Source organism: Parasteatoda tepidariorum, chromosome 4 (genome assembly GCF_982258835.1).
Source record: "Parasteatoda tepidariorum strain Cologne lab strain chromosome 4, Ptep-v5.0, whole genome shotgun sequence".
Classification (NCBI taxonomy): Eukaryota; Metazoa; Arthropoda; class Arachnida; order Araneae; family Theridiidae; genus Parasteatoda; species Parasteatoda tepidariorum.
Genome location: NC_141758.1, coordinates 113,500,998 through 113,645,176, shown reverse-complemented (window position 1 = coordinate 113,645,176; position 144,179 = coordinate 113,500,998). Strand labels below are relative to the sequence as shown.

Here is a 144,179-nt window from a genome sequence, read left to right as displayed (position 1 = left end):
TTGTGGAAAGATTCGTGTGTAAGGAAAGTTCTTTAACAAATCGTATATTTTAAAGTTGTAATGTGTATTACAGTGAACTATATATGTATATTAAATATAAATGAATAAAAAAAACTCCTATAATGTTTACTGTGCTCAACAATAATTGTATTTTAAAAGATGTTAATTAAGCCGTATTTGTTATCTTTTCAATAATAAAAGTGAAAGTCAGTCTGTATGTCTGTTTGAGAACATTAATAACTCGAGGACGGGAGAACCGATTTCAATCGTGCTTTTTTTTTCTTCTTCCTTTTCCTGCGTTTTGCAAGTTTCAAAGGGATGGTCAGCAAACAGTGACCTCTATCTGACGTTACACGGTTCGGGCGCAGTATCGAAAGCACGAAATTTCATTGACTAAAATAATTGTTATAAATTTAAAACTTGTCCTGTCGAAGAAACAAAATTTTTGCGAAATTTTTAAAAGAGCCATGGTGGCTCAGGGGATAGAGCATTCTCCTTCATAATAAATTGCGGGTTCGAATCCCACCGATGGCTGGTTGATACGAATCCGCAATCGGCTTTCACCGACCACAGTGCTGCGTAAAATATCGTCAATGGTAAACGGATCAAGAGTTAGAGTCCCCTTGCCACCAGGCTAACAGTGGGAGATTTTCGTGGTTTTTCTCTCCATGTAACGCATACGACGGCAAATTTCTCACAGTACTTGATCCAGAAGTTTTATTGTCTTCTGGCTTGGGTCCAAAATGACAAAGATTCGGAGTTAAACATTAGTAGTCGTAAACCTAACATTGGGTCAGATGTTCGCCGATCGTTAAAAATAAAACATAATTATGAATATTAGAACTATTTTAAAAATTATGTTTTTCTTTCCTTTAAAAAATTGCATTTAATTTTATAATATAAAAATAAGTTTAATTTAAACGAAAAGAGAGTCTTGTTTGTTTAAGATGCTCAGTTTTTTTTTTTTTTTTTGAAAAATAACGGTTTTTTTCCTAACTTGACTTTTAACTCTTAAACTAAATCACTGATGGCATCGTTCGCACTCAGACTCTATCAGCAATCGCCAAATTAAAGCTTTCTGAATTCGAACCACTCACTAATTTTTTGAATGCATTTGAATTTCCTTATTTGTTTTGTTAATTTTTTTTTTGTTTCGATATTTTTTTTTATTTTATTGATAAATAAAAAAAAACCTAAAACAAAACCTAATACACAAGTTTTAAGTTGAAATTTAAATTTTTTTTATGTATAAAAAATACTTAACTTACCATCAGTTTACTATCCCGAGTTATCAGAGGGAAAAGGAAAGAAATTTAAATATTAGTCTTCTTTTTTTACAACCGTCGTTGAACAGCCGACCCAATTTTTTGGGTTTAAGACTACAAATTTTCAACTCCGTAGTCTTGTCATTTTGAACCCAATCCAGAAGACAAGAGAACTCCTGGATCAAGTATTAGGAGATATTTGCCTTCGCGGAGGACTTTTTGATGGAACTAACCCGCACTTATGATACATGGACAGGAAGACCACGAGAACATTCCACGGTTAGTCTGACGGCGAGGGGACTCTAATCCATGATCCGTCTACCACTGAGGATACTTCACGATAGCACTGAGTTTGTTGGAAAGAAAAGTGACTACTTAAGAATTCAAATAATAAATAAAAACGTTAAAGGTTATAATTTTTTTTTAAAAAAAAAGGTTTTTAATTTTAAAGAAATTTTACCGAATAAGGTCGAAATGATAGAGATGAAAATAACCCAAGTATCGAAATTCAAGAAAATTTGAAAACGTCGACTATTCTGAAAACGTCGATACGCCTTTATCTAAAAATATGACATCCATAGAGTTCCGGATTTATTGAAAGTTGAAGCATGAAATCAAACATTTTACATTTTCAAAGCATGTCTTCCACTTCGTAGTGAAGATAAAAAAGAAAGGTTTTGAGGCTCTAGAAAAATAAGTGTAAGATTGTGGGTTGAAAATGCTATTTTTCAGCAGCGAATCGAGTCAAACAATTTCTGAGAATGGAAGTTTAAAGAAAATATGCCTAAAAGTTAGAATCCATCTTGAATGCGAGATTTCAAAGCAATCTGCTTTTAGTTAGTTCCGAAAAAAAAATTATAACTCGGATTTTTAAAGCATCGGTGTTTTTATTTTACGATGCGTTTATATTTTTACCGAATGAAAGAAACACGAACCTAATGACACTATATAGTTATTTGAGTTTTATTTTTTTCGGTAAAATTCAACCCCAACAAAAAACTAAAAGAAGCCGACAATTAATAAAAGTGTACGGATATATTTATCTACCATGTCAACCTTCATCTACGAAAAGGTACCCCAACATAGAATCAAATTAACATGTCTTATCTACTAGTGAATTGGAATTATATTTTTGTAGTGGTAGATACAGTGCAATACTCCCCCATCAGAATTTTATCTGTGATAGAATTCAATGAACGGATATCACTTGTTGATTCATTGCTGTTTTTGTGAAAAGCCGGGAGAGCTGTATTGAGATCACCGTACTTTTGATTGCTGAAAGGGAGGGCAGCATCAAGTTAACTGTCGGGTCGCTTCTATGTTGCCATTAGCAGTCGAGTGTATACAGGCCGATGTTGTGTGTGATCGAGATTGAGTAGCAACTGTGCGAGAAGGTGGTTGCTTAATGTCACAGTCACAATATACTAGTGAATTGTAATTGTGTATTTGCAGTGGTAGATATACTACAAAAAGCAACTTAAAAGTATTTTTCCGTATTGTTTAAAACATAACTATTTGTGTTCTACAGAATAGTTGTTAACAAAACATTTTGCTTCCTTGAATTTTTTATATTTTTTTATTATTTTGATGCAGAATTTTCCCTCGGGATATTTAAAAGAATGAAATTATTATGCATTAATTATTATAATAAATTATATATTAATTGTAATGCATTCATTAGTGTTGAAAAAGAGAAATAAAAAAGCGAAAGAAACTATTTTATTTAAAAAAAAAATAAAGCAACACAATAGTTTCTAAGAAAAGTAAATACCATGGATTAGCTAGCCTCTCCTTCTAATTATGTTTTGTTAAAGTCCCACAATCCCTAATTAATCTCTAATCCCATAATTCCGTTTTTTTTTTCTTCTATTTTTAAACTTTAAATGACTTTTCGTGATGAACTTAAATTGATCAGTAAATAAACAAAACAAAAGAAAAGATTAACAATAATTGCACCATTTTTTTTCTCGAACATTTTTTGAACTACGTAAAATAAAATAAGTAAAAAAATATTGTTTACGAAATTATATTGAATATGTTCTAACGTTATTCTTTCCAGAAAATGTCACTTATATTGTTCTATAAATAAGTGGTCTGTACTGTTCATTTAAGTAAGTGTTTTACTTGCATAATTCATCTTCCACTTGACAGAAAACAAATGAAGCATTTCAATTCAAGATAAGTGAGTAGTTAATATTCCAAATTGGAATAATAAATCTAGTTCGAATAGCCAGCTTTTGTCAAAATAGATAAATTATCTTACGATTTGACAGTGGAAAAATAATCTTACATTTTCTTCTGTTGGCAGAGCGTTTAACCTACTGTTTCTTCTGATTTTATTCTAATAAACAGATCAAGTACATTTTTAAACCTTTAAGGTTTAAGTAACATCATAAAAATGCAATCTGTGAATTAAATTAGAAAAGATTTCATGTACCTAAAAATAGTATTCTTTAACAACTTCCCATGCCAATTATTTTGAAAAAAAAAATGCAAAAATCAACATATTTTTTTTATTAATAAATACAAGGAACTAAAGCAAAACATAATGTATAAGTTTTAAGTTGAAATTTGAATTTTTTTTTATCTGTAAGAGACATTTAATTTCAAAGCAGTTTACTATGCCGAGTTATCTCGGACAATTAAATAAGCTAAATATAAGTCTTTGTAGGATAGTGCTTTAAACAAGGGACAGCACAAAATTATACATTTCAAACGTCAGTGAAGGATTACGCCATTTTTAAAAACTCTTATTGCTTTGTAAATTCAGCAACCATCGTAATACAATTGCACAAAACACGCGTGCAGTCCAACATCAAAACTCCCAAATAAAACTTGGCAAACTTCCAATCACAACAGATTATTATTACTTTTTGTTATGTGATAAAACAAAATGTACTGACAAATTCTGCTAAGCCCGAGTTTTCTCGGGATCATAAATATTTGCAATATGTACGTACCCGAGTTTTCTCGGGATCATAAATATTTGCAATATGTACGTACCCGAGTTTTCTCGGGATCATAAATATTTGTAATATATACGTACCCGAGTTTTCTCGGGATAATAAATATTTGCAATATGTACGTACCCGAGTTTTCTCGGGATAATAAATATTTGCTATATGTACGTACCCGAGTTTTCTCGGGATAATAAATATTTGCAATATGTACGTACCCGAGTTTTCTCGGGATAATAAATATTTGCTATAAGTACGTACCCGAGTTTTCTCGGGATAATAAATATTTGCTATATGTACGTACCCGAGTTTTCTCGGGATAATAAATATTTGCAATATGTACGTACCCGAGTTTTCTCGGGATAATAAATATTTGCAATATGTACGTACCCGAGTTTTCTCGGGATCATAAATATTTGCAATATATACGTACCCGAGTTTTCTCGGGATAATAAATATTTGCTATATGTACGTACCCGAGTTTTCTCGGGATAATAAATATTTGCTATATGTACGTACCCGAGTTTTCTCGGGATAATAAATATTTGCTATATGTACGTACCCGAGTTTTCTCGGGATAATAAATATTTGCTATATGTACGTACCCGAGTTTTCTCGGGATAATAAATATTTGCAATATGTACGTACCCGAGTTTTCTCGGGATAATAAATATTTGCTATAAGTACGTACCCGAGTTTTCTCGGGATAATAAATATTTGCTATAAGTACGTACCCGAGTTTTCTCGGGATAATAAATATTTGCTATATGTACGTACCCGAGTTAACTCGGGATAATCAGGGAAGCAGTTAATATTGTATTCAGGTAAATTAAAAAAAAACAATAAACAATTTATCTCAAATATTCTAAAAAAATAATATAAGCTGTCGTCTAAACTGGTCATTAATTAAAAAAAATTAAGTACTTGCACAAATCGTCTTTCACTTGACAGAAAATAGATGATACATTTTTACAGCACGGTATAAGAGAGTAGTTTAATCACAAATTAGAATAGTTAAGAAATAACACAACGTCACATATACAACACTATCATGAATTTGCAAGCAGTGTAGTTGTAAAAGATTTAGAGTAACAGATGCTCTTGCTTAAAAACGCTTCGACTAGCTAAGTAACACAGAAAAGTAAATAAAAATTTCTATAAACAAAGAATCTATATTTATATGGAAAAAAACATTCATTGGAACAATTTCTGGAACAAATTCCAGAACATCAAGATGAGTTGATGTAACAGGGGTGAGAAAAAACACTTTGAATTATCGAAAATCAAGTTGTGGCCAAGATTCTAACAGTGAGAAGTAATAGGTGATTTATCGAATTCTATTGCTTTCATAATTCTTAATTTTGAAACGAGGTTTGTTTGCTTAATATGAATGTATCGTATTACCTACATTAGTTCTTGATATGGCTAAATAATACGTATTTTACTGACAAAATTTGTCTTTTAGTGGACAGAAAACGGATAAAGAACTTTACATCAAGGTAAATCAGTAGTATTTTTTTTTTTAAAAATATATATAAAAACAATGAAGACACTTTAACTAAATACCATGATAACAAAATGACATGTAAACAATATATTTGAATATAAAATTCGGAATTAATCTAATAGTGAGCATTCTTGAATCTATAAATTAAAAAGTAAAAAGATATATTAACGAAAAAAAAATTAAAAAGGTTAATAACATGCAATGTAGATGTGAAAGATCGTAAACAATATAGTGGTAAAAGATTTCGAACTTTCGAATTACAAGTATACTTAATCATAGAAAATCTATATCAATAACACAAATAACACTTAAAAAAGAAATGGCAAAATTTGTAATGTTTGCAAACTTTTACATAACGTGCTTTTTCTTTTTTCACATTGCGATTACATTTTAAAAAAATAGAAATAAATCCAAAAACAATATTAACTACATTTTTCTTCAAAAATTTGTTAAATAAGGTTCTTTTTAAAAATAATTTATAGTGTACTTGACAGTAAACAAATGATGTATTTCACATAAAGACTAGTGAATAGTTTATACACAAAGTTAGAATAATAAATCTAGTTCGAATGGCCAGCTTTTGTCTAAAATGATGAACTCTCATGTGATTTGTCAATACTCTGACAGAAGAAAAATGGAAGCTTCGAACTTTTTTTCCTTCAAAGAAAGCCACTCAGCCTTTCGAACTTACTATTTCTTCTGAATTTATTCTAAAATCGAAGAAGATTTTAAGGAAGAATCTCGAGTGTTAAAAAATGTCTCAAGCTAGCAGTTCTTTAATGTAGTAAACGTTACTTGGAACAATTTTTCATCCCTTGTTTAGTGTTTAAATTCAGAAGGCATATTCTCTTCATAAGCTTGTGATCTCGACAAAATCCCAACCGGAATTTTTTTTTTCTTTTCTTTTTAAAAAGAAAATCTGAACATTGAAATTGTAGGAAAGTAAAATACATTGAATGAAATTGTTCTGCATTTTGTATATGGATTAATTTGGAATCTTTTTTTTTAATTGACGAACTTTGATTTTGTATGGTTGTAGGAAAAATTATTTAAACTTTGCTTCATAATATATATATATATATATATATATATATATATATATATATATATATATATATATATATATATATATATATATATATACAGTCCCTAGCCAAATTATTAAAAGTACTACAATATTCTATGTAAAAATCTTAATTGTCACGTAATACTATACAGCTTTATTGTTTTTACTCGGCAAAAACCGGTTTGTACTTGCTAACGTTCGTGTTTCAATTGGTTAACATTGTAATACATTAAGTTAATAATGAATACAAATAGGAAGTATATAAAAAAATATCCTGAATAAAAAACTAATACATGGATGTTTAAATATAAAAGCATGGCTATAAACTCGTGCAAAACATGTCATTATTAACAAACCAAAGTGTGTCTAATTATTTGGACTAATTATTACAATGTACTTATATAATACCTGATATAATAAATATTCTACTTTTATATAATATCAAATTTAGCCCATTGATACACTAACGTAAACAATTGCAAACCGGTTTCAGTCACGAAAAAACAATATATAGTATTCCCTGATAATTAAGATTTTACATAGAAACTTAAAGTGAGTTTAATAATTTGTCCAGGTAATCTCTCTCTCTCTCTCTCTCTCTCTCTCTCTCTCTCTCTATATATATATATATATATATATATATATATATATATATATATATATATATATATATATATATATATATATATATATATACATAATATGTTTTGTGATTTCAGTTAAAATACTAGCAAAAAATCACGCATAATTTTTTAACAATTTTTAATTAATAAACAAACAATCTGTATTGATATTTACAAATTAATATGTTATATATTGTTAGCTCCATTGACCCTTCGAAGTAAAATGTGGTTATGCAATGTGCATAAGCCCCTATACCATGACCGTAGCTAAAATGTGACGTAACCAACGAAACTGAATAAAATTAATCAGCAGATTCATGCACTTTAGAAAAATAAAATTAGTTTCAAGACACAAAAATATAGTCACACAGCACATCTTATTTATGTTTTAAGTAAAATTAAAAGATTCATAATCAGAGCACATTTTCTCTAACCACTTGAAATATATGTTTGAGGCAATATTAGAGTTGTAGCAATTTGGCAATATGAAATGTTTTACAGTTCAAAAAAAAAATTAAAGTAGGAAAAGAAAATAAGCCTATTTCATGAGTAAATGCATTAAAATTGGTGGTGCATTTGCGGTATTGAAAGAAAATTATAAAAAATTTGTGAACGCCTTATTATGATCACTGGTTACCCATAGGTCAAATGCTTTGTCTTTCTGGATGGACTCCGTTAAACATTTCAAATCATGGGTTGCAAAAACATTAATGTTTGTCGTCGGATTGGTTTTCATATCTAGCCTATGTTCGTGTTTCAAAATACTTTTCCTTCTTCTTCAGCATTCATATTTATATTGAAATCACAGTCAAGTCAGTCATTATACGTTCATAATAAAAAGAATATACAAATACTTTAAATTAAAATTAAATAACTACGTACATTAAAAATGACTACTAGAGAAAAATAAACAGCAGCTGTCGCCTTAGCAACGCATGTAATGATGACGCATGTGCGCTGTGTAATCTTGAACACAGTTGAAATGTGCGATAACGTCCAAAAAAGTTGCGCACGTCATCAAACCCAAAACAAGACCAATTTTGCCAATAGGCAAAATTGCAATTTTGCCCTTTCATAAAATATATGTTGATGACAGTTTTGCTTTGTTAGATGAAAATAATTGTAATTTAGACCAAGTTCTTAATGTTATGAACAGCATTGATTCTTGCATTCAATTCACCTTTGAATTTGAGACTGATCAAAAACTTCCTTTCTTAGATGTTCTTGTGACTCGGAATGATAATTCATTCCATACTACTGTTTTTCGTAAACCTTTTGCTGTTTCTCTCCCCCCTCATTACAAATCCGCCCACCCTCCCAACCAAAAAATTGCCTCTTTTCGGTCTTTTGTCTACCGTGCTGTTAATATTTGTTCCAATATTGATCTTCTTGATGCAGAATTAAATTACATCAAAGCCATTGCTCATGACAGAGGTTATTCCCCTAACATTATTGATAATATTTATAAAAACGTAACTAAACAATCGCCTACCGATAAACCTTCCAAAGAATTTTCTAACAATTTGGTCATTTTACCCTATTTTCCTAAAATAAGTCGGCAAGTTGCTAATATCCTAAAGAAGTTTGATTTTAATATTATTTTCAGTCCCATTAATAAGATAAAATTTTCTAATCTCAAACAGCCCATTGATAGTCAAAATAACTGGGGTATATACCAAATTAATTGCCAATGCGGCCTTTCATATATTGGCCAAACTAAGCGTGCCTTAAAGTGCCGTGTTAAGGAACATGAAGCTTGTGTCAAAAAACAAGAATTTAAATGCTCATCTATTGCCCAACATTGTTGGGACTCTAATCATAATTTTAATTTTTCCTCTTCTAAAGTCATTCAAAATTGTTCTTCAATATTTGATTTAGATTTTTACGAGTCTTATCATATTTTCAAAAATTTCAAACTGTTGGTCAATGACCTATCCAGTGTTCCTTATATTTCTCCTGTTTGGAAATCTATGATTAAACCTAACTAATACCCCCTTTTTTTGTTCCTTGCTTCCTATTCGTCGTCATCCATTCACCCTTCCCTCCTATTCGCCGTTGCTCTAAACGCCAAGCTCTAAACCCTCTTGTGTCGTCATCTTTATATATATATATTTACCCTGTTCTCTTATTTCTTTCTGTTGCCCTTTGAGCATCCGAAACAGCTGTCTGCATTTTATATATTTTTATTTTAGGTATGTAGTAGTTTAAAAAACTCATGTCGTTAATTAGGAAGTCGTCATTCATATGAATGAAACACGAAAACATCATCGTCAAAGAGGTATTAAAGATTTAGGTTTGAACAATGTTCCTTTTCAAAAGCCTTTAATTAAATGTGAATTTAATTGAGCTTGAAATTGGTGTTGATTTAAATATATTTCAAAACAGAAGAGATAGACTACACGTTAAAAACTGTTGAAGCTTCAGTAGAGCAATCGGTTAAGGCTAGTTTGAGAGCTCGAGGTAGTGAGTTCGATGCTGAAGGTCGTAAAATAACGGGCGTGGGTAGGCAGAAGGTGCTCGTGTCAAAATAGGAATTTTTTTTTTGTCACAATTATAGTTATGACAGTTTAAAAAATTTCTATCTTTCAGGGCTACCGCTCTACGGAGCTCCAGAAATTTTCTTAAAAAACAATTTGTAGTACTATTTTAAACATAGCTAGGTAGGTTTGATGCAGTTTATTAGAATTTTATCGTGTTGTTGTTTGAAATATTTTTTTAAAAAACTTAAACATGTCTACATTGTTTGCACATACATATGTAATTATTAGCTATAAACATACGTACATATATTTTATCCATACAATACAAGTGTACGCGAATGTAACTAAAATGTCTCTACATAGGCATTTATCTGCATATGCATTAGATAAATACAGATGTACATAAATTTTAGTTACATTCATTCGTACATACGCTGTATGTAAATACGTACAAAATGTACCATTATACGATACATTATATTATCTACTGTGAAATATAATAATATATAAGTATAAAATGGTCTTGTTATCGTATATTTTTATTACTTGTAATCATCAATCATCTTCTCAAATATCCTATTTGAACGTCTGTCTCCCATTGTAGACAGCGTCATAGGTGACTATCAGTGTGACTTCCGCAAAGGAAGGTCCACAGTTGACCAAATCTTCACCCTACGACAAACCTTGGAGAAATGTAGAGAATTTGGAATAGAGACCCATCATTTATTTGTGGATTTTAAGGCGGCATATGACAGTATTAATAGGATTGAGCTATTAAGGACCCTATATGATTTTAATATTCCATCAAAATTGATCAGACTTGTAATGCTCACACTCACTGAAACCATTTCAAAAGTAGGAATTCAAGGGGAACTATCTACTTCTTTTGAAATTCATAGTGGAGTTAGACAGGGAGCGTGTCTTCTGTTCAGCATAGCCTTAGAAAAAGTTATTAGAGATGCTGGCATAAATACAACAGGTACTATATTTATTAAATCAGTGCAGATTTTGGCATACGCCGATGATGTAGATATCATCGCAAGATCTAGGACAGCACTGAGTGAAAATTTTTTGGCACTGGAAAAATCAGCTAGAAAAATGAACTTAAGAGTGAATGTGGAGAAAACAAAATATATGTATTGTGGTACAATGAAGACCATCCCTTAATTGTTTAAAATAGATTCTTTTAAATTTGAATCTGTAGAAAATTTTACTTATTTAGGATCAGAAATAAACTATCAAAATGACATCAATCCTGAAATCAAAAAAAGAATAATCGCAGCCAATCGCTGCTTCTATGGTTTAAGATCATTATTGAAATCTCACTTAATAAAAAGAAAGACTAAGATCTCACTTTATGAGGTATTAATCAAGTCAGTTTTGACTTATGCTTCAGAGACATGGACTTTAACAAAAAGGGAAGAGAAGTTATTAGCAACCTTCGAAAGTAAGGTCCTACGAACCATCTTTGGCCCTATACTCGATGACGACAACTGGAGGAAAAGATATAATTTTGAAATATATAGAATCTTTGATGGCGACGATATCATTGAATCTATTAAATTAAGTAGAATGAGATGGGCCGGGCATGTAGTGAGAATGAGCCCAGAACGAACAGCATTGAGAGTCTCTAATGCAACCCCCTCCAATAAAAGGCCAAGAGGAAGGCCCACAAAGAGATCGAAGGACTGTGTGGATGAGGATTTTGCCATCCTAAAAGTAAAGAACTGGAAAACAATTGCTGGGAGAAGGGCAGAATGGGAAAAGCTTCTGAGGAAGGCCCAGGCTCACAAAGGGCTGTCGTGCCAATGCTGATGATGGTAATCATGCTTGCAAGTAATTGATTACAGTAATTTGTTATGTAATCACGATTACAGTTGTAATCAAAATTATGAATGTAATCATGAATACAAGTAATTGATTACTGTAATTGAGTATTGTAATCACGATTACAGTTGTAGTCAAAATTTGTAATTATGATTACAAGTAATATATAACTGTGATTGAAATATGTAATCGATTACATTTTTGTTCTACTCTGATGTAATCAAAAAATATAATTACTTATAATCGCGATTACTTGCAATCGTGATTACAAATAATTGTTTACATAGCAGTATTATCTGTAATCAATTACAGTTGTAATCGACGCCCAACTCTGCTGTGTACTATTACTCTTGAACACAGTTGAAACGTGTGATGACGTCCGAATAAGTTGCGCACGCCATCAAACCCAAAACAAGACACATTTTGACAATGGGTAGTAAATAAAAAGTGTATTTCCAATGGTAGACGAATATGCCTTGAGGGCTAACTGTTCTTTTAACTCAAACACGAGTGCGTTTTACTGTAAAAATTCCTAACATTGGAAATACTCAAACGCTGCCTGAGTCAGTTAAATCAATACCGGGTGATACTCAGTACTGAATTCACAAAATTGCGGACTCAAATTATTCTTATTGGTAGTGAGTCCCAGTTTAAGTGAGATTCCAAATTAAGTAGATTCCTAGTTATTTGTAGTGATGTAGAAAAATTAGTAAAAGATCGTGCTGTTTTTTGTTGTTGTTTCCTTTTTTTGTTTTTGTTTGTGAAATTTAAACGTTTGTCAAGATGTATCTAACGGAAATACCCTTGTCTTCCGAGTTTAATTCAAAATCCTGAGGTTTTGGAGTCAACAATCGGGAGTTGCTCATCTGCATCCACTTAAAATTAAATATTTTTTTTTTAATAATGCATTTTTCGGTTAAGGCGAAATTTTTTTTAAAGATTTTTTTTCTAAAAGAAACAAAATGCAACTTTATTATTTATAGACAGATAAGTAAAGAGGAAGATTTATAGTTTTTCTTCTATTTTTACCGGCACATTAACTATACACATTTCCTTAACCTTCAGTTTTGTAATGTAGAGTCTAAGTTTATTACCCTTTTGGAAAGTTTCTCATCATGTTCTGTCAATAAAGTTGCCGGATAGATCATTTTCTGTGTTTGATGAAGTAAACTGCAGTCCGGGAAAGATGCCCGGCAGACTCATATTACATTTTTAATTAAGATCGTATATCACAGTTCGGTGCCTCTTTTCTCATGCAAATTCACTTTTTAAAAAAACCTTCTTTTAAATGTGAAATTACATTTTGTGTCCTATCGAAAGGACTTATTTATACAATGCCATTTGCAGGTGTTACTTTTTCTTAAAAAGGGCTCATTGAGCATATACCTTGTGAGCTGCAGGAAAAAAAAATTGAATTTTCAAAAACTTAACAAAATGCATTAAATACAGAGTTATTCATAAAGAGGACAACTCATTCATATCTTTAGAATTCTTTGTTGCAAATGGAGACCAAAAATATATATTAAACAGGCGTTGCAAATTAATATTTAAGATAATATTATAGCCGTCGTTGAATAGCTGAATAGTCGTGGAATAGCCGTCGTTGAATAGCCAATTTTATGAGCTTACGACTATTCATGTTCAACTCCGTAGGCTTGTCATTTTGAACCCAATTCAGAAGACAAGGGAAGTCCTAGATCGAGTATTGGGAGAAATGTGCCTTCGTGTAGGACGTTTTGATGGAACTAACCCGTATTTGCGTTGCATGGAGAGGAAGACCACGAGAACCTCCCACGTTTAGCCTGATGGCCAGGGGACTCTAACCTATGATCCGTCTACCATTGAGGATAATATATATATACAGTGAACTCTCACTTATGCACCGGTGTAAGGGGCCAAGGGAAAAAGGCGTATAAGTAAAAGAGGCGCATAAGTGAAAAACTTAAAAATTCTAAAACGCAACGTAAATTGCAGTGACAATATGAATAAATATGTTTCTAAAGATTAAATGTTAATATTTATACTGTTTTGGTATTTAGTAATATAATCATACAAAGAAAAAATTTAACATACCTTAAGAAAATTTATTTTCTTACAAAATAATCTTAATGCATGTTTGTATTTGTTTTTCCCGAATTATTTCAAAAACAGTTTCCTCCAGTTCATATAAATGGGATAAGGGGGAGTTTCAGAAGCAAAATTACCTTGTAAATAGTCACAAATAGTGTCTAAAGCTTCCAATACTGTTGTGTGATTTGGAGGAACTTTATCATCCTCGTCAGTATCATCCACCACGTTCTCATCGTCCACAAGTTTTAGTTAGATATAAATAAACACTTCTTCACAGAAAATTTGAGTTTTATGGGAGGGGGTGAAACATCACATGACAAATTTCTAAGAAAAGTACTTGACGTCGTAATATGCTGCACAATAAGTTGTTCGATTACTAATGTCACTAAACAGATCACCTCCTTTTATTTACTTATAATGTCCATCTGACTGCAAGTAAGTGATCGCGGTCTCTTTCATCTTTCGTATTTCAGGTATACTTTTTTTCTCTAGAAAACAGCATGGGAGTAAAACTAACCTCCGGACAAGAGGAATGGTCATTTTCTAAAAGATGAATGGGCTTTCATTGTTGTTGGTGTAACAGATAAGACATCCTATTCAAAATTCTAGAAAGAATGTCTTTCCAGAAACAGCAAAAATGAAAAGGTCACAGGGGGAAGCAAATTCAATAGGATCTAACAACATATATTTCTTTTCATCTGTAACAAGGATTGCTTATTTGCTTCATTTTTAATTTAAAACATTTTTTTTAAATAAGAAAAAATATTTACCGGATTAAAAAATTAAAATGTTAGCCTAAAATTTCGGCGCATAATTGAAAAATTGACTTTTAGAGCGACGCATAAACGAAGGATGTTTATCATTATTTTCCTATCTAATGTACTGGGACCTATAAAAATCTTCGTATAAATGAAAAAGATGCATAAAAGAGGTGGTGCATAAGTGAGAGGTTACTGTATATATATATATATATATATATATATATATATATATATATATATATATATATATATATATATATATATATATATATATATATATATATATATATATAAATAAATAAATAGCCCTTCCATTGTAAAGATAATTATTAAAAAGACAAAAATTAATCAGAATTTCCCAATAATCAAAATCGCAACAAAGGATAATTTTAAAATCATAGTAAAAATTCAAAAGGATATCTTTTAATTTAGAAAGGGGAATGCTATTGTAAATATTCTGGAAATCAAAAGTCGCAATAGAATTAATTTTATTATGTTTAATGAATTCTAAAATCGGTTGATTATTAGAGATAATCCAAGAGAAACCTTATTTAAAAAAATTGTTAATAATTTTATTTAAGTAGTTAGAGAAAATGGTGCCAGGTTTAGTTAGATAAGTATTAGATCCACATGTAATAGTTCTAAATTTTACAGGAATTTCATGAAATTTAGGACTGATTATTAAGTAAGGAAATTGTATCTTGCTAATTTTAATTTTTAATCTCTTATATAGAGCTAACATTTTTAATTATTTAAATTACAAAGTTTAAAATTTTTACTATTGTTTAATTTCGTATTTAAGAGTTCAATATAGAATTTTTTACACAAGAGTGCATAATTATTGTTAGCTTTGTCTATGGGAGTAATCACAAAATTTTATTTTTCTTAATTTTCTTCGTGTTTTTTTGTATATATATATATATATATATATATATATATATATATATATATATATATATATATATATATATATATATATATATATATATCAGAGTTGGCCAAAAATGTAATCGATTACATTTTTTGATTACAGCTGTAATCATGATTACAATATTGATTACAGTAATCAATTACTTGTAATCGTGATTACAAAGTTTGATTACAGCTGTAATCATGATTACATAGTCGATTACAGTAATCAATTACTTGTAATCATGATTACAATTTTCAAAAAATTTTGATTACAGCTGTAATCATGATTACAATTTTGATTACAGTAATCTATTACTTGTAATCATGATTCCAAGTAATTGCGATTACAAGTAATCACAACAAAAACGATTACAAGTAATTATGATTACAAGTAATCAAAATATATGATTACATGTAATTTGATTACATGTAATTTGATTACATGTAATCATGATTACATGTAATCTAATTACACGATTACAAGACTATTGTATTCTTATAAATGATTATATTTTACAGTAGATAGTAGAATGTATTTTATAATGATACATTTTGCACGTATTAACATGTACTGCATTTTGTACGTATTTGTATACGTACAAATGAATGTAACTGAAATGTATGTACATATGATTTTATCTAGTGCATATGTTCAGACATTTTAGTATCACACACATGTACATACACTTATATTGTAGGTATAAAATATATGTACGTATGTATATAGATAATAATTACGTATGTATGTGCAAACAATGTAGGCATGTACATTTATACACAATGAATATATGCATTTTATGCAAATATTTGTGTATGTAAAATGTATATCTATGTTCATGTACGCATTTATATACAAGTACTTGTGTTTGTACGAACATACATACATTGTCTGTACAATGTATGTCCCATGCATGTATGTGCAATTTATTTATGAACAGTACAATATATGTATGCATGTACAATATAGGTATATCTGTTGGATGTACAATATATGTATGTATACATGTACATGATATGCATGTCCAGTGTATTTATGTACATGTACACAATATGTTCATGCTCAATGTAAGTATCCAAATATGCATAATACATTTGTGAACTATTGTACGTACATTGGGCGTATTTATATTTCACATATATTCATACATGCATTCGACATGCATAACGTACGTACACACATTTCAGATGCATATATTGTACAGATGTATATACATATAGCGTACAGATGTATATACATATAGCGTACAGATGTATATTCATATAATGTACATATGATGAAATGTTCATATAATGTACATATGTGTGTACATATACAGTACGTATGTGCATAAATATATTGGGCATAATTCTTTCGTACAAATTTTACATGTGTACATGCATGCTATCCCTATCTATGCATATGGTGCAATGTATATATGTACAATGAATGTATCCACACATGTACAATACACGTATGTTCCATGTATGCATATCCATATGTACTATATATGCACGTACAATACATGAATGTATGTACATACATTGTACATGCGTACATACATTACACGTATACATATGTACATTACATTTATGTCTAAATATGTGTACAATGCAATAAATAAAATGCATGTAAGTTAACTTTTAATGACTCAAGCAAGTTAAATGACAAAATCAAACGATATTTAAATTTAGATTTCAGCTTTAATTGTTCTATATCATTTTGAAATTCTCTGAATAAAAAATTATTTTCAGGTATTTTCATGAAATGTTTGACAATACAGATTTGTTTTTTTTTTATAACATAATGCATGATTCATAGAAATTTTTTAAATGGTAAGAAAAACGGTAAATTTTATGTGTGAAATTAATATTTAGAAATTCCAAATAAAATTATCGTTTGCTTTCTAAAAAATATGAGGTCGAGTTTCATATACCTTAGAATAATTTTAAAACAAATTTTAATAACTTTACTCATATAAATTTTTTTAATGTATGCACAATGTATATGTATATTGTAATTACATATATTTAAATGTACGCACGTATTTGTACATTACTTGTAATTATGTACATGTATACGTTGTATGCACATGCATACATTGTGCATATAACTATTTTTTTGTACATCCATGCATTACATGCGCATAAGTATTAACAAAGTATGTAGTTATACAAGTACATACGTAAGTTGTACATAAGTACATACTTTGCGTGCACATATATCGATGTACATATAAATATGCATGTATACATGTACGCATTTTATTTACGCAACTATGTGCATATATTGTACCTTTAAATAACATTTTTACATATTGTACGCAAATACGTACAATTTTATATACAAACGTACATTGTATATACGTGCTATTATCGTAAATTTATACAATATATGCACTTAAGTACATAAAAGCATGCAAACGCATAAACATTATTTTCATATACGTTCATACATACATTGTCTATGTATACAAAGATACAAAACATTGCCTTTTTGTACAAACTAACATACATGCGTACATGTATCATAAATGCATAATTATATGTACTAAGCATATGCGTATTGCATTAAGTATATTACAATATAATTATGAATATTGTACGTACAAACAACGTTTGTGCATACATTGTATGTATAGGAATCGCAAATTGTACGTTCATGCGTGCGTACATTCTATGTACATAAAAATATGTAAACACATGAATACTTACATAAAAAATTTGACTATAGTATACAATCGTAATAACTTGTAATCGTATAGTTTGATTACAAGTAATCACAATTACATGTAATCAAATTACATGTAATCATGATTACATGTAATCATATATTTTGATTACTTGTAATCATAATTACTTGTAATCGTTTTTGTTGTGATTACTTGTAATCGCAATTACTTGTAATCATGATTACAAGTAATTGATTACTGTAATCAAAATTGTAATCATGATTACAGCTGTAATCAAAATTTTTTGAAAGTTGTAATCACGATTACAAGTAATTGATTACTTGTAATCGTGATTACAAGTAATTGATTACTGTAATCAAAATTGTAATCATGATTACAGCTGTAATCAAAATTTTTTGAAAGTTGTAATCACGATTACAAGTAATTGATTACTTGTAATCGTGATTACAAGTAATTGATTACATAGCTGTAATTATCTGTAATCAATTACAGTTGTAATCGATTACTGTAATCAACGGCCAACTCTGATATATATATATATATGGCATAATTAATAAATACAAAAAACACGAAGAAAATAAAATTAAGAAAATAAATACATTTTATTTATTGCGCATAAGCTGCAAATAAATGGAACTCATAAAATAAGTTCAAAATGTAGAGAAAGCGAGGGAAAAATTACAGAACAATGAAAGAATGCGGGGAGGGGGGATAATAATAATGAAAATAAAAATAACAAGAAATCGGAATTTTTTTTTCACTTAGTGTGTTCTATTTTATTTGTTGTAATTTTTTGTAAAATTTTTTGAGTGCTCCTCACTCTATTGTATTGATATATTTTGCTTTGGCTATATTGATACAATATTAGAAAGCACTCTTTTCTGTAGATATAATCGTGTGAACTGATGAAAAGATTATATCTTTTATTTTTCGGATCTTTTTAAAAATTTTGTCCCTTTTTTCAAATCTTTTTTTTCCCTTCCGGTTTCTTGTTATTTTTTTTTATTTATTATTATTATTTTTTCCCCCTTCTTTCATTGCTCTGTAAATTTTTGCTTGTTTTCTCTACATTTTGAACTTATATATTAATAATTATAAATTCTTTATCTATTCCTTACCTTATTAATGATATATTGAAAAAAGAAAAAAATTATAGAATAGATTGAATTTTTAATAATAATAATATTAAAGCTTCCTTCATTAATACAAATTTAAATAGTTTCCATATATATATATATATATATATATATATATATATATATATATATATATATATATATATATATATATATATATATATATATATATATATATATATATCTTCTTCATTAATTTGCGTCCGATAAAGTAGACGTGCAAACACCGTTTTTTTTTGTGCTTATTTTGAATGAACAAAATCATGTGTGTGTAGTTTATCCTTGACTGAACTTGTGCGGAATGATCGGGAAAAAAAACTGTAAAGAAGGGATTAAAAAAACATCATGAAAGATTAACCAATTTGGTATGAATGCTAATTAAGGAAAATAAATAATAAGAGTCATTAACATAATCTTCGATAAGATATTATTAATATGAGATTAAGGAGTAAGGGGAAAATTTTTGAAATATTTTTATTTTTTAACTTTAAATATGACATTTTATGCAAATCTAACCATATTTTTAATCAAGTCACCTATTTTCGAATCAAAATGGACTTAGCATTTCAAAACTCATGACACAAAAGAATTCGCATTTTAATTTGTAAAGTAAGTAACTAGATGAAATTAAAATTAAAGAGTTTAATTCCGTTAAAGAGTCAAATTTCTCTTTGCTTTTTATAAAACTCTGTGACATCGCAATTAAAACATCGCAACAAGAGTATGTTTTATTTTTCCTGCCACTTGTATAATTATGTGTCTGGTTTGGAATTCTGAGACGTTTCTATGGTTGTTTTAGATTAAAACAAAAATGTTTTCATTCTTTCAAACATTTCTTTTCATTTTGGGAGTTTCTTTTATCTAATTAAAACAACACAGTCATTGCAATTGAATTTTTTTTCTTGATTTTTTAAGGTATAAGTATTCTCAGAAAACATAAAGGTCAGTGACCATTTCTAGTCATCCAAAGGTCAAAGATCATTTTCAGTGATTTTTATTTTTATACTCAAACCGTAGGAACAAACATGGATAGTATGCATACATGTGTATTTATGTATACATTTGCCCTTAATGCTTTAAACAAAATGTTTAGTAAAATATAATATAAATACTAGAAGCCTCCCTACTCTTGACTGACGCTCCCCAAAATTGCGACGCCATCGTTTCGCTCGCTACAAAGTTAAACCCATTTGAAATGTGTTCTAGCCTATTATCTTAAGAATTTTAAATCAATTAACAGCTTCCCTGATTATCTCGAGTTAATTCGGTTTACGTACATATTGTAAATATTTATCACCCCGAGAAAACTCGTACGTAGCAGAATTTGTCAGTATATTTTTCGCTTTATCCCGTTTTTACTCTGTCGGAAGCAAAAATTCATAATCTGCTGTGATTGGAAATTAGGCAGTTTTATTTGGGGTTTTGCTGTTTGTGGGACTGTACACGCGTTTTTGTGATTGTATATACGATGGTTGCTGAATTTACACAGCAATAAAAGTTTAAAAAAAATGTATCACTTGACTGGTTTTTGGAAAGTTACACTTTGTGTTGCCCCTTGTTTTGAGAACTATGACTCATATTTACTTTCTTCATTGGCCCGTGATCATTTGGAATAATAAACTGATAGTAAATAAAATGTTCCTTACACAAAAAAAAAATTAAAATTTCAACTTGAAACTCGTGTATTATGTTTTGTTTTAGTTCTTTGTATTTATTAATAAATTAAAAAATTTGTTGATTTTTTGCATTTTTTTTCTCAAAATAATGGGTAGGGGAAGTGGTTAACAAAATTTTAAAAACTAATTCATCTTCAAAAAATTAAAATTTTTAGTCAATTTTTATTGAAAAAGCTATTGAAATAAAACAAATTTTAACTTAAGAAAATGTGACGAAATCGAAAACCAGCAGACAAAATTTTCTTTTTTTCTTTTGCTCCTCTACGCATTCTTTCAATCATTGCCCGTTTTCTTCTGCACTTCGAACCTTCGTTTTCTTTCCCATTATGTTTTAAAATCCGGAGCAGCACGACCCGTTTTTCAATGAATATTATTATTATTGAACTTGCCTAAATATGATTAAAACGTAACATTTTGTTTGTTGATATAAAATATCCGCTTTTTATCTTTGGAAGATGATGGAGAAGAAGATGGAAGATACCCACACACGTGATCTACGACGTCAGCGCTAGCTGATCGTTTCTCGACTCAACTCTGTTTAATTAACTTCAAAGTCAATTAAATGCAGTGTAGTATCGCACATCACATTTGTTGAAATGGAATTTTTTCTCGTCTGCGTCTTTTAACTAACTAGATTTATTATTTGTTTATTCACTTTATTGTAACCGTGATATATTTTTGTTTTGTGCACCTGGCAACTCCGATGTATAATTAGTTTGTTTATGTTCCACATGGCTTCGTGCCTGTCTTCGAGCAAAGTAAGCAATTTATGGTGAACGGATTTAAATCCTTGCGAAATAATCTTTGTGAAAGAATATAGAACGTGTCGTTCAAGGAAATTGATACTTATTGTCTGGCTTACTCAAAATAGAATGAAAGGACCTTAAAATAGAAATTACTTGAGTAAAATAATTGAGCAAAAAATGTATTATTTTCTAATAATAATTCTTAAAATTACTCTCTTATATTTTCTTCGCATTATTACTTTCATTATTCATCTTATCTTAAATATCTTACATTCTTGTTATGTTCTTATTGATCCTTAAATTTTCTTATATTCATTATTCTCAGATTCTTGTATTTTCATTGCTCTTATCTTATTATATTTCCATTATTTTTATTGTCTTTTTATTATTCTTGTAAATTCTTTCATTATTTTCTTATAATATTTCTTGTATTTATCTTAAATTTGATTAAAAAAAATGCTTTAGTTTTTTATTAAAGGCAGAGCTCGTATTTTTGTTGAGTTCTTAATTAAAAAGAAAACAAAAAAACTGCTAAAGCAATTTCGTGGGTTAACGAGTTACAGCGATCACACTATTAGAAGTTTATTGTAAAAAATGGTTAAATAACAATTTATTGAATGGTTATTTTACCATATTGAATCAAAACAGTCGAATAAATGGTAATCAAACTGTCAAATTTGCGAAAAACTGTTTATTAACTGCTTTCGCCTTATACGGTAAAACCACCAGAATTTTGTCGCACCCACTAGAACCACCTCTCGAAGCTACTTAGTTATTTGCAACTGCGTACATATAATAGCCGAGCGGGCCTATCTGTCTATCTTATGACCGGCAGAACTGGAGTTCGAGTCCTAGTATTGACACCACACTATTTCCCCCTATTTCCAGTGTCCGGCACTCTACAATGCCCCTTACTTTACGAAAAGCCTAGCTTGTATGTTTAGTAAATAATTATTTTTTTCTTAGGTTTTTGAAAAATGGTAGTTGTAAATGGTTAAAAAACCGTGTAGTTTTGTATTCATGGCTTTATAACCATACTTTTTGTAAATGGTTTCAAAACCATAGTCGAAAAAAATGTTCTTTACCGTAAAATTTACGGTTAATCGGATGGGCAGACAGCTTCCAGTTATTTTACCATAATTTTAGAATGAAAATTTTTACAGTGCAGTTGGTGAGTCACCCCGGTTTTAAAAATAAAGAAATATATAAAGTAAAAGAATAAAATATTCCACCAAAAAGTATTTGAAAACTTTTAAAAACGAAAAAAAAAAAACATTTGATTCGAAACATTTATCAACGAAATCAGGATACTATTTTCCCTCAACCCTTGAAAACTACCTGAAACAATTCATTCTCTGCGGATATTTTCATTCCTCCTGACATTGTATCTGTTCCGAGCAAGAGTGAAGAAAACTTTGTTGATGAACGTTTTACTGCCGAAGAGAAATAACTTTTCTTCGCTCCAGCAGCTGTCGCTCTCCGCTAGATGGCGCTCCCTTCGATTGAGATCCTCTTTCATTCCCTTCCTCTCAATCGTTGAATTCATGTTATTCTCTAAGAATATGTAGAAAGTGCAAGTGCTCCTAAATTTCTTTCCAAGTGGAATACCATTTTTTAGAATATATTATTCTTAAATTTTGAGTGCGGAAGGATTTCAGAATAAATTTATTCATTCAAAAAATAATTTAAAAAATAAATTATATCTTTAAATTTAAAATATGAAGAATCTGTGCTTATGGGACTATGGCTGAAACTCAATATTTAAGGAATGCTTATAATTTTTAAAAAAATATTTTGGTGAGTAAATTTATTTAATTTAGAATAGCGCAATGCATTCAACACAATTTTGAAGTGTATTTAACACTAATCATACCAACACTTGATATACACCACTTCTACCATAGCCTGTCGAATGGCAGGATTTAATGTTTCTTGATTGAATGTATGAAATATGGATAATTGGAAGGAAACAAACTAAAGAAAAATAGCTTTATTGTAATTAAACAAAATTGCAACTTGTCTATTTTTAAGTACTACAAATACAAAGAATAAGAAATTTTAATTCATTGATCAACGCATTTTTTACATATACAGGGTGGTTCCATTGTACATTTTCCGCCAACATATTTCTTCTCATTATTATTATTATTTCAATAATTCTTATAATTATAAGAATTATTAACTATATATAATCGGTAGAAAAAATCATGAAGTCAAATGTGCAAAAACGATAAGATGATAAGCGCATTTTCGATGCATAAGTTCTTATATGATCATTTGATTTAGTGTTAATGATATTTAGGTAATTTTAGTGTTAATGATAAAACTTTTTATGAATAATCTCCGAATTGCATTTCTCGGTGCAAATTTTAATATAAATTTGGACCGAGACATAAAAACCATAATAGTTTTTTCGTATTTTTTTAAAACAGATATTCGTTTTATTACATTTCAATTGAAGTCAAAACCAATTTATTTATTCATTTGTACAAGAATAACAGTTTTAAGAGAACAAAAAACACATCTCACAATTTATGAAACATTTTTAGCAACGTAAATTGTTTAAGCAGTTTTTCTCTTTGAAGTAGCGATAAAAATAATATTTTCAAAGTGTATTCAAATCTACTGCGTAAAAAAAATTTATATAAATCCAAACCAATTTGCAATTTACTACATATAGTCTCTATATTCTTTAAACTTACGTGATATAATTTTCCTAATTTATTCATAGTTTCGTATTGCATGAAAAGCACGAAAAATCATTTGGCTTACAAGGAATTGTGAAAAAGTCTTAAAATTTCTAAATTTATGCGAATATTGTAAACTATTTTATATTTATTTTATATATATTCATCATATACTGAGCTCAAAATAATGGCGGCATATGACAAATAGTAACGCATATTATTTCATATATGAGAGATATTTTCAGGAGACGAAAATTTATTTAAATTCATAAGTGATATTTTTTATGCGTATCCTAATTTTGTGAGAAAAATAAAATGGAAATGAGAACGAAAATTCTGTGAAATAAAAAGAAAATATACTGTGAATAGAATGAAATAGAATTAAATTTCCGTAAATAGAGTATTTCATTTCATTTTTAATAGCCTTTATTAAGTCCAAAATAAAGAGGGTAGGCTATGAATATCAACAGTGTTTCATATTTATGAACTATTTTTAAGCAACGCAAATTATTTTGCGAGTTAATTTCTTCACAGAAGCTTTGGTGATACTATTTTTTATGCGTATTCGTGTATATAACAAGAACAAACGTATAAAGATTTGTTTACAATTTAATTCACTTATTCAACATTGTTCTGAAAGTTACAATATGGCTAGACATTTTTTAAGGAAGTAAAATTTTAGACTGGTTGATAGACACAATGACGCGAAGTCAGATATTGGATTTTATGTTTACAGCGGATTTTATTTCATTTTTAAATAACGTTTATTGAGTCCGAAAGGAAGACGGCAGCACTTATTAATCTTTAACCGAGTCAATTTTTCAGTAGGTTCTTCTCCTTGAGGAAGCTTAGGAGATAATGATATTTACGTGCATCAAGATCAAGTGTGCACAATTTATTAAATTTACTCTACGTAATTCTGAAATTTTTCAAAATGGCATATATATTCTTAAATAATTTAAACTTTAGAACTCACGATCGAAACATATTTTGTCGAACGATGTGGGGATATCAACATTCAACGAATATCAAATTCTCTATTATTATTAAAAATTATACCTTTATATCCAACCATGTAAAATTTTACTCGGTAAAATTTTAATGCTCAATACATCTCTAATGTTTAGAAAAAAATAATTTCAACTAGTAAAAAAATTGAATATTCCTCACATCAAAAACCATCCATAAAATATTAACTTACAAATTATTAGACGAATTAATATTAGTAGAATTATTAAAAGAATTATTAAATTATTAGTAGAATTATTAAAAGAATTATTAAATTATTAGTAGAATTATTAAATTATTAGTAGAATTATTAAAAGAATTATTAAATTATTAGTAGAATTATTAAATTATTAGTAGAATTATTAAAAGAATTATTAAATTATTAGTAGAATTATTAAAAGAATTATTAAATTATTAGTAGAATTATTAAATTATTAGTAGAATTATTAAATTATTAGTAGAATTATTAAAAGAATTATTAAATTATTAGTAGAATTATTAAAAGAATTATTAAATTATTAGTAGAATTATTAAAAGAATTATTAAATTATTAGTAGAATTATTAAAAGAATTATTAAATTATTAGTAGAATTATTAAAAGAATTATTAAATTATTAGTAGAATTATTAAATTATTAGTAGAATTATTAAAAGAATTATTAAATTATTAGTAGAATTATTAGTAGAATTATTAAATTATTAGTAGAATTATTAAAAGAATTATTAAATTATTAGTAGAATTATTAAAAGAATTATTAAATTATTAGTAGAATTATTAAATTATTAGTAGAATTATTAAATTATTAGTAGAATTATTAAAAGAATTATTAAATTATTAGTAGAATTATTAAAAGAATTATTAAATTATTAGTAGAATTATTAAAAGAATTATTAAATTATTAGTAGAATTATTAAATTATTAGTAGAATTATTAAATTATTAGTAGAATTATTAAAAGAATTATTAAATTATTAGTAGAATTATTAGTAGAATTATTAAATTATTAGTAGAATTATTAGTAGAATTATTAAATTATTAGTAGAATTATTAAAAGAATTATTAAATTATTAGTAGAATTATTAAAAGAATTATTAAATTATTAGTAGAATTATTAAATTATTAGTAGAATTATTAAATTATTAGTAGAATTATTAAAAGAATTATTAAATTATTAGTAGAATTATTAGTAGAATTATTAAATTATTAGTAGAATTATTAGTAGAATTATTAAATTATTAGTAGAATTATTAAAAGAATTATTAAATTATTAGTAGAATTATTAAAAGAATTATTAAATTATTAGTAGAATTATTAAAAGAATTATTAAATTATTAGTAGAATTATTAAAAGAATTATTAAATTATTAGTAGAATTATTAAAATATTAACCTGGACAAATTATTAGACGCTCTAAGATTCTATGTAAAATCTTAATTATCAGATGATACTCTACAACTTAATTTTTTTTACGAGACTATTTGCACTTGTTTATGTTAGAGTATCAATGGGTAAAATGAGACGATATATAATATAAATTAGACGATTGGATAAATTTAGACGATATATTAAATAAATATAGAATATTTATTATTCATTATATTAGTATATTATAATAATTAGATCACATTATGAAACGCTCTGTAGTTGTTTTAATAGTAACATGATTTGCACGAGTTTATAGGCAATACTTTTATATTTAAACATACATGTAATGGGTTTTTATTCAAGAGATTTTTTATACACTTCCTATTTGTATTTATTTTTAACGTATTGCATTACAATGTTAAGCCATTGATACAGGAGCGTAAACAAGTACAAACCACGTATAAGAAACAATACAGCTGTTTAGTATCACCTGATAATTATAATTTTACATAGAATCTTATATTCCGTCTAATAATATGGCGGCCAGGGACTACACCATTCACTAAAGCAGGAAAATACATCCTTTTTAAAACTACTAACTCAAATACAGGTTTTTTCACTAAATGAGTCAGTTTCGTATCCTAGTAAAAACATGTTATTAAAAAAAAAACGCACCGTTAGTTGCAATATCATTATTGGAAAGCAATAATTTTTTTTAATAAAAAAGAAATTGTTTTCAAGTTATTTAGAAATGCACCCTCTGATAACTGAAAACTAAATAATAATACTTACAATTTAGACCCGTTTAGAACGAGAATAATAAAAAATCATGATTTGAAAGAGAAAAATGTAGTTTAATTAAAAAAAAAGCAAACAATCTTGAAGTAAAACTTGTATTTAAATAATTGTGAACTTGTATTGTGAACTACCACTTCCTAAAATTTTGCCCATCTTTTTAGAATCACCCTGTATATATATATATATATATATATATATATATATATATATATATATATACAGGGTGTCTATAAAAGAACTCCGGGGTTTTAAAAATTCATATCTCACTAAATATAAAAGACAGCAAAATTTTGTCGATTTCTCTGAAAAGAGTAGCTCAAAAAGTTTTACTCATACCAATTGGGAATGCTTGTATCAACTGTTGGCGACGCTGCAGGGCGTTGACCTTGAAATGACGTCGCGAAATTTGAAATGATGGCTACTCCGCAACAAAAGGCTCAATGTGCTATTTGGCTCATAGAAACGAAGTCTTTAGTTACCGTACAAAGTGCAGAGAAAATTCGTGATGTTCAACATCTCAGGGAACGAATAGTCAATTGTGTGGCAACCGTCCCCCCAGACATGCTCGCCAGGACATGGGAAGAGGTAGAATACCGTTTAGACGTCTGTCGTGCCACTAACGGGGCGGGGCTCATATAGAACTTTACTAAGTGTAAAAAAAAACTTGAAAATGTAAGCTTTTCAGTCATGTATAAAACATGTATGTATGTTTTTTATTTCATTAAAATATTTTGCCTCAAAACCCCGGAGTTCTTTTATAGACACCCTGTATATATATATTTTCAAAGAGATATTTAACTTTCAGTTACAGTAATTTTCAATTATTTTTAACATTTAGTAACCAATGATAAAGCATTTAGAAAAAAATATATTTTTAATTCGATTCCAGTAATAAATTATTTCAATCTTATTGAAAAATATTTTATTGCATATTTAATTATCTGTTAAAACGCCGCAGTGTTTTTCGATTTTCTGAATATTTTTAAAAAATGAATTTAGTTTTTTTTTTTAATATAAGTTATGTTTAATTTAATAAAAGTGTCAGAATTATCGCTTAACAAAGCGATCTTTATCTCCGCTATCATCGCCTACCATCAGACCACAGACACTCGTAGGTGTCATGGCCTTCTCCCTTTCTCAGAGGTTACGAAATAACCCTACGAGCTTCTGGTCACTCCTGCTCGTAAAGAAAGGTTTGGCGAAAGGTTTAGCCCAATGATTTTGACTCAGTCTTAAAAAACATTTGTGCATCCGCATCCACTTTCAAACACCCCCACTTAAATAAATCACAAAGAATCAGATTAAAATTAATAAATTTTATAATAGCAATTCAGAAAACAACATATTTTAAAAATAATTCAAAAAATTGCCTATAGGTGGCGCTGGTAGCTAAAAATTTAAATAACAGTGTTTTCAGTGTAGCCACACTAAATGACTAACCGGTTTTGAACACTAATAATGAAAACACAATTTGAGGATAAATTTCGCCGTTTGCTGCATTGTAATATGCAAAGCAATAAATATTTTTAAAAAAATATTGCATTATAATAGTTCCACACTTTATCACTAGGTGGAGCTAGCAGATGAAAAACAAAATACTTGCATTAGAACCTCCTTCTTTTTCCCCAAATTTAGTATAACCTAGAAACGAAATTTGCATATATGCGTGGCAATGTCTAAATAATTCAAATCGAATACGAATAGTATAGCTCGTTCACCAGGAGTTTGCACTTGGCTCCGCCTTCATCACGTGGTATGCGACGATACTATTTCGCTATTTTTGGGAGAAGGTTGTGAGCAATCGTGAACAATGCTGCTATTTGGCGATCGTTTGGCAAAAATATTTATTTCGCAAACTTTATGTGCATTTTTTTAACAATGAATATTTCATAAATTTGATGATATTTTACACTATTTTTTATGATATTTCTTTCTTTTGAGTGAATAGTTTGTCCTTTATGAGACATTTCGCTGGGAGAACAACAGTTTTTAAATTTAAACTATATTTAATTAGCTAGTGTAACAAAAGGTATATTAGCAGATGATAAAGCAAAGTAAGTGAAAAAGAATTCACTTTCTGTGTTTGGCGCAAATTAAGGGTTGTCTCAATTTCAACAACGGAGATGTTTTTCCTCTTACTCCCCCGCGCTGAAATGAACTCTGCTTCCGAGGAGGTGGAGCCAAGTCTCAACTCCTGGTGAACGAACTATACATGTCATAATGGTTTAATGTCAGTAACGGCATCTGGCATACAAATCTTCTTCTTTCAATTGCATCCCCCCCCTAGAAGTAAACCATAAGCGTTTGATTAAAATAAATTAATTTTTTTATAACATTTTATGAAACCCATTTTTTTTCTCTCTAAAATCATATTTTAATTCTTGTCGATCAAAATTTGCCAGTCATTTATTGTATTATATCGAGTTATAATGTAGACTGAAATTAGAATTTCCCCAGTAAATGAGTTTTACAGAATTTATTTCAACTATCAATAACCCCATTAATGGCTGGGCTCACACTATTTAAATGACACTAATGAAAGACTTGAAATCATTAGTTTCAGCCAGCGGTGCGCGGTTAATTCAAAATTCTGCATTCTTAATCAATATACCATAATTTCATGACACCGATATCGATTCTTGTCAGTCATATATTAAAATGAAGCGATATTAAATCTGCGGTTTAGAAATGGATTTTCAAAAGATAATGCATATTATTTATAATTTATTTCATGTACTTTGATTTACATTCTAATAAGCATTCCAAACGTTTAAAGCTAAGCGAAGCGCATTATATGTGCAGCACGCAAAATTAAGAATAGAATATCTGAATAATTTCAGACCTACACTTTGCATTGGTCATAGAGTATCTATCAAAATGTTCCCATTATTTATGCTTGTTATGAAAAATTTATTGTAAACTTATATTAATATTAAAGTAATTATTATTATCGTAATTAATGCCTTATATAAAATTAATTTTAATAATGAAAGAAAATTTTTAATATATATTTATTTTTAATATATATTTTTAACATAATATATAACATAATATATTCGGATTTTTATAAATTTTTTAAAATTTTTTTCGGACTTTTTACCACCGGATATTTTTTTTTATTATTATTATTATTTTTCTTTTTTCCCTCTTTTTATTGTTCTACAATTTTTGTACATTTTGAACTTCATATATATATATATAATATATATATATATATATATATATATATATATATATATATATATATATATATATATATATATATATATATATATATATATATATATATATATATATATATATATATATATGGAAACTATTTAAATTTGTATTAATGAAAAAAGCTTTAATATTATTATTATTAAAAATTTAAACTATTCTGTAACATTTTTTCTTTTTTTAATACATCATGAATAAGATAAGGTATAGATAAAGAATTTATAATTATTATTATTATTTCATATTACTTAAAACACCGTTGATAAAAAAGTTAAAATATTATTGCGAGATTTTTTTAATTTACAAAAGTTAAGATGTAACCTATTTTCTCTGCCTAATTTAAAAGCGAATAAGTATAAAAACAAGAAATTTGGAAGAAAAGTTCTAAATAATCTAAATGTTTGGATTGTTCCAAATGTTTGGAAGAAATGTTCTAAATTGTAATATCTTTGATTTCCTTTTGATGCTTTACATAAATTCTAACAGAAACATGATTAAAGAATCCATATTATTTCATATTTTCAATTCTGTGGATTAAACAGATTATTTCCATTATTAGAACTATTAAAGTTTTGGTCTGACTAAAAATATTAATTTATTGAAAAAAAAACTAAAGTTATAATTCTGCAAAAATTATCTAAATCGTGGTCTGTTTGGCAAAACAGATTACTTCTCTTAAAGAAAAAATTAAGTTTCAATTGGGTACTCGCAACTCGAGAAGAAGACGATTACTGATACACTGACACGTGACCTATGACATCAGCGCGAGTTGATAGTTTGTAAGCTAGGTGGCGTGTTATAGTCGAGCTAAGTTTCTCCACATAAGTTAGAAAGTTAATAAAATAAAAGTTAAATTCTATGCCGTATTGCACTTCAAATTTGTTAAGACATTAAGATATAATTCTTTCTCGTCTGCGTTTTTGAATTTACTTAGATTTATAATTTGTTTATGTGTTTTATCGTAACCGTGATATATTTTTGTTTTGTGCACCTGGTAACTTCGATGCACATTTAGATTGTTTATGTTCTACATGGTTTCGTGTCTGTCTTTGTGTTAAGTAAGAAATATGTAGTGAAAGAATTTAAATCTTTATGAAAAAATGGTTGTGAAATATTATAGAATGTGTCCATTGAAATAATTGATACTTGACGGATTTTGTTTAGTGAAAAAAAAAATTAAATTAAAAGAACAGTTGCTAACGTAAACAATTTTCACTTTTCAACAGCCAATCAGGATCGAGATACCCACAATACGTCACTCGCAGCCATCACAATCTATATTAAAAATTACTAAAATTATCGTCTGACTAAACAAATTGTTTTATTTAAAAAAAGAGAAGAAAAAAGAACTGAAAAGAACTGAACTACAGTCCCTGTCCATATTTTTAGAAGCACTCTAAGATTCTATGTATAATTATAATTATCAGGTTTTACTATACAGCTGTATTGTTTTTACTCAGATGAAACCGGTTAGCATTTGTTTACGTTCCTTCTTCAATGGGTTAACATTGTAATGTAATACGTTAAAAATAAATACAAATAGGAAGTACATGTGTAAAAATCTCCTGAATAAAAACCCATTACATGTATGTTTAAATATAAAAGTATTGCGCATAAACTCGTGCAAATCATGCAATTATTACAACACAACAGTGCGTATAATAATTTTGTCTAATTATTAATACTATACTAGTATAATACCTGATATAATAACTATTCCATATTTATATAATATATCGTCTTATTTAACCCATTGATACACCAACGTAAACAAGTGCAAACCGGTTTCAGTCACATAAAAACAATAAATATGTATAGCATCACCTGATTATTAAGATTTTACATAGAATCTTATAGCGAGTCTAATAATTTGGACAGGGACTATGAACTATCGTCTCATGGAATAAATTAATTATTTTATTTCAAAAGTTTCAATTCTATTACAAAAATTTTATAAATTATAAATCACAAAATAAAAAATGGCGAGTCCTCCTATATCACTATATATATATGACAAGTGTAAAATGAGAAAATCTGAATACTTGGTAAACTTTAAAAGTTTAGTGTGATTCCTCTTGGAGGAAATATCGATTTCAAACTCAAACTACTAGATATGAAGTTTAGTATAGGAAAAAAGAATAATAAATCTTCTCCACATCTTCGCACTCTTCTATGACATCGGTTGTTGTCGGTTGCCGAGCTTTGATTTATGAGGGTCAGGTAAAGTTTGAGCAATTCCTTGAGTTTTGTTTTATCGATTACTCCCGATGAGTTTCTTCCATTTCTTATCGACACTTCTTTATGTATGGATTTAAAAAAAGAATTTTTAATAAAATTGTGCACATAAATTTAATACTAAGATTTCATTTTGTGGTGGTTTAGTTTTGTCGTTCATTCTGTCTAAACTATTTATATAGTTTATTTAGTTGAATAACGATAGATGTTTTGGAACTAATAGCAAATGGATTTTGAGAACTTATTAACCACTTTACCAATTATTTTGAAAAAAAAGCAAAGAAAATCAACAAATTTTTTTTAATATTTAATGAATAAATACAAGGAACTGAAACAAAATATAGTGTGCAAGTTTAAAGTTGAAATTTGAATTCTTTTTTATGTGTCAGAAACATTTAATTTAAAACTTCAAATTCTTGTAATTTTTTTGAGATCATCCCTTTCATTTTATTGAAAATTGGATATTTTAATAGAAAAATGAGTTTTCAAAAAAAAAAAAAAAATCCATTAAAGTAAATCTTTAAAGTGCAACGACAGCTTAAAACAAAAGTCCTAATCTTTATAACTCAATCTTATTTTCTTCTAGGAGATTTATCTAGTTAAATAGATAAAGTAAAATAGATAATCAGCTAAATTTTTTATAAGAAGATATAAAATGATCGATTTTATTTTCAGCCACAGAATTTTTAAGGAAAAAGGAAATATCTAAAGTGTTTGTTAATCTATTCAATTTATATTATTGAAGTTAAAAATATTTTTTCAGTTTAACTTACCAGAATCTAGTAATAAAAGTAAATAAAATTATACTTAAGTGCTTGGTAATTTAAATAGTTATATTATTGCATTCTGGAACAACAAGTACATTTTAAAAATGAAAAATTTCTATAATTTTATACCCAAATCAACAGCAACAACGTTTTATTGCAAGTTCAATTATAATTATCTACCTTGATGTTGATTCAGTTTATTTTTATTGAAGTCTAAATAAACAAGCATATTTTTTAAAGAAACAGAAATGTAATAAAATAGCTTTCAAATAAAAACAACGCACTTTAAATTAAATCCAATTATATTTTTCAGCTTGATAAGTTATTCAGTTTATATTTTTGGAATCATGTTTGACAAGTATATTTTTACAGAAAGACAAATTAAATAAATCCTCAAATTAAATAAATAGCACGGCTTAATAGCTATAGCACTGGTCTCTTTAAAATGAAATTCATGTCAGTACACGTGTTAGTTTGGTAATTCGTTTAGTTTATTTTATTGAAAAATATAGATAGCTCAATATTCAAAGAAAGAAAAACCTAATAAAGTAGTTTCCGAAAAACATTGAAATGGCATTTTTTTTTTTAAATAAATTGAACTATTTACTTCCCTGGTAATTCATTTAATTTATTTTATTAACATTTATGTGTACTCATAATTCTAATAAAAGAGTTTTCCAAATAACAAAGCCGTTGAGAAGCAAATTGAACAATTTTATTTGCCTTGTTTATTATTGTTATTTGTTTTATTTATTCATTGATATTATAGGGTTGTGTTATTTGGTTAACTGACGTAAATGATTATGCCATGTGACTAAATATTGAACTTTTGATTCACGTTTGTTATCTAATCTATAAATTTCATAGAACTTGCAAAAAACTTTATTTAATCCAATTAGAATAATACTCTGTTTAATTTAACTATTAGAATTACACTCTGTTTAATTAGCTATAATTTAACTATTGATTATTATATTATGATAAGAGTCATTTTATTTTGTTGTAGCTTTGAAACTGCATTAATTAATTACGATATTTCTAATTACTTCGATTGGAATTCATAATTAAGACAAAGATTTTAGATGATTTTAATGATTTAAGTGAATTTTTACGGTAAAATACGAATTTTCAAATAACTCTACAATATTGATTATTGAGATTATTGAGGTCGATCCTCCCGCGTGGAACTTTTGTTTTTATCTATAACCAAAGGCAGTGCCCTTAAATATATCCCTATTCTGAGTATCTCACTGAACTATAATTATAGGACCGACATCACATTGGTTGTCATATGTAATGAAGCATCACAAGAAATGTTCCAAAAATAGCATAAAAGCAGATTGTTTTTATTCTTGTTCAATTGTTAAGTCAAGTATCGTTCGATCCATAATGATTTTAATAAAGCAAATGGAGAATCAAGGTTAGCAATAAAAATAGAAATTTCCTTAATAGAGATGTTCTTTAATAAAAAGACACTTTTTTTTTTTACCTTCAAAAAATTCCTTTTTTCAGTACATCTAACCACTTTATGAACTTCAACAAGACATTTACTGCTGATTTGATAGAAAATTTATGATCAGTTGATGTATCGTGTATTAATTCATTTTTTTTTTATGTTTGTAAAATGAAATAACGATTTAAAAGTATACCGATAAGTCTTTTCATTTATTAGTACTTTTTAAATAACATGAAAATGTTTTTTTTTTCTATTAAAAACTTTAATTGTGAAGCAAATTTAAAAAATAGATTAACATTAAAAGCCTTTCTTTCGCAAAGTTACTCGCTCAGTCACATATATAACTCGTACATGTGGGGTTATATTTATTGACCATGTCAACATTTATCTATGAAAAGGTACCCCACCATAGAATCTAGTGAATTGGAATTGTATTTTCGTAGTGGTAGATACACTACAGTACTCCCCCACCAGAATTAAAACTGTGATAGAATTCGATGAATGGATACCACTAGTCGACTCATTGCTGTTTTTTGAGAAGCTGGGAGAGCTGTATTAAGGTCACCGTACTTTTGAATGTTGATCGTAAGAGCTGTTTTAAGTACACGGTCGCTCTTGTGTTGCCTTTAGCAGTCGAGTAAATCCGTTGTAAGTTGTGTGTGATCGAGACTGAGACGCAACAGCGTGAGGAGGACCATGTCGCTATCACAAGTAGCAAGTCAACTATTCAATGTGGACAATCCATCGAAGTAGGTGTGTTGATATCGAAGTGGGAGTTTCTGTCAAGGTAATCTTGTTCACATCACGTCCGAAGGTCACCCATGTGGGAAGTGTCTTTATCGACGACTACTAATGTTCAATTCCGCAGCCTTCTTATTTGGAACTAATCCAGAAGACAAGTAAACTCCTGGATCAGTACCCCGAGAGGTACTGATTTGTTATGGGAACACGGATGACTTTGTGACACAACAAATTTAACGAGCATCAGTCCCCATTTACTACACGGGCAGTTTTCGGCCAGCCTGGGATCGAACCCATGAACTCTTGGACATGGGCCCTATCAATCAGGCTATCCTGGCCCGCACTAAATATTTTTTTATTTTATATTTTATAACCATCGTTGAACAGTCGACCCAATTTTATGGGTTTACGACTACTAATGTTCAATTCCGTAGCCTTGTTATTTTGAATCCAATCCAGAAGACAAGGGAACTTCTGGATCTAGCATTGGGACAAATTTGCCTTCGTGGAGGATTTTTTGATGGAGCTAACCCGCATTTGCGTTACATGGAGAGGAATACCACGAGAACTTCCCACTGGTTAGCCTGACGGTAAAGGGACTCTAACCCATGATCCGTCTACCACTGAGGATATTTCACATCAGCGCTGTGGTCGGTGCAAGCCGGATACGGAATTCGTATTGACTGGGATTCGAACCCGGTTTGCCTCATTGGAAGGCGAAGCTCTATCCCCTGAGCCATCACGGCTCACACTAAATAATTATAATATTTGAGGTTACCCTCTTAAACCTTTAAGTTTGAGACGCGGTGCCTGAAAATCCGATCATTAGATCAGAAGATATTAAAAATGCATGCTTCGATAACTCATTGCATGTTGTTTGTTTGTGAGTTAAATTTTTATTATATTAGTTAACAACTTATATCAGTTTACTTTTTGTAGAATTCATTTTATTATCTCCCTGATCGAAATTCACTAACATGGTTAATTTTTTCACTAAGGTGGCGTAAGTACTTTCTTTTGCTTTGAAATCGTGTATGTTATGTATGAAAAATGCAGTTAGTAATAATGTATGCAAAAAAAAACTGTTATCATGACTTGAATTTTAATTCATAATTTCTTCCCATAGAGTAAAAGTAGTGAAAATACAAATTTTCTAAAAGAGAAAAAAACCTATTTAGAATGCTTCTCTTTTTTTGTATTTTTAAAATCATCATAAGAAATGAAAATCTAAAAAATACACATTTCGTGGACAAGTTACAAATCAAAACCAAAGGAATCATTTCTAAGAAAAGCTTTACATACACTACAATTTTTGCTACATAAAATTCAAATTTTCATACAGTAAATAGGTATTAATAACTAGGAACGATTACTTAAAACAATAAAGTATAATGTATATGCTTAAGAAAATAAAGTATATAAAACCTAAATTGAACCCATAACCCATATTGAATGATTTATTGCAAGAATTTGAAGAATCTGAAAATTACTGAAGCTTGAGAAATAAAAGATTTAACTTTTGCAATTAGTTTTCGTCACTCACAGAATAAAGGGTGAATTTGAAACATTTCCTTATATTTTTTTACCTGACTTTTAGTAGTAAACGCTATGCATTTTTAAAATAATATAATTTTTATTTATACCTTATATTGTACATAATTTTTCTTCTAACAACCATTTTTCATTTTTTTAAAAATTATAATAGCTTGTATTCCTAACTTATATATCGGTTTGATTTCGTTAGAAAATGTTAAGTAATTTTAAGAGCATACTTAAAATTTTATTTAAAAAGTGGTATTATAATAGTCATATTCTAGCATAAAAAATGAATAAATTAAAAACTATCCAATTTAAGAACTGTTTTTTTTTAAAAATCCGTTACTTTTAAAAGCGCATATTCCGTAAATGTGTGCATAAATTTATTAATATTCTATAAAATTCCAAAATTTTGCATACAAAAGGCTGAAATCTTTTCAACACAATCGCTCTTTAAAAGTGGCGGAGAAGTAATTTGAAGAGATTTTAAAGTTTCCAAAGAAAATAAAAAATAAAAAGTCAAGAAAACTTAATAAACCTCATTCCAAGGCATGACGGGAAAAAATGAAGAAGCTTTTTAAGTACTTTTAACTTATGCTTAAAGTTTGATGAAGTAGGCTTTGAAGTGGATTCACTAATAACATTGAATTTATATACAACGATGGTCTTTTCTTGGCGTTTTACGATAAAGAAAATGACTTCAAAAAGATTTTTTTTTAAAAAATGAAGTCTAGATATTTAAAAAAATGGAGAGTCTTTTATCCAATCAAATTTCAGTAATCTTTTTTATAACAAGTATTTAAAATTTTAGACTTCTTAACGCAGTTCATAAAGTGGATATTTAATAAAATCTAAAAGCCATGAATAAGCGCTCTATACGAAAGAATACAGCTGAAGTAAAAATCAAATAAAATTTTATGTTTAAAAATAAACAGTTTACTCGGACAATTTGATATTTAAAGTCATTATCTGTAGTAAATTGTAATTCTGTAATAAAAGCATAATACAGCGATAGTAAAATCGAAATTTTTTTATATTTAAAAATGATAAGTTTACTCGTACCATTTAGACTTGAAAGAGATTATCTGGAGTAAATTTTATTATGTTTTATTTTGTATTCAAATTATTCGTTATTAAAAGGGTGATTTTTCATGTTCTATAAATACTGGAATTTACAGCATCGAATATAGTTATAGGAAAATACCTTTAACATGTGCAACTCTGACTTTAGACAAACATATAAGATTACCTGAATACGTTTTGAGCACATGAAAGAAAAAAAAAAGAACAATACAGTTATGTTTTATTCCTAACTCATAAATCTTTATTTACTTACGCATTACCCATGTGTTTCAGTGTTTTTTTATTTATTTTATGAGTGGCATCAATTATTTTCAGGCGTTTATGAATCGTTTTCACATCTGTGTAAGCCGTAAGCTAATTGAAAATTCCAGCTGTCTGCATGTCGCTGCTATTTTGCCATGAGGCAGTCTAATTGGAAAAGAAAGTATCTATAATATTTCCTGAAACTTTTTAGGTTCATTGCAGTGAAAATCAAAATAGAAATTGCTTCTTTCATTCGCAGCACAATTTGACTGATTCGTTTCATACAGAAGGATAAAAGTGCTGACGGTTTATTGTTAATAGCCTTATTAGAAGTTTATTGCAATAAACTTGTGTAAATTCAGTCTGATTGCGTAATTACTGCGCATTTCCTGATTTGACTATAAATATATAGGCTGATTGTAATAAGCCCAAAAAACATGAGGAAGTATAGAAAATGCGGATGATCCTGTAAGGATTAGTGTAAGTTTTTGACTGTGTTGTTCATTTACGTCACACTAGAGCTGCACATTGGGCTATTGGCGACGGTCTGGGAAGCATCCCTGAGGATGATCCGAAGAGATGCCATCACAATTTTAATCCTCTGCAGAGGGGATGGCACCCCCGCTTCGGTAGCCCGATGACCAAGTTTTTGACTGAGTTAAATATCACTGAGAACTGATTTTCATTTGGACAAAATTTCAAAATATGAAATAATCTAAAAATGTAAATGCAGTATCAAAAATTGCTTCAAGCCATTGCTTCAAAATTTTATTTTAATTTATCTACTTTTATCTTTTAACTTATATTGATTTCTAACTTGATGTGGTACTTGTTCGATACTTATATGATAGTACTTGTTCTAATGGATCTGTATCCTACCTAAGATTAGCAAAATTATTTAAGACAATTTGATTTTCAAATAGGTTAAAAAGCATTATTCAATGTAGCTTATTATGAGTGCTTTAAAACTTATGGAAATCCTTTCCTAATCGGAGTAAAATATGCAATTTAAGTAAGTACAAGACTGTGAATTCTCCAAAAAAGAGAAATAAAAATTGATTGCAAAGCTGATGGTTATTTACTTTCTGGAGGCAAGGCACAGTCTAGCACATGCTTTATTATAGTTAATAAATTGAAGTAGTTACGAATATTTCACCTCTACCAAAACCAGGAAATAGATGTGAAATAGTTTAACAACCATTATCTCTTTTTCCCTCCGTGGAATTTAGAGCTCCGCATATATACGGAATCCATATATGGTGGAAATATATTATATATAAGTTAGAATGTAAGAAAAAAATGAAATAAATATTAGTTTTGGACATGCAAGAAGAATAAATGGACTTGGATTAAGGGAAATGAAACGACTTGTAATTTTTGTTGTAAGGTAATAAAAGTAGTTGTTAACATCTTTATTCCCTAATGGAGAATCCGTGGCACAGAAAGGACGCTAAATTAAATCCCACTGAAATAGTTAGAAGTCTTTAGGCCCATTTACTTTTCTTTTTCTTTCTTATATTGAAAAATAAATGCTTGTCTGATTTTAACTATTCTAAATTATGTAATAATTCATGAAACTTAAAAAGCTTAATCGTTTTATTTCAGTAGTTTACGATCTTTTTAGCTTTAAGATCACATTTTATGTTTTTCTGAATTATAATTTTCCTAGATAAAGGAGTTTTAGATATTTATTTTAAATTCAATGTTCCTTTTTATTTAAATATAATAAAAATTAAAAAATATTTTTAGTTTAATTTTATATGATGAAATAGATATTTATTTCCGAAATAAGCCATTTTTTTCAATGTCTTTTTTTGGAAATTTATTTTATTCGGATAAATATCCCAAACATTCGAGCAACTATGTAGGGGAGAGTGGGGTCAATTGTAACAGGGTACGATTCTAACAGAGCAAAAATTTCGAGTGTTGGGTTCTAGATTTGGTTCCTAGGTGGCGCACAAGGTGTATTTAATAAATCTACATGTACACCCCTGATGGCAACCATTTTTATGTACTTTTGAAAGAGTTACGTCACAAAAGATATTTTCACGCCACGCAAGTACTTTTTTTGGTATTAGAATATTATATTGTAACAAAGTAATTTTGTTTAAACAAATAAAAATTAGTAACCGAATATGTAAGTGGACACCTTAATTAACATTTCAATAAAAAAAAGATTAGTTTTGATAATTAACTATCATTGTTTTTAACAAATGAAGCTGAAATGGCGTCTTGGGGACAATTGTAACAATAGGTAAAGGGACGATTGTAACAGCTGAAAATAAATAATCTTATGTTTACAAACCATTACTTAACTCTTTAAGAACCACCAATAGTTTCCTATATCACTCATATTATGTTGCATGTGCACTATTTTATTTGTCACTTTTCACAGCATAAATTAAAATTTTTAACCCCTTAAAGTTAGAAGTTTAACCCTTTAGGTCTCTGCTCATTATTATTTTTACTCCTAAAATATCACTACTATTTTGATCAATAAAAAAATATATCACAACTATGATAATATGTATAATTAACTATGTTTTAGTTGAATTTATGAACTGTTACAATTGACCCCGTAAGTGGGGACAATTGTAACAAGTGCACGACAGTCAAAAATTGTTAATAACTAATATAATAATATTTAAAATCAGGTATTTAATTTTTTTTCTAGTAGAGGATAGTCTACTTTACTCGTCTGTCAATTAATACTAATAATATATTGGATTTTTTGTTAGTTGAAAATAGTTAAGTAAAAAATGTTACAATTGACACCACTCTCCCCTACTTAACACGTTGAATGCCACGATGATTTTATATGGCTTGCCCGTCTGGCCAAAATGATTTTCTTAGTATGGATTGTATTAATTTCCTCAAACCGTTTTAGTAACGACAATAATATAAAAAAATTGAAAGTATTAAAAATTTACTCGAATTATGTGTTTTTAATAATCTTGACTTCGCCGGTCACCGGTGACCCCCACAGCATTCAACGTGTTAATATGAATTGGAATTTCATTTGAGTCCATGCATTCAACAAGCTAATAAATTATTACTAACTCATTAACTATTACTTATAACAGCGGTTTACAAGTGGATTGTAATTAGAAATTAGAATATTTTCTAACATATATTTTTAAAAATAGTTTTATTAAGCTTGAACCTTTAAATGAGTATTGAGTTAATACTTTGATATACAAGTAAAAAATGAAGTTATTTTCAAGAAATTTATGTTGCAACACGTTGAAAAATATTTTATAAACAAGCATAATAAATTTCAAACATTTTCTTTAAATGGTTTTCGAACTGAGTTATCACTTATACTTAAAAAATAATACAGACAAAATATACAATTGATAAGATATAAATTATGGTTACTAAGTTTTGAAAGAATAAATATTCTTTTAATGATTTAAAGGAAACGTTTTCTTGAATGAAAACTTTTTTTACATTTGTTGTTTGGTTAGGCAATTTCTTACGTTTGGTACGAAAAAATCGACAACCTAAGGAGTTATCATTATAATATATAATGTCTACAAAAAACGTAATTGAGAAGTAACTGCTTTCAATAACTGCTCAACAGAATATCATGAAAATTGGGTAATGACATAACGAAATAGAATGAATCTTATTTATGGAAGTTGTTCTGAGATCCACCGGTAAAAATATCAAAATTTCTCTTACAGTACGATACATTGGGTAGAAAAATTAAATCCAAATCCGTATTGAATACATAATTTAAAAGGACATTTCTGCAAAATCTCTTCTAAAACTTCTCATCAGAATAATATCAAAATCGGGAACTGACAATGAGAAACAACAAGTATTTTTTCCTGGGAAAAAAAGTTCGAAAAAACACCACTAGATGGCTATAGTTAAGCAACATTATCTTACAACATTGCCACCCAGATACTCAAACTTAAAACTTAGTGATTTTTGACTTGTTATACCATGATCTCATAACATTGGTTTCTGAACTAAAATCGCATCATTGAAAACACACAGTAGGCGATGTGTGTAACATTCTCCTGTATAAAGTATTTTCAACTACTGAACCCTTTCAGATGGTTGCTAGCAATTATAGACGTTATAATAAGCAAATTTTGTTAACAGAAAAGTGTCACATGTTGTGTATTTATTATAACTATCTGTGAACATTTTCTACAAAGATATAAGACACCTGCTATCAGGAAATTTTGATTTTTTTTATTGCTAGTTTAATTTATCTTAGTTTCTTTATGGTGAATTTCATTCATTTCATTATTCTCCAATTTTCATAAATTAAGCTGTAAACGTTTTCAATATATACTTTTTACTAATGCTGTTTTGAATTATTGATGCAATTTATATTGTTAAGATTATATATTTTGTGAGTATTTTCTTAATGAACATTTTTGTAAAAATTATATGTTTTAAGTAAAAAAAAAAAAAAAAAAATTCGGAAAATATTATCGAAATACGGTGACAAGAGATGAGGTTTATACTTTCATTACTGTTAGGAAAACACTGTTTTACAAGATATACATTTTATAAAATTAATGTTTAAAACTAGTTTGTTGACGCATTATTAATAATACATTATTTTAATGGTGTTACAGTTAAACCCCGCTATAGTGAACCTTCAAGGAACCGAAATTTTGGTTCACTATAACCGGTACTTCGCTATATCCGTATTCAAAAAAAAATTTAACTCATTTTTCCGAACTGCTCCCTTTTATGACGCATTATTTAAATAAATGAGTAATCAAAAGAAATACAAAAATTGATTAAGAAACAATATGTAGTAACAAAAAATGTGTTAACTTTCATTTTTATTATTCTTCGTCTTGCGGACAAAAAATTTAGGGATGGGAAACTGAGATTGAAGAAGTAAGCAAGAAAAAACTGCTTATGGCTACATTACACTCAATAGATGGTTTTAAAAATCAGTAGATGTATTTTATGTAGAATAGAATGTCCGCTTACCACATCCTACCACTTTAAACAACCGAAGCTAGAATTCCTCATAGCCTGGAAGAGATCCATCTGTAAGAATCCAAAGTTGAAACAGAAGGCAACCAACCTCATTAATTTTCTAGAAGAATACGAGGAAATCCTGAAATAATTTTCATGAAAAAATGACAAAATTATGCAATATTGAGCAACAACCACAACTAAACTTGGCCAATTAGCTCTGGATACTTTTTAATCAAATGTCCTAACAAATAGAATAATCGTTTCTTTTTTCTTTTTTTTTCATATTTATTTTTATTATCTTCTCTTTTTTGTTTCTATTTGCTATTTTTTCCTCTCTTTTTTCTATCTGTCTCGTCTTCCAACCTTAACCATTAACCGATAAATGCCCTTTTAGGGGCATAGGCGCGGGGTTAAATATTGGTGTGTGTGTGTGTGTATTTTATGTAGAAATTTCAAAATGACCAAAAAATGAAGAGAAAAAAATCAGACGAAGACAGAAAAAAGTTCAAAATATCCAATATCTCTCTTCTTTTGGTAAATAATATTACATGTGTAGAGCAAGACACGGGAGCGAATATTTCTTTCACTCTATTATTTCACTCTATTCACTATAGCGGGATTTTGACTGTATTATTAAAAGATAATTACCACAAAAGATTATTTATCCCACAAAACTTTAACTGTCCATTATACTGCTAAAAATTATAGCGTTTTAAGAAGTTCATAGCAAATATTTTCTAACTAATACTTTTTTTATGAATGAAAATTGATACAATATTTACGTAAGGTATAAAACATACACAAAATATTCCTTCATAGTTGTCAATTTTAATGTTCTTAAGAATGACGCTTTAGACGTAATTTTCTATACAAAAAACGCTACAGCACGAAGTGGCTGTCAATTTCAAAACGTTAGAAAGAACTCTGTTTTATAAAATACTGTCATTTTAATTTCTTATCATGTATCAAATGTTTGTGGGGAAAATATTTAGATGTATGTGACTTTATATACAAATGGTAGATTCGAAAGTAACCGTCAATTTAGTACTCGCATTATTTACTGGGTTTTAAAACAAATTTAAATATTTTCTGTTTCGTTGAAATATGGTTTTATAGCAACTCTCTTATTAAAAAAAAACTTTCATTTCTTAAGATTCATCGATTCTTGAACTGTTTCGTCATTTTATCACAAAATCTAGATTAAATACGAACTCACAAATAATCGACGAAGCATTTTTTGTCTTTTCCTTCATTGTATTCTGGGCATTTTCTGACATTTTTAATTTGATTCCAAATCCGACGTGACGTGATATACTTGACGCGCTAAAAAGGTCATTTTAGTTTATGAATTAAACACGAGTTTTTGTTTGCGAAATACTAATCTATTAAAAATAAAAGCTAACTTAACATCTCTTTGTTTCACTTTTTTTATGCTTTAAATAATGACTATTTGTCCATTGAAGTCTCTCTCTTTCTCGAGATCTTTATTTAATTAGATCTTTATTTAATTAGATCTTTATTGAGCTCTCTTTTGACTTGATGTCAAAAGTTATAAAGAGATCGGGTGTAATAAAAAAAATTTCCAATTTGCACTGCTATATGATATAAAGTTATCGTTATATATTGTTAAAATTAAAATTCATTTTCATTCATTATTTTTTATTGTGTCGTAAGTTTTGTATTTTGAAGTTTAAATTTCTTTTTCCGAGTACAGCGAGTTTTTTTTTTTCAAATCTTGGTAATTGTTATTTCAAAATGTTCTAACTAGAAATTATAGCATTATTTATTTCATAAACAAAATGATATTTTTGTAGCTTTTTTGTGACAAAAAGTAACATTGATGAAGCCAATAACCTCCTATTTACCATTAGATGACACATCAAGCATAATAGGGATCTTATCCTAAATATAAATTTCGCTGTGAAAATGAAAAAGAAAATTTCAGCTTGATGTTAATACTAAATCTGAGCAACTTGTGCTGATTTAATACTATCAGTTATCCATTGTAGCGAATTTGCAAAGAGTAGATAGTTTTAAAATATCTAAAAGAAAAAAACTATACATAACGAAGATAGAATGGAAGAATATAATATAAATAAAATGGAATGTCTTGAGAAACTTTGTAAGCCTAACGAATTCTTTTTTTTAATGGCATGGCTAGAAATGTTTTTAAAAACATTTTATAGCTATCTTCCCTCCTTAATGTTAGTATAATTAAGGAAATATATTTTCCTACTTTATTGCATTCCATACATTTTATACTTCAACTGACATTTAATTTTGATAGTTTATCATCGACTTTATTAGTTAGTAATAGTTTTTTAACGATTTTCAAAACTTAACTGACGAATTTTATTTATCAATTCATTATTTCGTGAAATTTCATTAATTTTAAAGATGTAGTAGGAAAATTAATTTATTTTGAAAAATCTCATTCTGTGTTCTTTTTCGAAACGTTCCTTATTCTATAAATTAATTTTATTCTCCTTACTTTTAAAATGAATTATTTAACTTATTTAGTGTTCGTTAATAGTTTTGTAAATTATTTCTCCGCAATATTCTGTTAACCTGTAATTTATTTTATGCATCACGTGCAATTTACTAACTTATGTAACAATTTAATAATAGTTAATCCTCTTTATGCATTAAACTATTTTAATAGTTTCATCTTTTGAAAGCTTACGCTAGATTTTAGACGCGTTTCTTTAATTTACCGAAATATATGAAAAATTATGAACTGGTATTTTGTGTAATAAAAGTAGGGAGAATAGTAAAACCACATGATTTGTTCATTACTAAACAAGCAATGTCTAGATATTGACTGCAGTTAATTATTTATTCATTTATTAATTCATTTATTCATTTAGGTTCGTAAAACCATATATTAGATTTCCATATTTTGGTTTTATTCATTAAAGTTAAAGGTTTAAAACTAAAAGTGATGTTCCTTTATTATATTATTAAGTTCGCATGATGTTACCTTATTATATAATAAAGTAATGCATGATTTTACCTTAGAATGAATTATTTTATGACAAAAATATTTACTTAATTTTTTACAAATACTAAGCGTAAAATATGTCATACTTCGTTTTTTAAAAAATCAATATCAAGTAAACATATGCAACATATCCCAGATAGCAAAAGGAGGTTTATTTTTGCCCAGCAAAAACCTTTTAAAGTAAACGTAAGAAGGTTTTATATGCGGTTTACGAGTAAAACTTCTAATCTTAAAATGAGATCTGCGATAATCTGCTCTATTTTATGCACATTACCTTAATCCGAAACTTTGGAAAACAACCTTCTATATAAAATCCTTAAATCAAGGTTGTCTTAGGGTTTTCAAGCGTGAAAAAAAATCCTTGAATAAAGATAGTCTCAAGGTAAAAATAATCTTAAATCTAGGTAATTATAAGGTTTCTTTTCGCAACGTGTTGTATGCTCAGCTAACATCCGTCTTGTCATGAAATTTTAATGGACAATGCAATTTGATGCTATCGCTAGTGTGAACGTCATTATGGACCTAAGTGACCATTAAAAAATGACAATACTTTTAGGCTATAATTAGTTTTAAAGCTTTTTTTTAAAAGTGACAATACTTTTTAAAAAAAAGGCTTTAAAAATAATTTTTAATCCTTTTAGGATGAAAGGTTTGAAACTGCAATATTTTTCCTTTATTGAAAAAAGGTTTTTAGAGAAAACATTTTCGTAACAATGAAAAGAAAATTCTGACACAAGGTTGACGTAAGGTTTACATGCTTTCTGGGATACAATTGAAGGAATGAATAAGAAATAACTACTTAAAATTCTAAAACAATATTAAAGATTTATTTCTCATAAAATTGCTCTTCGAATAATCCGTTTTCTGTAGAGTGAAAAATATCTTACGAGTATTCAAAGTAAAAAAAAAAAAAAATTATTACGAATAAAAATAATAAATAAGTACTAGTTTGGTTACGAAAATGTAAGGATAACAGGGCAAAGTTGTTATTATTTGAATATCATGCGAATAGATTAGGAAACTAAATCTAAAATACTTAAAATGTAAAAAAATTCTATTTGCTTCTAAATTCGTTAGCTTTTTATGACTAACTACTTTGAAGAGGTATTCCGCCTCAATTTGCCTGTCGCTGCTACCATGGTTTTTCTTTTTTTCCCTCTTTATAATTTTTCTGTCTTTTTTATTAGAGACTTTATGGTTTCTGTTCTAAATCTCTCTTGATTACACCATTAACAACTGGCAAGTCGTGAAAAGAGGTGCCTATTTTTGAGAGCTCGAATCACGTTTACTTTTTTCCCCTTTAACAATTTTTGAAGCAAATGAATTTTTTTACATTATAAAGTACATCATTCTGCTTGATTTTCGTCGGATAATTCATAAGCTAAATGAATGACTTTCTTTTTGTAAATCAATCTTAATCCTAAAATATTTTAACGTGTCATAACTTACCCGATATAGGGTAAAGGTGTTCTATTTTTTATTTTGAGCACAGTATACTATATTTCCTTTTCTTTTCATTTTATTAAAAATTCTTTTTCTGTTACTTTTATTTTGATTATAGTTTTACAATTGACGCTGCATTCCTTTTCTCATACTTATAAACGATTTTATGTCAACAAAATATAACTAGAACGAGAAAAGAATCAAATGAATCTTTCATAAGATTATATAATATAATTTTTATTACGCATCTATGGCATATAAAATACTATATAAACTCAATACGTAATATTGAATTTATTCTGAAAGAATTTCGAAATGTCAATGAATTTCTGGTTTCTATATTTGGGTGTATGGAATACATAAAAGCGATACCTTCTTAAAATATTCTAAGAGAACTCTATGTTCGTTATTTAAATATTTTGTATTCAGAGGGCGTTACTGTTTCACACAGTTTTCTCTTTATTTCTATGTTGTTGAAAATGAATGAATTTTCTTGTCACTGTTATGTTAGTAGTTTAAAATTTAAATTGAATCAGGTTTTTTTAAAAAAAAAATAAAATAAGATCCATCTTCTTTAAAAATCTTTAAATTGATTTTTGTATGGCAGCAAAATGTGTCTCCTTCAGTGTTGGTTGACGACTTCAAGATTCCAATTGTAGATTATTGACTTAGACTGCGTAGATTATCAAAGGTACTTTTCATTTCTTTAATTAAAACTGGTAAACGATATGAATTTACAACCTTGCGGATCGTTTTCAATTTTTGCAAGATCAAGATCGATATGGATTTACAAGCTTGTTGATAGTTCTCAATATTTGCAAGATCAGTAAGATCTGCGGTAGTTCTGCGGTTGATGGGCTAGAACTAGATGACTGTTGACTGCGGGCACTTCTACAATTATGGACCATCCTACTGTTATTCGCAGAACTTGAATATTTAGGTTTAGAAGCTTGGGACTACTTTTCATCTAGGGGGAGGGGCTTAAGGATTCTGTTACAGTCGATTGTTGGACATAATGATCTTTACCTCTAATAAAAACTATTGAAGGAAACGAATTTACAAGCTTGTTGATCGTTTTCAAATTTGCAAGATCACTGAGATCTGTGGTAGATTCGCAGGAACTTCGATTTTGATCTTTGGACCACCTTCCGCTTAGGGAAGCGGCTTTAAGATCCTGCCACAGTCGATCGTTCGACTTTATAGACTACATCATGAAGTTTTTATTTCTTTTATAATTGTATTGGAGGATGCGGAATTACAAGTTTGTTGATTGTTTTAAATTTTTGAAAAATCACCAAGATCGGCGGAAAGTCAGCCGGTGGTGGGTGGGCCAATATTGGCGCCATCACAATCACTTGGAGGTGGATAACTATTCCTGTTGTGATTTGTGGAAAAAGAACAATCGGTATTGAAGTTTAGTACTACCTTCCATCTAGGGTCGCGGTTGAATATCCGGTGGCTGTCTCTTGGTAGACTGAATGACCTTTTCCTTTCATAAAAATTATTGAAGGAAACGGATTTACAAGTTTTTTGATCGGTTTCAAATTTGCAAGATCAATAAGATCCGCGTTATAGGTCTGCTGGTGATGAATCAGCTGCTGTTGGAATGATCCCCGTCACCTGGGATTTCTAGTTTGCAGTGTATCTACCCCTACAAAAATATAATTCCAATTCACTATACTATATAAAATACTATATAAAACATGTTCACTCAATTCTATGGTGGGGTAATTTTTCATTGATGAAGCTTGACATTGTCGATCACTCACTACCCACATGGGTGACCTTCGGACGTGATGTGAACACGCCTACCTTTGGCAGAAACGCCCACTACGATTGGAACACGACACCGGATGGTCCACATCGAAAAGTTGACTTGCTACTTGCGTCTGCGACCTTCTCCACCTCCTCGCTCTGTTGCTACTGCGTCTCGGTCATATACATCACGTACAACGTATACACTCGACTACTAAAGGCAAGACATGAGCAACCACAGACATGAACTTAATACAGTTCTCACGATCAGCACTCAAAAGTACGGTGACCTTAATACAGCTCTCCCGGCTTCTCTCAAAACAGCAATGAATCAACTAGGGGTATCCGTTGATCGAATTCTATCACGGATATAATTCTGGTGGGGGAGTACTGTAGGGTATCTACCACTACAAAATTACAATTCCAATTCATTTATATATAAACTTTTCATAGATGAGGGTTGACATTGTCGATATCTACTCTCCCCACACTGTTGTTATTCACGGAATATAAAAAAACAACAACTTTGGTGTTGGAGCTCCGGTCTACCCTCCGTCTATAGCGGTGGCTTTAAGATCCCGGGACAATCGAATAGTAGACTTAATGAACTTTTTATTCCTCTTAATGAATTGATAAAAGCCCTAACTCTTATGGCATTATAACGGGATGAACGTCCGTGTTTAAATACACTTTCAAATAACTTAATAGCTTGCATTATAATTTAAGAAGTTCATATCTTTTAAAAGAAACCGATTCAACTTGGCAAAAGTTCACAACGCCACCGCCAGCTATAATTCCGTAATGTTACAACTAACAGAAAATACGACGACCTAAAATACCCAAATTCTGAAATAGTGAAAAAAACTGTCACATTTCTTAATAATTCCGAAGAGAAAAAAATCCTCTTAGATCCTGCTTACTTCAGTGAAGTATTAAAGCAGTAAGCTTACCTGAATTTTTTCGACTTTATAACATTTTAATACGAATGGGATTTAATACTCCTAAAATAATAACTTGTTTCATAGTTTCGCTAACATATTTAATTTTTTAAAAATACCGTTATACAATTGCTAATTAAAATAAACTGTTTTAAAACGTTTACTAAAATATAAGCTCCACAGAATACAGTATAACATCACATTAATATGTTTGACATAAGAACCAAAAAATTTCTAGTGCCAAGAAAGATTTACAGTTTTTACAAATTTAGCGTATATATATTTATATACAATGAAAATCCAAGAAAAAGGTAAAATGTATAAGAAGATACAAAATTCCAAGCTGTGACAGTGCTGCCAGTGTCACACCTGGAAGAATACTTGATGAAATATATTTTAACATGAAATACAAAAAGTAATTACCTCATTCGAGAATGAAGTCATTAACATAAAATAACAAGCTAAATGGGAAACAAAAAAAAATTGTGAAAGCACTAAAAGAGCTAACGGTCATAGTTTGCGTTCAGAAGTTCGGAGCATGCATTGTATTTTATTGAAGACTGACTGAAAACATGCTTCAGTAAAATTATTCTATACTTTGTTTCAAGTTAAGAAAAAACCGTTATGTAGATAGCCTGTTTGCATCTAAGTGCATGTTAAATGGATGCCAAGCTCCAAACGCGCACGAATATCGGCACGTCGTTTCAAGACGTGCACATCGCCACGTCTTGAAACGACGCAGCGCAGCCTTCATTTTTCTTTTAGAAATAGCACGAATTAAATTTCTGCCCGACGAGTCTAACTTTTAAAAGCTTTTATAGTGTTTTGAAAGCTTATTTTAATAATTGGATATTAAAATGGAACTAATTAAAGTCGCGGATGATTACTTAAATCTTATACCGCAATCGTCTTTTCTAAACTAGCATAATTCCAGAAAACTTATAAAATTTTGTGAAAAAAATGGGTCGAAATCGATCAAAAAATTTTGATTGCCGGATAAATTTTTAAGCTGTGTCGTATTTAATTGAAATTACTGTATTTCGTTTAAAATCGGTTCTGAACAGTAAATTTCTTCGATTTATGCAAGGCTTTAAATGTGATGAAAGGCTATTTTTTTTAATTATCAGACTTCGTATTTTAGTGAAGACACTGTTTATTTCTTCCAATTGAAATTCTGAACAGTAAATTACTTCCTGTTACGCAAAGGCTTAAGATATCATGGTATATTTTTTCCTCGTATAATTTTAAAAAAAGTTTAAAAAAATATTTTAGATACGTAAAGACTTAAATAATTTTGAGAAAGTGGGTCCAAAAACAAAAGCAAAAAATTTAAGACCTCACGAAGACTGCAATGAACTTATTTTGATTACGAATCTCAACTAGAAAAATATTTGTCAATTTGAAACTTTGAAAAATTAAATAATGAGGCACTTTGTGAATAGAACTAGTATTTTTACAGTCGTGTTGCCATTTTCTCCGAAGAAATTTCTCCGTAGGAAAATTATTCTATTTCTGTGTTCAAAAACCAATTATTTTCATGATTTCAATTCATACGAAAAACATTCCGACATATTTTGATATCGAAATAAATATTTTAATCTTATTCAAAATCTTTAAATATATACGGAAAACAGCTTCAAATGTATGCAATAAATCGTAAAAAATGACAGACATTAAATAGATACGGCAGAGTTCTTATCTTAATGTATTTTATTATTTCTATTTATTTTTTTTTGACGTTAAAAATAGGGGGGGGGGGAGAATCGGCGTCATATTAACTTAAGAACAGTATGCGTCATTTTAGTGTCTTCTGAATATTTTAATTTTATTTCTGAGTTGGAAATACATACCTGAAGTCAAATTCCAAGAGTCATGGAAAGTATTTTAATTTGATTTTGTGTCACAACGAGGGAATTTACTTTGAAACTTAATATTTTAATGGTTTTAGATGTGATGAGCATTTTTATTTTTCCAAATGACAATCCCTATTTGAATAACTCTTTTAGAGGCAAATATGCCATCATTAACAAATTTATTTAAACTTAATTTTCTTTTCTTTTTTTGCAAAAATTGTTTTAAACTCGATTAAATTAGGTAAGTGCAAAACAGTAACATAACTTATTGTTATAAAATAAATTCAATTTTAATTATGATTAATAATTGCAATTAAAATAACTTTAAATCAGAAATGAATTTATTTCATATTTCAATTCGAATTTTGTGTATTAAATTGATGAAAGTAGCTCATAAAAATTATAAATTCGAAATGAATTCATTTACACAAAATAAATTAAATTTTTGTCATGTTTATTCGGAAAAGAAAGAAGATTTTTATTTTATTGTGAATGCAGAATATTTATTTCATATCATGCTTTAACTAAACAAGCATTTTGTTCTCTTAGCTACCACACATCTGTTTTATTACACAATTTTAAATTAAGTGAGAGATTTCCATATTCTGTCCGAAAAGAGGTATGATAATTTGAGAAATGCATTAAAGAATGCATTTAGCTACACGAAACTAAAGACAAACGTACTTTATGCTTATTCTATCTATAGTTGCAGTGACTAATATGCAAATTTAACTTGGATTATAAAATCAAGTTAAAAAAATTAAAGTCCACCTTTGTTGTAATTCAGTGTTTCCCAAAGTGTGATACGCGTACCCCCAGGGCTACGGGAACAGTTTAGCGGGGATGCGCGTTCTTATGCGAAATATCTTGCAACAAACGAAAATTTCAAAAACATTTATCTAAAAACAAAGCTAGCCATGAAAATATACAATTACGTATTTTTCTATTGGCTATTTTTTGCAGAGTTAACAGTTAATAATTAGTGGTCAACAGCCAGTTGTGTTTTTTAACTTTTGTGCGCAATTTTTTACAGTAAAAATACATTCATTTTTTTTATTAGTGGTACACAGCGTTGCGAAAAATTTAGAAAGGGTACACAAAAGTCATAAGTTTGGGAAACACTGTTGTAGTTCATTTACGTCGCACTAGAGCTGCACAATGGGCTATTGGCGACGGTCTGGGAAACATCCCCGAGGATAATCCATAGACATGCCATCACCATTTTGATCCTTTGCATAGGGGATGGCACCCTCGCTTCGGTAGCCCGATGACCTGCACGCGAAATTGAGAACTTTACGGTAGAACAGTTTAACGAGAACCCATACCGCACACCTTCGGTCCTTACGCAGACTGATCCAAGTGGTCACCCACCCGGACACTGACAGCAGCCAGTGATGCTTGACTTTGGTGATCTGCTGGGAACCGCGTCTTAACGATCAGTCCACTGCGGGATTAAGTTAAGCTGCAATACAGGAGCAATAAATCAGACAACGAAAGCTACATGTACCAATACGCAGTTAAAACAAACTAATATGGCTTCCCTAGTTGAGTAGAACAAGTTGATCTATTTCTACTTATTTTCACGCAGTGGTGAAACTTTTTTCACACCAAAAAAAAAAAAAAATAAAACATCAAACTTCATTCCACCTCTGTGCCCTATAGTATGCTAGGCCCTGACATGTTTTAAAAGAGACCAAGATAACAAATTTTAATATACTAACAATTTTGAATATAACTTTATTAAAAAAAATAACTTAACTAACAAAGCCGAAGTGATTCCCACACAGAGGTTTACAAATCACTCAAGTGTACAAGGATTGGGTATCCATGAGCAAGCGGATCGCTTACCCAAAGAAGAGTGGTGGTCACTCTACATCTTTCTCTTCGGCCCTTACCTTATTATATTACAATAATATAACTATAACCGCCGTTGAACAGACGACCCAATTTTGGGTTTACGACTCCGTAGTCCAACCCAAAATTGTCCAACTCCGTAGCCTTGTAATTTTTAAGCAATCCAGAAGATAAAGAAACTCCTGGAACAGTACCCCCAGTGGAATAATTTGTTTTGGGAACATGGAGGACTTTGTGACCGGACTGATTGAACTTGCAGCAGTTACCATTTACTACTCGGGGAGTGTTTGGCCGGCTGGGTTCGAACCCACGACCTCTTGGACGTAGGCCTAGCGCCCTAGCAACCAGGCTATCCCGGCTCTTCGACCCTTACCTGCTCAGAGCATCAATCTAAGGTTAAATATGAAATTTCAAAAGAGGGGAAGACTCCTCCATGTCACCACTGGTATGTGGGGCAAGAGACGGGCTCTTCGTTTGCTCGCAACAGTTACAAAGCCTCACAAACGGCATTTTCAAGATTGGACAGGAGACACACAAAGAGTCTCTCGTTGTTTGAGGGCAACAGGGTTAAATTTGAAGATCAACAGGCCTCTGCAGAACGCATCTTGGACAGCAGGGAACACTTATACGCTTCTCCCCTTCTGGTTATCAATGTTCAATGGGTAAACATTCTAATGGATCTCGTCTGACTTCATCCGACAGTTAAAGGATAAGCCGCAATAACATTCGACTGGGTACAGAGCAAACGAATGAGTACGAAAATGAATAATAAATTAGTCTACTTCGGTTCTATGATGCAGTAACTTTGTTCGAGTTCTCTTTACCGAACGGTAAAAATACTGAAAATAAAAAATAAAAAAACATGTAAAACAGAAAGAAATAGAACTATTTAAATCAAATCGTTGTTTTCTTAAAGTATAAAAAGCTTTTAAACATTCAACGACCCTCGAAAAACAACCAGAATAAAGATGACTGAACTATTTAAAAATTTTTATAAATTAAATGCTCATAGTCTTAGTAGCAGTTAAGGTAAATATTTCCAAGATACTCTGTATATGCTCTGCTGCCGCCTAAAACAAAATGAGTTCGTTTTTGTATATTTTTTTCTTCCATCATCAGAGTATAAATTCTCTAATATCTTTCTATGATTTAACGTATGCCTTAAAAATATTTTTGTATTATCATTAAATATTTATATATTAAATATTTTATATTACTATTACATATTTTTATATTATTATTTTTATATTAATACTTTAAATGTGAGTCATCTTACTACAACGTTACTCTCACTTGTTTGAAAACAAAATTCTCATCAACATAAGGGGTATTTTATGAACACGTATAGTTCGGGTGATAAAATAAGCTTCGCCATTTTCTCTAGTAATGATACTTGGTCCGTCCTAAGTCACGTGTCCTAAGCAATTGTAAAAAAACGGAAAGGTGACATATATTTTGTACGTGCAACGACATTTTGTTTCTAAAGGTTGAATCATATGCTTTCATGTTTAATATTTCTGTGATTCGTGACCACTCTTCTATCTATACGCAAATACAGTACCTGTGGACAGATATAAAAATCCATACCATTCTTTTCTTTTTATCTGGGATTCGAAAAATAACTTCCTACTAAAAGAACAAAGAATTAACTCACGAAAAAAAAAAATTATACTTTAATGTTAGAAAATTACTTAATGAAAGAAAATCAACCTCAATAGCTTTTAACTCATATTCATTTTATCTCCCATGTTCTTTAAAGAACTGTTAACCACAAGAAACGTTTAAAAAGTATTCCAGAAAAAAATAATTTAAAATTTTTTCTTAACAGAAACCAAAAAGTTCTTCAAAATATCTCTTAAAATCTTAAAAACTGTCATTTTTTGTGAAAAAGCAAAAGATGTTAGTCTGGTTAGTATCTTTAAAATTGCTTAGAATTCCATGCCGTGACTTAAGGTATATGAATAGTACAAGTGCACGTACACTAACCGTATTTAACTATTAATATTCAGGTCTCATTAAATGATTCCCGAAAATATTTTGCGAATTTATATCCTCCACTTGGCTCAAAATGCAATCTAATTGGATGTAAGAATTTCAGAAACAACATTTCAAGTTTGGAATGTTCTTCAATTCTGACGTCGACGGTTTCTTTTCGAATTCGTCATATTTAAACCTTAGCTTTTTATTTTCACTTTTGAAATTCGAAGTTGTGAATATGAATCATTCCTCATAATATAAGAACAAATCTCTCTCAAACTTTTTTCTTTTCGAAACAGACTAGTGTGCTAACTGATAAAATTGAAAAATTGTTCGTCAGAATAAAAGAGCATTCGAATAAAGAACAATAACAGCTGTTTCTAAAAATTTTAACAGTTAACATATCAGTTAACAATTAACGTAATTAAATGGGTGCCTAATTCATAGCATATATTCCGGAGTTATGAGATCAAACTTGAAAATATATATAGCCACATTTTGATAGTAATCACATTTTCATTTTTACGTTATGCGTGACATTTTCGCAATAATTTTATACTCATGCATGTATAAAATAGCTTGCTCATTCTACAAAATCAATCTGACGTAACATCTGATACCGAGTGATCCAAGGGGGGGGGGCGCTAGTAGCCTAACAAAAAAATTACCCAATTATTTACGTTACTTAGCATATTATATTTTGACATTAAGAAACGTGTTCTAATTGTTTTAGCAACAAAAGAACGATAAAAAATCATATTTAAAATTTTACTTCATTGATATTTTAATGTTTAGAACAGCAACTGTATATTTGAAATTTTTTCTGATGTAGAAAAAAGAAAGAAAAAACAGCTGACAGTTGCGAATTACGTGATAGGTCACATTAAGATTAGATAGTGAGCATCATTAGCAGTCCTGGAATAACAAACTGGAATTTTGCTTTGAAATTATTCAATACAATACAATAATTATTTTAAAAAATATTTCAATTTCGCTGTATTATTTTTAATGTTTTCATTAATTTATTATTGTAAGAGCGGATAAAGATGCAATTATGTCTATTATGAAGTTCCCCTCGCATTTTTAGACTTAAATAAAAGACACTAAGTAGTTTTTAAACGTAATAAATCCTCTTTTATTAAAACAAATATCTCATTTAACAAATTGACTTTGTCTAGATGCAAACTAATGACAAAGCAAAGCAGATAGTTTGAAACATTGTTTACACAGAGGGCGCTATGAACCTTACAGAAGCAACATTGCTTTTGTGACAGTCTATTCCAGCCTATTGAGATAGTTGCAGCGTTTAAGTTACTGATCAAGTTAGCCTTGTTCATACTTTTGCGTTCAATTATATAAAATTGAGTCATTTTTGGAATTCCGGAAAAAAAGACAAATATTTACCTTTATAAGAAATGGTATTTATTAATGTTCATCTGAACTTATGTATACAGATATAACCTCATCTTAATATCATAACTGTCAGTCATATTTATTTTTTCAACGTCAGTTACGTGCCTGTTATAGTTAAACATATATAGGTCTCACTCAATATCAATATCTCCTCAAAATGTCATATATCGTATGTTATTACAAAGCTATTAATAAATAGTTCTCGCTTACTTTTTCAAATAAAAAAATTTATAAGGGAAACCTAATTAAAATCTCTCGATCGTTTATCATTTTGTTGACAGGCAGTGAATATTATTTGAAATAATATGAGATAGCAAATAGGTTAATAGAAATTAAAAATAATAAAGGTATTTCATCTTTTTTTCTTCTCCAGAACATGACAGTTTATATAAATTCTGTTCGCATCAACACGCCTCAGGGTTGAAAATGAAAATATCATTGTCATTAAAGTGAAAGTTTGTGTAAGATGAGATAACTCATCAAAACGACTCATATTTTTTGTTAAAAATATTTTTGGATCTGTTACTGCATTTAATGTAAAAAAAAAAATAATTAAAAAAATTTTATTTTAATGTATCTTTTACAAATTACTTACCAAAATTGTTTCATGATAAAAATAAAAAGAAATATACCATAAAAGTATCCTACACTTTGTAAGATGCCAAAAAAATTAAAACTTGTAATATTTTGCGATAATTAAAAATAATGAAAAATCTTTAATTAAATCTAATTAATAAATTTGCATTTTTTTGCCATTATTTAAAGCTCGAATCCCAGGCGGGTATATTATCTTGCACTAAAGAAATTTAAAAAAAATATATTGAAAGAAGTGACTAAATTTTTTTTCGCCACAAAAAAAAAGAAAAAAAAATCGATTGGAGATTTTTTAAAAAGAAAAATGGCAATCTGGAGAGTTTTTTCTTTTTCACTTGCATGAAAATCCTTATGTAATCTGCAAATAATTTTTAATTTTGGCATAATTCTGCCCCTCCAAATAACGTAGAGTAAAAGTAGTATTCAAATATTTGAAGTTAGAACAAGAATGTTTTTTTCTTTCATTTCCACAAAATTAGGGCTATTCTTAAGCCTTTTCGTAAGAACGCTGTCATGACACGGAAATCATATCATGTACTCAAAATGCATACAAGCTCATATAATTATAATTACAAGTTCATATAATTACATCTAAAAATTACATTTTTCTATGAATCTTTGGCGTATTAATTTTTTTTTGTAAATCGAAAACAGTACTTCCCGAAAAATGGCGAAAACAAAAAAAAAGTAAAAATCTTAATAAAGAGCTTAAAGTTTTCATCGAACTATGTTTTCTAAATTACTACTTTCCCGAATATGCAATTTGTTGAGAGTCTGAAATCATTAAAAATAAGAAAAATTATATTCACTTGTGGGCTGCGCCCCCTGCTCGCTAACGCTTGCCAACCCCCGAAAATTGCTACGCAATCTTATATGGCTTGCTTCGCAAACCAAGCTCGCTTCGCTCGCTACTAACTTAGGCGCATTGCAAATGCACAAAATTCTAAGAATTCAAAACAATCATTCAAATCCATCTAGCAACTTTTTTTTTTAAAAAAAATTGCATCTTTTTAGTAAATACTAAGTCATTCAAATAAATTTGATTTCAAATAAATGACATGTAATTCGTTAAACCTATTAGAAATGTGCTGTAGTATAAAATCTTAAGATAAAATTTCTAAAACTGATATCTCTTTAAAAAGGTTAAAATTTTGGCTATAATTAAGTCTATTAAAAATTGAAATAAGTGAATTGCAATGAAAAAACCTACGTAAACAAATAAATTCTAGTAAAACAAATAAATTCATGATATAAATCAAAAATAGTCAAATAAATTCATAATATATAAATTCGAGAAGAAAAAAAACACTTTCGACAAAATACTAAAATAGAGATCTATCGACAAAGACTTCTGCCTAGCTTATGCTCTCTCTGGTTATTTCAGTTTCCGTTTTTAAAAGCGCTATATGTTGAGCCATCTCAGCTAGATTTGGCATGTGACATTTTTAGCGGCAATCATTGGCCGATTTTCTAGCGTTGCCATTCGGGGAGTTGTAATGAGGCTTTTTTTTGTCGCCGTGTAAGAGAAAAATATACATAGATTCTGAATTTTTTTTATTTTTCGCTTGATTTCGTAATTTAGTAAAATATCAGCACTAATTAATTAATTATCACCTGTAGTCCAGGACAATTAAAATTTTGCATTTAATTTCATGAAAATCCCCACCTTTCTGAAAAGTTTTTTTTTTCAGCTCTTCATATTATTTTTTGAATGAGTTTTCATAAACATAATTCTTTATTTACTATCATAATATTGAGAAATAAAAATACTCAATAAAACTACAGGAAACACATAATAGTTTGTTTTACGTTTATTGAAAAAAAAATGTTTTTATTTATATAAGACAGGAAAATACTTGTTCAGATAGGGAAAAAAGAAGTAACATATTACTTAATTGCACAAATAAAAATAAAAACATTATCTTGAAACATATTACTTTTTTTGTAATATGTTGAGTAATAAATGTTGTGAAATTAGACAATAGAAATTTAACAAATAATTTTTTTACATTCTAAAAAACCATTGCGAAATGGCACTGTAAAAATTTAATATATATTTTCTTTTCAATAAAAAAAAGATTTTTTTAAAAGAACAATACAATCTATGAAATTTAACAATATCAACAAAAACAAACAATATATACAAAATTTACTGGGGCAATTTCAAAAAATCATTCTTAACAGACATTGAGATATTCAATAATTTAATTTTTATGTTTTTAAAACAGTTTTTCATATCACCGTTTTCATTTAAATGAAACATATACTTCCTTTTTGATTTTGATTTTGCCCTAGAGAAAAGCAATCGATGCTCGCTATACTTTTTTACAACCATTTAATAAGAAAAGACTTTTTTTTTTTTAAAAAAAAGAGGCATTTTTTGCTTCAATATTTAATATCAGAACAAATATCACGCACCTTAAACGTGCCTTAAGGTCAGAATTGCATTTAATGAAGAAACACAATAAAAAGAATTTCAGTGTTTTTTTTTTCTTCTTTTTCAGAAGATTTTTTTTATTAGTTTCCGGAAGACAATTGCAAAATCTCGGAGACATTTTAAATTTTTTTTACAATTCTACAGTAGTTTCTCTTTACTTTAAATTAATTTTTTGAACATAAAACAAATTTTACTTTCAAAAATATTATGAGATGTCTTCAACTAATTTATGTTTCAGAAATAAAATAAAACTAAAGATTAAAAATAACTGAATAAGACAAATAATGATTTTCTGTTTCTTTGAATTATAACAATGTTGGTATTATACAATAAAATTTAATAATAACTGCTTGATTTATAACTGGGATTAGATAATTATAAAATAAAATTACATAATAATAAATTTGGTACTGTTACAGAGTAGCAATAAAAGTTTTGCTTTGTTGAAATATTATAATGTTGGTAATGTAGAAAAAAAATAATAAATGCATCAATATTGAGCTATAAATGGGATTAGATAATTATAATAAAATAAAATTATTAAGCGCATAAGTTAAAATATTAATCTGTTAAGCGTTTGAAACAAAGGATAAATGGGGAATTTTTACTAAGTGGTTATGAAGTAAGAAAATTATTTGAAAAAAGTCCTATATTCTACAGTTCTCTAAGAAAGTTAATAGCTTAAAATATTTTGATCAATTGAAGAGATTTTCCTGCACTGAAAAACCAATTTTAAATGCTTGAGGGCCTAACATTAAATCGGCTAATTGATTAATACAGAAGATATTTTAAGTTAAGAAATCAGACAGAAAAACGTATTTTAATTGGACAACAGCACATTCTATGTTTTGATGGATTTAGTTTCTTTAACTTCCATTCATTTGTATTTTTACCAGCATTAAATGATAATTTTGCTTTGAATATTTTAATTACATAATTATATCAATCAACCTTATACTTTCGAACGAAAAAATATCGTTTTCAGAACCCTCTAATTGCTAATGAGTATATATATATATATATATATATATATATATATATATATATATATATATATATATATATATATATATATATATATATATCATAATAAAGAAGTACAAAAAAAATTAAGAAAAATAATAAGTTTCATTTACTGCGCATAAGTTGTGAGTAAATAGAACTCATAAAATAAGTTCAAGATGTAGAAAAAACATGGAAAAAATTACAGAACTATGAGAAAAGGTAAAAAAAAAATAATAAAAATCTGGAAAATAAAAGATATAATCTTTTCATCTGCTCACGCGATTATATCCGCAAAAAAGAGTGCTTTCTAATATTGTAACAATATTGCCAAAACTTAATTTTTTCCCCTTTTTTTCGGATTTTTTTCCGGATTATTTTATTATTCTTACTTTTTTGCAAAACTAATTGCTCATGTATGCGTTTTGCTTTAAAAAATGATTATGTTCTAAGAAAAGGCTATTGTATTAGACAGGAGACTTTTTGCAATGTATCTACTTTTTACAATCACTATTCGAAATGCCAATGCATCGTGAGCAAATAGTACATAATCCTAGTCAATTTACTGAATACGTTTAGTAATTGGATACATAAAGATTTAAGTACATCACGTTACTTACCCTTGTCTTTTACTTTGTATCGTAAATATGTCAAAAGGGGACTAAAATAAAATCCACTGTAGTAAAAGTTCGTCGTAATTTAGAAAAAGAAAAGCATTTCTCATTATCCTAGTTTCTGCACTTGCAAGCGAAATGATTAAATTACTTCGAACGCCCACATTAGATTGATTGGTACAATGTTTTCTAAAATTATAATTGAAATGGTGTTCATTTTCAATCTATTTTAATTGAACGTATATTCGTGTAACCTTTGAAAGTAACATGTTAAGTACAGATATGACAAATTATTTTATGACAGGCATGAAATATGTGATACAAAATCTTTTGGCCAATTTAACGGAAAATAACAATCATATTAATTATATTTTAAAATATACTTATCACACATGATTACCGAGAATGTTAATTCTAAAATATCGCAATCATGATCGTCATTGCGATTATATCGCCATAAATATCGATAATGATTCCTATTGTCAAAGATAATACCATGGTAATTATTAACGCAGATACTATTGTGTGCGACCATGCTTTACTCTTGTGGTAAATCTTACGCAATAATTTTTCCAAACTGCGCTTAATGAAAATGTTTTGATCCGCGCATGCTCAGGGGTTAAAGAGTTCGACTTCCAACCAGGTGAACCGGATTTGAATCCCACCGATGATCGGTCGATACGAATTCCGCATCTGGCTTGCACCGACCACAGTGCTGACGTGAAATATCCTCAGTGGTAGACGAATCATGGGTTAGAGTCCCCTTGCCACCAGGCTAACCGTGGGAGGTTATAGTGATCTTCCTCTCCATGTAACGCAAATGCGGGTGTGTTCAATCGAAAAGTCCTCCACGAAGGCAAATTTCTCCCCATACTCGATCCAGGAGTTCCCTTGTCTTCTGGATTGCTTCAAAATGACGAGTCCACGTAGTTGAACATAAGTAGTCTTAAACCCAAAAATTGGGTCGGCTGTTCAACAACGGTTCTAATATAATAATATAAAATAAAATGTTTCACGTGGGTTAACGCACTGTCATCCTTGTGCTGCAAAATCTTGCTAAACTCTCACCTTTACTTCCTAATGGAGAGCTTCACTTAAAATGATGGCTTCAAGTTTAATGCTTTTATTATTGATCCAAAATCGAACTACTGGAAGTGAATGATTGTATTATAACATCTGGGTTACAAAAGATAACCCAATTCTTCAGCGCTTGCAAGGGGAAAATTTAGCCCCTTCTTACTAAAATTCATTCGAAACTTTTAACGAATTCGTTTGGTAGAACCTAATGAAAAATGAAGTTTTTTGTTGGTTTAGAACTCGCCATTAATAAAAATGAGACTGCTGCAGACGATTTTCTTTCGGTCAAATATTTTAAAAATTACAACAGTGATATTTGCTAGCTTATAGCTCTTTATAACACGTTCTCTAATATTTAATTATATTTTACTCGTCATGTCTGCGTTATGCCTAATGATACTGAAAAAGGTTAATTTTAATTCTGATGAGATGGCCTTCTAAAAACGTGTTTTGCTTAATCTAATAATGTAAAGCTACCGTGAGGGACGAAATATAATAATAAAACTAAACAAATGGAATTATTTTAGCTTTTTTTAATATTGCTGGTATAAGTCTTTTAGTTCTGAACAGGAATTTCGTAGGGTTGTTGTTCAGTACTTCTATATCGATTGTTTACTTTTTTCTAAAGATTTTCATGTGTCGCAATGGAAAAAAACACAGCTTCACAATTATTTCATTTTTTTTTTACTTCACTTCAAATAAGACTATGATAACATTAATTCAAACGAATAAAAAAATTTCAGTCAAATAGATTAGCTGCATTCTTTGTTTACATGGGTGACTATAGGTCAATTTAAGCTCCTTTTGCTCGATAAGCATCAGTCTTTAAATGCTAATTTAAGTTGAGCTGTTTAGTTGTAGTTTGGTTTTTAAACCAAACAACCTTGAGTCAGGAAAGTTTTGAATCACAAAGTCAGGAAGTACCTTGACTCTGGAAAGTTCTGACTCGCAAATTTTAATAATGTTTGTGTTTCAATTTTAAATTTAGAAACTTTTTATTTAGGCTAATTTCATCATAAACTGATGCATTTTATAACTTTAATCACACGTAATCTTTGAGTTGAACTAACTAGGAACATTTTTAAACATAATTCTAAATGGGTGTTATATCGCTGTTGTACATTAACGATTATTTTTCCTTTTTTTTCTCTATATTTTTAATTTTTTTTCTTGTTTTGTTTGCTGTAACGATATAACAAAAACAAACAACATTTCCCCCCACAAAACTGACTTGTGTTAACTCCATATTCAGACTTACAGTGAAAAATTAGTCCTTTATTCATAATAAGACACTAAATTGTTTTCAATGTTACGGAAATGTTAAAAAAATATCATTTATTTCGCTATATTCCGTAACTTGAATTGAATACATTGAATAGAAATTTCTAATTTATTATATTTAATTTTTTTACATTTTTTTTTAATTGATCTTGCTTCGATTGATTCTATTCGAGAAAACTCCATCTGTCACCATAATTAAATAAAGTTCTTCATAGTTAAAATTTATTTCCAAACAAAATATAAATGAGTTATTATGAAAACACGATTCGTACGTCTGGTAAAATATTACAATGAAATAAATACCAATTATGGGAAGAAATTTAGAATAAAAACTCTATAGTTCAAAGTTAAGACAAAATAATGTTTTTTCCAGACTGCGAGAAATTCACTGGGATAATTAAACAAAGTTTATTATCGATAAAATTTATTTCCACATGAAATATAAATGAGTAATTATGAAATAAAAAAATACGATTCGTTTGTCTGGGAAAATCGGAATATTATAATGAAATAAATATCAATTATAGGAAGAAATTTGGAATAAAAAAAACTCATTTGTTCGAAATTGAGACAAAATAACATTCTCTCCAGGCTATGAGAAAATAACAATTCAAGTTTAAGTAAAATTTTAATTATAATTTTAATATTATCACGCATTACATTGTAACAAACATCTTTCTATAAATTAATTGTATTGTATTCAATAAAAGTGGTTTTTAAATAAGATGCTTCACAATATGTATTTTTAAATATTATAGGATAGCAGTGAAAGCTATTGATCAGAATATTATTCCAGCAAACAACAGTTATACAACCGGATATAGATAAGAAAATGTCATTCCATTAAAGAAATTGTTAGAGTCCTTCGATTTATTTAAATGTTGATTTGATTATTTAAATGAGTTTTTTTTAAATTTAATGAAAACTTATTTTTTAAAAAAATAATAAGTTATTATCTACACACGAGAAATATATTTTGAAATAAGAAGTTACTTAGAAAAAATTTCGTTGTTTATTATTATATTTAGTTTAAATAAATCAGACAAAATATTTATTAAGAAGCTGAATTGATATTTAGTTTTATTTAAAACTAGTTAAATATTATAAAATTACTTTGTTAAAAAAAATAAAAAATAAATGTAAGGGAAATTACCTATAAACTTTTTTAAAAAAAATAACTGAAATTGAAATTAAAAATGAGGCAATAATTATTAAAAAAAATAACTCGCTAAACAATGAAATAGAAAATCATTTTTGTTTATTTATTCTTTAAGAATAATTAAGCAAAAACTGCAAAAAAACTACAAAAAAGATAGTAAAAATTAAAAAAAAATATTAATCAGATTTCGCATTTGGAGGAAGAACAAGTAAAAGCCTGTAAAGAAGAATTTCTTTTAATGAATTTTGCAGAGATTGTGATAAACTTTTTTATCTTGTTGTACAGATTTTAATTTTATCATGTTACAAATACTAAAAATTTAAAAAAAAAACAATTAGCGATTACATAATACAATGTTTATAACTAATTTTTTAAATTATTTATAACTTGCTGTATTCATTAGTTGAAAACAAATCATCCAAATTTGATTCCTTTTTAATTTTTTAAAACTTCATGAATGTAGTTTTCGTTGCTCCTAAAATTAAAAAAAAAAATTCTCAAAATGGTGATGTTTTGAAAAAAATAATAAAGTATCTGTGATTTTACCAAGATCAGATATATTCTACTCAGAGAAAGTACGATTTTGCTTCTAATCCTTCCTCTTAATTAGAAGCTATCACTAATTAATTAGCACTTTTCTGGCCAAAACTAAAACACGATCCGAAAAATATTATCACCCATCTGTTTCAAGTGTAAAAATTATTTTTGGCATTATAATTTTTTTTCTCCCTCTTCATATATAAACAGGGAAGTTACAAATATATAATAATTCTACTCACATTCTTCCTTAAATTACTTCACTTAAATAATCATATCTAGATTGATGTAGCTTTTAATGCATCGATAAATATAGATTTTATATCTACTTTCACGGAAACCGACAGAGACACATGTAATCGTTCGTTAAACAATTGGATGTCATTTATGATGTATAGTTCAACGTTATGTGGCCTAAAGGAACGGTTAATGTAACGTTTGGAAAATCCGTCCTTGAATTATCCTGCAATCATTTTGTAATAAGCAATTTAAAGTAAAGCTCAGATATCACTTCATTTATTGCACTTTAGATGGTAATAGGAAACACCTTTGATTTATAAAGAGATTTTTTAATGGATTTTATCGAATTTTTTTTGTAAGCTGTTGCCGTCATTTTATTGTATAAAAAAGGTCGTATTATCATTATCAAAAGAATGTATTATCATAAAATGAATAAAACATATGTGCTGTTAGAGTCGTTTCAAAAATGTAAATGTAATTTTTTTCAGAAGAAAAGACACAAAAATAATAAAATATTTAGCATTTCAAATAATCAATGATAAATCTTTTTTCCTGTAAATTTTATGACAATTTTTATCTACTAAGTATAAAATTGAAGAGATTCTAATTATTGATAGGTAACAATAGTTTCTTTAAAAAATTTAATTTTCAAAAAAAAAATTTTTTTTTACTTTTTTGATAGGTCAATACGTTTAAAAAATCTTTAAAAAAAAGATTAATTGTAACTTATCTCTTAACACATTTTTTTAATATTTTATTAAAAATAAAATAGATTTGGAATACTTTATTTTGAACTTTATTTTATAATATTATCACTTACCGTACAGAATAATTTTTAAATATGAAAAGTTATGATTTAGTCAAGAAAGTTCTAAATCATTTCTGTAATTTTTACTCTTCGAACATTTTTCCGACCAAAATACTCCAACTTATTAAAGAAAAAGATATTAATAAAGAATTAATTTGGAAAAAAATGCAAATTGCAAATTAAGTAACTTATAAACATAAATTACTAGATTTTACCCGCGTCGAAGAATTTTGGTCCTAATTTTAACTATTTTTAAAAGATGTCCAAGATATAGTCAAAGTTCCTTATTTATTGAATTTTAGTAATAATTTAAAATACAGTACTCAAAAAGCTCCAGGTTTCAAACGGATTCAATAAAACTACAAATATATCTCATTTGAAACGTAAAGCTCAAGGTTTGAAATTTAGCCATCAGCTAACGCTATAGCACAGTAAAAAGAAAGGTAACTCAAAATTCAAAAAATAACAGAAAAGCTTATCTATTTACACATCTACATTCTCCATAAAGTACATATCTATCAACAACAATGTGCATATGATAGCAGTACGAATTATTTGCAAATAGAGCTAGCGATAAAGCGCCATCTATTGGTGAAATTTCAAACGTTTTCTAACAGTGAACGAACCTCGCATGCAAAATCTAGATAGAATATTTATAAAATTTTATAGGTTATAGAAAATTCTGATTTCTGTCAATTTAGTTTTAAGCACTCTACATTTAAAATTAAGATGTTATTTAAAATACTTTTCTTTAAGTATTTTAAATAAAACACATTTCAGGCATTTTTTATTTACTATTAAATATTAATACATTTGTTTTGTTTTGAAAGAATTAATAATTTCAAATAAATATTTAAGGTACATGTTTACCTATGCTTCATGCGTACGTAAACATATATCTAAATGTTCGATTTAAAGAGTGTAATTTAAATCAAAACACTTAAAATTGAATGACCTTAAACTAAACTCTCACGTTTTTACTCTATACAAGAATAACTTTTTTTCTCTTCCCTAAACACCAGTGTTAGCGATATCTATTAAATATTAATAACAACGTCAACGTCCCGTTGACGCCAACAAAATACTGGTTTGTTAGCTCAAGGCCTGGTTTCTTAGAACTAGCGCCTTATTTGGGAGTCAGTGGAAAGTTTACATAGAGCTGACGCCATAAAAATACTTTTTTGTTAGCTCAGCGTGAGCAATCGGCTCAACGCAGACATTATTTCTCATTGCGCATGCGTTAATAACGTAAACAAATATTTATTTTGAATTTGTATTGATTTTGTTATTGTCGACCAGTGTTTTAGAGAACAAATAATGACTTTGTCCAAAAAAAAACACATTATGTCTGAACTAAATGAAGAGTGCTATGTTTAATGAAGAAGCTATGTTTAATGTCAAAATCAAAATCTTGGCTGATTTCAATGCGCTGTTGGATGTTGTTCGCCATTGCTTCTGTGGTTAACGTCAACGTTGTAATCCAACTGCAGTTGAGTTGGACGGCAATTGGGTATACTATAGCCTACGTCACAGGTTGTGTTATTCCTACTAAATTTAACCCATGAACGGCATTTTCTGCGAGCCTAACTTCAAGCCACAAATAAACAAACGAAGTGTTTGATCGTTTAAATAGCTGCTCGCCAGATTTTATTACATTATAAAGAAAAGTAATTGATATTCGATTTTCGATTAATAATTGAGTTATGTGGATAGTGGCATAGAATTTAGCATTGCGTCATGGTAAATGTTATTCCTACTAAGTGGAAGTAGTTGTGTTTTTTTTATATTATACCCAATTGTAGTTCAAGATGAGCGTTCGATGACGTATACTATCAAACTCACAAATGGACCAATCAGAGGTTAGCGCTGATTTCCAGCTGACAGCGTCCTGTCCTAAGAAACCAGGCCTTTAGGTGTATTTAATCTTAGTGTAATTATAAATTTTAGTGCTACTGAATAACAAAAATTTGGCTGCTACATTATTCCAAGTAGTGTAAAAGAATAGTGATTTAGTGAGCCACTAGATCCAGAGTTACGTAGGTCGTTTCACTACGCCACTTTGGTGTAAAAGAATTTCTACTCTATTTGGCGTTGATATACAAAATTTTTTTTTACAGAATACTAAGTAGGCAGTGAAATTACAATCCTTATCATTTCTGAAAAGAAAATCCGTTTCTGTCATTTCGGATTAGCACGACACATTTGCAATTTTTCGAAAGACTTCGCACTGACGTGCTTCAACGGAAATAAACTATTCGAACTAAACCTCAGTAGTCAGTTTAATTACATTTAGTACATTTCGTTTATTTATTGGGTAATTTAAAGACGCAAAAGTGTCAAATGAAATCAGTAAATTTAAGTGATATTTACGACACGTGTTAGAGTAAATGTAATTAGAGATTTAACATTATTCTCAAAATTACTGTAAATACTGCTGCCACATTTTTAAAATAATTTAAATTTTTTCGTGATACAGCATTTCGTATTTCAGCTTTTTTTCAATACTTTCATATGCTTGAATCATACACTTATTTTATTTAGCATAATTAATCAGAAAGCTTTTAAAACAATCTAATTATTTAAATATTAAATTTTCAAAATGAAGTCTGCTTTCTGACAATATGCTAATTTTTAGAATTTAAAATTATAATAAGACAATTTGAATTTTTAAAAATTAGTTTAATGTACATTTTTTACCAGGAATTTGATGATTTTAGAAATGTTTATTATCTATTTGATAAAATATTTAATAATTTTGATTTTTTATGCTACGCTCAGTTGATAAACGAATATTAAGAGTAACTTTCTCTTTTATCACTTTTTCTGAAGAATATTTGAGGACTTGTGTCTAACTTTTTCTCAATAAAAATAATGGGAAGTTAGAGAAACAATAATGATTTTTGATTTGTACTTAGATTGAAATTTCTTAAAAAAAAATATGCTGTTTCATTTAGATAAAATTTTGTATTGATCTTACATAAGCTTACACATCAAAAACTAATTAAATATTTTAATCAAACACCGTTGAGTTTTAGTTCACGAGATACACTGTTAAATCACTACGCTCAGTTGATTTTCAGAACTCAGTTTAAATTATTTTAACTAGTAGAACCGGCGTCAGCTGTCATCTACCTTTGGGATTAAACATATTGATTATAATCAATGTGCTGTCGCGTTACCTGTTACTGTAATTAAGAATTCACAGAGATTAAACATTCTAGAACAATTTGATCCAAACAATCCCTCACAATCACTTACGTGCATTCAGATGAGTACAAAGATAATCGAACTTTGAACTGTCAACATCGATAATTCGAATGTTTGAAATTCGATGCGGGTTTATTAAATAGATATTTCAGGAAATTACTTGCGATGCTAATCCGATAACTTGTCATCTAATGTCATTATCTTCAGTTTAATAATTATATTTAGTTAACATAAGGCAAAAGAAAAACAAAATTTTTTTTAAGTCTACTTAATCAAGTAAAATGTAAAACATCCTAAATAACTTTTGGTTCAAAAATTAGATTCGGATTTTATTTTTTAAGCTCTGTTGTTTGGAAGTCCATCATAACCATAGTTAGCTTTAAATACAAATTATAGCATAAAGCAAAACAACAAGCGTAAAGCATCAATAAAGTTTCAGAAAATACAATAGTTTCAGTTCTATAAGCAATCGTACCTTCCTCAGTGTCTAAACTCCAAATGACTGTAGAAAATTAACGAGACAAACAAGCGCAAAGTGGTTTAACCGGTAGGAAGAGAAAGGAAAAAAGAATAAAATAATTAAAAAAGCTTGTTTTGGAAAAGGTGCGATAAGGGAAAAATGTGCAGATTTCTTCCAACGATTTTTATGTTTCTTATCTTCATTCTTTTATAATTGTCTTGTTCAAGCTTGTTCCTTTCTTCCTATTGGTTTAAACCCTTCACTTGAAATCCAAAATAGCTACCAAATAGCTTTGTGGTAGCACTGTCTATCTCGTCATTATAAGTATAAGTTTCCATGTATTTCTATGCATGTAAGGCTAACTCATAAATTATTAAATAGCCAATTAAATTCATTATTAATAGGCAATCAAATTATAAAAATCTAGAAATACTCTTTTTTTCAATAAGTTATTTTTTTAAATTACATGACAATAAAAAGGAGAGGGATTAAAATGGCCTCAGCCTAATTTTTTTAATAATAAAAATGAAACAAGCTGTTGTATTCCAGAAGACTAGAAGAATCATCTATACTAACAAAATTTATATAAGTATAAGGGGATGAGCCGCGATGACTCAGGGGATAGAGCGTTCGCCTTCCAATGAGGCGAATCAGGTTCGAATCCCAGTAGATACGAATTGCATCTGGCTTGCACCGACCACAGTGCTGACGTGAAATATCCTTAGTGGTAGATGGATCATGGGTTAGAGTCCCTTTGCAGTCAGGCTAACCGTGAGAGATTCTCGTGGTCTTCTTCTCCATGTAACGCAAATGCGGATTAGTTCCATCAAAAAGTCCTCCACGAAGGCAAATTTCTCCCAATACTCAATCCAAGAGTCCCCTTGTCTTCTAGATTGGGTTCAAAATGACAAGGCTACGGAGTTGAACATTAGTTGTCGTAAGCCCAAAATTGGGTTGACTGTTCAACGATGGATATAAAAAGTATAGAGGGATTGTATTAAATCTTTAAAATAATTTCTGAAATTTTTATTTATTCCAAAAACAATATTTTTAAGAAGAAAAAATTAGTTAAAGTCCCGTATTAAACTGAAGGAATTGGTTGCATACAAATAAACTGCTTAACAGGGTAAAAAAAAAAAAAAAAAAAAAAAAAAAACGAGTTTTTACGTGCTTTTAAAAAAAAAAATTTCTGACCAAAAAGTACTTAAAACTATCTTTTTATTTCAAAGCCGAATTTCACACAAAAAATAAATTCAAGTATACTGGAAAACCAGAATTTTTTTTCCTCGAGAAAATAATAATAAAAGAGTTTTTGAAAATCAATTTTATCACTTTATAAAAAATCACATCAAGTTTGTTTATTATAAAAAGTGCTGTTCACAAAAAAGTAATAATAAAAGTGTACTTAATTTTTTTTTCATTTTTATATTAGCTAAATTCAAACCTCTTAAAATAAATAGATTTTTGAGTATTTGTATTTTATTTATATTATTAAAACAACATTTTCTTTTATTTTCTAAAACTGGAGTACTGGAATAAGTATTTAACCATTATCTTATCCCAATTCTCTCTTTCTATGCTTTTAAACTATTACTGGTTATTATTGTAACTAACCAAAGTATTCACTTCTTAGAAATGAAATCAGATCATATACCGGAAGAATAAATGTTATAGAATAAAATGATTGTCTCGTATGTAATTTAAAGTTAAAATAAACTATTATTTTGTTAGGAAATATTTTGTTTTAGTGAAACTTATATGTGATTTCAAATTGTTTTCTGGGAAATCTAAACTCCATTTTATATTTTTGTAACGTCTACTGAAATGGTTTCATTTTCCTAAAAAAGACAGTTTTTGCTGTTTAGAAAACACAAAAAGAGGAAACTTGTGTTTTAGATATATGCTGAATACTTTTTAGCGTTGCATCATGTAAAAAAAAAAAAAAAAAAAAAAAGGAAGATACGTATATATTTTTTTTATTATGATTGTAGACAAAAAGGAAATGAGGACACGCCGTTTTGATTTTTTTAAAGACATCATAGGGGGGGGGGGAATATAATAGTGCATAATGCATTATACTTTTTTCTCACTTCAAATATAATCTGTATTTTAACTTTTTTTATTTTAAGTATTGTTCGTTTCTCTTTTATGCAATTTTCGTTTTGCGGTTAAACCTAAGTCCGTTAACAATAAATGATTTTAAAGTCATTTTTTTCTCTAAACTGCATTATACTCTTTTATTTTTCTATAATTTGCATTTTATCTAGTGCATATTACTTGTATTTTTTTTGTAACTTCCTTGACATTTAAGATCTTAAATTAGAAACCAATTGGAACTAAGTTAGAGGTAGGCTTAAGACCTAAGATCAGATGGCTTTACTGTGTGGAAGATTTTAAAATCCTAAGGATTACTAACTGGAAAACAATAAAAAATGAAAGAGCAGAATGGAAAACGGTTTTAGGGAAAGGCTCAGGCCCACAAAGGGCTGTCATGCCAACAGAAGAATAAACATTTTTCTCTTCATATCATTGTTCCTAAAGGCCTGGTTTCTTAGGACAAGACGCCGTCAGCTGGAAATCAGCGCTAACCTCTGATTGGTCCATTTGTAAGTTTGATAGTATACGTCATCGAACGCTCATCTTGAACTACAATTGCCGTCAAACTCAACTGCAGTTGGATTACAACGTGACGTTAATCACAGAAGCAATGGCGGACAACATCCAACAGCACATTGAAATCAGTCAAGATTTTGATTTTGACATTAAACATAGCTTCTTCATTAAACATAGCACTCTTCATTTAACTCAGCTGTAATGTGTTTTTTCTTGGACAAAGTCATTATTTGTTCTCTAAAACACTGGTCGACAATAACGAAATCAATACAAATTCAAAATAAATATTTGTTTACGTTATTAACGCATGCGCAATGAGAGATAATGTCTGCGTTGGACCGAATGCTCACGCTGAGCTAACAAAAAAGTATTTTTTTGGCGTCAGCTCTACGTCAACTTTCCGCTGACGCCCAGATAAGGCGCTAGTTCTAAGAAACCAGGTCTTGAGCTAACAAACCAGTATTTTGTTGGCGTCAGCGGGACGTTGACGTCCCGCTGACGCTCAGATAAGGCGTTTGTCCTAAGAAACCAGACCTTAAGGTTTGAATTATATCGATAAAGAAAGGTGTGTTTTTGTGTCTGATTTTGTGACTTAAAATATAATCTGTTCTAAACAGTTAGTATATTTAAGGTTAAGTCTTTAAAACGTGAAAAGTTAATCCTAAGAATAAAGTTAATAGCTGTTCGATTTCTTTTGCAATCTTAACCTCTGTACTTGAATTTATATTTAATAAGATGTTCATAATAAACAAGATATTCAAAATAAACAAGAAAATTAGTAAATTAAAAGCTTTTTTATCACTAACAGATGTAATAGAAAAAGCGAACTAAACAAAAATTAAAAAAAGAAAACCAAAATATTAAGCTAAATAAAAGTAATTTGACAATGAATGCTATCTTCACAAAGTAAAAAAGCACCGAACAAAAGTAGCATGTCGAAGTAATTTTTTGTACCTTATAAACTTTGAATTCAGTATAAACTTTGTATTCAGCTTGATAACTGAACCAAACGTTTGTTTAAAAGTAGCTAAAAGGCTTATGAAAATATTATGATGAGCCTGAGCCGGTCGAAGCTAGTAATTTTATTTTAGTAAACGCGCCCAGGCTGAGCCCGTTTCATTTCTAACACCTACGAGAATGAGATTTTTCGCTAAAACAAGTTCTTGAAATCTTGTATATCGATTGAAATTTTTGCGACTAAAATAGTTCTATCCGGAGTAATTAAGAGTTACGAAGCAATTACTTATACAAGGCTCGTGCAAAGTTTTTACTTGAATGTATTTTTGCACTTTTTCAGTTGCGATATATATCATAACTAATATATTTTCGTAACTGGCTATTGGGATTTTATGCAAATCTTTCTCATAATGTTACTTTAACGACAGACTGAAATCTTCGTCATATACGTCATATACTTCATCAACTTTTTTTGTTTCAGCAGTTTTTGTTTACTAGTAATTAAGGTGTATTTTTCGTGTACTATAAGGTGTACTATAGATTGATTGAATGTAGGGTTTAGTGGCACAAGGTCCAAATGAGGACATGCTGCGCCAAAAGGTGTACTATAGACGTGATTTCTAGTAAAACTGCTAGAATTAATTATTTTAATTTAAAGCGTGGTTTTTTTGTCTACTTTCAAGATACGGTAATTAAAGGTATGAAAATAAAACAAATTTTAAATAACTATATTAACTTTCTATGTAGGCAAATATTTACGCTCTAAAGTAATTTAAAGCGTAAATATTTACTTCATAAAAACCATGCTTAAGTTAAATATGTTATTTACAATGTCATATTTATTTACAGTATTTATTTATACAATATCTATTTACCTTATTATAACATGTTTTTCCTAAACAATTAAAATAAGTAAAATATTTAATTAAAAGGAAATCAGAAATAATTTTTTCACGCTACACCATACTAAAATAATAATTATAGTAATAATAATGTTTCAATTAATAAGTGCTTTTTAAGCAAAAACCTGTCGAAACAGTAATTGAAACTTGCATTTATTTTATAAATTTATATAAATTAAATGTTTAACATAAATAATAAAGTACAAAATTTTAAAGAAAACACACATTTTAGTTTATGTTCATTTTAAATATTGAGAATAAAATAACCTTTTTACTCCTTACCTTCATCGATTAGTTTGTTGTTGATATCTAAAATACAGAGTCGGTGTTGTTCAAAGAAAGTTTTTCCCTTTTAACGAAATTCCAATAAAGTAAATGAAGCGGATAGGGGGAAATATTGGTTTTCGAAAGAATGTATGTGCGGCAACTTAATTGAAGAAAACTAAGACTGTTTTCATAAGACATTGGTAACACATCTTTGAGGAGTGAAACTGATTTATTTATGAAAACGTTATCTGAATAAATTAATTTTATATCACACAGACACGTTATCGCATTCATGAAATTGAATAAATAAGGAGACATTGTCTCTTTGGTTCAGTTTGTGGAAGGAAAGGTAAAACATAAATTTAGGTAAAGAAAACTCGAATGCAGACAAAAGTATATTTTTGATGGCTAATTATTTTGCCGTTGTAAAATTCAACTTTTAATAATATCTATCTGAATTGTTTATTTTTACTTTGTTACAAAATTTGATTGAAATTTATATTTATCTTCTTGTCTACTTCTTTATTTTGTCTTTCAAAAATCGTACTGCAATTTATATGTATTCAAATTCTTACTTTAATTTGCTACATTTTGTAAGTTTTATTTGATATATTTGGAATAGTTTTTTAAGATATTTCGAGCATGTCTAATCTTAAAAATTAACTACTATGAATAATGGATAGTATAGAATTAGCATAAATTGTTTAAATTTAATATTAACATCAAACAGAAATTTTCTTCTTTTCGTAGCGAAATGTATATTGAGAATAAGGATTTTGAAATATCCCTATTATGCTTGATGCGTCATCTAAGGGTGAATAGGAGGTTCTTGGCTTTTAATGTTTGTCCCAAAAAGGCGACAAAAATATCATTTTTTAATGATATAAATAATTGTCAAAATTTCTAGTTAGAACATATTGTTAATAGTAACGAAATAACAATTACCAAGACTTTAAAAATGATCAGCTGTACTCGGAAAAAAATTTAAGCTTCAAATTACAAAACTTACGACATAATAATAAATGAAAAGGATTTTAATTTTTAACAATATATAACGATAACTTTATTCTCACTTTAATCTGATCTGTTGCCATTGTCTTCTAATCATATTCCTTTCTATCTGTAACAAATTTCTGCTGCTATTGATATTTATTGACAACACATTCTTTCTTCGTTTGACTATACAGTTCTGAGGTCAAGGAAGATTTCAAAGTTGAACTAAGTATTGGTAATTATAAAATTAAGTTTTGTATCGATACAAGTATTGATTATTGTTTTGACATACAATCAGTACTTCAAATTCCAAACTTCTGGTGAAATTGATATCCATTCGAATTGCTTACTTTTTATGTTTTATAAAAAGTCATAAAAAGTAAGAAATTTAGCCATACACATTTCGAAGTACAGAACTGATATCAATATACTGAAAATTACTTAGATTATAATAATGCTTATCCTAATGTCTAGTTTCTGAGAAATTTCGATTAAAAACAATTACTCGTTTTATTTTCATTCAAGAATTATTTCACTTATCTCATCTACCTTCTTTAAAAAAAACTAAACTATCTATTACAACAATAAAGCTAAGATTTGCATGGTCTTGCTAATCTGAGAAATTAAAGAACGGAATGTAGATATAATCATTTGATAGCAATTGTCATTCAATATTATTTTATGAATAATGCGTAGCTATGACAATCGGTACTATATGAATCATTCCTAATTTAGCAAAGTTCATGAAATAAAAAAAGAACCTGGAGAAAGGGGAGAAAGACAATCAGTGCTGAGAGTATGAATAAATAGGCAACGTATGAATTTGTTTATGGGTTGATAATTGATGAATAGTGCGTTTCCAAGGCAACAATTGATAAAATGGGTCATGATAGAGCAAAGCTGTTAAAAGAAAGAAGGGAAATCAGTGAATCAAAATATTAATAAATCAATCAACTATTTTATGTGTGAATCAGGCAAAAGTTGTATTTTAATAGATGCATATTTGGTGAATAATGCGTCGTTTAAAACATTACTATAAATAAGTCTTGAGGGAAGCAATTCAATAAATCCGAGAATATTAATTAATGGCAATATGAGTGAATCAGACAATAGTTGTATCAATGAATCGAAAAATAATTTGTGAATTGTGCGTCTCTAAGATGAGCATTGCTAAAGTAGGCTGGATAGAGATATGAAAAAAAAAAAGAAACGAGGGAAGAAAAAGGCAAATCAGTGTAACTGAATTTTAATGAATTTCACTCAATGATTGTAAAAATGAATTTCAAAATGTATTCATCAAATATTCACTCATTCAGAAGTGCTCTTTTGTATAAGTGAATATTTGATGAATAGGTGACTATTGTAACCAATTACTATAAGTGAGAACTCGTACATACGGGAACATGTAAAGGAATAAAAGAAAATGAAGCAAATCAGAGAATTAAAGTATTTATAAATCATTATATGAAAGTATGCATGAATCAGGCTGAATGCGTATTTGAGAACAGACGAATCTTCATTTGGAATGAAACAATCAATCAGTATCTGATTGGCAGCGACCAAGTGGCTGACCAAGCATACTTGGGGAATCAGCAAACTACTATTTTATACATTTTTACGCTATTTTTAAACCCTTTTTTTTTCATTTGTCGTGATATTTTTTTATAAATCATAATACAATTACGTCAATTCTACTACTTACGTTATCGTGACTTTCAGTTGGCAACGAATGGATGTGACACTATTTGGATCACTTTTCCAACAACACTTAGTGAGCCGCAGCGTGCAGGGGATGGTAATCCTTAAGAATTATGTGATTATTATTTACATATTCTTTAATGCTGGAGTGTGAAACAATTGTGAGATGGATTTAATAGATTTGGTATTTTTTGTCTTAAGGTATTTATTAGACTTAATTAAAAAAAAAAAAAACAGCTAAATTCTTGTGGGGATTAAAAAGTAACCACTCTGAACTATGCTGCTCCATTGTTGTTTCTTCTTTGAGATTCTCGTAAACAAAACTAATTAAAATCGCTTTAAATCTCCCTTTAATTAACACACTTTTTTTTTAAAAGTGAGTTTTTACTGAACGATAAAAAAAAACTTAACGATGATTAATCATTTTCTGTCTAAGTTGATTAATTTAAGTACTAAAAAAAATTATAAAACGAAAAAAGACAACAACCCTTGGTAATTAAACTTAAAGTATAATTGACACATAAATACCATGTATTTTCTTTCAGAGATAATTAAGAAGCATAAATTATTATGAAGTGGAACTAAAGCAATTCAAATAATTGTCATTACCGATATTTTTTAAAAGAAGAATATCTTCTTGCAATAATTAACTGCAATTATATTTTACAACAAGTAAAATATATTCATAGTAAAAAAATGAACTTTATTTAAATAAAATTTTAACGTTTTAATTTTTAGTTGGATTCTTTTAATGAAGTACCGGTCACAAATTATTAATATCCAAACAGAATTTGTATTAAGTTTAAACAGGAATAGAATTAGTTGTATAAAATATGGTATTAAATTATTCATTTTCAGTATTTCTTAAATTACTGAATACCGGATGCCCTCTAAATGATGTTTATCTATTTTTCTTACACTATTTCATACCAAATGTTACCTACGGAATATTTATTGTTTCTTTTATTTTCTGCATACCTTGCTTTCTTAACCGCTTCGCCTATCAATTTTTTTGAAGAAAAAAGAAATGCAAAAAATTAACATATTTTTTTTTATTTAATTAATAAATACGAGGAACTAAAACGAAACTAAATACGCAAGTTAAATGTTGAAATTTTAAATTTTTTTATACGTAAAAAATATTTAATTTACCTTCTGTTTACTATCTCAAATGATCTCGGATAAATGAAAAAAGTTAAATTAGTAGTCTTTGTATAGCTTCGCATCTTAATCATCTGAAAAATCATCTGCCCTCATTTTAACTTTCGCTCTCGAACGCCATTTTTTATACTCTTTTTTTTTCGATGTAAATTTATCAACCATCGTAAATACAATTGTACAAAACACGTCTGCAGTAACACACATAGCAAACCTCCCAAACAAATCTTATTATATAAAACGCTAATACGTACGTATGTATGTATGTATCAATAAAACCGATGATATTTCTTTTCTCGCGCTGGCAACAGTTTTCATTTTTAATTGATTGGATTCGGCGCGCAAGAACACGTAGTGAGCATCATATGGCTAATCCATGTTATATAAAACGCTAATACGTTTTAGTTGATAGGCTTCGGTGCGCAAGACCACATAGTGAGCATCATATGTCTAAACGGGTGAATTCTCACCGAATTATCAAAAAAATTCCCACGAAATTATCTTCATCGAAGCCGATGCTTTACATCCGGCGCTCAGTATTATTTCATATTGTTTTACAACACATGGTTTTAGCCCTCTGGTGGGAAAGACTTTAAAACAAAACTTACAACAGTTACTTTTCTCAACAACTGAAATTTAGAATAGTGTGATTAAGAAAAATATGTGAACTGTTTGCAATTAATATTGAAATGTACAGGTTTAGACTTTTCTACAGCGAAAAGTTTTCGGAACTTCAGTGTTCAAAAAAGTATACAAAAGCTAGACATTAAGAACGCATCCAATGAGCGAGCAAAGCGAGCATCGGATTACGAAGCAATCCGAAATGAACTGCGAAAGCAGTTCCGGGGGTTGGCGAGTGCCAGCGAGCAGGTGTCGAAGCCTCCTAGTATTGGGAAAACTTCCAATCACAGCAGATAATGATTATTCTTTGTTTTGCTTCCGGCAGAATAAAAACCTGTATGAAACAAAACGTATGGACGAATTCTGCTATGAACGAGTTTACTCGGGATACTAAATATTTGCAATATATACGTACCCGAGTTAACTCGCGATAATCAGGGAAATGCTAAAAATCATGTTTTTTCAATAGTTCTTATAAAACTGCGAAACGAGTGTCCACAATATGTTGTTTTTCAGTAAAAAGCATAAAGTGTGGCTTCACAATGATTTGCATAAGGTGTGACTTCACAATGATGGTTTTTTAGTATTTCTCAAATGAAGGCGTTACCAATGTCTTTAAAATGACGTTATCCATCATTCATTGTATTACTGTTTACCAATTGTTCCCAAAATGACATTTTTCTTCATTTTTTTATGTGTTACAAATTCTGTTTTTCTGTAGTTCTTACGCTACTTATTCCAAAAACAGGCGACAAAAAGAAAATTCGAGTTAAAAAAAAAGAAGTATGGTGTTGCCAATAATAAGGTAATTGAAGGAACTAAACTAAATTTGTGCATAAGACAATAAAATAACGATGAACTTTAAAGTATGAACTCACTATTTTCTTCTGGACCTTTGTAGCGTTTGAAAACAGCAGAATCCTTTGATGGCTTGAACACTATAAAATGGAAGTGCCTGGAAAATGTTAATGTTGGAACAAATTTTTAATTTAATTAGATTGACTTTGTATTCATGGTACAATAATTGTGTCACAGATATAAAATTAACGAATTGGTTTTAAATACTTAATTTCGTTTCACACTGCAATTCATATTCATTCGAAACAATATATATATATATATATATATATATATATATATATATATCAGCCTTTCATCCCTTCAGTGGGTCGATAAAATGAGTACCAAGCATGCTTGGGAACTAACACTGGGGGTTCCGCGTTCGGCTGACCACCTGACCGGAACATATGCTCCTGCACCCCAGAGCCCAGGGTCAAGAAAACTGAGATGGGCACAGTCGGCCTTGGCCCTCTTAATGGGCTGTCGCGCCACTGAGTTAGTTATATATATATATATATATATATATATATATATATATATATATATATATATATATATATATATATATATATATATATATATATATATATATATATATATATATATATATATATATATATATTCATTCTAAAATAAGTGCAATTTAATAAGCTTAGTAGAATAAAGCCATATTAATTGAAAATTCTAAAAGTGAAGAATGTTTCGTATGTGTTCAAAGTTGGAGACATAAATATCGTTGAGAATAGCCCATAAAAATCTAATACATATTAATGTTGAGAGGTATACTTCTAAAACCCTAAGAATAAAAGTAATTTCATTTATCTTATTGCTGGAAAGAGTAAAGAATTCCTTTTAGCTTCTTCCATAATTCTTCTTCTTACACCTCTCTACACTCTATAGTTTTTTGCTCGTTAAACTTGCAAGAAACTATTTCCATTTACCAACAATAAAGTAACTAATATAATACGGCAAAAAGACGTTGCACTAATAGAAAAAAATATAATCTTTTTCCATGTCAGTACGGTATGCATACGAAGAAAATAATCTAATTTGGGTTTTCTTTCATCCTCCCCCACCTCTGTGCTGTAGGGGAGAGTCGGGTAGCACCGCCCACTTAAGGAGTATTGCTTATATTTCTGTATAATATATAGTAATAATCAATATTTTTGTATGTTTCTTTTGTCTTACCATCTAATTAAATAATCCAAAAAGAATAAACCAAAAATAGAATAGTTTAACTTTAAAAAATAGAAATTTAAAAAAGCATGTTTTTCAGCTCTTTTCAAAATGTGTCGGGTAGCCCCGCCCAGTTACAAAAATTATTATTTTTTTTACTGTTTTTTCAGGTGTAAATGAAAGTGACCATTGTATTGACAATAGATAAACCTCATTTATCATTTTTATCACAACATTATTTTATTTATTACATATTTAAAAACTTTTAGTGAATTCTATCATTTAATAACAATCCTTTAATAACAACAATATTTGTTGCTAGAAATGCATATAACATTCAAATTTGATGCAATAAAATAATAATCTTTGCCTACCATTTATCGACGAAATAAAATTGGGTGGTGATACCCGACATTCATGTGGGCGGCGCTACCCGAAATCCAATTTTTTTGTAAATTTGTAATTACTCGAACAATTTTTCACATACAAACTTCTTTCTTCGTACAAATTAAACTGAAGACTACATATTTTAATGCTGTATGTGTAGAAAAAATTATTTTTTTAGCATAAAAATGAAGTTTAATCGAAACATTCAACCAATTTTTCTTAATTTCATGACTACTGTATTCAACATATTTTCAAAACTATTGTTTACCATGTTAACCGCTGCGTAAATACTTGAAACTTTGAAAATAATCTTTGTTAATATAACAATTAGTGTCCGATGGTTCATTGACTTGAAAAAATATTCTATACATACGAAATTGACTGTGGGCGGGGCTTCCCGACTCTCCCCTAACTGTTTTTTTTTTTTTTTTTTGTTCTATTCTTCTTATGTTTGCCTATCCGTTACATGGGACAGTTAAATGAGAAACTCAATTGAAAAACACACTGAAATTTCAATTGTTCCGGGACTAAGGTTCGATCATTCCTCTCTTGATGTGCAGTGGGCAAAAAAATAAGAATAAATAAACGGACCACCTTGAACAACTTATTACCTAATTATCGGATCTTTACGTTTATAGAACTCGTATGCGGTACGTACATAGGATCTTTACGTATATTGGAAAAAAAGTTTGAGGAAGTTTACTTTAGAGAACTAAGGTCTATGATATATTCATGGTATGCATTAAAATTGTTAATATTAGAGTAATAATAACAAATTCAAATTAACTTTTAATTTTTTGGCATCTTTCTTTTAACCTAAATTATCTAATTACTAAAGAAAGTAATTATTTAACAAGCATCCATGATGATCGGCTTTAATGTATCTAGTACAAAAACGCAGTAGTATAGTGGGCAAAAAGAAAGGACCTCCCTGAGTCATTTTTGATCTAATGATCCGATTTTTGCGTTCTTGGACTCAACTTTAAAGGTTTAAAAGGGTGACCTCGAATATGCGAATTAATTAAAGCAAGCGATATTTTAAGTTACAATATCAGACACATAAAAGTGCTTTTTTCTGAATGAATATACATTTTTTTATATTCATTCAGAAAAACTTGTGTTTCGACGTACTCATAGCCGCAATTTGAAAAATAGGGTTAAATATAGTCTGGGAAATAGTTTGGTCAGGACAGTGGTCTGAAGTTGTGACCTCGTTATTTTTTAATTTTCTCGAGAACTTTTCAAGCGAATGAAAAGACTTTTGCTCACAACCTTAAAACATACAAAGATAAACGCAAAAATAAAATAATAATAGACAAAAACAATTTCAATTGTAAGGTATCTAATTTTTCACATCCTTTTAAAAAATGTAATTTTGCATGGCAAAATACAAAATTTGAACAAAATCTGTCGTGAAAAAAGTGAAATTTTTAAGAAGTCGCGTATTTAAAATTCTATCACAAGAATTATTCGATCGAAGTTATTTAGTGTCTGGAATTATTTTCAGCCGTACAAATTTTATAAATGCGCGCAATAATTTTTCAAGTTGTTTAAAATCTCGAGACACGACGAAGTACTCAAAAAATAAAATTAGAGAAGCAAGCTTTAAACTGCTCTCCTGACAAAACTATGGGGACCCTATTTCGTAAACTGCGGCTATCCCCTATAATTTGGAGGAAAAAATGTTTTCTTTTCAGAAACAGTGCACTTTCGGGTCTGATTTTGTAATTTAAAATATCGTCTGCACTAATTAATTAGGGTATTTTAGGTCAACCTCACGAATCAGTAAAATTGAGTCTTCGAATGTAAAGATCCGATGAAGTAAAAAAGTTATACCGGTTAATATTAATAATAGACAATAGGTTGGCTAAAGTTAATGAGAATATATCATATTTACCGGGAATTATTATTATTAATTACCAATGGCGGAATAATAATTTTCAACGCATTTGGTTAGACATTTACAATAAGCAAAATTTCAAAAAACATTCTACTTATTCCTTATATAATTTCATATATTTCAATATTCTAAATACTCTAATAGAAACTTCAAGAAATATTCTAAAAAATAACATGAATTCATTCCTTTTAATAATACAAATGTTAAATTTAAAACCATGCTGAACTTTGCTGTAATATATTTTATTAAATCATGCATTGAAATGAATACATTGAAATGAATCCGTGAACTGTTTTGAATTTTATACAATTTAATGATTCCGGTACGATATTAAAACATTTGAATTCGATATTTCAAATATTATTATATCATCATTAGATATGATGGTACTGACACGCAAGAAATCAGACAAGGTGGAAATAAGATGCTCTTGATCTTAGACACATCGGAATATTGGGAAAAAATAAAATCACAAACTAAAATCGATGTGTTTGAGTTTTATGTCAGAAAGTCTCACAAGTTTTTCCCTAACAACTTTTACGTCACTTGCAAAAAGGGAAACATTGATTATAATATTATTTTATGTTTTCAAGGAATTTCTCAGAATCCCACGGTAGTGAAAATCATAAAATAGTTATCTCTGCGTTCTTTATTCCATTTTTAAAACAGTATATGAATTATAATTTATCTGAACTGGTTTTATTTATGTAATTAACAGCTTCCTTTACCAATTTTTAAAAAAAAAAAAAATCAACCTATTTCTTTAATTTTACTGATAAATACAAAGAACTAAAACGAAACATAATACACAAGTTCCAAGTTGAAATTTTAAATTTTTTTTTTATGCGTGAAAAACATTTAATTTACTATCAGTTTACTATCCCAAATTATCTCGGGGAAATTTTATTTTATTTTATAACCGTCGTTGAACAGCCGACCCAATTTCATGGGTTTACGACTACTTACGTTCAACTCCGTAGCCTTGTAATTTTGAACCAATCCAGAAGACAAGGAAACTCCTGGATCAGTACCCCCAGAGGTATTGATTTGTTGTGGGAACATGGAGGACTTTGAGACTCGACAGATTTAACGTGCATCAGTCACCATTTACTACACGGGGAGTCTTCGGCCGGCGAGGATCGAACCCACGACCTCTTGGATATGGGCCCGGCGCCCTACCGGATGATAGTTTTTAAAGTAAGAGACAACGCAAAGTGATACTTTCGAAACGCCAGTGATACGCCAATTTTTTTTAACTATTTTTCCACTTTTTATTTATTTATTTCTTTTCACTCTTTTCAATGTTTTTTTTCTATGTAAATTATGCAACCATCTTATTTACAATCTTACAAAACAAGTGTGCAGTCTCACAATCCAACAGCAAAACTTTCAAACAAAACGTGACAAACTTCCAATCACAGCAAATTATTATGTTTTATGTTGACATTTCAAATTTTTTTTCATGTGTTAAAACATTTGATTTACAATCAGTTTACTATCCCGAGTATGAAAAAAGTAAAATATTAGTCTTTGTATGATAGTTTTTAAAACAAAAGACTACACAAAGCGATTCTTTCCAAACGCCAGTGAAATGATAAGACATTTTATTTTATACAAATTCATCAACCCTCGTATATATAATCCCATAAAACATATAAGCAATCCCACAATCCAACAGCAAAAGTCCCAAACAAAATTTGGCACACTTCCAATCTCAGCACATTATTATTATTTGTTTCCTGCCGAGTAAAAACGTAATAAAACGAAACGCACTGACAAATGCTGCTACGCCCGAGTTTTCTCGGGATAATAAATATTTGCAATATGTACGTACCCGAGTTAACTCGGGATAATGGAAAGTGGTAAATAAAGAGAATATAGAGTGCTAAGAAAGATATTTAAGACAAAGAAATAATATAAACGGATTCGTTAAAGCTTTTTATATTACATATATAAACACCTTCTATATTCTTTCTTAATTTTTAACCTCACTCTATGTGCTAAACCATGCGCATTCATTTAAGATTGGTTTCTTTTCAAGAGAAATTTAAAACGTAAATGCTTCTCTTGTTTGCAGAAGCAAAACAAGAAGTGGTCTCTGGGTAATGTAGCAATTCTTAACAAAAAAAAATAATAATGATAATAAAATGATATTAGTTTTAATAATACATATTATTAGCTGAAAGACATTAGCTGTTTATAACTCAACATTTTTACTTCGAACAAATTAAATTTCAGTTTTATTGTGAGGCAAATAACGCATAAAACAGAGCCTCTACTCTAAGAAAGATCTTTGCTATTAAATCTTTGGGTGCATGAATAACGTTTCGACAATATTGGAGAATAATGTGTGTTTTTATTATCCGATAGACGGTCTGACACTAAACTCTTTTCCATTGTTTCCTTGTTATCTTGTTGCTTTATATTTTTTTACGTCATTTCTTGGGTTTTGTTTAATTTTACCCAAAAATTAAAAAGGCTGGCTTTATTGTTTCCCTTTCAACGTGTTAATTAGCCCTATTTTAGTTAATATTTCGTACAACGGGAGGCCTGCAAGTGACGTTGAGTAGGGTATCTCGATCCTGATTAATCGTTGAAGCGTGGCGTTAGTTTACGTTAAAAAGAGTAGTTTTCATTCTATTTTGAGTAATCCAAGCCAGTCAAGTATCAATTTTCTTCAGTGACACATTCTAGATACTTACACAAAGATTCTTTCACAAAGATTTCAATTCTCTCACTATATATTTCTTACTTAACACAAAGATAGGCATGAAGCCATGTAGAACATAAACTAATATTGCATCGAAGTTGCCAGGTACACAAAACAATAATAAATTAACGGTTGCAATGAAATACATAAGCAAATAATAAAACTAATTTAAGTAAAAGACGTAGGCGCGAAAAATTATATTTCAAAAAATTCGATGTGCTATACGGCGCTGTATTTAATTGAATTCACGTAAATTAACATTCTAATTCACCTGGAGAAACTTAGCTTAACTTTACCACTCCATTTTGCTTATAAACGATCAGCTAGGTCAGGATAGCCTTACTGGTAGGGCACTGGGCCTATGTCCAAGACTTCTAGAGTTCGCTCCCCGCCGGCCGAGGACTCCCCGTGTTGTAAATGGTGACTTATGCACGTTAAATCTGTCGAGTCGCAAAATCCTCCAAGATCCCAAAACAAATCAATACTTCTGAGGGAACTGCTGCAGGGGTTTCCTTGTCTTCTGGATTGGTTCAAAAATTAAAAAGCTACGGAGTTGAACATTTGCAGTCGCAAACCAAATATATATATATATATATATATATATATATATATATATATATATATATATATATATATATAAATAAATCGATCAGCAACCGCTGACGTCAAAAGTCACATGTGTGGGTAGCCATGATCTTCTTCTTTTTCTTGAAGTGCAAGTACCCCAGTTATGGGAATTTTTTTTAAAAAAATTTCGATTAAAGACAAAATGAAGAGTGATCTATAAATCTTAGTTTTGGTTTAATGACCCATTAAAATCTAAAATATATCACCACGATAATTTAAAAGTATATTTTTAAAAAGAAATCAGTCTGCGATATTTAAGCTGAAAACAGTTTAATGATAATTATCTCATTGCTGTTTCGTTAACAGTGATCTGTTACAGTTATACTGTTTTCCCTCTTAAATCAACGCGAATTCGAGTAAGTTTTTCAAGGGAAAAAAAAATACATTTTACGCAAATATTATTTTACCTTGATACTTGATTCAAGAATTAGTGTAAATTCCATTTTTGAGCAAAATTAAACAAATAAAAAAAAAATTATATTTATTGTTCTATTATTTTCGAAAACTAACTTCGACAATGCAACCCTTGATGTTTCTCGTGGCAAACACGTTATATATTATTGTGGTCAGGTTAGCTGTATTGTTTTTTCTTCCTTCAAATGCAAGTTAGGTTCCTTCAAATGACGTCAGTTTCTCCATTACTTCATTCTAGGATTAATACTTTTCCTGTTTCCGGTAAAAACTTGAAAACAAAGAAATTGAATAGTTTTTAACAGATTACCGAGCGGTTAGCGTGCCTGATCGCGAAGCCAATGGGTTCGAATCCCGCTTAGGTCATGGATATTTCTCTCTGTGTGTGATGTGTGAATGTGGCTCTCCCAATGAACGGGTGATCTGTGGCGTGGATAATGTTGGTCGACTTCGTGACTAAAGTTCACAAGTGCCCACTGGGTAACGTTAAAGAGAAGCACTTGCCAACTTTTTTTTAACGGCAAGCACTTCAGTGCTTGCCGTTAAAAAAAGGGAAAATGTTTCATGTTATTTTAATGTTTTTTTTTCTTTTTCTACGGCAGGCACAGAACTTCTTCACCTCGTTATTTGACAATTTGGGTTTCTTTCACAATTCTATAAAGAGTTTTTATTTTCCTTTTTTTGTGTGGCTGGCACTGAACTTTCATCCTTTACCTTGGAAAATGTCAGAAGTATTACTCTTTTAACGTTACCCAGTGGGCACCTGTGAACCTAAGCCACGGAGGCCAGCAACATTACCCACGCCACACTGCCACAAATTCATACATCACATTACAGAGAACAACACACAGAGAGGGAAACATCGATGCTCTGAGCGGGATTCGAATCCGCAACCAATGGCTTTCCAGTCAGGGAGGCTGACCACTCGGCCACCTGACCGGCATTTTTAATGTAACCCTTGATGTCCTCGTCTTCAAACATTTGATTTTGTGTTCAGGTGTATCGTGAGAGGAATTTTTTTTTTTTTAAATTTATTTATTAATTTATTTATTTTATTTAGAGGGGTTGCTGAAAAAGATTCTTTACTTGAGAGGTATACTGGTTTTGAGCTGAGCAAAATCAATAAAAAAAAATAAGAAGATATTTAGAGAATTTTCTTTAAAACTTTATTGCTAACAGTTAAAACAAATTGCCCTTAAAAAGGTTTAAATATCTTTGTTTTTTGGTTATTATCAAGTTGTTATTTCAGGAAAATTGGTAAGTAATACCATACTGTACACGTATATGATCTTGCTTGTTTAAATGTACTAAATTTAAATGTTGATTGCTAACATGAACCTACATAAGCCGTTGAAATTATTTTCGAAACATCAAAAACTAAAAAAGAATTTATTGTACGAGAATGCATTTTCTATTCTACGTAAGTTTTATACATAATGGTTTAATACAAAATAATTGCTTCGGTTTACCAACATAATTTGATAATAGCATAGAATTTTTTTTATTTGTGAATTACAAGAGGTTATATTTTTCTTCAAAAAATAACCTTAGTCTATTTTAATCAAATATTTACATACAAAAATGAGCATTTCTTTTTTTTTTTTTCATTCAAATTTGCGAAAGCTTCTAAAGGGCATGAATAAATCTTCAGATATTAAAGTACAGGTACTGCAATTATGGTAATGGAAGTTGAATCTCAATATCATGAGTTATGAAATATATAAATTTTGCTTTCACTCAGCTATGAAACTAATTTTGATCATATTTCTTCTTCATCTGTTACGGAATTTCAATTTGTTTTCTTCCATTGCTTTAGTTAACTGACAAAAATATTTTCGAAACTTATTTGCGTTTTATTTTATCATTTATTCTTTTTTTTTTCAAGAATCAGTTTTCGTAGTAGTTAAATAAAAATATAAGAAATATGTATTACCATTTTTAGTTTAAATAGTTATATTAGGTTGGCAACTGAGAATTCGCTGTTTTTCAAACTTTCAGCATTCCGAATTTCATTAAATGGTTTTGGCTCACGGTTTTTGATAATTTGATAAGAGGTTGTTATTTGTGTTTTATTTTAGGATTTATTCTTCTTTTTTTTTGAGAATTAGTTTTCGTAGTGGTTAAATGAAAATATTAGAAACATGTATAACCATTTTTAGTTTAAATAGTTATATTAGGTTGGCAACTGAGAATCCGCTGCTTTTCCAAAATTTTAGCATTCCGAATTTCATTAAATGATTTTGACTTATAGTTTTGGATAATTTGATAAGAGGATGTTTTTTCTACTAAATTCTATGTTTTGTATTTTGTTCAAGTTAATTAGTGTTAGTTTGCAGAGCAAATGAGCATTTTTCACTCCTCTTTAATTCTTTCAATTTATCATTCAAATTTATCATTTTTAATCAAATGTATCATTCAGCAGCAAAAGCAGCTTGTGGCAATGGTGCTATGATTGGAGATCGTGCTATAGCTAAACGAACCGAGTATGCCTAGTTTCAAAAGGGGAAATCTTAACCTCAAAGACGAATCTCGTCGAATCTATTGAGTTCAAGGAAGAGGGATTAATCTAAACTTTGCTCAAAAACACATATCAAATCACAAGGGAACAATAGCAAAAACGGATTGCCCTCACACTTCAATTAAACGAAAAATTGCGGGTATCTGCTTTCCAATACAACGTATAAGGTACAGAGAGCAGAAAAACGATAAATCGTCAGGAAATATCGATATTTTATAATATATATGCAACCATATTTTCAATACAGCTCATTAAATTTTTTTGACATTTAACTATGTTTTCTTGTCTTGCAAGAAAAAGAAATTTTTTTCTGAAATCACTTTGAATAATCATAGTTTTAAAAATATCCGAATAATTACAACAATTTAACTACAGATATTAGCGGTATTGATATATTGAGAGATGGAAAAAAAAGATTTTTTTTATGTTCATATAATGCATAAAATGATATCATATTATGAACGGTGTTCATATATTGAATGCTGTATGCATTCAATGAATGCCATTGAAACATTACTTGTCATGTCCACTGAAAAAAGTAACGAACTCCTTGTTTTGTACCAAAAAATAGTGTAAGGACATTTTTAATATCTTTTTACCATTTACCTCATGGATAGTGTTTGATAAAAAAAAATTATGAGACGTAAAATGTTATTTTAAAAAAATAAATAATTAAAAGACCTCATATCCAGGTTGAAGTCGACTTTTCAAATACGCTAAGTTTTACGAAAATCAGAGAGTCGACTTATGCACCGGAAATTAATTTGGAGTTTGTTCGTTGAATGTGAAATTTTAATGCAGTATATAATGAGAAATATATATGAATAACCCTGATTCAATTTACTCCTTTCAAAACATTAAGTTTTTTCATATCATATACTCTTTAAATATAAAGTTTTTTTTAGAAACAATAATTTAAATTACGCCCTGGAAAGAAAAAAAAATACGAATAAGAAAAATTAATTTATTCAAAGGGTATTTCAACAATATAACACCACGGACACTTATAAAGTATATCATAAATTTAAATATTCCGGAACATTATCAGGATTCAATTACGTTAGCCGTGTCAGCAAAAAAGTGAATTTTTTTTCCATGAGATTCTACAGTAACAATATGAGTCCATATATTTTAAATTGTTTCCTTTTAGAAATTTTCATACATGGTTTTTCATGGGTCCACTTATACACCCGACTTGCCAGAAACCTACTTGCTCGCTATCTCGCAATCGATAATAGGGGTGGAGTTATATACTGGGATTTACGGTAAATAAATTATACAACGCCTATTGCGCTACCAATATTTTTGTGTTTCAGATCAGATTGCGCTACCAATTTTTTTATGTTGAAGACTCAGTCTACGAACTAAGATATTAAAAAAAGTTCCTCACTTTGATAGAAATTTTCCAAAGTGGTTATGAAGCTGTCCTCTCTCTTCATTCCATTTCTGTGGCTTATATGTCTATAGTTAAATTTTTACAGTGCTGACGTGAAATATCCTCAGTGGTAGACGGATCATGGGTTGGAGTTGAACATTAGTAGACGTAAACCTAAAAATTGATTCGGCTGTTCAACAACGGTTTTAAAATTGTAAAATAAAAAAGCTGAACTACAGAGAGCTATGATAACTGAGGAGATGCGTTCGCTTTCCAATGAGGTAAACCGGGTCCGAATCCCAGCGATGGCTATTCGATACGAATTGCACCGACCACAGCGCAGACGTGAAATATCCTCAGTAGAAGACGGATAATGGGTTAGAGTCCCCTTGCTGTCAGGCTAGCAGTGAGAGGTTTTCGCGGTTTTCCTCTTCATGCAACGCCAATGTGGGTTAGTTCCATCAAAAAGATCTCCACAAAGGCAAATTTCCCCCAAAACTCGATCCAAAAGTTGCCTTTTAGAATGGGTTCAAAATTACAAGGCTACGGCGTTAGCCGCCATAAACCCAAAAATTGGGTTGGCAGTTCAACGACGGTTATAAAATCTGAACAAGAAACTTAAAAAGACTCTTCAAATGGCTAGCATTTTCCCTTTTTGAAGAAACTTCGCATTTACATAATCTAAATGTAACAGCATTTTCATCAGCTAATGATCCAACATATTTCAAATTTTACATTTGGCAGAAGATTTAGCATCAAAATTCCACGGTCATCGGCTTTTCTTTTAGACACCTCATTTCCAAGGATTCAGAATGAAGCAGTCAATTTTTTGTTTTGTTTTGTTTTACTCAAAATATTTCAGAACAGATGTATTCGTTAATACATCAAAAGAAATAACATCAAAGTAAGAAACGATCCTTTTAAATATTTAGTTTAATATGTAATTAACCAATTCTTAATTTATGAACAAATTACGTACTGTAGTAATTATAGTTCGTTCACCAGGAGTTGGCACTTGGCTCCGCCTTCATCACGTGGTATCCGACGATACTATTGCGCGATTTTTGGATGAAGGATGTGAACAATCCTGAAAAAGGTTACTATTTGGCGATCGTTTGACAGAAATATTCATTTCGTAATCTTTATGTGCTTTTTTTTAACGTTAAATATTTCATAAATTTGATGTATTTCTCTCATTTGAGTGAATAGTTTGTCCTTTTTGAGACATTTTGCTGCAATACATTTAATTAGCTAAAGTAACGAAAGGTATAATAGCAAATGATAAAGCGAAGTAAGTGACTGAAAAGGAATTCGCTGTTGGCATTTGGCGTGCATTAAGGGCTGTCTCAATTTTAAGCACGGAAACGTTTCTCCTCTAACTCCCGAGCTGAAATGAACTCTTCGTCCTAGGAGGTGGAGCCAAGTGTCAACTTCTGGTGAACGAACTATACTATTTCCCCAACAATAATACTATAGTCACATGCTAATAAATAATCGTTCAAAGAATTCGGATACAGAGTTAAGTACCGTTTATAGTGAAATTGATTCTGGGCCCACAGACAATTCACAGCAAAGGGCATCGACTGCACGAATTTATTAAATTAGAAAATATTATTTTATAAGTGCAATCTTTATTTAGAATGTAGTTTTTATACAAATATATGTCGATTTGCGTTTTAAAATAATGTGTCAATTTCTATTAATATTTTGAATGTTTTTTTAGTTGATATCTTTAATACAAAACATCAATTTCCTGTTTTTCTTAATGTAAAACGTTCAATCTTTTTGTGTAAAGTTCTTAATAAAGTGAAACCCCGCTATAGTGAACATTCATAGGACCGAAATTTCGGTTCATTTTAACCGGGAGTTCGCTATATCCGTACTGCAAGCAATTTTAACACATTTTTCCGAACTGCTCCCTTGTATTGCATAGTATTTAAATAAATAACCCATAAGATGAAATAAAAATAAATGATTAATAAACACTATGTAGTAACAAAAAATGTGTTAAATTTTATTTTTTATGACCCTTCGTCTTGCCTACAAAAAATGTAGGGATGGGAAGCTGAAATAGAAGAAACAAACAAGAAAAAAATGCTTATGGCTACATTTCACTCAATAGATGGTTTTAAAAATCGGTAAATATAATTTATGTAGAAATTTGTAAGTGACCAAAAACTCAGTCAAAGATAAAAAAAAAGTTCATAATATCCTCTCTTATTTTGGTTCACTATATCCACAAAAAATAATATTATATGTGTATATCAAAGCACGGGAGCGAACATTTCGTTCACTATATCCGGGAGTTCACTATAAACCATGTTTACTATAACGGGGTTTGACTGTACTTCGCGAAAGAAAAATAATCGAAAGAAAAAGAAATATAAAAATAAGCAATTTTAATTCATAGAATAATTTTGAGTTTAATAAAAATTTGATTTTAAAGAGTTGTTAAATACGTTTTCAATGTAACTCCACTCAAAATAAATGACATTTTTTCGTAATGTTTGTGTAGATTAAAAGCATGGTGAAGAATATTAAGAACTTTTCAAAAGCACATTTATAATGCAAACGATAGAGCGATTAGAATGTATGAATATCCCATAAAGCTATGTAAATTTATTTAAATGTTTTATTAGCTTAAAAGCTTGCATAAATCATACTTTATTTCTCAGCGAACAAAAATGGCATGGATAAGGAAAATAACAACCCATTAGTGTTTTGTTTTTGAATACTTTCGAGTTTGGAAAACGTTTAAATATTAATATTATTTGTATTTTCTGTTAAATTATTCTTTGTACATTAAATTGAAACGAAAAAAATTGGTAATTTTATATTATTCTAAATAACTAGCGGTGCATTACGCAACAACAATAAATACAACTTATTGCTATTAAGTTACAATAAATAATTCTTAAATGTTTCCCAATTATAACCGATATTATTAAACGTTTTCTTTTGAAACATTTGATGCAAGTCAATAAGAGAGACAGTAAAGAAAATGCTTTCATCTTATGGATTTAATGCACTAAAAATATTATTTTCGATTTTTACCTATTATAATTCCCTCTATATATATATTGAGAGAGAGAGAGAGAGAGAAAGAGAGAGAGAAAGAGAGAGAGAGAAAGAGAGAGAGAGAGAAAAAGAGATAGAGAGAGAGAAAAAGAGAGAGAGAGAGAGAGAGAAAAAGAGATAGAGAGAGAGAAAAAGAGAGAGAGAGAGAGAGAGAGAAGAGAGAGAGAGAAAGAGAGAGAGAGAGAAAGAGAGAAAAAGAGAGAGAGAGAGAGAGAGAGAGAGAGAGAGAGAGAGAGAGAGAGAGAGAGAGAGAGAGAGAGAGAAGAGAGAGAGAGAGAGAGAGAGAGAGAGAGAGAGAGAGAGAGAGAGAGAGAGAGAGAGAGAGAGAGAGAGAGAGAAAGAGAGAGAGAAAGAGAGAGAAAGAGAGAGAGAGAGAGAGAAAGAGAGAGAGAGAGAACATTTAAAGATAAGAATTGAAATTCTATTCTTGTACGTTAGGAATTTCTAAGTTCCTGATTAGTTCTTTTTTTACAATTAATTACTTAATTTAATTTTAACAAAAATACGTTCATAATCTAAAGTCCATCAGCAGTATTAGGTGCATTCATTATCGCATTTTCGTAAACATTTCTTCGTTTTTTTAACATTTTGCTACATCCTAACTCATATTTTTAATATATATGCAACTGAAGCGAAACTGAAAAAAAAATTTATGCATATTATATCCTATCCAAAGTATCTAACATATAAAAAATACACTTCGGATGCCATCCATCTTTAATAAAAAATTGTTTGCTCAGTGAAAATATATTTAAAAAAATTTTTGAATTTTACTTAATTTTTTTCGAGATTTGAACCTAATAATTATCCTGATGTTTAAAAACTTTTCATTTCTTTGTTAAAATAGAAACGTAAGCTATAGTGATACAGCATCATTATATTCTTTATAAAAAAAAAGCGAAAACTATTTTTAAGAAACTATTTTTAACGAAAGAATTTTTAATTATTATACCAATTAACTGAATTAATACTTTCATCTGAAACAAAGGAATATAATGAATTCATGGAGTAAATTCCTTTTCGTTTTAAGCCAGCATCAAAAGGATTTTTTCAATTTATTTCGAATATTTTTTAAAATGAACTATCAGCAGTATTTGAATTCTAGTTTAAGCTGTAAAAAAATACTTAAGTTAATATTTTGGTCTTATATAACATTTTCATCGTCTAAAAAAATTAATACGCTTATGAAATGTAAAAATTTATTGAACTAAAATATTGCTTTTAAGTTTGAATTACCTAAAATATATTTTTTTAATTCGAATAATTCGAAAATTCAGCTCTGCTTATATATTTCAGCTTTTTTTCAGTGTCTGTAAATTTTTAATCACCGGGATAGGATAATAATTCAATAATTTTACAAAATACCATTAGAAAATTAAAAAACTAATTAAAAGTTTTAAAACTACAAAAAAGAAAACCTGTTTTTTAATAATAGTTGCTAGTACTTTATTTACATGAGAAATACTTTCGGAGGAATTCAAAAAAATGGTGTGTGACTTTGAAGATCAAATCTAGAGCTTTATCACTCATACATTGAACCTGAGATTATCAACTTTATTAAACGACAAAGAATAAAATGGGCAGGCCAAGCTATAAGAATGGACGAAGACCGTACCGCAAAAGGAGTTTTCAATGCCAGACCAGTTGGCACACGAAAAAGCAGCAGGCCGAATTTGAGATAGATGGCCTAGAAAAAAAAATTTGGTCTTAAGAAACTGAAAAACACCAGCAGGAAAAAGGTTAGCCTGGGAGAAACTTTTTGAGAAGGCCAAGGCTCACCCTGGGCTGTCGAGCCATTGATGATGATGATGATTACTTTATTTATATCTTAATAGATCTTCCCAGTAGGCTGTTGATGTTGGCCTGCGAAACATTCCTGAGAATGATCTGAAGACATGCTATCACAATTTCGATTCTTTGTAGAGGGTAGCCCAAATACCTAAGCGTGAAGTCAAGTACTTTACGAAGACATATGCCACGCACCATAGGTTCCTAAGTTGTCACCCACCCACTCACTGACAGCTAAAAGTGATGATGTACTGTGCTGATCTATAATGAAACGTGTATTATGATCAGTGGGACGAATCTGCATATGTGAGTTAGATCTTTCATGTCCAGTCTTTACAAAAATATTTAAATTACCATTCATCGTATTGCACATTCATAATATGACGTCATGCTAATCATGCCTAGTTCTTGAATGAACCTCCTAATCTTTCTACAAAAAATAGTTATCGTTGGTTAGTTATAACAGAGTTATTACCTGTGCGCGTGTTTTTATTTTTGAGGACTTAACTTTTGCATTGCTTTCGATAAATGTAAATAAAAAGTGGAATTTTTTTGTCTTAAACTTTTCAATGTTACAGAAATTAAATTTTAATATAATAACCAATTTTTGTTTCTGTGTTTTAATTGCATGTGTCTTAGAACGTAAATATTCTTTCAGTGTAGCACTTATGTAAATATTTATAAATTTTATTAACATTTCAAATTTTAACCATTGTATCGAAACAATATTTATTTACATAATTTATAACGTATATTAACAGTTTTTTATTTTATTTTTTAGCTTAAATAAACAAATTCCCGCCAGAGGTTTGTAGAAAAGTCCCACTCATGTTTTGAAAAAATTTCCTTTCGTTGTAACATCACTGTAGATCATGACATTATTTTTCCTAATTGTTAATGACACAAATAATTTTACTATTTCAAATGGATTGTTTTATTTACACTATATATACATAATTTGTTTTTAATTCTATGTGACACAAGGTGTTCATATATATATATATATATATATATATATATATATATATATATATATATATTTCAATTATAGAATCTTTCGAAAGCATTTAATAATATATTTGAGAGACTGAAAAAAAAATTTTATTTCAAACAAACGACATATGCATAAGTTTTATAACTTTATTTTTGGAAGATGCCCAGTTGGAATTGTTAATATAGAAAACAATTCCATTTGTGCCACTTTTAATGTTTTGCTTTTTGCCACAGTTTTATTTGCATGATCTAACAATTTATATGCACCGATTGCTTAACGTTGAATTAATTCTTGGCACAAGTATAGTTAAATTAATAGTAAATTTAATATTTTATACGTGTTTTAAGTCTTACGTATCTTTGTTTCAGATTTTCTAGTTACGTATATTTATATGAGTCAGAAATAAATTTTGTTCTAACAATAAAAACGCTTGAATTCTGTTAAATCAGTTCTGGTTTACTATATCCAATTATTTATATAAGGCGAATTAAATCTAAGCCTACTTCTGAAATCAGAAGTCTGAATATAGTTAAGAGTTTTATGAAACATAAATAAAAAGTATTATTAAAGTCTTCCTAAGAATAAAGTGTTTTTAACTCCCTCGAAAAAGAAAAGTGTTAGTTTTAGAAAAATTTATTCATTTCATACTAATGAAATAACTTCCAGATGAACAATACGAGCTTACAGAATTACTCTAGCTACGTGTACAATTTTTTTTATACTCTCAGACAAAAGAAAAAGAAAAATCTTGAAGAAACTAATTTACCTTTAATTTCCCAAACAAATAGAACAAATAACCTATTTTTAACATTTTCTGCAATATTTCTGAAAATGAAACTTTTAACGAAAAACTCCTCCTGTCTAACTATTTTATAATTTATTTACTTTAATTTATTCATAAAAAACTAATATCGAATTGCGGTTTCGGTTAATATAGCTTTGCTCCCTCACTACATTCGCCCGTTACCATGGCCAATTTCCATGTGTCTTATACAGAATAGAATCTGGTTTTACGCCACACTGCTTTTCACACAACAGAGGACAACACACAGAAACAACCTTTCCCAGAGCGGGAATCGAACTCGCAACCAGATACTTCCCAATCAGGCACGCTAGCGGCCACTTTGCCGGCAGAAAAAGGTTAAATGAAATCGTGAATGTTGAATGAGAAAAAAAAAATTAAGTGCTCTTTAAGTTAAAGTTGTTCATTTTTGTTTCACGTCTATAAATAATTGCCAACTTTCTTACTTTGACTACTGTCTAAAGAACCTATTGTTAAAAGGTTGCAAGAAATAAATTTTTTATTCATTTAGGTAAAAAAAATATATTCTGGAAAAACTACGTAATTTCATTTAATTTCGAAAAGAAATAGAACAAACAACCTATTTTTATTATTTTCTACATTACTTGTGGAAAAACTCAATGAAATTTTAACGGAAAAAAACTTATTAAGCGCTTTGTTTTTTAAATTTATTTAATTTGATTTATTTTGTTTATCAAGTTAGCCAACGGGAAGAAAACGAATATCGAATGGGCAAGTGACAGAGCGTGGATGCTGATTGGTTTTTGAAATGTGCATTTGTTTACGTTCACTGTTCTTTCCATTCTATTTCGAACAAGCCAAGCCTGACAAGTCTCTTAATCGACACATTCTTTCACAAACCTTTCAATTTTTTCTCTATATATTTCTTCATTAACACAAAGACTGGCACGAAGTCATATAGAACATATACAAACTAATTGTGCAACGAAGTTGCCAGGTACACAAAACAAAAATATATTACCCTTACAATAAAATATATAAACAAATAATAATTCTAACTTAAGTAAAAGACGTAGATGAGATCGAAAAGTAATTCAACGTGCTGTATTGAATTAACTCCACATTAATTAAACATCCTAACTTATGTCGAGAAGATTAGTTCGACTGTCCATTTTGTTTATAAACGATCAGTTGGTGCTGACGTGATAGGTCACATGTGTAGGTATCCGCGGTCTTCCTCTTCTTGAAGTGCAAGCAACCAATTGTGGTTTAGGTTAATATAATTTCGTTCGCACACCACATTTACGTGTTATAATCACCCATTGCGAACTGCAATCGCCTTATTAAAAAAGAGATTATTTCTTTCATGATTTAAATCCAATAAAGTATTATTTTGGTAAAAGCTTCCCTCTTCCTTAATTCCGCTACTTCTTCACTGAGTGTCTGGCCGTATTTTCCTGAAAATAAATACCTTCTCTTTTGAGACACTCATGATAACTGATAAAAGGAAATAATAGGAAAATTTATCAAGGTATATACAAATGTACACTTAAAGAGTCGAGGTATCCATTTTTATCGGAGTGGTTGCTCCCTTCGTTCGAAAAAGCAATAATAATAATAATAATAAAACTCAACAGTTTAGGATACAGCTATTCGGTTCGGTTACATAGTTTTGGTTTTTGTCCGCCAGATGGAGGTGGCGGAGTCGCAACACGCCTTTTGTCGCGTCCCGAATTGGATCTGATTTTATGCTAGCCCGTGAGCTGTATAAATTAAAAAATCGGTTCTTACCTATAGGCGAACTTGACACAATGTCCCTAAAGCCTTGTATACGTAGCGATATGCCGCCATTTTGGTGATAATCGCAACTCTCTTCCTACATTGTAGACATACAGAGTTTCTAATCCTAAAAGGCTCTTTTGATTTATATTTTCATATTCTTGTAGATAATTTTAATATTTACTATTTTTTTATTTTATCGCTTTTTTTCTGAAATTATACGATTTTACTTTTATTCTATTCGTAGACAAGTATGAAATTTAGCACGTTTGCTCCAGCATCGTTCGAAAAATTAAAAAAAGATAAGAACTGCTAGCATAATTTTTTTTAATACTTTTTTGTCCTATAAAATGAAGAGCGCAAAATTATAGAATGTGTGGTAATCGTGATAGATCATTCATGTAAAATTTTGATTTTGGATCAGCAACTACGTCGGTATTAGTTTTTAATGATTAAGTATTAGTTTTTCAGAATAAAAAATTCCTTATTGACTTTATTTCATTACAGATGGCGCCACTGGAACTTATTAAGAAAGAAAGATTTCGTTATTATTTTTACTTCTTCCCTTTTTCAGTTTAGTAGATTTTATTCGCTATGTTGGTAGACGAGCAATATTTTATGTTTGGCAATATGGCCATTGAAAGGTCAATTAATTACTCATTTATAATTCAATGAAAAATATCGCAATGTTATGTATAAATCATGCTCTGATAATCAATTAAAGAAATAAAAGTAAATGTCCGGTAAGATTTTGAAAACTTCTTTGTTGTTCTACGTCAGTGTTTCCCAAACTTATTACTTTTGTGTACCCTTTCTAAATTTATCGTAATGCTGTGTACCATTAATCAAAAAATTAATGTATTTTTTACTATAAACAAATTGCACAAAAGTTAAAAATCACTACTGGCTGTTGACACGACACCACTCATTAATAATTGTTAACTCTGCAAAAAATAGCCAATAGAAAAATACGTAATCGTGAATTTTCATGGCTAGCTTTTTGAAGTCATACTTCTTATGCGACTTCCAACAAGGTTGCGTTAAACGTTTAACGATACATTTTTATTGGCCGGGAAATCACGTGGTAGGATCCAGTTTTCCCTCATTCATTTACATATTGTTTTGGTTCTCACTAGCATAAAAATAATAAAAGTCATAAAAGTATTGTTTTTCTATAAATATTTTTTTAGTTTGTTTTGATACCTTCCTATTAAATTATATGTGTATTATTTATTTTCAAATTTAGTGGATAACTATTTTAAAAAATGATTGAAAACAATCCCACGGACAATGCGACGGATTTAAGGTTATGTCAGGGTATGCCTCTTGTGAATATCAATTGATTGTTAGGTTTTCTCCTTTGAAATAACATTATGACGCATTCACATACATTATTAATATAAATACATTTTCCATGGCGAGACGATGAGGAATTAGATGAGCACTTCCACTGGTTCAAGAGGACCACGTGGGAAAAATGCACAATATTACCGTTATTACAGAGCACGGAAAAAGAGTCGTTGAATAGAACTAGTGATCCTTCTATGACTGCTGATTCTTCTACAATTAACGTCGCAGGTAACGAAGTTTAACTTCCTCCGCGCGGAGGGACTCCACGCACTATTTTTTATTTTTTAATTAAAATTTTTGAAATTTTCGTTTGTTACAAGATATTTCTCATAAGAACGCGTCCTCAAGGGGTATGCGTATCCCTCAAGGGGTATGCGTACCACACTTTGGGAAACACTGTTCTAAGTTGTTATTGTTTCATTTTCCCACACTGTATTAATTTTCTATAATTTTAATGATATTCTACTTAATTTTTATGATTTTTCTGTTATACTAAGTTTTACGATTTATTAAGGTTCATTCCAATTATAAAAAGATAAAGTCTACTTAGTCCTACTTAGGTAAATAAAGAAAAGAAAATATTTTATCTACTTTTTATTAAATAATTAGTATTTTTACTCTCCCATAAAAAAATTAAAATCAATTCATTAAATTTATTGAATGAATTAACAATTGAAAAAACTGCATTAACATCAAATGTCATCCACCACACGTTTAAAAACTTGTGTTCGAACTTGAATAAAAAATATTTTATTTACGATTGAAAATTTGAACACATAAATATATATAGGGAGAGTGCGAACAAATAGTAGAAATTAAAAAAATAAAGAGGTGCGTGGTCAGATAACTATAAAAATATAAAATTGGTAACGTGAACCACATGTGCTACCACATAATGTTCCTTATTGAATTTAAATCTGACACACCGAATAGATAATCTTACGTGGCTCCCAAATTTTGGCTGTATTTCTTTTCCGCCGGTGGAAACGTTTGCTTTGTTTTGTTTACGTTACTATTTCTCTTACACGGCGAATCGACCCATGATTGCCGCTGAAAATATCACATGCCAAATCTAGCTGTGGTGGCTCAACATATAGCGCTTTTAAAAACGGAAACTGAAATAACCAGAGAGCATCAGCTGCGGCAATCTCATACTATTAAGCTAGGCAGAAGTGTGTAGTCTTTGTCGATGGATCTCTATTTCAGTATTTGGTCGAAAGCGCTTTTTTTTCACGAATTTATATATTACGAATTTATGTGACGATTTTTGATTTATATTACGAATTATACTACAGCACATTTCTAATAGGTTTAACGAATTACATGTCATTTATTTGAATTCAAATTTATTTTAATGACTTAGTATATACTAAAAAGATGTAATTATTATTTTTTTTTTTAAAGTTTTTATATGGATTCGAATGATTGTTTGAATTCTTAGAATTTTGTGCATTTGCAATGCGCCTAAGTTAGTAGCGAGCGAAGCAAACCAGATAAGATTGCGTAGCAATTTTGGGGGGTTGGCGAGCGTTAGCGAGCAGGGGACGTAGCCCACTAGTAATTAAATATTTAAATGTGAGCAATAAACTATTTTTTTGTTCAAATAGAGCTATAAGTTAGAAATTATTACTGATGTGATTTTTTAAATATATGAAAAACTGAATGGCTTTCAGTTAAATTTAAAACAATGACTAACTCTTAAACCATCAGAAAATGCCATTTCGTTTTTCGCTCATCCCTATTTAATGAATGAATTAATATTTGGAGAAAAAAAAACTGTATTACCATCAAATATCATCCGCTACACGTTTGTATTTGAACTTGGATGAATAAAAAGTATTTTATGAACAATTGAAAAGCTGAACAAGAGATAGAGGAAGAGTGTGAACTAATAGTAAAGTAGGATTTTAGTAGCCATTTATTACGGATAGAAAGTTTTATTTCCATATTTCTTCTACTGAATTGTTGTTGTCTAATCATAATTTCAAGACAGGTGTTTTTTTTTGGTTAAAAGGGTATTTAGAGGAAAGGGTATTAAGAAAATCATTTGTATATTCACCATTAAATATTCATAATTAAAATTTTTATCAAACCAATTTTTTTTTCAAAACCATAATGAAAGCGGGCGTAAAGTAAGCTTATCTCCTAAATGTAGAAGTAGTAACTAAATTTCATAAGTAGTTTGTAGTCACTACCTGTCTACATTCGTAATAAAGTACAGTACACTCTCGATTATCCGTGCACGGATTATCCGGTTTGCGGATTATCCGTGCTCATTCCGGAGTCACACAAAAAATAGAAAGAGAAACATTTTCAAGATTAAAAAAATTTGATTCATGAAGTTATAACACTACCAAATTTTGTGGAAGCAATATTCGTTATTGGATAGCAGTATATGGAACATCGGCAGCATGGTCAAAGGTAAAATCGTCTACGTTATCACGATCTTGGAGGAAGATCATACCGCTTGATGAACAATCCTCTTCAGATGTTCAAGAAAAATATGATAACAGTATTCTCGAACAAGCAAAAAAAATCTAAGGTTTCGAAATTCTTGATGAAGAAAATTTAGAAGATTGGTTTCAAAGTGATGCATGTGAGACTGGTTTCCAGTATTTGACTGATGAAGACATCGTTATGTTGTTAAATCAAATAGTGATGATAGTAACTGATGCAGAAGATGTAGTAAATGAATGAAATACAATTTCTCATTTTGCTGCTCTGTGGAAGCTTTATTAGATTATATGGGAGGATTTGATTACGGTGACATTACTGCGGTTCGTAAAATATGTGTATCGATATATGGCGAAGACGCATTACACATTTTTTAAAAAGGAAAATTCCTAGTTTGATGTTATGCATGCAAATGTCAGTAATTTTTATATTTTTTGTACAGATATTGAATTTTTCTTTAACAAAAGGAGTTTTCTGATTATCCGTGTTTTTCGATTGTCCGTGCGACCTGTCCCGGTGATTAACCCGGATAATCGGGAGTGCACTGTAGTTGTAGTTCACTACAAAAATATGCAAAAAAAATTTTCCTACAACTACATTATTCCCTTTGACTCTGCTATTTTTGCTTCAGCCAAAACTGTTTTCAAACATGCAAATTCACGTTCGGTAATTTATAAAGCCTTTCAAACACACACTGTCACAGCAAATCTCCAAGCTCGTTTTAAATTGCAGATGATTACATATTAAATTAGAAACTTTACTTGCGTCGCCTTTGTCGGGTAGATATTAAACTCATTCGTCTTCAAAAGCTGTTTTACTCGATTGACGCGTAATTACCTCTCCAGTCCCTCGCCAAATCATTAAAGATTCTATGCAAAATTTTAATTATCAGATGTGATACTCTATACAGCTTTATTCTTTTTATGTGACTGTGCACTTGTTTACGTTAGTGTATCAATGGGTAAACATTGTAATACAATACGTTAAAAATAAATACAAATAGGAAGTATATAAAAAAAAAGCTCCTGAATAAAAACCCATTACATGTATGCATAAAAGTATTGCCTATAAACTCGTGCAAAACATGCAATTATTAATAAACTACAGTGCGTCTCATTATTTGGTCTCATTATTATAATATAATACCCGATATAATAAATATTCTCTATTGATATAATGTATCGTCGAATTTATATGATACATCGTTTAATTTAACCCATTGATACACTAACGTAAACAAGTGCAATCAGTCACATAAAAACAATAAAGCTGTATAGAGTATCACATCTGATAATTAAGATTTTACATAGAATCTTAGATGGCGTCTATGGAAAGAGACTCTGTATGCTTTACGATCAACAAAACTTGGAACTTATGTCCATTTATGAAATAACAGCTTTGACTCTTTTTTGGATTTTCTTCTTGATATTGATCTTCTTGATTATCTTGATGATTGTTTGGATGGCATCTTGGAATTTTATTTCCACGTTCGATTGGTAATATTGTTGCGTAGAAAGAAAGTGAGATATTTATTCAGAACCTTCAATCTTACAGGGAACTGGCGCTTAGGCTTGAAACACTTCACCTTTTATCTTCTTCTTGATATGATTGCTTGGATGGCATCTTGGAATTTTATTTTCACGTTCTATTGGTAATATTGCTGCGTAGAAAGAAAGTGAGATATTTATTCAGAACCTTCAATCTTACAGGGAACTGGCGCTTAGGCTTGAAACACTTGACCTTTTATCTTCTTCTTGATATGATTGTTTGGATGGCATCTTGGAATTTTATTTCCACGTTCGATTGATAATATTGTTGCGTAGAAAGAAAGTGAGATATTTATTCAGAACCTTCAATCTTACAGGGAACTGGCGCTTAGGCTTGAAACACTTGACCTTTTATCTTCTTCTTGATATGATTGTTTGGATGGCATCTTGGAATTTTATTACCACGTTCGATTGGTAATATTGTTGCGTAGAAAGAAAGTGAGATATTTATTCAGAACCTTCAATCTTACAGGGAACTGGCGCTTAGGCTTGAAACACTTCACCTTTTATCTTCTTCTTGATATGATTGCTTGGATGGCATCTTGGAATTTTATTTTCACGTTCTATTGGTAATATTGCTGCGTAGAAAGAAAGTGAGATATTTATTCAGAACCTTCAATCTTACAGGGAACTGGCGCTTAGGCTTGAAACACTTGACCTTTTATCTTCTTCTTGATATGATTGTTTGGATGGCATCTTGGAATTTTATTTCCACGTTCGATTGATAATATTGTTGCGTAGAAAGAAAGTGACATATTTATTCAGAACCTTCAATCTTACAGAGAACTGGCGCTTAGGCTTGAAACACTTGACCTTTTATCTTCTTCTTGATATGATTGTTTGGATGGCATCTTGGAATTTTATTTCCACGTTCGATTGATAATATTGTTGCGTAGAAAGAAAGTGACATATTTATTCAGAACCTTCAATCTTACAGAGAACTGGCGCTTAGGCTTGAAACACTTGACCTTTTATCTTCTTCTTGATATGATTGTTTGGATGGCATCTTGGAATTTTATTTCCACGTTCGATTGATAATATTGTTGCGTAGAAAGAAAGTGACATATTTATTCAGAACCTTCAATCTTACAGGGAACTGGCGCTTAGGCTTGAAACACTTGACCTTTTATCTTCTTCTTGATATGATTGTTTGGATGGCATCTTGGAATTTTATTTCCACGTTCTATTGGTAATATTGCTGCGTAGAAAGAAAGTGAGATATTTATTCAGAACCTTCAAACTTACAGGGAACTGGCGTTTAGGCTTGAAACACCTGATCTTTCATGGGACATAATAACGGAACAAGAAATGGCAAATTAGAACATTCTAGAAATTTCTGGAAGAAACAGAAATAATAAATAAAAGCTTCTATTACATTTATAGATTGTACCCATTTTTTTATAATTTTATAACCGTCGTTGAACAGCCAACCCAATTTTTTTTCGGTTTACGACTTCTAGTGTTTAACTCCATATCCTTGTCCAGAAGACGAGGGAACTCCAGGATCAAGTATTGGGAGAAATTTTGCTTGTGTGGGGGACTTTTTGATGGAACTAACCAGTTGCGTTACATGGAGAGGATGGCCACGAGAACCTCCCAAGGTTAGCCTGACGGCAAAGGGACTCTAACCTGTGATCTGTCTACCACACAGGATGTTTCACGTCAGCACTGTGGTTGGTGCAAGCCGGATGCGGATTCGTTTCGACCAGTCATTGGTGGGATTCGAACCAGGTTCACCTCATTGGAACGCGAACTTATGCGTCGTCGTCATTGCATGCGTTGCTATGGTGACCGCTGCTGTTTTTCTCTTTCTTTTCACTGCGAAATGTTGATCCCCTGCTTGCTTCAGCCACCGACCTTATGATTGTGTTGCATTCATTTTTCCTTTTTGTCGATAACCAGATTCTTTCATTAGAATTAAAAATTATTCAACTAACTCAGATCCCCAAATTTTTTATTGCGTTCATTTAATTTGACGTAGGTTACGATTCTATTAGAATAAAATTTAAATCTAATAATATTGCTCATTGCGATTTATTTACAAGTTTGGTTTTGAAACTCGTTAAATATTTTTCGCCGAAAGAACTTATTCATCAACACTGATTTATCAATGTTGCTTTAGAACAATATGCAGTTATCATCATTTCATTTCCACAAAATAACAATCCTTCTTCGTTCTTAAGAGTTAACCCTTATTACTTAAAAAATATTTTTAGGTCTCTGAAATACGGGTCTGTAAGTTTATAATAATTCAGTTCAAAAGTTTGGACCCAAATACATTATTTACTTCGCGATATTAGAAATATTTGTAATATACAAACAAAAATGCAAAACACGTAATTATTTAAAACCTACAGTGCCACTAACAATTTCGTCGAATTATTAGAATTTACTAATAAATATTCTATATTTATCTTATATCGTTTAACTTATCAAATCGTTGAATTTATATTATATATCGACTCATTTTACCAATTAATGCACGAACGTAAACAAGTGCAAACCGGTTTCAGTCGCGTAAAAACAATAAAGCTGTAAAGTATCACCTGATAATTAAAACTTTACATAGAATCTTATAATGTGTCTAATAGTTTGGCCAGGGTCTGTAGATAGCAGTTACATTACAATAAAAAAAAGCAGTAAATACAATAAAAAACAAGTAAATGCAATTTTTATTTCGTGTAGCACAGTTATTTTTAATTACATTAAAATACATTATCCAACGGAAAATAAAGCGTGCACAAAAAGGATGTAAAGTAATGCGTGATAATTCATTTTTGCGCTAAATATTTTTTAAGAGTAGGGGAGAGTGGGGTCAATTGTAACAGGGTACGAATGTAACAGAGCAAAAATTTCGAGTGTCGGGTTCTAGATTTGGTTCCTAGGTGAAGCGCAAGGTGTATTTAATAAATCTACAGTTACATCCCTGCTAGCAACCATTTTTATGTACTTTTGAAAGAGTTACATCACTAAAGATATTTTCACGCTACGTAAGTGCTTTTTTTTATTAGAATATTATATTGTAACAAAATAATTTTGCTTAAATAAATAAAAATTATTAACCGAATTTTTAAGTGGACACCTTAATTAACATTTCAAACAAAAAAAAGATTAGTTTTGTTAATTAACTAGCATTGTTTTAAACAAATGAAGCTGAAATGGCGTCTTGGGGACGATTGTAACAGTAAGTAAAGGAACGATTGTAACAGCTGAAAATAAATATTCTTATGTTTACAAACCATTACTTAACTCTTTAAGAACCACCAATAGTTTCCTATATCATTTATATTGTGTTGCATGTGCATTATTTTATTTGTAAATTTCACAGCATAAATTAAAATTTTTTCCCCTTAAATTTAAAAGTTCAACCCTTTAGGTCGCTGCTCATTATTATTTTTACTCCTAAAATATCCCTACCATTTTCATCAATAAAAGAAATATCTATCACAACTATGATAATATGTATAATTAACAATGTTTTAGTTGAATTTCTGTTACATTTGACCCCGTAAATGGGGACAATTGTAACAAGAGCACGACTGTCAAAAATTGTTAATAACTAATATAATAACATTTAAAATAAGGTATTTATTTTTTTTCTAGTAGAGGATAGTCTACTTTACTTGTCTGTCCATTAATACTAATAATATATTGGATTTTTTGTTAGTTAAAAATAGTTAAGTAAAAATGTTACAATTGACCCCACTCTCCCCTACACATTATTACAATTCTTTCTTATCAAATATAATATAATAACAAAGTTAACCATAAATAATTATCCACAGTGTGGCTATATCAGATGATTGAAAAGCTTCCTTCATTTCTATATGAAATGTCTTGGTAAGAGTTTTTGTGACAGCTCTTATAAATTATGAATGTTAAGATAAGAGGTTGGCGAAAATAATCACAAAGGAAATAGAGGTTAGAGGTAATTTTTGTTTGTTTCGCAAAACTTCTGTATTTCTTTGCCAATCTTATTGGAACATAGGGTGTGTTAATAATTTATCCCTTTTTCTTAAATTGTTCCTAAAAATTACCGTTTTACGTATTGTGCTCACAATAAGGAAAATATTTTTGTTTAAATCAATCTGTAGCCATTGCTGTGGTTTTCGGAAACAATTAATAAATATAAAAACTCCTTTTTTTTAAAGATTTATTTTTAACATTGAAAATTCAAAAATTTTGTTTTCAATTTATTTATGGTGTTGAGATAGAAAAGAAGACAAAATATTTTTTTCTTCTAGGATCCTTCTAAAATTAAACTTTAAAATAAATCAAGAATATGGAATTGCAAAATAAGATTTATTTAACCATTTCTTCAGATGATTTTTTTGGTAACGAAATATAAAAATATTGTTATCTTATACAAGAGCGTTTTGTTAGGCTCACAGAAATGAATTTTGATTTGAAAAATTGAAAGTTAAGATGTCTGGCAACATCTAATCTCGCTCTCTTTTGTTACTTCTTACAATTCATACGCGAGCTTATAAAACATAGATCTCGAGGGAAAAATTTTCAATTTTAGTTTTATACTGGAGAAAAAATTGTAATTATATATTTAATAAAAAAATAACTAAAATAAAAATTTTCTTTGTTAACCTAAGTAGGAATTGACTTAAATTTCATTTTAAATAGGTTTCTGGTTAGCTTTCATAATTGCCGCAATATTTCAATTAATGGTTTGCAATAACTGAATCAATTCTTATTACTCCATTAAAAATTTCATTCGCTTCAAAAATATACAAATTGTAAATGGCAGTCGACATATTTCAAGCGCTCAAAAACAAGCACTCATTTATAAGATTTGACAGACATAAATGAAGAGAAACAGAAGTGATTTGAAAATATAAAATAAAAAGTTTCAAACGAAAAATGGAAAAATAAAGGTGAATCACAAAACTAGAAAAACCGCAGAAGCCGAGAGAGAAATAAAGATGAAAAACAGAACAAAAAATAACACAGTGGTTGAGAGGGGGTAAAACAGGGTAAGGTGCATATCCAGGTGCAATGGAGAGTTTTCAAAACCATTTTGTTTTCTCTCATTCAAGTCTGGCAGGTCTTGGAAATGGGTGCTTAATTTTGAGCACTTGAAACGGGCCGACTGTCCTTTCCCATTTATATATTTTTGAAGCGAATGAAGTTTTTGATCAGATAATCATTTATGGGTTGTTTGATAGTATTTATTAATTTGATTCTTAAAAATATTGAGACAAAAAATATATAAAAATGACACAATGTTAGTTTTCTTTAAATACAATTCCTTAAATATTTTATACGGAGTAATCCTGTGTTTTTCAAATGCTTCTATCAACTGCTGTGTTGATTGCTTGATTACAGTAACTTGATTTGTTTTTTTAGATAGCGCAAAATAAATTAATGGTATTAAAAGTACAGAAACGTTGCTGCTGCCGTAGCTAAGACCTTATTTTCATTTTAACGACAAGGTAATGTATAGATTGTCCAAATAATGTGCAGATTGAATATATAAGATAAAAAACGAAAAAAAAAATTGACACTTTAACGGATTACCTTAACCGCTTCCTTTACCAATTTTTTTGAAAAGAAACTGCAAAGAGTTATCATATTTTTTTTATTTCATTAATAAATACAAGGAACTAATGCAAAACCTAATACACACGTTTTAAGTTGGATTTTTAAATTTTTTTATGTGTAAAAATTATTTAATTTACCATCAGTTTACTATCCCGAGTTATCTCGGGCAAATGAAAAAAAGTTAAATATGAGTCTTTGTATGATAGTTTTTAAAACAAGAGACAACACAAATTGATACTTTCTAAACACTAGTGAAGTGATACGACATTTTTGTTTATTCTTAATTTTATATGTAAATTCAGTCACCATCGTATATGCAATCGCACAAAGTGTACAGTCCCGCAATCCAACAGCTAAACTCCCAAACAAAATTTGGCAAATTTCCAAACCCAGCAGATTATGTTTTGTTCGCTTACAGCTGAGTAAAAACGTGATAAAATAGAACAAACTGACACATTCTGCTACGCCCGAGTTTTCTCGGGATAATAAATATTTGCAATACGTACATACCCGAGTTAACTCGGGATCATCAGGAAATCGGTTAAATAATCTGCTCGTGAGAATAAATAGAATATATGATATCTACATTTTAATAATAACATTATTATAAGAGTAACGGAATGAAAAAAAAATCTGCCAGCTGTTGAAGTATAACAGCGTCATTTTCTTTAATGCTTAAAACTAAAGATATTAAAAAAAAGCTTCTTATATATCAGATTTATTTCAACTCGTAAGGAAAAAGAATGTCCTCTGATCTAAAACTTATTTTTTATTCATGACAATGAATATATTTCGACTTTTTGGACAGTTTTGGAACTAAAGAGAGTGACAAAACAAATGTGCCATTCAACAAAATATTGTCATTCTGTGATATAAAAGGTGACTTTTGTGATACAACGGATATTCCCCGGCTTTTTCGCCGGACCACTGAATCGAAAAAAGATTGCCTGTCTTCTATTTGTCTTTTGTTATTGGATTTTATTTCTGCTTAAATTATGATTGGATGAGCTTTCCACTTAGAAAATTTATTCTGAAAGACATTTTTCAGACTCATAAATTCCATCCAATAAAATATCAATTCCATTTTTGTTCTACGAGTAAAGAACCCGACCTTTCCACTCATCAATCGCCTAGAATTTTTGTATGCGTATATAAATTGTTAAAAGCGCAGAACATGAAAAATAACTTTTAGTCTCTTTTCTTTCTTCCTTTTAATCAGTAAATTTGATGTTTTGCCAATATTTTGTCGCTTAATCTCTCTCTCTATATTGAACCCCGCTATAGTGAACTTTCAAGAGACTGAAATTTCGGTTCACTATATATCCGGGAGTTTACTATATCCGTGGGGGAGAGTGGGGTCAATTGTAACAGGGTACGATTGTAACAGAGCAAACATTTTGAGTGTCGGGCTCTAGATTTGGTTCCTAGGTGGCGCACAAGGTGTATTTAATAAATCTACATTTACATCCCTGCTGGCAACCATTTTTATGTACTTTTGAAAGAGTTACATCACAAAAGATTTTTTCACGCTACGTAAGTACTTTTTTTGGTATTAGAATATTATATTGTAACAAAGTAGTTTTGTTTAAACAAATAAAAATTATTAACCGAATATGTAAGTGGACACCTTAATTAACATTTAAAAAAAAGATTAGTTTTGTTAATTATCTAGCATTGTTTTAACAAATGAAGCTGAAATGGCTTCTTGGGGACGATTGTAACAATAAGTAAAGGGACGATTGTAACAGCTGAAAATAAATAATCTTATGTTCACAAACCATTACTTAACTCTTTAAGAACCACCAATAATTTCCTATACCATTTATATTATGTTGCATGTGCATTATTTCATTTGTCACCTTTCACAGCATAAATTAAAATTTTTAACCCCTTAAAGTTAAAAATTTAACCCTTTAGGTCTCTGCTCATTATTATTTTTACTCCTAAAATATCATTACTATTTTGATCAGTGAAAAAATATATCACAACTATGATAATATGTATAATTAACTATGTTTTAGTTGAATTTATGAATTGTTACAATTGTGTAAGTGGGGACAATTGTAACAAGTGCACGAATGTCAAAAATTGTTAATAACTATTATAATAACATTTAAAATAAGTTTTTTTTTCTAGTAGAGGATAGTCTACTTTACTCGTCTGTCAATTAATACTAATAATATATTGGATTTTTTGTTAGTTAAAAATAGTTAAGTAAAAAATGTTACACTTGACCCCACTCTCCCCTACTGCAAACAATTCTAACTAATTTTTCCGAACTGCTCCCTTTTATGACACATTAATTAAATAAATGACCCATAAAAAGAAATACAAAAATGATTGAAAAATGACGTGTAGTAACAAAAAATGTGTTAACTTGCTTTTATTTTTTATTTCTCTTCGTCTGGAGTACAAATAATTTAGGGATGACCTTTAGTTAGGGATGGGAAACTGAGATAGAAGAAGCAAACAAGAAAAAAATGCTTATGACTACATTTCACTCAATCTCTTCTTTTGGTTCACTATATCCGGGAGTTCCCTATAGCACTATAAACCATGATCACTATAGCGGGATATATATATATATATATATATATATACACACAGAGAAGTATCTTGTAGACTGACTTTATTCCTACGATTTCCTCCAACTTGATGTTTCTGTTAGTTACACAACAACACAGTTACACAACATAATAAATAATAAAAAAGATCACAGGTAATAAAATAATGATTGATTGTTTACAAAAGAATAAGGAAATAAATTAAAAGACGATAATTTTCAATATTTTACACTCATTACTTTTACAAGTTATTGTATCTAGCAGGTAAAGCAACCTGAAAATATGTTACATTATATATAAATTTATTACTTCTTGAAAAAAAAAAAGATTCGATTAAAAATAATAAAAACTACTCAGTCTAAATATCACTTGAAATTCAAATAATCATCTTCATAATATTTTTTTTCTTTCGAAATTTCTTAATTAGAATGTGAGTATATTCTTCTTGAAATCCAAATTGCATTTGAATGATCCAATATTTTTTACCCATTAAAAGTATTATTTATGCGGCACATAAACGCAACAATACCTAAAAAAAATGTTTGACGTTCGCTTAAAAAAGGGATAACAAGAAACGTTAAAAAACACTGAATGTTTGCCGCACTAAAAAAAAGAACAAAAAATAAAACTATTAACATTTTTTTCAAACTATGCAAAAAATGTAATAAAAATGTCACAGAACAAAGATTTATAATATCGTTTTCTGAGATCATCTAATGTTTTTTTATTTGGGGGGTATTTAGTATGGCATCGTATTTATATTGTCTTGAACTAAACAATGTCAGTTGGCACTTGAAGCAAGACATTTTATTTTGATTACTCTCAATAAAATAATAATCAAAATTTTCAAACAAAGAAAAGTGTTACCGCTAAAAAATGTGCCCCACGTTTAAATGGCTTTCTTATTATGAGAAATGCTTTTTTAAAATTGCTATAGTTTTTACTATGTTTTATGTGAAATGGCTGAGAGATAAATATTATTGTAAATAAAGAATTGATCCTTTTTGTATTCGCTTTGCTATCGATTAGCAAATAAAATATTTAAAATGATAGGCAAGTTAAATAAAAATGTTCTAAAATTTGTATCAAAACATCCAAGATCTACAATGGAGACAAATTCCTTTAATGGTTTGCATTCAGGTAAAAATAATTGAATAATGTTTTTTTTTTCATGTCTTTTTTTCTTTAATGCTTTTCTTCTTGAAATAGGTTTGAAATGTTTTTAAGATTTTTAAGTTTTAAGAATTATTGCAAAGCAAGCAATTTTAATTTTCACGGAGAAAAATCCTTTTAAGTAAATTGCTAACATTAGTAAATGCTACATCAAAAAATAAACTGCTCTGGGGTTGAAGTTCAGTTTCGTATTTTTGTGTTTATTAGTTTGAATTTTACAGTCAAACACATCGACTTTTGAACTTTTTTTCCCCAAAAACCTAACTACGACATTTTTCTTAAAATAAAAAAGGAATTCCATCCATTCTAAAAACCTTCTCTACTCAATATGGAGGGGGAAAAAGTATTCCAAGGTTTGCCCTTCTCTGCCACCGGCGACTTGCTTTTCAAACATATCATTAGTCTTGAATATGAAAACATGTTGGAAATTCTATCAACATTTACCATTCCATCAAAGTAGAAATTCAGATATTTAACGCATGGAGAATATATTTCTTCTGTTTATATCGAAAAATCGAACATTTTCTGAAAAGCCTCATTTTCTGTACGACGTTCTTATATGAGTTTACATTTACATTCACAGCTTTATAAAACTGAAGCGTAATGATGTGAGGAATAATTTTAGAATGTTTTGATGAAAGGTTTTAAGGTTAAAGTTCAATGTTAATCTAGATCAAACACGATATCTTTCAATTTAAATTTCCGTTTCGTAAATTTTCGTTTACGTGAAAAAATGACAGATATTTTCTAATTTCTAAATCGATTGAATGTCTTTAAATAAAATATGTATACATATTAAATATTACGAAAGGATTTTTCCTTATGAACGTTCGAAAGATAAACTCGTCCATTCTTGAACTTTCAGAAGATAAAATTAGAGTTAGATTAAAAATAACACTCGCCTACTTCGGTTTAACAGTTTCATTCGCGGCACTCATTAGACACTAATGTATAGTATTGTAGCTTTGTATGCAGGACGGTACTTTTTTAGCCTATTATTGACTGGAGGCGAGTTAAATCGTCATTGCACTTGCAATGTCGATTTAACTCGTCATCGATCAACAACGTTTATGCAAGAAAACACATTTTTAAAATATTTCTTCTTCTTTATTTAATTACAAACATGGCATAGTTTCTGTATATATATATATATATATATATATATATATATATATATATATATATATATATATATATATATATATATATATATATATAAAGTCGTGGGGCACTCTTTTAACCGACCACAAAACAGGAGTGCCCAATATGACTTTACGGACACACGGGGTATAACGCAGGCTAATTGCAAAGACCAGTCGCTATTTAGCGTCAGGTGATTGGAGAATCTCCCCTATTTTTTAATCAGTCTGAAACTTTTACATTCCCCATGCGTTCGATTACCTTTAGGTTTGTCATGAAATATATCATGAATAGCTCAAATAGCCTGATTTATTTCAGGAGCCTCGCAATAAGCACAGGATTGTGATGGCTTACTGTAAATAACCTTATTAAAGATTTACTGTAATTAGCAAATTCTGAGTAAATTTGCGCACAAATACCTAGTTATCCTTAAGGCATATAGGCTAATTGTAATAAGTCTAAAAATTTCCTTCAGTTAAAGGACTTTTCCAAAAAACCTGGCAATACAGTAACAGAATACTCAATTGTAAATTTGTGAGTAAAATTACGACACAAACTAAATACTGAATTAAATGATCTCAACTTTGGAATACATCACTTTAAGCTTCATTTTTGAGAAAGTATAAATTTAATGTTAATGCAAGATTTTTAGGTAGATGTTGTTTCTTAGTCGATGTCTTTTTAGTTAGATTTTGTACTGTTTTTCATGCTTAAGACTGCTCACTCGCTTGATATTTCAGTTTAGCGTTAATACAAACATTAGTGTTTTGTAGTATAGACAGATGTTAATCGTTTTTTTTTCTGGATCAAAACAGTATATATATGTTTTTGCTTGTTTTTGAAATAACTGAGAACTTTATATCAGTGTGTTCTGTTAACTGGTATATATTAGTCCTAAATATGATAAAACTAATAAAAATCAAGTTAAATTTCCTAAATAATGTATGATTTCGTGGCATATTCTTAATATTAATGACGAAAAAAATTTAAAAATCTTTGAGTAACTATAACACATGATAAAAGCATCTTTTTCTTTGTTTAAACGAAAGCTGATATAAACAAAAGTTATAACCGAACAAAATTTGCAATTCAAAAATATATAACTATATATATATAAGTAATATTTTTAATTATTTAATAAATATTTCATTTTTACAAAATAATAAAATTAAGATATGAAAAATTTTCAATTCCGGAAAAATGCAAACTCAACAAAATTTCACTAGATACACTAAACAATATCCTATCTCTATTTCCTTATTTTTTTTTAGATTGAAAATGCCTTTAATTACTTCAATACAAAATATTTACTTTTAAATTCTGATTGCAATTATTTTTATTTGTAATTTATTTATAAATTATTTATGAAATTTTTTTTAAGTATTTCAACCTCCAAATCTTTTTCTCTAAATTGTGAACGAATTTACTTTAAATGATTTTTGCATAAGCACTATTTCTGAATTCTTATTGAAATTATTTAGAATTAATTTTATTCTTAACTTATTTCTATATTCTGATTATTTGATATTCTGATATTTTTTGTGAACGAATTTACTTTAAATGATTTTTGCATAATCATAACTTCTTAATTCCTATTGAAATTATCTAGCATTATTTGTATTCTCAACTTATTTCTATATTCTGACTATTTGATATTCTGATATTTTCATCTAAAATGTTCTTTTAAATAGTGATCAATATGACTTTATTGTTTTTATATAAAATTTAATTGGAAATTATAATTGAAACGATCTAACACTTTCTTCAAAATTTTGGTTCTAATTAAATTATCTTTATTTCGATCTAAAATTAACTTCTAATTTCTAATTCCGTACTAGAAATTATCTGTCCTGGGGAGTCAGATAATTACAAAAGTTGCGTGACTTTTATGAGTGCGAACGAGAATTCATAGCTTAATTAACTGAGAAATGTGTGTTACGAATTCGTGACTCTGAAACAGAGATTCTGATAATCATTATCAATTACGTTAAACAATTAGCAACGCGTCTTAAAAGAGATGAAAGATACTATGTATCCTGCCCCTTCTTGCACGGCACGAAATTTGCACGAAAATTGAGTTTCTATCTACGAGACTAAGTTTTGAAGTAATTTAGCACTGAATATGCCAACACTTAATCTATACATATTTCTACCATAGCCGGTCAAATACACCGGACTTTATGTTTCTTGATTGAATGTATGAAATATGGATGTTAAGGAAGGAAATAAACTAAAATGACTTTGTTATAATTAATCAAAATGGTATATTGCCTATTTATATGTTTTACAAATACAAAAAATAAGAATTTTTAATTCATTACTCAACGCATTTTTTTAACTTATACAGAGTGTTTCCATTGTACATTTTCCGCAAACATATTTCTTTGAATTGTTGTTATTTCTATTATTCTTACAGTTTTAAAAATATATAAGAATTAAAAGAATTATAATTCTTATAATTATTCTTATAATCAATATTATTTTTTCCAAGAACGTGTGCTGTCTTGATTGTTTTGACATTTCTCTGGGTAAAAACTAACAGTTAGTTAGAAATATATATGACAACGTTACTTTTAAAAAGTAACGAGTAAAGGTAATATTTAATTAATATTAATATTTTAATATTTATATTTTTATTCAATATTTATTTTATATTTATTTTAATATTTATATATTAATATTTATTTTAATATTTATATTTTTATTTAATATTATATTTTAATATTTATATTATTATATATTTTATTTAATATTTATATTATTAATATTATCTAATTAATATTTTTTATTCATTTTGCAAAATAATTGCATTTCGAAAGTGGTGTCACTAAGTCTGTTGCGAGAATTTCTCAGAACGTTCTTAGGCAAGCTAAATAAGCCCTCCATCGGAGGTCAAGTTATTTAAACACGAAGTTAGCTGTTAATGCATGTATATTGCACATTAATTTTATAAATTAAAAAAAATAGGCATTTTTTGTATATTTAAATTTTTTTTCTTTAAAGAAAGCTTACCGAGTTTTAGAAAAAAAGTAACGATTTCATTCGACATTTTCCGTTACAAATACTTATACTTTTTCCCTAAAAAAGTAACAAAAGTACAAGTAAAAGTACTAAATTTAAAAAGTAACGAAGTACAAGTAAAAGTACGTACTTTTTACTTGTACCGGCGGTACAAGTAACGAAAGTAAAAGTACTGCCATATATGGTTAGAAATGAAGTAAAGGTAACAAATTAAATGTAAGCTACTGACCAAAACATTTAGTTTTTGTCACATTTTCTGCCACAAAAATGCCAATCTAAAATTCTAGATTCTTTCTTGAGATTTGAATTCACAGTTATTCTGATTGAACTCACTACGCAACAGTTTTTGCAGAAATGTGCAACTCATCGAATGCAATACGTTGAACACGCATTACATCGTAATTTTGGATCCGGTAACCTTTTAAAGCAATGAATTTTTCTCCCACTCAATTGACCGGTTGTGATAGCAATAGGTATACAACAAGTATTATTCGAAACACACAAAATAAAAAAAAATAATAATAGAATATTAATTGTATATATTTGTTAGAAAAAGTCATGAAGTCAAATGTGCAAAAACGAGAAGATGTTAAGTGCATTTTCGGTGAGGGTTATTGTACGTTTAGTGTTAAAGCGCCTAGAGTACATTTTATTAAACTTAAGAATTGTTTTGAATTTGTTTCTGTTGTTGCTCAATGAGCCAAAAAAATATAACCCTAGTCTTTTTTGGTCTCATCAAATTTTCACGTTGTTCTAAAATTTCAAAAAAATAAATAAATAATTAATCATATTTTTAAACATTTATTTCTCAAGAACTACTTGATTGATTTCGTTAATATTTTGTTATTTAAAATTCTGCAGTCTGAAATTATGTAAAAAAAACGTCAAATCATAAAATTCAAAATGATTTTCGCCTGCTGTTAAATCAAAAATAAATGAATAATAGTTTTTTCTTAAAAATATTTTATAATTTGTTTTAAAGTTTTTTTCGATAGGTTATAAAAGTTTCAGAAATGTGACAAAATTTGCAAAAATTAACTCGATATTAAGGAGCCCAAATTTTTTTTTAACAACTCACCTGATTGCTTTAGCTAACCTATTATTTTTTCATATTACGTCTACACCTATATTTTGGTAGTCAAAAATGCAAATCTGTTGAAACAAAAGTACGTTTATTCATAGATTGCGGCATTTGCGTGTGCTTCTAAAACTTGATTGACAGTTTCACTGATTAATTAAATTAGCACACTAAATGTTAACTTTTTGAACCATTAAAAATTTGTACGTGAAACCTCCCTGCTCAGTCAAACAATAGTTATTTGTGGTGTTATTTTTAGGCTAATCATACTACTTAGTAAGCTTGCAAAAATATTCTCGCATTATCCATGAATGCTTAAAATCTTAAGTAAAAATAAAAAAACAATGACTCCATCTTCTAAAATAAGTCGTAATCTCCTTATTACCATCACTGGTTAGACCATTGGTCAAATGCTTTTTCTTTTCTGGAAGGATTCCGTTAAACCCCACAGCATTTCAAATCATGGGTTGCAAAAACTGTCTCCATTGATGTTTGTCGTCGGCTTGAACCTGCCTATGTACCTGTTTCAAAATATTTTTCCTTCTTCAGCATTCTTTATTTATATTAAAATCACCGTCTATTATACGTTCATAATAAAAAGAGTATAAAAATACTTTAAATTATTATTATGTAAATACACTAAAAATGCCTGCTATTGAAAATAAAAAGAAAATCAACAGTGATCGCCATAGCAACGCATGCGCACTGTTTACTATTACTCTTGAACAAAGTTGAAAAGCGTGGACGCCATCAAATCTAAACCAAGACCCATTTTGTCAATGGGTAAAGAAACAATGCAATAAATTTTTCATTTTATTACTGTTTTTTAGTTGAATTTATTTTTTTAATTTTAAAAATAAACCATATCCGCATAAATGTATGACGATTAAAAAATTTCATTACGTATTAAAAAAAAAATGTTTTTTGCTTACATGCAAAAGTTTTATAGAATATAGTGAAGAGACGTAAATGAGAGAATGAATTGGCATATTTTATTCTTCTTCTGATGTCGACTAAAGTATAGGAAGCTATAACAAAGGAAATCTAACCGAAATAGTTTTCCCTCCTTAATTCCGTTCATCATTTCTCATAAATCAGCAAATACTAAACCGTAAAACGTTGCCTAACAGTTTATGTTTCATAAAGAATAATTAAATGATATATGACAATCGTAAATGACGAAATGGGTTTGTATTCTTAGAAATGCCTCGGTAATATTGAAATTTATTTTTATGGAAATAGCAGTCTGTGGAATGTGAGCAGATTTAAATAATTTAGAACAAACATCTATCATTTTTATGTTGAGAGCTATTTTTTTTGTTTAAGTTTGCTTTTTCTTCTAATATTAGAGAATGAGAATTTTTCTTATTCTTAATTGTTCATTTGTCAAATTAATCATTTAGCTAAATAACGACGGGATATTTTTAATCATTATATGTGAAAGGCGTATTTTTAAAATAATTTTTTATTTGCTCGCTTAACAAATGTGTAGTAGATATGTGACAGCGAGAGTTATTAGTTTATAATTTTAATGCTAAGAAAGGTTAATTTTGAAAGGCTACCACAAACTTATTAACAAATCTTTTTTTTTCATGAATTGCAATCTTTTTTTTCTGATTTCCATGCTTTTATCCGATTATTGCTGTAGAACAGTGATTATCAAACTTATTTCTTTTACCTCCCCCTTTGAAAATCAATTATTTTTCAGCGCCCCCCATTTTTTATACACCCCTAAAATTTAAAAACCACAATTTCATTACTTTAATTAATTTAGTTATATGTATTAGTCGGTTCTGATGCTTAAACTTACATTCTAAACCAGAAATTTTTACCAGTGAGAGCAAATAAGACCCAACTTTATAATATTAATAATATATTTTAATCAAATTAAAAGAAACAATATAAATATGTAATCAGTTTTCGTTTTTATACTAATCTAATGAGATGGATGAATTTGATGATATTTAATAAGTTTGTTCATATCAGGTTCGATTTTACTCAAAAACAGTCGTAAGTCGCCGCGTTTGGCAACTTGCAAATGATTTCTCTTTTTAGTAAGCAGCGTTGTCACAGCGCTAAATCCACGTTCACACAAATATGACGATGGGAATGTTTTAAAAAACGGCCAACGGTAGACCACAATCAAGGGTACAACTGCGGAATTGACTTATGTAGCCAAAGTTGTTGGTAGCCAGTTTTGTATTTGATTTTTATTTCTTCGTTCGTTGTCAGTTCTATAAGTTCTTCTTCCAACTGGGGTGATATTGCTATATGTTGACATTTGAAAAAGGATCTAACACCCAGTCTGGTATTTCCAATTTCAAAATGTCCTGGAATCTTTCAATGAAATCACTGTGAAGATTTTCCAAATGTTGGCAGTAGACGAGCAAGTTGTCGTTGTTGCAGGATACTGATAAATTGGGAAAATTAGGGAACTCACGTCTGCCGATATTCTTTTTGTGTAAGAGCAGCAGACACTGGACTGTAATGGGCTAATTGTAAAAAACATTTCTAACACAACTTTTTGAACAATAATTATATACGTATTTCCATTTTATATAAAAATGATGATTCTTGCATCAGTAATTTCTTATAAAATGCTAGGAAAATGCTGTAAAATGCCCTTATGTTAAGTACAAGAAAGAAAGTAAAGAAAACTTCAATTTATGTTAGTTTACGTATGTATAATATTTTAAAACTCTGCATGGTAGTTTTTTTCCTAATGTTTAAAATAATTTCTGGTGCAATGTAATTAAGGTAAAATTGCTCTAATTTTTTAACTATCATTGATCATGTTCCTTTATCTATCCACAGAAACTTGTTACAACTTGATTGCGTACTGTGTGCGGGCTATCTTACTAAATCTATGTTAAGTATTTTAAGTTTTTATAACATCATACAGGGTAGAAATATAAACTAATTATTCGTTATTGTGTAGTAGGTGGTTTTTAATTTTAGTGAAATTTAAAATACTATATAAAGTAAATGAAATTACAAATTATACATCGCCCCCCTAACCCTCATCAACGCCCCCCATTTTTTCTGGGCCCCTTAACGCCCCCCTCTAGGTTTCAAACGCCCCCAAGGGGGCGTTATCGCCCACTTTGGGATAGACTGCTGTAGAAGATTATTTATTACTAGGAGGCTTCGCCCCCTGCTCGCTGGCGCTCGCCAACCACCGGAACAGCTTTCGCAGTTCATTTCGGTTTGCTTCGCAATCCGATGCTCGCTTTGCTAGCGCATTGGATACGTTTTTAACGTCTAGCTTATGTATACTTTTTTGAACACTGAAGTTCCGAAAAATTTAACTGTAGAAAATTCTAAACCTGTGCATTTCAATATTAATTTGAAATTGCAAACAGTTCACATATTTTTCTTAATCACACTATTCTAAATTTCAGTTGTTGAGAAAATTAACTTTTTAAAGTTTTGTTTTAAAGTCTTTCCCACCAGAGGGCTAAAACCATCTGTTGTAAAACAATATGAAATAGTACTGAACGCCGGATGTAAAGCATCGGCTTCGATGAAGATAATTTTGTGAGAATTTTTTTGATAATTCGGTGAGAATTCACCCGATTAGACATATGATATGCTCACTACGTGCTCTTGCGTGCCGAAGCCTATCAATTAAAAATGAAAACTGTTGCCAACGCGAGAAAAGAAATATCATCGGTTTTATTGATACATACGTATCAGCGTTTTATATAAGATAGATTATCATCAAATACTTCAATATCGCGATCATTTATGACAAGAATAACTATTAATTGCAATAATACCGTAGTCAATATTCATAAATAAAACGGGTAAATAAGATAATACAGTAATTATTATCGATAGCATAATGTATCAAAAATTGTATCTCATCGGTATATATCGCAAACGATATTATTGTGAGTGTTGATAAATTTTATTTGTCTCATTTTACACATTACAGAGATAATACCCGGTTTTACCCCACGAGTAAAGGTTATAGAAACAAAACAAAACAGCGCCGTTTATGAGTTTAAATCTTCATTATTTTTAGGAACCTTCAGTATAGTAAGTATATAATACTAGTATACAGTAAGCCGTGGACTGAAAAGAATTCTTTATAACTGTAATAATCAATAAATCTTAAAAACAGGAGAACATTTAGAGAGTTGATACAAACTTATCTTAACAGACGCTGTGAATTAATCAAAAACAACAGTTATTATGGTAGGTCCTTTTTCTTAACTAGTAAAGTGTAATTCAGAATTTGCCTCATATAATCAAGAAGACAAATAATTTCGCCAAAATCAAAGTATCCGATTTCGCCTGCACTTTACCTTTTATAAATTGTTTAAAGTGAAAAATGAAACAATATACTGTTAATAGGGTTTCCACCTACCAGAAAAATTTAAAACCTGATAGTGAAATATCAAGAAATCAAAATGTTTTCGCTAATTATCATCGATCAAAAATATTTGAAAGTTAACTACCTATTCGTATTAAAATTGACCAACTGAATTCCTAAAATAGATGTGAAATTAAAGACTGTAAAAATATTGGAAATCTTATAAAATCTTTGCTACCACTATTTAAATGTTTTTTCCAGACTGTGGAAACCCAGTTTTTTATTGATATTGCATAATAATATAATGTGATATTTAAATCAGTTAAAGGTAACCGATAAATACCTATGATTTTGAATAAGATGATATCTTTTTCGCATTACAACTAGAATATACATAACTTGTTCGGCCTAACTTCTGAATAGGTCACTGACTTTCATGTTCGGAATATGCTTTACTCTTTAATTATTCACTATCATTCAATATTTATTTAAAATATCACCATAACTCAAATATCCCCATAATCATCGTAAAATAACAAATAACAAAACTTAAAATTTTAAATATTTTGCTGTTTATTTCTAAAGCATTTCAACATGTATTTCAGCATGGCTCTATATCCCCCCTTAATATTGACCCATAATATTCAAACTGAACAAGGTATTATATATCGGGTACTAGTGTACCCTATTAGAGGAAATAATTAGAGGCCTAATAGGATGACCACAATGTGGCCCTATATGTTACAATCGATATATATATCTATATATAATAGCGTTAAAATGTGGAAATTCGAAGTCAATATTCAGTATTACTACATGGACCTATATCTTACCTTGAGCCACGATGGCTCAGGGGATAGAGCGTTCGTCTGCCAATGAAGTGAACCGGGTTCAAATCCCCAGCGATGGCAGGTCGAAACGAATCCGCATCCGGCTTGCACCGACCACAGTGTTGACGTGAAATATCCTCAGCAGTAGACGGGTCATGGGTTAGAGTCCCTTTGCCTTCAGGCTAACCATGGGAGGTTCTCGTGGTTTTCCTCTCCGTGTAGCGCAAGTGCGGGTTAATTCCATCCGAAAGTCCTCCACGAAGGCAAATTTGTCCCAATACTTTGATCGAGAAGTTGCCTTGTCTTCTGAATTGCATTCAAAATGACTAGGCTAAGGCTGTGAACATTAGTAGTCGAAAAACCCAAAAAATTGGTTCGGTTGCTCAACGACTGTTATAAAATATCTTACCTTAATATTGACCCATAATATTCAAACTGGTTCATGTATTATATTACCGGGTACTAGAGTACCTTACCAGTGAAAATAATTATATTCATTTTCTATTCACTTGCTTAGATAAATAATCCATTTTTTGAGTGCTAGAACAGTCCTTATTTTGAAATTTCAATTACAAAGTTCCATACATTGATCCTACTTTTAATCCCTGCTGCTTTAAATATCTGACTTTAAAATCTCCAATAGTAAAATGACTGAACTGTTCTGCTCGTTTGTTAAGTATGATAAATATGCATTTCGAAATTTATATTTAATCCTTAATTTCTGAATGCGTCAAATGCTGCATCAAAGCACGCATCAATATTTATGTTAAAGACATTTTTAAAGAACAAATTATTTATTATTGGTTTTCCCTTGGAACAAGATGTTTTCTCAGTGCATTTTGCAGTAATAGTAAAATTATAAAAAGCATTATATAATTTCAATATGTTTCTATGATATATATTTTAAATATTTTATTGTCTATAAAAATGTAAATTTTTCCAAGCCTAACTTCTCCAACAACAAATCATAATTGTGTTCTAAAGTCCCGTTTATGACATTGCTTTTGAATTATAAGATTTGAAACAATTTTGAAAATAATTAGTTTTAGAAGAAGTTAATTAATAATTGCTTGAAAAATAAATTTGGCAAATATATAACTTTTTTGTGTCGTTCATTTCTAAAAAAAAATAATAATAAAAAAGAAACACACAATACTTTCTATGACCTCCCAGAAAAGCTTTTACAATGTATGATTTTAACATTTTGGTAGCTTTTGAAATATATTTGAAATGTTTCTTTTGAATTAAGTTATATCGGTAGCAAATGCCAGTTTTTCCAAAAGCACAAAATTCCTCATTTGTATTTCATAAAAAATTTATTCTAAGAAAACATTCTTTAGGGGGGGGGGTTCGAATATTTTCTTTCAGTAATGATAGTGTTTGAAAATGAGCTAAAAAGTTACATTTTTAACAATAGTAATATATTATGATTTCTATAAGCGTTTTCGGATTTTAAGTAAAACATTAAGTTACGAGCATTTATTACTCATTGCCTAACTGGGTCTTGTTTTGGGTTTGATGGCGTGTGCACCTTATTTGGACGTCATCTCACTCTGGCTATGGCGACAGCTACTGTTTTTTTTTAATTTTTAAAACCGTCGTTGAGCAGCCGACCCAATGTTAGGGTTTACGACTACTAATGTTCAACTCTTTAGACTTGTCATTTTCAACCCAATCCAAAAGACAAGGGAACACCTGGATTAAGTGTAGGGAGAAATTTGCCTTCATGGAAGATTTTTTGATAGAACTAACCCGCATTTGCGTTGCATGGGGAGGAGGACCACGATAACCTCCCATGGTTAGCCTGACTGCAAGGGGACTCTAACCCATGATCCGTTTACTACTGAGGATAGTTCACGTCAGCACGTCAGCACTGCGATCGGTGCAAGCCGGATGTGGAATTCGTATCGATCAGCCATCGCCGGGATCGAACACCCGTTTTCATTTATTTGCACCAGTAGTCATTCTTAACGTATTTACATGAAAATAATTAGAAGAATTTTTATGTTCTATTTATTATGAACGTATAATTATTAGCTTGACGGTGATTTTAATATAACTATGACTACTGAAGAAGGCAAAAGCTTTTTGTGACGTTTTGAAACACGTACATAGAAAACAAATCCGACGACAAACATCAATTGAGACAGTTGATTTGAAATGGTCAAATGACGTCAAATCAGAAAAAATAAGAATTTGACCAATGGGCAATCGTAATAAAGCGATCACAATTTTTTAATTTTTTTAATTTATTTATTTTTTGATTTTTCCAGTTGATTACCCATCTTTTTACCTCCTCCAAATACAATTTTTAAATTTTTTTGTCTCGTTAATGGCGTTTATTATTTTTATATGAAATATTGAAGAATTTGATATTGGGGCATTTATGGATTGAAGTATAAACTTGTTTGAAATCTTCTCGATTTATGTATATAACGAAAAACTGTTAAATAACATGCAAGATTATGAAAAAAAATTAAATATTTCGCAATTTTTATTTAAATTTTTGTTATCTTTATTTTTTCAGACTGTGATGTCACACTTGGGGATGCAGGAGGACTTCGGATAGATCGCCAGTACCGTCAAAATACTGTTCATGAAATGTGCGTACTTAAAAACAAATAAATTTTACCAAACCATAAATTCATTCAGTGCTATTTTCAGTTTCTTCAAATATTTTAGGTATACGTGTCATTGAAATTCTTTTAGTTCAATTTACTGAATTCCAACCACTTTATTTCATGTATTTAGAAACAAATAAAGTCTCGCGACTAAATTTATAAACATATTTTAAAACATAACATTTTTTAAAAATAAATATTTCAATTTAAAAAAAATAATATTCGAAGGACATAAATAATATACAATAAAATTATTTGCAATATTTTGCTTACATAAATTTTACATTTTACAATTGCGATATAACTTAAGAATATTTTCTTTTTATTTAACCTTACACATGTACCTTTCAAATTATTGAACAACGTAAAAATATAATTTTATTTAGGTTTTGAAATTTTTTAAGAAGCTTAAAACCCAAAATCTATAACATAATTTTTTATAGTTTGTTCCTGAATGTGATTTTTTTAATTATCTTTTTTTCGATTTTGTACTGTAGCGACAATCATTACGCTTAATAGAAAGTTTTTGTCTTACTGTCTGAGAAAAAAGAACATAAAAAAATAGTTTGTGGAAGAATCCTATGAATAGAAGGTCTTGTTTGTTGCAAAATATATAAGAAAGAGTGTTAAAATTGTTAATAGATTATTTTTAGTTGAAATTGTAAAATAAATTTTTGCAGTATATGAAAAGAATAATTTTTATTTACTGCTTTCAGTTTTAAAATTAACTGAGATAAAGCTAAAAGTGTAAGACTTATAAAAAAAAATACAAAAATCTATTTCGAAAATTAATATAAAATTTTTTCACACACAGCATTTAAACTTGTGAAATTCAAGTCCTAAAAAGCACTTTTAAAAATAATGAATCGATTGTAACAATCATATAAAATTTTAAATTATTATCTAATACTTTCGTTTTCTTTAAAAATCAAACTTAAAATTGAGAACAATACAAAACATGCACACAGTAAAAAGTTCCTATATCATGATTATTCAGTATTACACATCTCTATAAAACTGAATTATAAATTTCTAAACCTTAAAAATTAGCATTACTCTGAATCCGAAGGCAGTACGCATCAGTACTTCAATGCAATACGTAACAGTACTATACATGCAATATGCAATTTAAGTCTCTAAAAACAACATTACTTAAGTATCTTTTCATACATAATTAATCAAATTATATTTTGGACTCCAACAACATTGTCATTAATTCCCAAAAGCCAGCATTATACTCTGTTATGCGTTATAATCAATCACTGCAAATAATCATTAAAAACCTGCATTACAACAGAGTATCCGAAATCAGTAAGCATCAACACTTCCGTATAATACTTAACAGTAATTACTTAAGTCTCCAAAGACAACATTACTAATAACCTATTCACACGTCAATAAATAAACACTCCTGATATCTGTGACACGTCAACAAATAAACACTCCTGATATCTGTAACATGTCAATAAATAAACGCTCATGATATCTTTGACACGTAAATGATGTAACACTCCTGATATCTCTAACACGTAAATGACTAATCACTGATATTTAAATTTTTACTGTAGATAATAAAACATAACATAACGTACAAGAATGTACAACCGGTTTTTTCCCCCAACATGATCCCCAAAAAACGGTTGACTCTGACAGTATTTTGGATGGCGCTCTCTTTACTTGTTATGTTACCATCTTCAAAACAAGACAGTATCCATTTTTTTAACGCGTCCCTATCATCCGCCTATGAAGCTACGGGATTTGGAGATCTGTACCACAATGTCACCGTTTACCCTGAAGGTGCCATTTGGAATGCAGAACTCATTCAGAGAGTGGTGACATTGGCGATCATTATGACCGCCACTCTGGTTGGAAATACCATCATAGTATTGGTACTTTCTCGCTCAAGATACAGGAAGAGGTCTTCCAGAGTGAATATATTTATCCTCAACTTGGCAATTGGCGATCTTCTGGTGTGCTTGATTACAATGACTTCCGAACTTCTCTTTGAGGTAAGTATTTATTTGTCTATATAGCATTTTAGTTAAGTATTTAAAAACTAAGAATAATAATAAAATACGATTCACTACAAAATGAAGAAAATTGGGGGGTTACCCATCGGCAAAATGATTGTTGTCTTTTTCTTTTTTTTGGAAAAGAAACTTCATTGTGTTTTTTTTTTTTCTTGGACATCTTTAACAGTTAATCCTGAACTGCTCGGTATACAATTTCGGTGACATACTTAAATGCTGCTCAGACACATTCTGTGTCAATTTTTTTGATGACTGAATAGACATTGAACAGTCAATCGAGATAGTCAATATTAACATTTTCGGATGGGTACAATGGTGTTGGTTGTAAGCTGCATCATACACCCTCTTCGGATTCACAAGTTCATACGTGAAATATGATTTGAAAGCTAGATTTTTTTTTAAAAATTGTACATTTAATAGTGAATGTATCATTTATCGTGCGTGGAAGACAGTCTTGTGCAAGTTATAGAGTAGGGTTGACAATGGATCCCTAACGGGTGATCAACACTCAGTTCTCGTATTTGCATGAAAGGGGTTCAGAGAGTCACCATTCGCTCTTCGGTAGGTTTCAATTCTCTCAACCACTTTGGTACTTTTGTGAGGGACCGGCTTCGTGCTTGCGTTTGCGAACGAAATCCTTTCGTTTTTACATTTGTGTATAAGGCTTAAGGTATTCCCGTCTACGTTCTTTGGCTTTTCCAGCCTCGGTAAGTTGAGGCGTTGGCATCGTTTTTTTTCGTGCTTCCACTCTTAACTTTTGGAACTGTGTCAATCAGTTTGGACGATCTTTATTTGCGATATTCACCTGAATTAGTATTGAAAACGATCCGGTTTGAACTGTAGGTTATAATTTCTGATTCTTAATTAAAATTCTCAATATCGTTATATTATATTGATGAACAGTCGACCCATTTTTCTGGGTTTAGGACTACAGCTGTTCAACTTCGTACTCTTGTAATTTTGAAAACTACCCAGCAGACATGGATTAAATATTGGGGCAAACTAACATTCAAGGAGTGTTTTCTAAATACCACTAACCAGCATTTACGTTTCATTGAGAAGAACACCACGAAAACTCCCCATGGTTAGCGCAACAACAAGGTGGTGTAACACGGATGGTTAGCAAAACATACTACTGAGAATATTTTACGTCAGCATTGTTGTCGGTAAGAGTAGGGAGCAGAATTCATATCGACCAGCCATTGCTGGTATTCGAATAATGCTCACCTCCCAATGATACAGGTTCGAATCTGGCTGGTCGATACGCATTCCGAGCCCGGCTCGCAAAGACTATACAGCAGACGAAAATATTCTCAGTGGCAGACGCATCACGGATTAGAGTTACCTTTCCGTCAGTCTAACCGTAGGAGGTTTTCCTCTCCGTCTACAGCAAATACGGATTAGTTCCATCAAAAAGATCACCACAAAGGTAAATTTCTGACAATACTGGAGTTTTCTTGGGGTTACCAGGAGGTGAGTTGTCTTCAAAAGCACAAAGCTGCGAAATTGAACATTAGCAGTCGTAAACTCAAAATTGGGTCGGCTGTTCAACGACGGTTATACAATGCTCTACACACTGAAAAATAAGTTTCTCATAAAATTTTGAATGTGTTTCAACCTAGATATTATTCGATAAGTGTTTTTATTTTAAATAGAGAGCGAGCCTTGTTGACATTTCTTTAACTGTTTAACTAGCATAAAGCACTAATTTTGAATAAATCAAAAATAATGAATTATACCAATAAAACTGAACTTTAAGTTCTACAATTAAATTATTTGAGCAATATATACTATCATAAAATTTCGAATGAATACACGAAAAAAAACTATTTATTAATGACATAAAAATGGTATTTTGTAAATACTTACATATTTATAGAACCAAATCACGAAGCACACAATTTAGTTTCCATACGTTTTATTGCTCTAATACCAATTTAATGGATTCTCGAATATTTCCAACGCTTTTTGGCATGCTTTTCTTTCCCCTTTTGAGATTTGCAATTTCATGCAATAAACTACATTTGCAATAGCGATATAAAAACCTTTACTTGCAAACACTGAAAAAAAAAATGAAAAAAAGCTATATGTCTGGCGAATTTATTTCGCTATAATAATATTTTGTTTCAACATTGGATTTTCTTCAGGAAAAGAAGTATTTGTTTATATTCAATTGGAATAAAACGAAGATTTAAAAATGTAATGAAAGCATATTTTGTAAAATTTTCAATATTCAATACAAAATTCATTTTAATTTCTAAAATAAGAAGATATATAATAATTTATGAATTGGTCAAAATATGGCATAACAGAAAATCGTTAATATATCTAAATGTTGACCGTCTTTATTTCTAGATTTTCGATATGCTGAATATAAGGTTTAGAACCATAAGAACTGAATTTGGTTTTTACCAGATGTGTAAACAGAATTGCATGATATGGATGAGAAGATGTTATAAGCAAATTGAATCGAATACAAACTGCCGAAAAGAAAAAAAAGAGGAAAGACCTAAATATGATGAACGCATTCAATTCGTGTTATATGTCTTTTTTTTTAAGACACTAAGTTAAAAATGAAAGCCTAGCCAAATCAATCCTAGTTGGTTAAAGTTAAGTTAAGACTAGTTGGAATATACCTTAAGTATTGCTTTGCTCAACACGTATGTTTGATTTGAAAACTAATTTATTAATATATATATATATATATATATATATATATATATATATATATATATAAATATATATATATATGAATATATATAATATATATATATATATATATATATATATATATATATATATATATATATATATATATATATATATATATATATATATATATATATATATATATATATATATATATATATATGGCCATATTATTAGATGCGCTGTAAGATTCCATGTAAAATTATAACTATCAGGAGATACAATACAGCTGTATTGTTTTTGCTCGGATGAAACCGGTTTGCATTGGTTTACGCTCCTGTATCAATGGGTCAACATTGTAATGCAATACGCTAAAAATAAATACTAATAGGAAGTATATAAGTATATAAAAAAACCATATAATTATTAAAACACTACAGTGCGTCTAATAATTTGATCTAATTATTATAATATACTAATATAATGCTTCATATAATAAATATTTCATATCTATATTACATATTGTCTAATTTTATGATATGACACACGAACGTAAACAAGTGCAAACCGCGTAAAAATAATAAAACTGTATAGTATCACCTGATAGTTAAGATTTTACATAGAATCTTATTATAGTGTGTCTAATATATCCTAAATTAATGATTCTTACTCTATATTGTCTCAAAAACAATTTCCTGATTCTTATGTGTATCTTACCTCATTGTAATTATGAATTTAGTGCTATTGAATTCCTTATATTGTAAAACCTCCCATTTTAATACTTAATATTTCTTTAAAATTTATTTCACAAAAAAATAATGAAAATGAAGAGAAAAAAAATTAATTTTATAGGTTTTTGGTGAATGGGTTCTTGGCGCTGTTGCATGCAAAGTAATTGTATATGGCCAAATTGTAACATTGGCGAGCACAACTTTCATCTTGACGACAATGAGCTATGACCGCTACCAAGCCATTTGTTCTCCATTACACAGCACAGGAGGAGTTAAACAAGCCAAACGGATGATAGCTGGTTCTTGGCTTTTAGCCTTTGTCTTTGCCATTCCTCAAATTTTCATTTTTGTCCAGGTACACTTTTATTCATTTTAAAATTTACTCTTACTTTGTCTGTGCTTTATATGATCAATTAATTTATTTATAATCTTTGTATTACTTTGAAAGAGTAAGAAAAGTTCTATCACTTTTTTATGTTTTTAATAATATTTTACTCGGTTTGCCTAACCTGATAATTAGAATATATTTTAAACGAATGGATATTCAGTATTTCAAAGCTTTCTTAAAACTTATTAGTTACTTCATATACATGTAGTTATAAATTTATATATGCTTTCAACATTTACAGAAATCACTTACGTAAACACCTGAAATTCCTGATGAAATAATTTATTTCTTTTTTTTTTAAATTTTAATGAATAGAAGAGAATTTTATATGTATACAATAATTACTTATATATAAATACTTAAAATAAAGCTTGATAAATGTTGATATCTAAGATTTTTCAAATTTCATGAATTTTTCGATTTTCAAACGATGGAGTACAAAAGCAATATCCAAATTTAAAAAAAAATTAAAATATGGCCAAACAAATATACTCAAGTTGTTCAGTTTCCAATAATCAATTTAAATATATTTCTAATTGTTTACAATGTATAATTTTTAATTTTGTATATTATTTTTGAATTCCATGATCACATCAAATATTTTTTTTTTAATTATTAATTTTCAAATTTTCAATCGTTAATAAAATATTTTTTATTCATCAACTATTTTATTAACGTGTACCAACTATTAGTTCAACAATACCAACTATTAGTTCGCACTATATATATATTTATATATCATGTTCAAATTTTCAATCGTTAATAAAATATTTTTTATTCATCAACTATTTTATTAACGTGTACCAACTCTTAGTTCAACAATACCAACTATTAGTTCGCACTATATATATATTTATATATCATGTTCAAATTTTCAATCGTTAATAAAATATTTTTTATTCATCAACTATTTTATTAACGTGTACCAACTATTAGTTCAACAATACCAACTATTAGTTCGCACTATATATATATATTTATATATCATGTTCAAATTTTCAATCGTTAATAAAATATTTTTTATTCAAGTTCAAATACATTTTTTTAAACTTGTACTGGATGACACTGGATGTTAATACAGTTTTTTCAACTATTAACTAATTCATTAAATTTAATTAATACATTTTGTTTATATGGGGGAAAAAATTGTAATTATTTGGCAAAAAGTAACTAAAAGAAAAATTTTCTTTGTTGACCAAAGTAAAAATTGACTTTAATTTTCTTATATTAATTGCTAATTTTTAAGTTTAAAAATTATTGTTTTAAAAATCATGTGTGTCTGAGTACCACGCGAAACAAATGTTCGAAGACCAAAGTGATTTCTAAATAAAATGACTTCCGAATTGAGTGAAATACCATTTCACAATAGCATGTTGAATTTCCGCAATTTCTTCTCAATTCTTCTTTTATGAAATACTTGCAGATAATGATTGGAATTCAGAAGAAGTTTAAACGTTAAATGAAAATTTCATATAAACCCAATTGTGAAGACGAAACTCAGGTTTGGTAGGAAGTTGTATGGGGTATAGTTGACTAATTGGAGATTGTGATGAAAACTGGAAGATGAAAATAACAGTTGAAGATGAATACCGGATCACAATTAAAATCAAACTTTTATTTAATATTTGTAGAGCTTGAGATACAATTTACTATCATATCCATAATAAGACTTTCAAAGTGAAATAATAAATTTCGCATTATAATAATAATAATAAGGACAGGTCATGGGAGACAAATCCCCCGTGACTTGCCTTTTCAAAAGTCAAATTAAAAAGTAATTTAATTATTTCCAACAGACAGTTATAATCATGAGAAGAGATCTATCGTTGGTGATTTATCGAAAAATAACATAGCCAAAAATAAAGCCAACCCCCCGTAATCAATATTAGGCTTGAAAAATACCTTGGCGATCGCGAATCGCCAAAAAGACTGTGGGAATTATTATAACCATGTAACTGAAACATATGTGTGGTAAGAAATTTAAAAATGAAGAGTTATAAATAGATTTTTGTTTTTGATTAGGCGCGACAGTGAATTAATGAGTCTTACATTAGTATTGAAATAAAAAGTTAGCCGTTACATTGGATCGATAGAAAAGAATAAAAAATATTTTTTTGCTTTAAATTAAAATTAAATTAACTAATTGATTTAATTTAAATATAATTTGGTTAATAATGATTCAAAAAACATAAGTTTAAGTAATTAAAAAAATTTTAAAACTTAGGATATGGATATATATATATATATATATATATATATATATATATATATATATATATATATATAATGCCAATTGCTGCGTCACAACAATGATGATCTAATAATAATTCGAATAAGATACCTGGATGAAAATATTTTACTTTATTTCGCTTATACTTCTTTTTAAAAATATGTTCATGTTCGTCCATATGTTTTGTTTTATCATGTTTTTATTCGGCAGAAAGAAAAACAAAAAATAATAAAAATCTGCTGTGATTGGAAGTTTGCCAATTTTTGTTCGGGGGTTTTGCTATTGGTGGGACTGCAGACGCGTTTTGTACAATTGTACAATACGATGGAGGATGAATTTACATAGAAAAAAAAAAGAATGAAAGTGAAAGTAATTTTCAGAGAATGAAGATGTGAACCTATACTAAGACTAATATTTAATTTTTTTTTCATTTGCCCGAGATCATTTGGGATAGTAAACTAATGGTCCATTAAATATTTTTACACATAAAAAGCAAAAAATGCACAAAAAATGCAATGCAAAACACAAAAAATGCAATTTCAATTTAGAACGTGTGTATTATGTTCTGTTTCAGTTACTTGTATTTATAAATGAAATAAAAAAATATGTTTTTTGCATTTTGTTTTCAAAAAAATTGGTAAAGGAAGCGGTTAAATTAATATATATTTTCAGAAAGAAAACGGCATAACGGAATCCGGTCGTATCCGCTACGAATGCTTAAGTAGAGGTTACACAGCTCCTTGGCAGCGGAAAGTATATTTCATGTGGCTCACTTTTTATATATTAATAATTCCTGCCGGATGCATAAGTTACTGCTACATCAATGTCTTAAGAACTGTGTGGGCAGCCGGACAAGACGGCAGTCGAACCACCTCCTCAGCCAGTTCAGGAAGTGGAGAAACTGTTCATTCCACTATCCGGCTTCGAAGATCATTTAATGCCGCCTCCACCATCCCTCGAGCAAAGATAAAGACATTGAAGTTAACAGTTTGCATTATAGCTAGTTTCATCATATGCTGGACACCCTATTTCATCGTGCATAATATTAGAATCTTTAGGTAAGTATTACATTGCCTTAATAAGTTAACAGTAAACCATAACTAAACTGTTGGATTACTCTTAACTTGTGGTGATTTTAACTTTTTTTCTTGAGTTTTCGTTGAATTTAAAGTATAGGAAGAAACCGACTGTTTTTATTCTTATTAATTAGGCATTTGAATCATGGTACTATAAACGCATATTTAGCGTGACAGTTACTAATTCTGTAAAATTAAACTCATTTCTCCAGCTGAACGATATTCGTATAGTTGTATAGCTTGTATAATAGAAACTTCTTGCGTGATTTTATTTTCAAATACCAATATTCTAAATTTAACTCATTCCTATAATTCAAAGAATTTTCACATATTTTGTTCAGATAAAGTTTTACAATAAAAACTTGTTTAATAAATTTTTTTTTAAAGTTAACATCATAAATTTAACTAATTCCTGCAGTTTAATGATAATCTATGTTCACTACTGGCCATTAAATTGCTACACCAGGAATGAATACAAATAACAGAATGATATTTATTGGGTACATACATTATAGTTGGAAGAACAAGTAATTCAAGTTTCAGGCTATTTGGATGCATAGATCCTGAGGAATTAGTAATCAGAGCAGCCCCTCCGGGCAGCAAATAACGGCAGTTATTCTCCTGGGCATCGAGTTGAACAGATATTGGATAGCATGGCCGAATACAGCATTTCATGCATGCCAGTAGTTCGGCAACCATTGATCAGAAGTTTTCAATTGGTGAGAGATTAGGCGAATGTGCTGGCTAGGGCAACAGGCGAATATGTTCTGTGTCAAGGAAGGTCAGGACAGTGCGGGCAACATACGGTCGTGCATTGTCCTGCTGAAACGTAGCTTTTTGGAGGCCTCGAAGATAAGGCAGAGCAACTGGTCCCAACATATCAGAAATGTAACGGCAGCTGTTCAATGCGAACAAGAGGTGATCGAGACGTGTATCCAATGGCATCACATCCCATTACTCCAGGTGATGGACCAGTATGACGACGTCGAATACAAGCTGCCAAAGAGCGTTCTCCACAATGCAGCAATCATGATGGTATGCATAATACATGGATTCGTCTGAAAAGATGACATCATGCCATTTCTGCATCCAGGTTCGTCGTTGATCACACCATTGGAGGCGCTCCTGTCTGTGATGCAGCGTCAAGGGTAGTCAAAGCCATGGTCGCCGTGCTGACAGTTCATGCTGCAAACTTCGCCGAACTGTTCGTGCAGACACTTGTTGTCTCGCAAATGATCTCATTTGTTGACTCGGGGTTCGTGATGTAGCTATACGATCCCTTAATGCTATGTGGATTACATGTTTGTCTTCTCGGCTATTAGTAATGGGGGGGGGGCCGCTGAGATCCTGCGCTGCTTTCCATATGACAGTCATTAACCTATCAATTCCATATTCTACTAACAGTCATGAGATCTGGACCAACCCGAGCAGTAATACTTCGGTATTATAAACCGCAATCCCGGTATGTCACAATTCGACCAAGCTCAGACACCTGCTGGTAGGCATTTCTCATTCTTACACGAGGCATAACAAAAACTTTTTTACCCAAGAACTACGCTCCAATTCAATTTTTGTCAAATTTGAAAATTTCTGTCACATCTCTTCTTCTACACACATTGTAGGTCACACACATCTTGCTTTGCATGAATGCGCTGAGTGCTGATAAGCTAATCATCTGTATACCACAACATGCTTTATCTGTCCTGCAAATTTTACGTTCGCAGTGTGTCGCCTTCCTGTTGTAGTAATTTTAATGACCTGCAGTGTAGTTTATTCAGATATAGCTTATATAATAAATAAATTCGAAAAAAAAATTGTTCACAGGAGATTCATGATCAAAATTTTATCCATAAGAGAAAGGGGGTAATATTTTAATCATAGAAATTTAATCGAATGAATTGGGCTAGATAATATAAAATGCATTTTCGTATTTTATAAAATATAAAAGGTATCATTTAACTTTCAACAAAGTTATTATTACGCTTATGAGGTTGTTTATAAGACGTAATATTTTTCTTAATTAGAATTAATATTTCATTTATTTTCGTAGTTAGAATCTACGGGAGAAAATGTGTAGATAATTGGAGAACGTGATGGAAGAACGTGTTGTGACAGTTTGAACATTTTTTGGAATCTAAAATGAGCAGTTTAACTTGCCTTATTTTTGGCAGATCTTTAGAAAAAAATAATGATTCTAAAGTTGCATTTCCAAAAGTCTATTTTAACGGGTTCTTCCATTAGGTTCTTCAACTTAAGAATTATAATTTATATTCATTATGTTTTGTTCATTGCAGTAACTACACAATCCAGGTACCGAAATCCATCATCGTCGCTGCTGAAACAATTGATCTGCTTAACAGTGCGCTGAATCCCATTTTCTATGGCTACTTCAATGTGCGCGTCAAAAAAAACTTGAACACACGCACTTTCGTGTAAGGTGTGTGTTCAAGTCTTACTTTATTATCATAGGGTAGTTTATGTGTGTTGTTTTTGGAAATTCATGATCCAGAGAAGGTTTAATCTCTTGTGTTTTTTTTCTTTTTATCCATTGCAGTAACTACACAATAGAAGTACCGAAAACCATCATTATTGGTGCTGAAACAATTGCTCTTCTGAACAGCGCGCTCAACCCGATTTTCTACGGATACTTCAATGTTCGTGTGAGAAAAGGCTTCATCGAGATTGTCTACAAGAAAAAGGAACTGAACCGAGACAGAACCTGCAATGGTCTTGCCTCTGCAGACACCTCTTACAGCAGTACAATTCTGCATAACATGGAACAGAATCGACCCCAAACATCCCAACTCGTCTTGGAAATGTCTGAGTATGGACACAGGAGTCCCAATGGAGGAAGTCCCTTTTACAGGACGAGGCGGAGTCCGAGGTCGATCAAGAGAAGAGCACAAACTAACAATCACGTGGCCAGATTATGACAGGGACCATTGTATTGTAAGGAATGTGGCCGTAGCTCCGAACTCTAAAATGGTGCTATTTTCTATACTCCGATTACAAATCCATGGGAACTGAACAGAGATCCGATACGGAATGTCGCGGTGCTTCCGGTTTTTCTACTTTTGTGATAGAAATATTCGTTTTGTAGAGTCATGCTCAGATGAAAAAACAAACGATTAATCTAATTCCATCAACACTGTTATAGGACGACAGGAATACCATATAGGAATGTGCACAATTCGAAACTGGACACATGTTGGCTAGTATGGAATATTTCCTAACCAGGGAAGCATCTCCGAACGTACAAAATGGAATTTCAATAAATGTTTATAATTAGGGGGTGTATAAGAATACTGCGAATATTTAAATGATGACCAATTAAATGTTGAATGTTATTTGTGCAGTTAAATATGAAGAGCTTTCAGCTAGAAATGATTGTGTGTATAGATTATCAAGCCACCTTAAGGGATAAATGTCCAGCTCATTATCTATCGTTAAAAATTAAATAGATAGCCTAATAGATAGCTTATTGTGTATGTATATTAAGCATCTTTCTTTTGCTGTGGCATTGTAATTTATGTGCAATTTGTATTATATTACCTTCCACTAATATTTAATGAATTACATTGTAAAGATGGTACATATATGTAGTGTTGTTTTAACCTTTAAACGAGCTTCAAAAATGATAGTTTGTTATAGATGAGTGTGATTTGAACAACGAAAGGCGCCATAACGATACAAAATTTTTAAAGACAAAATATGAGCAATGCTTAAAAAAATAACAAACAATAGAAAAACAGGAAACCATTTTTTTTAAATATCACAAAATATGCCACGTTGCATTGATGCAAGATAAAACTGTCTTAAAATTCAGCATCATTCAATTCCTTATTTCTTTATTGCAACTTATATGTTTAAATTCCCACAAAAAATGCATTTTTAGTTCATATTATTTCCTCACAAATTTAACTTAAATTTAATCAATTAAAACTTAAAATTCACTTTAGTCCCTCATTAAAAATATGTCTATTTCGGCTTCCAACTTAAAATTAATTTGTATTTTCTGTTTTAATTAGCGTTTACAGTTGTGCTCACTTAATTTCTAAAGCTTTAGTTCTACAGATCACTGCAATTACCTGGACAAGTAAAAAGGGACAAAATGAAAACATTAGATCAATAGCTATTCAGAATTATTTGTTGCAAGATTTTTATTAAGTGTTATTATTAATTGAATCACGTAGAAAAAATTCCAAAACATATTTCAGGTGTGTGTTCATTTGTAGTACAGGTTTTCCAATTTGAAATATTCATCTTATAATTTTAAAGTGTTTATTCAATGTCCTAAATATTGTTCTTGATTGAAAGCCAATATGTTTAGTCAGTATTAAGGCATCATCATGACAATTTTAACTGATGCGTATAACACAAAAATGTTCCCAGACAGTATAAGTTTGCCTTAACTAAAAAATGAATGTGTTAGATCTATAAAAATATCAACGCTAGCTTCACCAAATTTCAGCGCCATAAAAGGCAAAAGAAACGCATCGTAGATTGCATTTAATTAATTAACCAGTTCTCATGAAAGCATTTAAAGTGAAAGTAAAACCATGGCGATTCAAAGCGTACATGGCGTGGTTTTCCTCTCCATGTAACTTAAATGCAGGTTAGAAAACATCAAAAAGTCCTCCACGAAGGCAAATTTCTCCCAATACTTGATCCAGGAGTTCCCTTGTCTTCTGGATTGGGTTCAAAATGACAAGGCTACGGAGATGAACATTAGTAGCCGTAAACCCTAAATTGGGTCTGCTGTTCAATGACGGTAATATAATCATAATGTTTTGAGCCGCGATAGCTCAGGGGATAGAGCGTTCGCCTTCCAACGAGGTGAACCGGGTTCAAATCCTGGTGATGGTTGGCCAATACGAATTCGCATGCGGCTTACATAGAACACAGTGCTGACGTAAAATATCTTCAGTGGTAGACGGATCATGGGTGAGAGTCCCCTTGCCGTTAGGCTAAACGTGGGAAATTCTCGTGGTCTTCCTCTCCATGTAACGCCAATGCGGGTGAGTTCTGTCAAAAAGTCCTCCATGACTGCCATTTTCTCCCAATACTTCATCCAGGACTTCCCTTGTCTTCTGAATATGGTTCAAAATGACAAGGCTACGGAGTTGAACATTAGTAGTCGTAAACCCTAAAAACTGGATCAGCTGTTCAACGACGGTTATGTTATAAAATGAAGTAAAATCATGAAAGTCGTCGATAGTTGCTATCTTGGTTTAGACTCTTCCAGCATTAATGTCTGTCTTTTTCACAAAAAAATCTGACATCATTGTTTTCAGATAGGGTTCACGAAAAATATACTACAGAACATTATTGACGAACTTTCTTTCCTTTGAAAGAACTTAATTTTTTTAAACAAGTGATTTTATATTATTTTACAACTTTCGTTGAACACCCGATCCAATTTCTGGGCTTACGACTACTCATATTCAACTCCGCTGCCTTGTCATTTTGAACCCAATCCAGAAGACAAGGGAACTCCTGTATAAAGTATTAGGAGAAATTTGCCTTCGTGGAGGACTTTTTTGATGGAGCTAACCAGCATTTGCGTTACATGGAGAGGAAGACCACGAGAACCCATGATCCGTCTACCTCTGAGGATATTTCACATCAGCACTGTGGTTGGTGCAAGCCGGATGCGGAATTCGTATCAACTGGAATTCGAACCCGGTTCACCTCATTGGTCCCCTGAGCCACAGCCGCTCTAATCAAGTGATTTGGCAAATTAGTTTGATGCAAGGTGTGATGTACTTCTATCTTCCTCTATAACCCTGATTGGTGACGTTATATCACACACATCTCCATAATGCAGGCAATCTTTATACAATGCTTAATAATTTTGTCCCCATACAACAATATAATAAATAACAAGCAAAACAATGTTTTTTTGAGTTATTTTATAATGCTGAAGATGCCATTATAAAAGTTAAGGACATAGGAAATATATGAATATTATTATTATGCCTTGTAAAAAATATTTTCATATCATTTTTTTTAATGATTTATATAAATATTCTGTTTTATCTATGTATATGTAAAACAATCAATAAAAACTAAACGAATGTTAAGTGTAAATTAGTCACTTGTTCTCGAATTATAGAATTCGAAGAATTGTTGTTCCTAGGTGTAACAGATATTTAAATAGAATACTGATTTATTTTGTTGATTTGTGTGAGAAATTTTCTTTTCTCAAATGAGACCAACAACTTATGAAGCTCAAATATTCGATAATTTCGTAATATCTTAATTCAATTCGTGTTTAAAAAATCTGATTGTCTGTCTCTCTGTGTCACAGAATTTGATATTACGAAATTATCCTGATTCGCACAAAATGATTTCCAACTGCTGTCGCATTTTTTCATTGTATATTTATAACTTATTTATTGAATATTGCATGACATTAAACAGCTTTAAGTACT

The 144,179-nt window shown here is 29.6% G+C and overlaps 1 protein-coding gene across 3 annotated transcripts; it reads left to right on the top strand.

The window, feature by feature from the left end:
• The first annotated feature begins 23,215 nt into the window (after positions 1–23,215).
• On the top strand, positions 23,216–141,566 carry LOC107452809 (cardioacceleratory peptide receptor-like). Of its 3 annotated transcripts, XM_016069405.4 has the most exons (6): positions 23,217–23,492; positions 128,548–130,650; positions 134,173–134,406; positions 137,342–137,727; positions 140,040–140,182; positions 140,300–140,434. In XM_016069405.4, exons 2-5 carry the CDS (start codon positions 130,264–130,266, stop codon positions 140,179–140,181), a joined length of 1,149 nt encoding a protein of 382 aa, XP_015924891.1. In that variant the 5' UTR covers positions 23,217–23,492; positions 128,548–130,263; the 3' UTR covers position 140,182; positions 140,300–140,434. The 3 variants fall into 3 exon arrangements, with proteins under 3 accessions (XP_071038983.1, XP_015924891.1, XP_015924883.1); XM_071182882.2 differs by having other exon boundaries at positions 23,216–23,492; positions 140,040–140,438; XM_016069397.4 differs by lacking the exon at positions 140,040–140,182 and having other exon boundaries at positions 23,218–23,492; positions 140,300–141,566.
• The last annotated feature ends 2,613 nt before the right edge of the window (positions 141,567–144,179 follow it).

Coding starts and splice junctions, on each gene's coding strand:
- LOC107452809 (XM_016069397.4), top strand. CDS start 130,264: ATGATCCCCAAAAAACGGTTGACTCTGACAGTATTTTGGATGGCGCTC. Junction 130,651..134,172: donor CTTCCGAACTTCTCTTTGAG/GTAAGTATTTAT, acceptor TTAATTTTATAG/GTTTTTGGTGAATGGGTTCT. Junction 137,728..140,299: donor CATAATATTAGAATCTTTAG/GTAAGTATTACA, acceptor TATCCATTGCAG/TAACTACACAATAGAAGTAC.